This window comes from Leucoraja erinacea, chromosome 5, assembly GCF_028641065.1.
Source record: "Leucoraja erinacea ecotype New England chromosome 5, Leri_hhj_1, whole genome shotgun sequence".
Classification (NCBI taxonomy): domain Eukaryota; kingdom Metazoa; phylum Chordata; class Chondrichthyes; order Rajiformes; family Rajidae; genus Leucoraja; species Leucoraja erinaceus.
Window position 1 is genome coordinate 39,575,140 of NC_073381.1, and position 117,515 is coordinate 39,692,654.

General features: G+C 42.3%; 2 protein-coding genes across 4 annotated transcripts; both read left to right on the forward strand.

Annotated features, from left to right (window-relative positions):
* Positions 1-3,771: 3,771 nt before the first annotated feature.
* On the forward strand, positions 3,772-66,544 carry LOC129697145 (protein LYRIC-like). Of its 3 annotated transcripts, none has more exons than XM_055635398.1 (12): positions 3,772-4,553; positions 20,674-20,772; positions 22,582-22,666; positions 29,223-29,396; positions 36,180-36,425; positions 37,810-37,863; positions 43,058-43,156; positions 50,411-50,526; positions 54,451-54,567; positions 57,971-58,063; positions 61,111-61,249; positions 63,399-66,544. In XM_055635398.1, the coding sequence occupies exons 1-12, from the start codon at positions 4,263-4,265 to the stop codon at positions 63,452-63,454; spliced, it is 1,569 nt and encodes a 522-aa protein (XP_055491373.1). In that variant the 5' UTR covers positions 3,772-4,262; the 3' UTR covers positions 63,455-66,544. The 3 variants fall into 3 exon arrangements, with proteins under 3 accessions (XP_055491373.1, XP_055491372.1, XP_055491374.1); XM_055635397.1 differs by having other exon boundaries at positions 3,774-4,553; positions 37,789-37,863; XM_055635399.1 differs by lacking the exon at positions 57,971-58,063 and having other exon boundaries at positions 3,774-4,553; positions 37,789-37,863.
* A 13,424-nt stretch (positions 66,545-79,968) lies between these two features.
* Positions 79,969-109,157, forward strand: laptm4a (lysosomal protein transmembrane 4 alpha). Its single transcript, XM_055635400.1, has 7 exons — positions 79,969-80,156; positions 97,081-97,201; positions 99,666-99,742; positions 99,841-99,963; positions 103,934-104,029; positions 105,305-105,403; positions 108,125-109,157. Exons 1-7 carry the CDS (start codon positions 80,058-80,060, stop codon positions 108,197-108,199), a joined length of 690 nt encoding a protein of 229 aa, XP_055491375.1. The 5' UTR covers positions 79,969-80,057; the 3' UTR covers positions 108,200-109,157.
* Positions 109,158-117,515: the final 8,358 nt, after the last annotated feature.

Sequence of the window (117,515 nt, forward strand, 5' to 3'; positions counted from 1 at the left end):
TCAACTAGATTGGCAGGGGGTTGGGATCTCGTGCAGGAAATGCAAAGCAGGCAAACGTAAGGAAGATTGGCTGACTAGAAAAACTGAGACGTTAGTCAAAAACAAGAAGGATGCATGGAACAGGTATAGGCAGCTGGGATCAAGTGCATTCCTGGAGGAGTTTCAGGAGCTAAGAAGCAAACTAAAAAAGGAGATCACAAGGGCAAAAAGAGGCCAGGAGATAGTTCTGGCAGGTAGCATAAAAGACAATCCCAAAAGATTTTATAAATACATGAGGGGGAAAAGGGTAACTAGAAAGAGAGAGTGGGACCTCTCAGGAATAAAAGCGGTCACCTCTGTGTGGAGCCACAGGAGATGGGCAAGCTCCTCAACGAGTATTTCTCCTCTGTATTTATTCAGAACAAAGGCAGTAGGACAGAGGAAATTGGAACAGTCACTGGAAATGTCATGATAGCAGTCATGGTTACCGTCGAGGAAGTACTGAATGTACTGTCGTGTTTGAAGGTAGACAAATCTCCGGGGCCTGATCAGATATATCCAAGGAGATTGCGGGAAACTAGAGAGGAAATCGCGGGAAACTAGAGAGGAAATCGCGGGAGCCCATTTTGAAAGGGCTCCCTTTATGAGTCATCCTTAAAAGGAGAGGTGCCAGAGGATTGGACGGTGGCAAATGTTGTGTCTCTTTTCAAGAAGGGCTGCAGTGAAAATGCTGGGAACTATAGGCCGGTGAGCTTAACATCTGCAGTTGGGAAGTTACTGGAGAGTATTCTGAGGAATAGGATATACAAGCATTTGGATGGGCAAGGGCTGATTAGGGACAGTCAGCTTGGTTTTGTAAGGAACATCATGTCTCACAAATCTGATTGATTTTGTTTGAAGACGTGAGCAAAAAGGTTGATGAAGGCCGAGCTGTAGATGTTGTGTTCGTGGACTTTAGTAAGGTGTTCAACAAGGTGCCACATGGTAGGCTGCTCTGGAAGGTTATATCTCATGGCATCCAAGGAGAGATAGCTGAATGGATAGCAAATTGGCTCCATTGAAGGAAGCAGAGGGTGATGGTGGAAGGTTGCTTCTCGGACTGGAGGCCTGTGACTAGTGGTGTGCCTCAGGGTTCGGTGTTGGGCCATTACTGTTTGTCATTTACATCAATAATTTGGATGAGAACATACAGGGCAAGATTAGCAAGTTTGCCGATGATACAAAAGTTAGTGTTTTTGCAGATAGTGGAGATGGTTGTGAATGATTGCAGCAGGATTTGGATCGATTGGCCAGGTGGGCGGAGGAAGAGTTGATGTTTAATGCAGAGAAGAGTGAGTTGTTGCATTTTGGGACGTTGAACAACGGCAGGACCTACGCAGGAAATGGTAGGACTCTGGGTAGTGTTCCCAGAAACATCACAATTTGGTTTGGGAACTGCTCTGCCCAGGACATGAAGGCTCTGCAGAGAGTAGTGCGTTCGGCCAAACGCACAATGGGAACTACACTCGCCCCCCCTGCAGGAACTATACATCAGAAGGTGCAACTCCAGAGCCAACAAGATAATGGGAGTCCTCTTCCACCCCAGCAACAGACTGTTCCAGCTGCTACGGTCAAGCAAACACCTCCGTTGCCATGCTGTGAAAATGAAGAAGATGAGGAGTTTCTTCCCAGAGGCCAATAGGACTGTAAACTCCTATCTCACCAGGGACTAACTTTACTGTAACAATTTACTGTTGTGTGGTGTCTTTTTAAAATAGCTGTTTTTTTCGTTTTTTTCCTCCCGCAAATATGTGATATGTGAATATGTGATTCTGTTCCATTCTGTTTTGTAGATTTTTTGTACAATTCGCAAGCATTGCCACTTTTCATTTCACTGCACATCTCGTATGTGTATGTGACGAGTAAAATTGATTTGACTTGACTAGAGCAGAGGGATCTGGGAGTACAGGTGCATGGTTCCATGAAGGTCGAGTCGCATGTAGATAAGATGGTCAAAAAGGCTTTTGGCACTTTGGCCTTCATCAGTCAGAGTATTTAGTAGTTGTGAGGTCATGTTGCAGTTGTATAAGACGTTGGTGAGACTGCATTTAGAATATTGTGTTCAGTTCTCGGCACCATATTATAGGAAAGATATTGTCAAGCTTGAAAGGGTTCAGAAAAGATTTATGAGGATGTTGCCAGGACTAGAGGGTGTGAGCTATCGGGAGAGATTGAGTAGGTTGGGTCTCTTTTCCATGGAGCGCATGAGGGTGAGGGGAGATCTTGTAGAGGTATACAAAATCATGAGAGGAATAGATCTGGTCGATGCACAGAGTCTTTTACCCAGAGTAGGGGAATCAAGGACCAATAGACAATAGGGTTTTCGTCTCCATGTGTCTCCATGTGTCCGCTGCCCAGAATCGTGGCTCCGCACCACCCGGCCCCGTGTGTGGGTACTGCCGACCCACAGCCCATAACAGTGCGGTCCACAGGGGTAGACGGGGCGGAGGGCGGCCATGGCCGGACAGCATTGATCCCGGGGGGAGAGTGGGGGCTGTCCTGAGGGATGCGCTTCTTCGGCCACTTACACCTTGGCACATGGGTTTAGAGCAAAGATACTAGAGCATTTGGTTCTGAGCGCTCAGTCACCTTCCAGCCCCGGGCTGTCATGGGCCGGGAATTGCCCTCAATCCGCCAGCACGCTGCTCTTTCGCAAGTCAGTGAGCAGCAGTGATTTTTGCGGTTGTCGCTCATGGTTACCCCTATTTCCATAATTTTTTAGTGCAAAAATTGACCATTTTGGTTTTTAACAGGTAAGAACGTATGTGTTGCGTGTGCTACTAGTGCATGCAGGAAGCTGCCTTGTACTCCAGAAGGATTGAGCTGCTCCATGCGTCACCCCATTTGACCTGATGACCTTAGTGCAACCACCCTATACTCTTAATTGGGTGGTCCATGGGATAAAGGAACAGCACCACTGCTCTTCCAAGATTTACAATAATACACGGAGATAGACACAAAATGCTGGAGTAACTCAGCGAGTTAGGCAACATTCTGTGGAGAAAAGATAAAGGTGAAGTTTCGGTCCAAGACCCGTCTACAGACCTCTACTCACTCTGCAGCAACCCCGAAATTATAATTTTGATCCTTCCTTTACAATAATACACACTGGGTAAGAATTGCTTTTGCATTTACATTTAGGTGTTGTCATTTAAGTGTTGTTGTTTACTCTGATAAACATTCACAGTAAACAGCAAATACAAAATAATTTCCGTAGTTCATTAATAATATCAATTAGAAGGAATCTTCAAGCCCATAACATAGCAGCGATGCAATTCTTACTCGTTTGTAATGTTTGCAGGTATGGTTGGTTTGTTGTAGAGGAATTGTTCTATTAGGTATTTACGGTAGCGCACTCTTTCTTCTGCGGCTTCTTTATGGACATTTATTGTTAATACATGAAACAAAGCGTAAGGAAATTACAGCGTGTTGCTTTTGTGCTTGCAATAAATAATTTAACTTGTATATTTGTATTAAACTGTAAAATGTTCCGGGGGCTGAAATGACTTCACACGATTGCATGTCAGTCGCCGGTTTTGGTTTTATAAACGTTACCTGCCAGACAAAACTAATTCCCCGGTTAAAAAAAAACATTTTCGTCAGTGGATCTCGTTTCAGAACCACATTTTTTTCATTCTCGCATCCCACGGAAGTAATTTGCACATTGCAATTAACGCATGATTGATATGTTTTGTCCGACACTGGATAATATTCTCAAAGCTCCAACGTTCATCCTGTGTGTAACAGACGATAATCAAGTTGCACTGTATAAATTGTACTCAAGCTCGGGGGATGGGGCGCTTAAGTCGGGATGGTCGGTTGCACTCGTCCTATCGACATTGCTGATACGTAATGGAACTCAATGGAAATAATTTCCCCTCCCCTTATGAATATTATTTTTTTCACAAATTATTTAATCACTGAAATACCAACAGTCCAGTAGTCCGTTCGTGCTACTACTGTTTTGCACTCTCCAGTCTGCACACAGGCTTTAATTTGAAATGTGTTTTGAACGATTTGGTCTTCCATGGCCACCGTCACGTTTAGGCACGCCGAACTTAAAAGCATTGCAGGAAAAAAAGTTTGTGTAGACAGTGCGAAAGTGAAGCTTTGCTTTGTGTCTGATCGCAAAGGTGGCCCAGCGTTTTTGCACAGCCGTCCGCGCGCCTGGGCTCGCGTTCGGATTTGGAACACGCGTTGGCCCCCGGGCCGTTCCATTCGCTCCCCTGTCCGGGTGCCTCGCCATGCTCGAGTCGCTCGCTCGCTGGCTGCAGGTGCTGCGAGGCAGGGAGTTGCTGTTCGGAGGCGGTCTCTCTGACCCTGCGCTCGTTGCATTGCCCGCGGTCGCTCTCAGCCTGCTGGTAGGTGTGGTGCTGCTGGTTGTTGTTGTTATTGTGCAGGGTCGAGGCCATGCTGCTGTCAGCAGGGCCCTGCCGATTGACGAGCATTTGCTGCTGGAGGCATCCGCGGCTTCTTGGAAGAAACCGCGACAACACGAGGAGCCAAAGAAGAAAAGGAGGAAGGAGAAAGCGAAGGTAAAACAAATGGGTGGGATGGAGCGGGGAGGCGGGGAATGGGTGAAGATTAAAGAACAGCGTTGAAGCAGCAGCTGAGCTGCATGTGAACAATAGCGTACCGTCTGCATCGGACCGGTCACTTTAACATTTTCGGAATCACGAGTTAAAAGAACAACAAAGCAATATTGAAATTATGCGATGATAGAACTTTAAAATATTGCGTCTATGTAGGTAGAAAGGGGATTCCTAAACAATACAATATAATCAACCCTTAACCCTATGACAGGAGTAATTGAAACGCAAAAGAACAGCGGATGCGGGAAATCCTGAAGTGACAACAAAATGCGGAAATTACTCAGCAGGTCAGGTAACACATGCGGAGAGAGGCAAAGTTACCGTTTCAGGTCGATGACCTATCGTCAGGAACGTTATGGAAAGGTTAATTCTGTATCTTTACGAAGGGTCTTTGGTCTGAAACACTTGCTCTCTATTTCCATAAATGCTGCCTGACCTGCTCAGTCTATCCAGCATTTTCTGGTACTTATTTCAGATTTTCAGCATTTTTGATTTTCATGTTGTCAGAACCGTTTAGTATTTCCAACCTTTCCTGTTTTTATAACAGCAACACTTAGTCTTTTATGAGTATTTACAAAAATAAATCAAAACAGTGTGGTTGAGGGTACATGGTATAATGTTTTTCCAAATATAGGCTTTAATGTTATAATGCGTTAAGTGTACCAGTTTTTAATATTGGACTGATATTTATTATTTGGAAAAGTTGTTGAGGCAGTTAGTATAACAACATTTAAAAAACACGTGGACAGATATATAGATAGGGAAGATTTGGAGGGATATGGACTAAACACAAACAAATGGGACCAGCATGGATGGGGCATCTTGGTCAGCAATTATGAGTTGGGCATATTTCTGGATTGAAAGACTACACCTCTGACTGGTGGTGATACCACATTAAAGTTTCTCCCTCTGGGAAAACTCCATGTTCCTTTGGAATTCCACTAAAATATACCATAGATAAGGCTTCTGCACTTTAGGAGTCTTTGGCTTTGATAATATTTAGTGTACACCTGTACATGTGGGAGAAGAGATCCATCACACTCAGGATGCCATGTTCACATTTTAGGCTAACAATGTCACTACTGTAAATCACAAATTCTTCTCATTTGATAAATACATTTTCATTTGGGAACATGGCATCGAGCGTCAGCATATAGAAACATAGAAAACAGGTGCAGGAGGAGGCCATTTGGCCCTTCGAGCCAGCATCACCATTCATTGTGATCATGGCTGATCATCCACAATCAGTAACCCGTGCATGCCTTCTCCCCATATCCCTTGATTCTGCTAGCCCCTAGAGCTCTATCTAATTCTTTTAAATTCATCCAGTGAATTGGCCTCTTCTGCCTTCTGTAGCAGAGAATTCCACAAATTCACAACTCTCTGGGTGAAAAGGTTTTTTCTCATCTCAGTTTTAAATGGCCTCTCCTTTATTCTTACACTGTGGCCCCTGGTACTAGACCCTCCCAACATTGGGAATATTTTTCCTACATCTAGCTTGTCCAGTCCTTTTATAATTTTATATGTTTCTATAAGATCACCTCTCATTCTTTTAAATTCCAGTGAATACAAGCCCAGTCCACCAGGGGTACTGCACGATTGGCAGCCCTGCCAACAATCTGTCTGTTTTTTTGTCTTTTTTAAATTTTTAGTGTGTGTTAAAAGTTTGTGTAAATGTTCTCCGGTTTTGGAGGGTCGAAAAGTTGCCTATTTCCTTCGCTCCATAGATGCTGCCTCACCCGCTGAGTTTCTCCAGCATTTTTGTCTACCATGTCAGAATCGTGTTAGTTTGTTGCAAAGTAATGCCAACAGTTCCTCAGACATTGTAATAATTAATTTTGCGCAATGATTTGATAAATAACATAATGCATTTAAAGGAATGTCGAAAGTACATGAGGGGAGAAAAACAATACCAATGTTAAGGATTATTGAGCTATAGAATTAAGCAGTAGGCATTAATACAAAGCAGAACTGGCCTTTAAAAAGAGAAAACATGTTTATTTTTGCAAACAGCAATCAGTTTGAAATTGTAAAGAGAGCTTTGTAAACAAATCTTACTGTCTACAGAGCACAGGCTACTGGCATACAGGAAGATGCTAGCTGCTCAAGAAATATGGCTTGCAAACCCACTGAGGCTCCATAAGGCGCTGGTCAGGCCGCATTGGGGTACTGAGCAAATTTGGGCCCCATATCTGAGGAAGGATGTGCTGGCTCTGGAGAGGGTCCAGAGGAGGTTTCCAAGAATGAATCCAGGATTGAGTGGGTTAGCATATGATGAGCGTTTGACAGCACTGGCCCTTTGCTCGCTGGAGTATAGAAGGTTGGGGGGAGGGGGGGGGGGGGGGGACCTCATTGAAACTTACGGAATAATGAAAGGCATAGATAGAATGGATATGGAAAGGACGTTTCCATTGGTGGGAGAGTCTAGGACCAGAGATCATAGCCTCAGAATTAAAGGGCAGTCTTTTAGAAAGGTGGTGAGGAGGTACTTCTTTAGTCAGAAGGTAGTTAATCTGTGGAACTCATTGGGACAGAGGACTGTGGAGGCCGTCAGTGGACATTTTTAAGGCAGAGATAGACAAATTCTTGATTAGAACAGGTGTCAAGGGTTATGGGGGAGAAGGCAGAAAAATGGGATTAGGAGGCAGCCATGATTGAATGGCAGAGCAGACTCCATGGGCTGAATGGCCTAATTCTACTATAACTTGTGAACCTATGACCATTGGACATTCATGCATGCATCAGGCGTTTTGTGTGTATCACCTGAATGTAAGAAAAAAGGACTGCTAATCGGCCTTCATCAAACATCTTCAGACTAAGTTATTTCACATCATTGTGATATAGATCAAGGAAGAGATCAGACTTATTTTGTCATGGCACATTATTCATGGTTATAGAAATATTTGACATAATGTGCTGGAGTGCAGCATCTCTGCAGAACATGGATAGGAGATGTTTAGGGACCCTTCTTCAGACTATGTTCTCCAGAATTGTTCCTGACCCACTGAGTTACTGCAGCATTTTCTGTCTTGTTTTAGAAACCAGCATCTGCTGTTCCTAGTTTCTAAATAGACCTACTTGCTCCGTGATCGATAATTGGGATGTCTGTGCTCGGAGAGTCCTCACATCTTTAATTTTGGGTGTCTGGGTTCTCTGTCATCAAAAGCTTTTAGACCATCCAGGTTCTCAACACTATAGAAACGGTGTACTTTGAGTTTGGGGAGATTCAGCTCTCCCAGGAAAGCCAAACCAAACTGTGGGGGGAGTTCTAAGTAGGGACAGAGTGTCCAGAGAACGTTGCAAGTGTTCTTGTTGTGGTTTGTCCCAAGCAGCTGTGTAACAGATGACTCTGATTTGTGGGCTGTTCCCAGGGATAAACACAAGGTAGACACCACGTATTCTTCAAAGACCATTAATTCAGTGAAAGATGTTGTTTGGTCTGACTGACACTTGTTGGTCTTCTCACACAGCAAGATGCCCCTGCCCCTGTCCCACTTAGGAAACCTGAAAGGAAACCTCTGGAGACTTTGTGCCCCACCCAAGGTTTCCGTGCGGTTCCTGGAGGTTCCCGGAGATTTTTGTCAGTCTCCCTACCTGCTTCCACTACCTGCAACCTCCGGGAACCGCACGGAAACCTTGGGTGGGGCGCAAAGTCTCCAGAGGTTTCCGTTCAGGTTTCCTAGGTGGGACAGGGGCATTAGGGAATGTTGCTGACTGGCCCATTCCAGACTGCAGAAGTACTTGCAGAAGGATGCACTGAAGATTGGTGCAACCAATGTCAAGGCTGTGTGGGGGAGGACCACAGTCTAAAGTCCTTCCGCAGCTGAACACAGTGGGGCTGAGTCTGATGGTACACACTTCAATAAGGGAAGGGATATCACCCCAGGGACCACTTGAATGGCAATGGTGCTATATGCAAATAATGTTGAGTATAATACTAGCAATATTGAATGTATAGATCAAAGGTTCCCAACCTGCGGTAAATTTGTTGATTCTGGATTTGTACATTTTTTCTCATTGACTGACTGTCTTTGGTTCTGGTATTGGTATCTGTTCATTGTGTACCGCATGTTCATCATTAGTTGTTCATAAATAAGTGAAATAACATTGTTATGTGCTATTAAAGTTGCCTGGAGTAAACGGGACGAAAAAGGTTGGAGATGATACAATTTGGCATGTTTTTTGTTTTGTATATATTTTTAATCATAAATAAAGTTATTTTTGAAATTAAAAATACTAAAGTTCTAAGCAGGACATGAAAATGCACTTCACTAATGATGCCTTCCCAAATTACTAAGCTACTCTGCCCCTTTGTGGACGTACCTCTAAATTATCTTTCGTACACAACTGGCTATCTGCAGAATCTAGCAGTATTGGCAATATTATTTATTGTGTAGGCATCTGATCAATCCTCATCTTGGATACATATAACCACTCAATAATTTCAACCAGTGTTTAAAGATGATGGCTTTGTTGTGCATGCCACTTTGTTACCTAACCCATTGCAGTATATATTGCATCCCATTTGCCCCCCATTTGGTCTCTGTATAACTTTGAAATTATCGTACATGGCAGTCAGTAGTAGTATGTAGTATTGGCAAAGGGCAGCAGCTAGGTAATGTAACTGGTCTAGGGCTTGTGTGCAATAGTTCATGTTCTCTGCCGTGACAAGAGATTGTCTGGGTCAGAATTATCACGTCCCTCAGTAGGTCCTTTTGATCTGCCTAATTTGGGGTGGTCTATGTTAAATGGTGGTGGGAACTCTATTCCAATAACACTCTCTCCATAATGTCCTTTTGATAGCTGGCCCTACCACTGAAAGGGCCAGCTCATTTGCTGTCCCTCCCATCCAGGCTGGAGTGACTGCCTTTTGATTTAGTGCACATTTCTTCTCTCGCTCTCTTTCTCGGCTTGACATGCCTGGCTATCAAGATTGTGGAACTTAAGTGTCTTTTCCATTACTGATCTCTTCCCGTCTGTTTTCCCATTCCTTTCTATTCTGATCTGTCCTTCTAACCATTCAACTCGCAGACAGTCTTGATTATAAAACTACAATCACCTTTACACATTTCATCAAGGCTTGCTGACATGCACTCTCCATATCTTCAAAGTCTGCATTCCCTTTCACACCTAGGCCTGTTTCCATCGGGATTGATCAAATGTGAAGCAGGAGGTGGGTGTTCATTGTGGACTGACTCTCGCTTGGTCTGCCTTCTCTCCCTAGCATCCTGTGGTCAGCAATGGATCACTTCTGTTTGAGCTGGTCCCTGATCTAATCTGAATCCACATTGGTGTTTTATGAGACACATTGCACATTTGTATTCTTGGAGACTGGAATGACTTGGATCTTGGGTTACTCATTTGCCTGTTACAAGACATTTGCATTACACTAAACACAAGCTTTACAAGACATTTGCATTACACTAAACACAAGCTTTCCAAAAATACTCTAAAATTCAAAATCCGTTCATTGACAATACCCAATGTCTCAAAAACCTTTTAGAAAAAAACATTCCTGGTAAGAAAAGTGATTTTTTTTTTAACATCACTCACCAATTGTTCCAATTTATCTCCCAAAATACCAAGTTCAATTTTGAATTTGAGTATATACTAATCACCTATTTACTTCTACAAATGTTTGAGCAGATACACTCGCATGACCAGGTAGAATCTGGGTCTTTCTCCCTCTCCCCCCATCAATTTCAAAGGAAAGAATGAAAAAAAAACAGACTTTAAACACGTGAGACCGAACAAAAATACATGCTTGCACTTTTCTTCCTTCAGAGCCTCTACAAATAACTGAAAAGCTTGGAATGTGCTAATTGTTTTCCAGTGAAAACTTTAAACGCATACCAAAGAATAAAGGAAATTGAATTATTAGTGGGTGAGGCTCCCACACACTCAAATATTCACAAATTATTAAAGAGGCACTTCCTTAACCCAAGAGATCCTGCAAATTCATTTCATGTAAGTAACGGGATCTTTCAGTAGCTCACATCCTATTCCTCTGGAGGATAGGATTACTTCAAACATCCTCGCAGTATAAATTTAACAAATACTTAACAGCCTTTGCACTCACTAACTTGCACATTCCCGTACTCTCTCCTTGTGTAAATCAAAATGAAATCATGTTGCCACACTTCACACAACATCTTGAAACAGCCCTTAGGTACACCTAAAGCCATTTCAGCAAAGGATGTACTCTCAAGGGTTAAACACTTAACCTAGCATCTTAAAATACAACCATGCACAGTTTATGGAGTCTTTAAAACTTTGGGGATTAAACACAAATAGAAATCCACACATCCCCGAATCAAGAAAAATTCCAACATCTGAACTTTTTCAAATTCCAATCGTTGATCTATAATATAACCTTATAATATGACCTGTTTGTCTTGCACTACCAGGCAATGTGTTCCACTTTACAATTGCAATATCTCCTTCTAGGATAATCCTCTATTCCAGAACTTTGTTTCCACTTTTGTCTGGGATCTGTGTTTTGTTTTGAACCTTGCTATGGTTTCTATTGTGGGTACCTTGCGACTTCTCTCTCTTATGGTCTGCTCCCCAGATCAGAATATGGTCACAAAGTAAGTAAACCCCATCGCTATTCACAACTCTTTAAGACCTCCTAATGGATTGAGCTCAGCCCTTCCTGGAGCATAAATATGTAGGAAGGAATTGCAGATGCTGGTTTAAAATGAAGAAGACACAAAAAGCTGGAGTAACTCAATCGAGACCCGAAACGTCACCTATTCCTTTTTCTCCTGAGATGCTGTCTGACCCACTGAGTTACCCCAGCTTTTTGTGCATATTGAGGAAGGCTGGACTATCTTTCCTTGAACTATCTGCTCTTGAGAATACCTCGTATGGTTGATATTTTTGCACTGTGTAATCTCGGGTACTCATCAACTTTCTGAATTATGCTCATCTCCCTCTAGTGGCTATTATCTCTCCTCATTACTAGCATATTCCCACTTGTCTCTCCCGCTCTCTGTAGGTACTTAAATTGTTCTGGATGTCTATCTAGCTCCGCTTGCCCATTGATTAACCAGGGCTCTGATGCCAGCCGGGCAACCTAGGCAGCTTTTTAGGTAACCAAATGACAGTTTAGGTGGTCATTTAAGACGGCTTGCATGACACCTGCGATAATGTGCTCGGACGAAGTGCATAGTTACCAGTCAGAATTATGCTCATTGAAGCATTCACATATTAATTCTGCTTCCAATCAAGTCACAAACTAAAGATATTCACCAATCAAGACATGATATATACCACAATGACATGCAGCAAAATTATAATACAGTATATACAGCATCTCAATTCTTTTTACAAATTGCAATGAATGGGATTTATATTATTTCGTTCCACTTCCAAACAAAAATGCGGTTGGATTATTCAGCTTATGATCAACCTCGGTGAGACCAAGCACAGGCTTGGCGATCGCTTCGTACAACACCTCTACTCAGTTCGCAATAACCAACCTGATCTCCCGGTGGCTCAGCACTTCAACTCCCCCTCACAGTCTAAATCCGACATTTCTGTCCTGGGCGTCCTCCATGGCCAGAGTGAGGCCTACCTCAAATTGGAGGAACTGCAACTCATATTTCACCGAGGTAGTTTACACCCCAGAGGTATGAACATTGGCTTCTCCAATTTCAGGTGGTCCTTGCTTTCTCCCTCCTTCCCCTCCCATTCCTTGTGTAGGCTCTCCCACAGCCTAATATCTCTGCCTCTTCCTTTCATTTTCTTGCCCCCCCCCCGACATCAGTCTGAAGAAGGGTCTCGACCTGAAACGTTGCCTATTCCTGCGCTCACACGCTTGAAGGGAGAATGTGCAAATTCAACACAGACAGCGCCCGAGGACAGGATCGAACACAGATCTCTGGCATGTGAGGCAGCAAGTCTACCAGCTGTGACACTACATTTTATTTTCCAACACAAAAAAAATTATACATTGATAACTTTGTTTACTAAAAAAAATAAACTATCCATTTTCTGTCTTAAATCTCAAAGTCACGCTATGTCCCCCTTTACAGCTACTGTATGTTTAAATTCAGTTCAAGACAATGGGGCAGCACATTGGCTTAAAGCTGCTGCCTAAAAGTGCCAGAGACCCAGAAATGAAACTGAATATGGGTGCTGTCTGTATGGAGTTTGCTCCTTTTCACTTTGATTGCAAGGGTTTTCTCCGGGTGCTCTTGTTTCCTTCCACATTTCAAAGGTGTGCAGGAACCTTTTTCAAACCCAACCCAAAACATAATATTTTCCTTTTGTCCAGAGATTCTGTCTGACCTGTTGAGTTACTCCAGCTTTTTGTGTCTATCTTTGGTTTAAACCAGCATCTGCAGTTCTTTCCTACACACACGATACTATACGATATAACTTTATTAATCCCAGGAGGGAAATTGTGTGTGTGTGTGTTAACTTCTCTCTCCTGCTTTCTGCTGTGTTCTTTGATACTTCATGGTCATTGGCCTGAACAGTTCTATGGATGGGCTGCTACACTTAAAAATAGTCACTCCCTTAGACTGGCCGCATAATGGGTCACCTACATATCCTGAACGAGCCTCCAAATGCTGTAACAAGTGAAATGAATCATTGGAGACCCTGAATTTGTAAATATGAATGACTTTATTCATCATGACAAGCAGACATTCACTTGGAGACAACAATATGTTGACAAAGGAATGTATACAGCGTATTTCATTATATGGGCCACTCCAATGAAACACTTTTGTTAAACTGATTTAATACAGGAAATTTAACTGTAAACTTTGTGTAGGAATTGTCTGCAAACAGCAATATGATTCTTTACCTCCTCGGTGAGGACTATCTCACCAGGCTATCTCCCCTGCTCTTCTTCACAATCATAAATCATAAATGTTACATTCATCTGAGAAAACAGATAAGACTGCAGTCAGCAACACACATAAAGACCAGCACCCATGAATAGTGCATTCTATGAAGTTATAATCAGCCAAAGCCAAGTAACATTTGAAGGTAACTCTGGACCAGTCATCCAAATGCAGTTTTACATTTGATACTTATTAAAGAAATAATAACGGTGCATTTGGATAGCAGTAAAAGGATCGGTCCAAGTCAGCATGGATTTATGAAGGGAAATCCTGCTTGACTAATCTTCTGGAATTTTTTGAGGATGTGACAAGTAAAATAGATGAGGGAGAGCCAGTGGACGTTGTGTATCTGGATTTTCAGAAAGCCTTTGATAAGGTCCCACACAGGAGATTAGTGGTCAAAATTATAGCACATGGTATTGGGGTTAGGGTATTGACATGGATAGAGAATTGGTTGGCAGACAGGAAACAAAGAGTAGGAATAAACAACCTTATTGCTTCCTTTGTATGAAGTCCTCTGCCAGTGCTGGCAAGAAGGAGCTGTACCGCAGGTCATGAGGGATGCCACGATCATTACCTTCTACAAGAACAAGGGCGAGAGAAGCGACTGCAACAACTACAGAGGCATCTCCCTCCTCAACATCGTCGGCAAGGTCTTTGATCGGGTCATCGTGATCGCCTGCAGAAGCTGGCAGAACATGTCTGCTCAGAGTCACAGTGCAGTTTCCGAGCTGGAAGGTCAACAGTGGACATGGTCTTCTCCATTCGCCAGCTGCAGGAGAAGTGCAGAGAACAGCGGATGCCCCTGTATGTTGCTTTCATTGACCTCACCAAGGCGTTCGACCTCGTTAGTGGAGATGGCTTATTTAAGGCTCTGCCAAAGATCGGCTGCCCACCAAAACTGCAGAGCATGATAGAATCCTTCCACATCAACACGAAGGGGACAGTGCAGTTCAATGGCAGCTTCTCGTAACCCTTCGACATCTGCAGTGGCGTCAAACAAGGCTGCGTTCTCGCTCCCACACTCTTTGGGATTTTCTTCACTCTGGTCTTGAAACATGCCTTCGGCACTGCAGCAGAGGGGATCTACCTGCGTACTAGATCAGATGGCAGGCTCTTCAACCTCACCCACCTCAGAGCAAAGTCAAAAGTACGTGACGCGCTCATCAGAGTCCAACGACGCTGCAGTTGTTTGCCGACGACGCTGCAGTTGTGTCCCACACCCAGCAGGAACTACAGTCACTGATGGACCACTTCTATCGGGCATGCAAGGACTTCGGGCCGACCATCAGCCTGAAGAAGATGAACGTCTTGGGGAAGGATACAGAGGCGCTGCCTGTCATCACCATCGATGACTATGAACTTGATGCCGTCCATCAGTTCACGTACCTCGGCTCCACCATCACCGACAACTTCTCCTTGGACACAGAGTTTGATAAGAGGATCGGGATGGCAGCTACAACTCTTGCTCGCCTCACAACTCGAGTGTGGACCAACCCAAAGCCGACAGTGAAGACAAAGATAGCAGTCTACAATGCCCGTGTCAACAGCACGCTGCTGTACGGCAGTGAGACTTGGACTACATATGCCAGGCAGGAGAGAAGACAACACCTTCCACCTGAGAAGCATCCGCCGTATCCTGGGCATATCCTGGCAAGACAGAGTGTCCAACACCGAGATCCTGTCTCACACTGGCTTTCCCAGTATGTACACTCTACTCAGGCAGCACAGACTGCGGTGGCTGGGCCATGTCCACCGCATGGAGGATGGCCGTATTCCAAAATAAATCCTCTATGGAGATCTGACATCTGGGAAGAGAACCATCGTCCGCCCCAGCTACGTTACAAGGATGTCTGCAAGAGAGATATGAAGGCGCTCGACATCGATGTGGAGTCCTGGGAGAGCCTTGCAGCTGACCGCACGAGGTGGAGTGGTACCTTGAATCAACATCTCAAAACGGGGGAAGAGAAACTGTTGAACACGGCGGCAGACAAGCGAGCACGCAGAAAGGAGCGCAGCAACTTCAACAGACAACAAATAGGATGTATCACCCATGGTCAGTCATGGTCAAGGGGGGCCTACGCCCATGTACAACGGGTTCCATTTTTGAAGACATCCCGTAAGTGGGTGTTGCTTGTAACTTGAAAAATAAACAAAATCACCCGATATGGAAATCATACCTCTACAATATTGTAATGAATATTATCAAAAGCATATGTCTGATAATTAAGAACAATTACTAAAAGTGAAAAAGAGTGGAAACTAGTTCTGTCACCTGTCGGAAAGAGCGTATGTATGTATGTATGTCGGACTTTTAAATTTAATAATATGTTGGGAGCTCGCTCGTATGTACGCTGTCCATGGGTCAGGCGTTTGTAACCCGGGACAACTGCATAATTGGTGGGATTCATGCAAATATTGGTTAAGTAAGGGAGGGTCTCTAGATCCACTGATGTAGTCTGAAGAAGGGACTCGATCGGAAACATCGGCTATTTATGTTCTCCGGAGTTGCTGCCTGTCTCTCTGAGCTACGCCAGCACTTTTGTTGGTTAAGTAAGTTTGAGTCATTCATTTGAGAACCAATGAAATAATTCAAAATATATGATTATTTGAGAATCTATTTGATACAGGAAATCTCCTATACCATTGTGAGAACCGTATAGCGTTCTAATTGATCTTCATTTAGTTCTGAGAAATGTGGGGGGGGGGGGAGAAAGGAGCCGACATGCTTTGTAACTTCCTGGAAATGTATAGTCACATGCGACAATAAAGTATTCCATTCCAGATATAGCGTGGAAGCAGGCCCTTCAGCCCACCGAGTTCATGCCAACCATCGATCACCCATTCACACTAATTCTACAAAGGTCAATTAACCTTCAACCCACACACTTAACCTTCAACAGGAGGAAACTGAAGCACCCAAAGGAAACCCACGCGGTAAAGTGTAAACTCCACACAGACAACACCCGAGGTCAGGATCGAACCTGGGTCTCTGGCGCTGTGAGGCAGCAGCTCGAGCAGCAGCACCACTGCGACAGTAGAGTTGAAAGAAGAGAATAGGACAAAAAGATATGATTCAACCCCTCTTTTAAGATAGTGCATTCTGCGACTAAGAACCACTGCCTTTTAAGTGCACCCCCTCTTAATTTTAGGGTGAGTTCACTTAGGTCTGAACTAACAGTAATTCAGTATGTAAAATATATGACTTACCTTATGCTTTGTCCCCTACGTGAGATTTGTCCCGTTGTAGGCGTTGACGGCGTTAGAAGTAGCTTTTTATTTTACTCCAGGGATTAAATTGTCCCGCGATCTTTATTTATTTTGATTTTTATTTTTTTAAACTTCCGAGAAGTTTGGAGAACTTTGGAGAACTTCCAAAGTCGCGCACACGGCCAGTGGCAGAACTGCAGCGCCGCTGATGGTAGGTATTGTAACATCGCTAATAATTGTCTTAGAAATAATCACACAGTTTGTCTACTGTTCTATCTCGGTACCAACATAACATGTTTGCAACACAATCGTAAGTAAGTTATAATCTACTGGAACTGCAGCTATTGTTCCAGAGTTATGAATTCAAATCATACTTTGGCAGCTAGGGAATTTAAATTATCTAAGTACACTGGAAATAGAATACAATCTGGAAATAAACTGATCTCAGTAACCATAAATGTCCTTCTGATTCACCGTGGTCTGTGAGGGAAATAAATCTGCAATTTTGAGCTTGTCTCACTCCAGATCTACCAATGCTGTTGACTGTTGAGGTTCCCTTCAATTGAGAGGTGTTTAAGACTTAACAGGAAGGATATGGCAGCAATGGAGAGAGTGCAGCACAGATTCAGTCAGATGTTGCCTGGAATGGAGGGTTCAAAGTTTCTAAGGTTATTTTATTGGTCACATACACCTAGGTGGAGTGAAATTCTTGTTGCCAGTGCAGCACATAAAAAAAGAATACAAACATGACAATAATAAAGAACTTTAACATAAACATCCCCCACAATGGTTTCCATTATGAGGGAAGGCACTAAGTCCAGTCCCATCCCCATGTCAACCCATAGTCCGGCCTATTGAGGCCTCCTCAGTCGCTCAATCTCTATGGAGGTCCGATGTTCCAGGCCGTTCTCGCCGGGTGGAGCTCCACTACTGGCGATCTCAGCGAGAGATCCCAGGCTCCCGATGTAAAAGTTCAGCGCCGCCGGCCGCGGCTGGCCGCTCCACAGACCCGCAGCTCCGCGATGTTTTTCTCGGCAGTCTCAGCTCACCGGAGCTCCAGCGCGGCGACCCAGGATAGGCATGGCTCACTTCGCGATAGCGCTCCAGCGCTGTGCGGCCGCCGAAGCCGTGGTTCTGGGCGGTCCCCTCAGGAAACGCCGCTCCAGGCCCGCTGGTAGGCCGCGAGGACGGGTCGACGGTGCAGCCCGGAGAAAAGCTGCCTCTCCGACCAGGTAGGGACCCTGAAAGGTAGTTTCCCCCTTCACCCCCCCACCCCTCACATAAAAAAGACTAGAACTCCAGAACAAAAACACTTTAACTAACTAAAAATTAAAAAAAGAGTGAAAAACGAACAGCTGCAGGTTGGGCAGCCATACCATACAGGACGGCTGTCGTTATAAGGAGCGGTTAAATAGGCCGGGTTTATTCACACTGGAATGTATTGGCTGAGATGTGGCCTTATAGCAGTTTATGAGGCACATTAATAGAATATTTTTCCCAGGGGAGTCAAGAACTAGGGGAAACAGATTTAAGATGAGAGTCGTAAAATTTAAAGGGGATCTTAAATTCTCATGCAGAGAATGGTGAATGAAGGAGCTGCCAGAGGAGGTGGTTGAGGCAGATAAAATCACAATGTCTAAACGACATATGGACAGGTTCATGGATAGGAAAGGCAAAGTGGATATGGGTCCAAAGAAGGCAAATGGGATTAGCATAAATAGGCATCAACAGTCAGCCTGAACAAGCTGGCTGAAAGGGCTCATTTCTGTGATTCTATGATTCCTGTATATGAATAGATATGAGTTATAGGGATGCAGCATGGAAATAGGTCCTTTGGCCCACCTAGTCTGTGCTAACCATTAACCACCCATTTACACTAATTTTATTTTGTATTCTTGCCACATTTGCATCAACTCGTAAACATTTTACCACCCGCACACAAGGGGCAATTTAAAGTGGCTAATTAGCCTGCCTACCCGCCTGCATGGTTTTACGGTATGGAAGAAACTCCATGGAACCTCACGTGGTCACACAGAGAATGTGCAAACTCAGTCAGGCCCTCTGGTGCTTAAGAAATAAATTCCTAAATCAATAGCAGCATGAGTGTTGTCTAATTAAGGCCCTTCACAAACTGTTATCACATCATTTGATACCCAGCTATTGGGACACAAGGCTACAAGGTTTGCCAAATAAAGGATTTTAAAGAGTGTCCTAGAGAGGGCAGACAGTTAGAGGTTTAGGGTGCGAATTCCAGAGTCTAGAGTCTCAACAGCTGAAAGGACAGCTGCAGTGGTGGTGTAAATAAAAAAGCATGATTGTGTAAACTGGAATTAAAGAGTGATGTAAGATCCCAGAGTGTTGTGGTTGGAGCTGGTTATGGAGATGGGCAAGAATTCCCAGGGAGAAACCTCAAAATGCTATAGAGAATTCTTAAATTTTTTACTAGATTTGGGTATAAACATTTAATTGTTTTGCACCAAAAGCAGGTATCGTCAGAGATATATTTTTAGCAGATGTGTTTTGTGTGTGTCTGTGACACAGTATTTCCTGTGATACCACATTATTTTAATTGCAAAAGTGCCTGCTGTGGGCAGATAACTATTATTATCCAAGCATGTTATTAAGTGCCCTTGCAGATGTTTGATCTTACAACAGTTGGCCCAGTATGTTTGCTCCCTCATCACCATACTTACATGGTGACTTGCGCAGAAAAGATTAAAGGCTACAGCAGTGGTGGAATAATTTGACCATGAAATAATGGCTGAAGTAACACATTTCTATTTTACACAGGGCATATTTGGTATACTGTATTTTCATAATTAGAATTATCTGAATCATGGCTGGATATATTTTTCATAAAGAATATCCAGTAGATAAAGAATAGTTAAAAGTGCACATTTCAGTATTTGTCCCTTTCCCACCAATTTGTCACCTTACAGCACACTCAAACATGTTAACTCGTCATTAAAATTTAATTCCACTCATTGTTTTTTGGTGCATTCTCCATATAATACTTCATATATAAGCTTGGATAGTGTTTGCCTGCAGACTATTTTGGCCATTAAAGTTTCACAGATAAAGCTGATTCTGTTTTCACTTCGTGTGCCAGACTGGGTTTATGTCAGATGTCGACAGAGCAATGCAAATTAAAAACATTCTGGGCATAATCTGCATCACTCTGTTTGTTGGAAATGAATTTGTCAAGAATATTTGATCAAAACAATCACTGAACATTTCTTTTAAGGATGTGCACCATTGTTGCCTGGCTTTTGTACCATTCAAGATGGGATAGAAATCATTGGGCAAAATGGATTCATTCTGCTCCTATGTATTATGGCCTTATAGAACATCTGCACCCTTTAGTCTCCTCTTCACTTTTCGCCTTGGTTGCTATCTCCAGCTATCTGCCAATCATCCCTCCTCACTTAAATCCATCTATTGCTTGCCTGTTCTTGCCCCACCCCTGCCCCTAATCTCTCTCTGGAGAACTTCTCCCCTCTACATTCAGTCTTTCATCACTGGAAAAACTGTCCCGATTTTAAATGCCACTTGTCTATTTGCTTCACAGATGCTGCCTGACCCGCTGAGTTTCTCTAGCAAGTTGTTTTTTTTCAAAATTCCAGCATCTGCAGACGTTTGTGTCTCCAGTCTGCAGATGTGGAATCTGATAATGAAGAATGATGAGGAATGAAATATAGAACTAGAGGGAGGGATAGTGATTAGAAGAAAACAGGTGGAGGGGAGGGGAGGGGAGGAAAATGAAAATGGGAGACACAGTCTGGAGGGATGGGAGATCAATGGATGTGGAGGGGAAAGGAACTGTGACCGTGCCGTGCTGACCATCAAATTCCCATTTTTCCCTAATTCTGCCTTAATTCTGCCTTTTCAATAATTATTTGGAATCTCCAACTTAAGTCACAAACAAATACAATTAATTTGTGTCGTACTTCAGTTTCAATTGGACAATTAACATTTGCTTATGCTTTTCTTTGAAGGAACCAGTGAATGGACACCCTCTTTTTTCAAATGGCATACAGCTGCTTGCCATGGTGGAAACTAAAGGCTCACAAGCTCCTGAGAAGAAAGCTTTTAAGGTACATTGAATATAGCCGTTTTCAAATTGTTTGAGATTTCTCAACAGCACATTCAGTAAAATACTCTGAGGGACTCCAAGTTGTTTTCAAAGATTCACAGCACCCACAGCATTTTTATACTCTCACAACACAATGGTTACATGTGGATTCTACATATTTGAAATAATTGATCAGTGTGTTGTAGCGTTTTTATTATTTTCTGTCTGTGTTTTAATGTAGTTTTTGTTATTTTTTTGTTGGGGTGTGTTTGTGGGGGGGGGGGGGGGGGGGGGGGGGGGGGGGGGGGAAACTTTTTTAAAATCTCTCCCTGCACTGGAGACCCGACCTTTTTCTCGTCGGGTTCCGTTGTCGTTGAGGCCGTAACGAGGAGCGGCCTCCAACAGGAGGAGGAAGCCGGGGACTCAGGTGCTACTCACCGTCGCCGTCGCGGGGCTGGCCGAGTCCGGAGCGGTTGCTGCTGCTGCTGCTGCTGCTGCTGAGTCGGAGGCTGCTGCTGAGTCGGAGGCTGCTGCTGCGGGTCTGCGGACAGCGGCACCAGGAGCCCACGGCTCCCTGGAGAGAGACCGCTTTTCGGGGCTCCTGCAACGGCGAATTCTCCCGCCCGTGTTGCGGGGTCGAAGAGCTCCTGGAGCGGGGCCTAACATCATTGCCCCGCGTGGCTGGAACGGCTGCGGGACTTTACGAGCGCACACCGGGGGGCTCCAACACCAAGACCCGGTGTGCGACCTCGCACCACCCGGCGTGGCTTTAATGGCCGCGGGACAATCGCCATCGCCAGCCGGGGGCTTTGACTTTGACTCTGACATCGGGGGGGGGGGGAGAGTGCAGGGGAGAGATAAGTTTTTTTTTTGGCCTTCCATCACAGCTATGTGATGGATGTTTATGTAAAATTGTAATTATGTTTGTGTCTGGGTCTATTTGTCTGTAATGTATGGCTGCAGAAACGGCATTTCGTTTGGACCTCTAGGGGTCCAAATGACAATTAAATTGACTCTTGACTCTCTTGACTCTTCATCTTTGCCTTTTACCAGTTATCTTTAACCTTATGTTCCTTGTTATTTAGAAAATCACTCTCCCGTTTGTTTAACAAATGGGTGCAATAAAATCCACTACTCCCTGATCAGTTTTATTGTCCACAGCCCCCCCAATGTATATTTTAACTAAACTAACTATGCTGTGAAACTTAAATACCAGGATAAATCTATTTATTGCCTCGCTAACATCTTTAAGATCTCTGTTGGCCATTTTTCCCATCGTGCTTCCCCAGTATGTATGGTCTTGGGTGAAAACCTGCTTAACCTGATTGGCTGCCTCACTTATTTACAAACCTACTTGTTGGCATGTTTATCTTCTGTGTATTATTTCAAGTTTGTATCATTGGACATGCAGCAGAGTTAAATGTGGGTGTAAATTGATGTGTATAAATGGCATAGTTTTGAGCATTTTATTGTAAAACCTCACACAGCATTTCCAGAAAGAGAGCCCTGATAATTTGAATCATCTGCTTTTTGATGGCTTGATAATGATAAATTAGCATTAAGCTACTGTATACCTTGTTATTTGAGTTCGTACTTCATCCACATCCAGATTAGAAAATGGCTCAGAGCCAAGCTATTTGGAACATCATGGTAATTTGGAGCCATTCCACCCTCATCAGTATCTGATCTTGATATGAAAATAACAGCCAGCCGTAAGCAGGAAGTTTAATCAAACAGTTTATTTCCACGTATACTTGTATGTGGTCTCCACATCCTGTGGTTATTCTGCACATCATAGACCTCTGATGCCATTGTTACTTTACTTTCGTAGGCCAAAAAGAAAAAACAACGATTAGATGAGAAAACTAACGATCAGAATGTTACAGGAAGGAGAGAAAAAAATGAGGAAGAAGCTGGTGAGTTTGAAAACCATAATTAAATTGAATTTTGAAAAGTTAGAATGCATAGTTAAGAGAAGGACCATTTCCTATGGCATGAACTAACTTCTGGTCCCGCAACTTTACCAGGACCGAGATGGAATATTTTTTTCTAATATGAATAACAGGCAAATTTGGAGAAGAGAACTAGTGAACACTTTGGCATGAAGGGAGAGGGGAGAGTTGCACATTTTATTGAGAGATTCATTGGAATTGGGTACTAAGAAATTAACAAAAAGGGGTCTGAAGAAGGTTCTCAAACCGAAATGCTACGTTCCTTTTCTCCAGACCCACTGAATTACTCCAGCATTTTGTATCTAACTTCAACAAAAAGATCAAAGCAGGTCCTTGCGTATTAAGGGATTACTATAGTTATTAAAGATCTGGTGATAATCATGGAATTTATAGAATTTGCAGCTTTTTGTTGGAAATGTTATTTGATATGCTTTAGGAAAATGCTCTTTCTCCAAAATATTCCCCTATCTTTTGAACTAATGCAATAGCCAAGGAAAATATTCATTGGTATTTTTAAAAAAAGTGTCACTTTTTTTCCTTTATGAAGACTATGATGAGTGCCTGGTTCAAACTGGCAAAGACATGCTTATGAATTAGAAAATTTAGGAAATCTGCGCTTCAAGCTCTTGTTGATTAGCTGTTGTCTCTAATAGGTGAAAATTTTAATGATATCTATAACTGAGCTTTTATATCAATCAAACAATCACTTTCCCATCTGACTCGCCTTTTAATCAACCTCTTCAGACCTGGATTCACCTATCACTTTCTAGCTTCAACTCTTCCCCTCACCTCTTTCTACCAACTATCTCCCCTCTATTCCATCAGTCTGAAGAAGTGACCCAACTTGAATTGTCTTCTGTCCTCCCCTCAATAGATGCTACCTGACCTGCTAAGTGTTTTTTTACTTAAGGTTCTAGCCTCAGAAGTCTCTTAAGTCTCTATGAAATCAGTTTGACTTTCTCAAGATAATCAGTCACTGAGGATTTCAGTGTTGAAATAAGTAGTTTAACCCAACAGACAGTGGTGGCACAGAAAACCAAGTGCATTTTCTTTAATATTCATATTGATTAATTTCTCTGCATTTTGAGGATGATGCCTTAGTATTATGGATTGACTCCTATAAATGCTGCTGTGAAAGTTGTCTGAACTGCAGGGTAGGTTAGTCACAGCTATCCATGTAATTTCCCCCACAATATTAAGAAAAATGGCATGAATATTAAAATAAAAGTGATGAGGTTCGATCAAGAAGGAAGTCTGTAAGCTTAACGAAACATTCCAGCTGACTTTCTCCCTGGGCTCCAGCATTTCTGTTGGATCTATCTGCATTTTTTATGGTGGTCCTAAAATCCAGTATTGGCATTATTTTAAGCCGATGGCAGCAGCGACTTCTGCTGTGCTGCCTATACTGTCAGCTACCACTGTGATGCCCTGATGGCATCCAAGGGGGCAGTGCAGACAAGTGATCTCTTATGTCGATAAATCTGCCTGTTGATCCTGGCACAAGTGCAGCAGCCCCATTGAAATCAATAGGATCAAATGGCTGCCAGAGAATCGGTAAGTCAACCTTTTTATTTGTTATAATTCAGTTTAATTAAACCTATTTAATCATTTTTTTAAAGTGTCCGCTGTCATTGAAAAATGTTAAATTCTGTTATTCTATTAAAATATTACTTTTATGATTTTGAATGTAAATTCAATGTCAATGGCAGCTTTAATAATAATAAATTTTATTTGCGGGCACCTTTCAAAGTCTCATGGACACCTTACAGAAATTAACAAGAGAGAAAAAACATATAGTCGGAGTAAAATAAATAATAAGGACATCACCAATACACAAATTAAAGACAGAATTCGCTCCAAAGACAAAAAATCAAAAACACAATGTGAAGAGAGAGCAGCGGCAGCTAAACCGCGCCAGCGTCCACTCTCCCTTCCGACAGCCATCTTGGACACAAACTAACATATTCACATTACAAACAAAAAAAAATCATCCCCACAATGTCCAGTCCCCATCCCCAGTTCTCCAAAGTCAGGCCTATTGAGGCCTCCGCTGTTGCCTCTCCGGAGGCCCGATGTTCCTGACCGTTCTGGCCGGGTGGTGTTGCTCCGGCGTCGGGAGAGTCCTTTCAGCGACTGGGCCACCTGGAACGGCCGCTTCCTAACTGGGGACCGCGGCTTCCAAAGCCGACTAGGCCGCGCCGGTTTGGAGCTCCCAGGCTCCTGGTGTTAAAGTCGGCGCGCTCCGCAGACCTGCAGCCCGGAGGTGTTGATCTCGGCGGTCACAGCTCACCGGAGCTCCAGCGCGTCGATCCAGCGCGGCAACCCAGGCAAGGCATCGCCCGCTCCGCTCCACGATAGCGCTCCAGCGCTGTGCCGCCACTGAAGCCGAGGTGCTGGGCGGTCCCCGCCAGGAAACGGCGTTCCACGCCCGCTGGTAGGCCACGAGGACGGGTCGACGGGGCAGCCCGGAAAAAAAACTGCCTCACCAACCAGGTAGGGACCTAGAAATATTGTTACCCCCTTCCCCCCACATTTAAAAAGTCTATCTCTCCCACAGACAAAGCACAGGACTCACTAAAACTGCAAAAAAAAAGTGAATTAAACGGACGGCTGCTGGTTAGCAGCCGTTCCCCAAGATGGCATTGAAACCTGTTGGTTTAATAGCAGGTGAGAGAGCAGTGGGGCATCGGCAGTTGTTATAGCTAGTTGTTTGGGTTCAGTTGAACTTTTATAAATGCTAATACATTGCCCAGAGCTTTGCTGATGAGCTGAGGCCCGCCTCCAAGTAGACCGTTGTGCTTGGGTTCACATTGGAAGAGGGTGAATGGCACCAGGGGAAGCACCAGGATGGGTGAGCAGAACATCTGCCACACTATTTTGCTTTTATGGCTGACGTACAACTATTAGTTTTTTGGCATTCTCACAAACCTTTTGATGGAATAATGCCAGTTCCCATCCTAATTCTTTGTGTCAAATTTGAACCTAGTCACTCTTCCATTAAATCCACTCTATAAAAGTCTAATTCTATTTTTTCTAACAAGTCTAAATCAATACATCTCATGTAAAACAAAATGATGCGGTTGACAATCACAGACTACATAAACAATGCTGGATGAGTGTTTCATTAGTTAAATCCATGGAGTCTCAAGAACTATTTTAAGAGCATTCAGTTTGAAGTGAAGTAATAGTGATTCCATCTGGAGTCTTCAAATGCCAGGGTCAGATCATGTAACTTTTTTCAGTGGGGAGAAATTTAGGGAAAGCATTGCACATTAACTCTAACCAGGAATAATTAGCACAGGAGTTTCCGAAGATATACCATATTTCCCGGCAATGAAGACGCACCCCCATGTTGAGTTGCTAAATTTTGAAAACAGGCTGGCGAGACATAGAATTTCTCCCGCTCAAAAAAATAAAAAATAAAAAATAAAAATATAGAAAGGAACAATTCAATTTGCCCAAGGCTTCCAGATCTCCTCCATTCTAAATGACTGAATGGGTGGGGGGGTGGAGGGTGACAGCAGGTGGAGAGATGGTGGGAAAAACGGGAGCTCACCGGGACAAGTTGAATTAGTTGTGATCTTATTGAATGACAATACTAGTTCAAGGGACCAATTGAGGTTACTCGCGCTATCCACCGCCCGCTATCCTGTTATCCATCGCTGACCAGCTCCGCTGTATGAGATTATGTGTGGAGGATTGCATCCCACCAAAAACCTTCCGAGTGTTTCCTAACCAGAAGCCTTGGATGAACCATGAGATCCGCATTCTTCTGAAGTCCAGATCCCAGGCATTCAGGTCTGGAGATACAAAGGTATACAAGAAGTCCAGATATGACCTTGGTAAGGCCATCAAAAAGGCCAAAAGGGACTTCTGCTCCAAGCTGCAGGTTGAGACGGATGTTCGGCAACTGTGGCAGGACTTGAATGCCATCACCTTCTACAAGGCGAAATCGGGAGGCAGCTCAAATGTCAGCGAAGCATCACTCCCTGATGAGCTCAATGCGTTCTACGCACGGTTCGATAGGGAGAACACTGATGTGCCTTCCCGAGCCCCTATTCGCCCTGATGGTGTCACAGTCACAGAGGTCGACGTCAGAATATCCTTCAGGGGGGTGAACGCTCGGAAAGCGCCTGGACCCGATGGTATATCTGGTTGTATTCTAAAAACCTGTGCGGACCAACTGGAGTTTTTACGTACATTTTCAACCTCTCACTTCTGAGGTCTGAGATTCCCACCTGCTTTAAAAGGGCATCAATAACGGTGCCCAAGAAGAGCAAGGTGACATGTTGACTATCGACCAGTGACACTAACGTCTGTGGTGATGAAGTGCTTTGAGAGGCTGATTATGGCGCATATCAACTCCTACCTTGACAAGAACCTCGACCCACTGCAGTTCGCTTGCCGCCATAACAGATCAACGTAGATGCGATCTCACTGGTTCTCCACTCCGCTCTGGACCACTTGAACAACAAATACTCATATGTCAGGCTGTTATTCATTGACTACAGCTTGGCGTTTAATACGATCATCCCCTCCAAGCTGGTTACCAATACCCGGGCCAGCTGCCTGCCCCTTTTCCGGGGTTACGTCCGTGCCCGGGTGGGATTAGAAAGTGTCTGTGGGCACCCTGAGGGAGTTTCGGGACCACTGGGCTCCGCAGGGTGGTGAATGTATCCTCAATAAGGATTGTATCATAATTGTATAATAGTTTATTATGGATATATGTTTGTATTGTATTTATGGTGGTGGGTTCTGGCTTGTTTTATTGTAGTGTAAATATTATTTTTTAATAATTGAATAAATTTTTTGGAAAAAAAAAAAAAAAGCTGGTTACCAAGGTCTCAGATCTGGGTCTCTGTGCATCCCTCTGCAAATGGATCCTCAACTTCCTCACCACAGTCTGTCCGTATTGGTGGAAATGTGTAATCGTCGATAACAATCAGCACGGGAGCACCTCAAGGCTGCGTGCTCAGCCCCTTGCTTTACTCATGACTGCGTAGCCGGTCATAGTGCGAACTCCATCATCAAGTTCGCCGATGACACCAGTCTTGTGAGACGAATCACTGATGGAGACGAGTCAGAGTATAGAAGTGAGATCGACCGACTGACCAAATGGTGCCAGCACAATAACCTGGCTCTCAACACCAGCAAAACCAAGGAACTGATTGTGGACTTTGGAAGGGGTAGGATAGAATAGAATAGAATAGAATAGAATAGAATAGAATCTTTATTTGCCAAGAACCTCGTCCCTAAAATAGGGACCCACAATCCCGTTTATATCAACGGGACAATGGTGGGAAGGGTTAAGAACTTCAAATTCCTGGGCGTGCATATTTCCAAAGATCTTTCCTGATCCCATTGATGCAATTATAAAGAAATCACATCAGCGCCTCTACTTCCTGAGAAGATTAATGAGAGTCGGTATGTCAAAGAGGACTCTCTCGAACTTCTACAGGTGCATAGTAGAGAGCATGCTGACTGGGTGCATCGTGGGATTGTGACCACTGCCCAGTCCATAATTGGCTCTGACCTCCCCACCATCGAAGGGATCTATCACAGTCACTGCCTCAAAAGGGCTGCCAGCATCATCAAGGATCCACACCATCCTGGCCACTCACTCATCTCTCTGCTGCCATCAGGTAGAAGGTACAGGAGTCTGAAATCCGGTATATCCAGGTTCAGGAACAGCTTCTTCCCACAGCCATCATGCTGTTAAACTCGCCATCAAATAAACTCTGAACTATAACAACCTATTGCACTTTGCACTATTGCACTGTTTATTTATTTGTGTATATATACAGTATATGGTCTATGCTATATAGACACACTGAACTGTTCTGTATTTATGCTTACAATATTCTGTTGTGCTGCAGCAAGCAAGAATTTAATTGTCCTATCTGGGACACTTGACAATGAACTCTCTTGACTTGACTTGACTTGACTTGACTCTTGAGCTGGTCCCCTCACTGTCCGGTCTCCGAGCCAGATCAAAACGAGAACTTCCAGGGATAACGCAAACTTCAAAACCAATACCAACAGCTTTTGTGCGCGTCTGATTGGCAAGACAGCAGCATTATTATTCTCTCTGTTATTCTCACTTGACCGACAACACCTCCAAAGCATGTCCCCATGCAAATTTACATTGACACGGGCAGTGAATGTCATGTGTAAAAATGGCCTTTATTAAAATCTGACAATGTTCACTTTAACCATTTTTTTTTCTATTACAAATCTCAAATTGTGGAGTACAGAGGCACATAAAGAAATGATGGGTCTTGTCCCAAACATTATGGAGGGCACTGTATTACATAGAACTTCTCTTGTTTTTAGAATTTTGTTTGTAAATTAATCCATCATGTCGGTATATTTTGTTTGAAATGCAGTTTCTTTGAATCATCCTTCCCCCTCCACTACAGTAATAACTCCTCATGAATAATGATTCAGTGTAAGAAATACTGAGATTTTTCAACGTGATAACATGAAAAATGAATGCAAGTTTTGTTTTATAATTTTTTAGGAGACTGGGTCACAAAAATTAGTAATCGAGAGAAACGTCAGCAGAGAAAGGAGCGGCAGAAGAAGAAATGTGATGTGAATGATTTTGTTGATGCAAATATTTCTCTTTATTCTGGTGGCAGCAGGGCTGCATCAAGAACAGTGAAGGATCACAGGGGATCAGATGATCAAGGAGGTATTTCGGAAATGCCACAAGTGTGATTTTGTTAAATGTGTAGGTTGAAGCATTAAAAATACAAAAGGCCGTGGGGCATATTTTCAGAGAAAATACATTTGTTTTCCAGCTTCCTAATTGTTACTAATTTTTTTCCAACTTTGGCATAAAGTTTTAATTTAAATATTTTACATTATTGTCACCAGTAAAACTCATGCAGATACTGAACATCCAAAGCAAATTCTATTAGCAAAATGTTTCCGTGGTTATTTCAGTGTAGATAGAATCACTATGACTCTATTTACATTGAAGTAACCACAGAAGCATTTTGCTAATAGAACTTGTGAGCAGTGCATAACGAACCGAGAAAATTCTCCTGAATTCTCTTTAAATCAATTCAATCTTATTTTTAAATCGAGAGGAATGGCTAATGTAGGATCTTTTCAAATATATTGCACAAGTAGCTGTTAAGAGATTATTTACTGAATGCTTATTTTAAGGCACCTGATTATTTGGCCGGTTATAGAATACAGGGGATTGAATTTCTACAGGGTTCTCTAGATCTTACACTGAAACATCTGTGGAAACCCTGCAGTTGCAACATAAGTACTGGGTATGCTCTATCACGTGGCTTCCATGCATTCTGTGCTACTAAAGTTACAATGGACCCTTACAACAACAACTCAACTCATTGAGTAATATTTAAGTTTTCAGACTGCACCTGTAACTTTTTTAATAAATGTTTTCTCTTTTTGTATTTCTCCAATTTCCTATCAAGGAATTCAACCTAATAATGGATCTCCGTCAATTTTGCAACACACTCTATTAACTTTACTATATGGTTGTGTCTCCAGCTACTCCTGACACGTGCCTAGAACTCGTTCTCTAAACTCTGCTACCTTTTCCACCTCCCTCTACACTCTTGAATTTTCTTAAAACTCACTCCGTTTACCCTTTTCCATATCCTTATTTGGCTCAGCGTCTATCTGTGAAACATTTGTCCTTCTACATTAAATTCATGAAATAAATACAAGATTGGTCAATAGGTGATGCTAAAGCTACAGTAAGATGTGCTTCTCATTAGGACATTCCAGATTTCAGCCCTCTAGCCATGTAAACATCTGTTCATCTAAAATAAACATGTAAGACACGGATACTCTAATTACCACAACACCAATGCAAAGCTAGATGGTACATAGATTTCACATAACCTAAATATAATTTTGCATAACTGAAATATAACCGCAGCAAACAAGTGAATGGGCTTTGACCGTTTTTTCCCTTCTTTGTGAGAGTACGTTGTTAAAATGTAACGTGTGAATTCTAAGGGTAGGCATCAATTCAATATGAAATTCAAATACATTACAAAATAATTCAAAATACTAAAATGTTCTATTTAGTTAAAAAATAAATTCATGAAATAAAATGGTATGGACCCCTTTCGGAATTAATTGGATATTTCAGAGACTGTTGTGTTTGATTAAACTCGGATGAATCCTATTATTGAGGATTGAGCTGGCTGGTGGTATTGTAATTAATACCCAAGGCTGTTATGTCCTGTATTCTGATCTGGGTTGTGACTGGCTGAAATAGAAATTTAATACATGCAGTATTTGCATTGTTCTATGAAGAGTCACATCTAGAGGTCATCAGTTCAATGTAAACTATACCAAAGGAAAGCCCCAGGGAACACATTTCCTTTGAGAACCAGATTAGTGCAAACTACTCAAAGTTATTAATGCACAATAATAAATGAAGCACTGGTATCAGGTTAATTATTTTTTTTACCCTATAAATCGGGGATCTGAAATAATGGGCTGGGTTGTGCTGGCCAGCAAGCCTGTGAAATTAATGATAGGAATCAAGTGGTTGGCAGATATTTAGTCACATATTTTACATCAGTCTTCACTAAAGAGGATTGAAGTAACATCCAACGTAAAGCAATAAATTGCTATTGGGTGGAAGGAGAAACTCAAGATAATTACAACCATCAGGATAGCAGTGTGGTTCAAACTTTTGGAGCTACATGGTGACAAACCTCTGGATTCCGATAGATTTCTTCCTAGACTTATAAAATAAATAGCTAGAACATAGCACAGCACAGGAATAGGTCCCCACAATGTGCTAAACATGATGGCTAGCTGAGCAGATCTCATCTGCCTGTAGAGGATCCATATCCCTCTGTGCCCTGCACTTCCATGTAACAGTCTCTTGAATGCCACTATTATATCTATCTCCACCACCACCCCTGACAATGTGTTCCAGGCCCCGACCATCCTCTGCATAATAAAACTTGCCCCGCACTCCTCAATTAAACTTCTCCCCTCTAGCCATATAGCGTGTCTTCTAGTATTGGACATTTCCACCTTGGGGAAAAAGGTTCTGATTATCTACACTATCTATGCTGCATATAATTTTATATACTTTTATCGTCTCCCCTTCACCTCCAATGTTCCAGATAAAACAATCCAAATCTCTCCAACCTCTCCCTGTTGCTGAAACCCTCTAATCTAGGCAGAATTCTGGTAAACCTTCCCTGCACCCTTTGCAAAGCTTCCACATCTTTCCTGTAATAGGGCAACCAGAACTGCACGCAATACTCCAAATGCGGCCAAACCAATGTCCTACAGAGCTGCATTATGGGCTAATGAGATTTCATTTCTGATGAAAGCTCTTTGACATGAGACGTAAACTTTTTTTTAATCTAGCCTGATCTTGTTAGTTTTTCTCACATTTTCTACTTTTATTATGGAAACATAGAAAATAGGTGCAGGAGTAGGCCATTCGGCCCTTCGAGCCTGCACCACCATTCAATATGATCATGGCTGATCATCCAACTCAGTATCCCGTACCTGCCTATAAAAAAGATGGTTGATGCATTGGTTTTAATTATCCAAAATTCCCTTGATTTGGGGAAGATTCCATTACATTAGAAAATAGCAAATTAATCTCTAAATAAAAAGGAAGGGAGATAAAAAGCAGAAAACCACTGCCTTAACTTCACCAGTGGGAAAATGTTCAAAAGTATTATTATGCCAGGCATTTTGATAAATTCAAGGTAATTGGGTTTTGTGAAAAGGAAATAATTTTTGTCTAATTATTGGATACTTTGAAGTAACATGTTCTATAGCTAAAGTGAATAAATTGATATATTAACTCCTGCATTAAATGATAACCAGGAACAAAGCAACAATAAATGCAATGGCAGATATACTGTACTGTACTGTACTGACAATGACAATTAAATTGAATCTGAATCTGATCTGAGATGCATGGCAGTTAACATACATGTCGAAAGATGCAGGTCTAAATGACATCTAGACATTGCCACTATTCCAAAGTGAATGCTTAGACAGATTGAGTTATGAATTTTGAGGTCTTTTTCCCAAGACCTACAGTTCTCCTGGGATGTATGGTTGGCCAACCACCATTATTTCATGAAATGTTAAAAGAGCACGTTTCCTTGATGTTGTGCATCAATTTTGTAACTCGTGGAAAGGGAAATGAGCTTTTGCTTAACTGCCCTTCTGGGAATTGTTATTAATTTGAAGAGTCAGCAGTGAAAAGAATATCTGCAGGGAAATATTATGGATACTCGGATGGTAAAATTGATAACCACAATCACAGGCACTGCAGTTTTGTTTTGGATCTAACTATAGCATTGTTTCACTGAATGTTTTCACATTTCTTCTTCTATTTTTAATACGCAGAATTGAGGTTAAGCCTGGCCTGGAAGTCGGCTTCCTCCAAGGCAATTAATATTAATGCTAAACTATGGCCAATCACCGCTGATTTCTCAGACTAGGGAGGAATCAAGTAAATTCTCAAGTGAGGTATTCTACTTACTTCCCTAGTCACTGTTGCTGGGCATCAACCAAACAAATATAGTTATAGGAAACGAGTCAGAAAAAGTAACTCAGACACATCTATTGCAGAAAATTGTGGTTGGATACAGCAATAAAAAAAAAGCTTAAGCATAAATTATACAAAGCTTAAAACCAATTACATTTTGTTGAACTCTAAATTCTAGTGTTGGTGGTGTACGAACAGGATGAGAATGATCAGCCTTTTGTGTCTGTTCATGGTTGATCTATATCTCGGCGTATTTATCTGCCTATCCTCTAGATCTTATAAAAATCAGAAACTCAGGCGCCCCTTTTAAAAGTCCTGAACTTTCCAATTAATCCAGTATTTCTGCAGATTTTGCATTTAAAGTCATGTGTGAACATGCATTTCTCAATTGGCCTTTCCAATCTTAAATTTGAATACTTTTTTCTGGAGTGTTTTATAATACTCATTTTTCCCACCAAATTAACTATATACTCCACTTCCACTTAATTGATGACATCATTTTAAACCGATCTCTCTTCAATGTTCTAACCTCAAAGCAAAGCTTTTAAGACCTGGTGTGCTAATTAACCCTTTACACCCTGATTTCTTTCTGCTAAATGATCTGCACCTCCCAGTAAAGCTACTGGATCTTTCTTGAGGTGCATTGATCAGAACTGAACACGTTAAGCCAGATGGAGCCTGATTGAGGATGCTCTATTACCAAATAATTTATTGGGGAACCTTCCCTCTCGACATCAGCTCCATTGCAATAAAGATCAACATGGAGATAAACTTTCTTTTAGCACGCGCACACTTTTTGATTAACTTTTAGGTATGAACACAATTATCTATCTATTGTCCTTAGTCTTCCACCATTTGTCTGACTCCACATTATCTGTGCATTGAACCATCTACCAATGGTAAGCTCTGCAGATATCTCCTTATGATGATCTGTAAATTTCTTATTTTCCTATAAAACTTTCTCTGCCTGTTAATTTAATGCAACCTGGAAGCTTGGGTATCGAACCACCGGTCACCTAATGATGATAAAAAAGCTGACCTTGTTACATTTCCCTACAGATCACCTCAAATCAAAATACATTCCCAATATCTCCTTTCACCGAGTCAATAGATAATAGGAGTAGGCCATTTGGCCCTTCGAGCCAGCACCGCCATTCAATGTGATCATGGCTGATCATCCACAATCAGTACCCAGTTCCTGCTCTCTCTCCATAAACCCTAACTCCGCTATCCCTAAGAGCTCTATCTAACTCTCTCTTGAAAGCATCCAGAGAACCAGCCTCCACCGCCCTCTGAGGCAGAGAATTCCACACACTCACAACTCTGTGTGAAAAAGTTTTTCCTCATCTCCATTCTAAATGGCTTACCACTTATTCTTAAACTATGGCCCCTGATTCTGGACTCCTTACCCCTCCCAACAGTTACATGTTTCAGTATTATTTCTGATATTGTATGTAAAAGGATATTGATATCCCACTTTGAAACATCAAATGATTCTTGGACATATAAATAAGCATCATCCACTGATGTGTCTCTGTTGTGTGTTAATGACATCCTCAACAATTGCTTAGACTTGATGAACCATTTACTAATCCATGCTGACTCGGATTCATTCAAAGTTGGCCAAATGTTCTTTGTCATGGTCCTGATGATATATTCCAATGACTTCCCCACAGCTAATTTTAAATTGATAAGTCTGGGGCTGGTCAAAAGTGTCCACTTTATTTCCAAAGCAGAAGGATACACAGCTTTTAAAAATTGGCAAGGGAAATAAAGGAACTTAAGAGCTTTTTGCTCTAAATATTCAGCGTTGGTTGTTTGATTTCAAAAGATAAAAAACGTTTGTACATGTCCTCCCACACAACTCAGAAAAAGTCATTTAATAGCCAAGAAGAAGAAAATGAGTACTTTTTCCAAACTTCCTTAGAAGACGAAGGAATTTCAGCAAGTCTGTGGCGCCTTCACGCCCACGTTGGTTTTGCATACAGCCTATCACCATTGGCGACTCGCCAACAGCCTCACGGGTAGGTCCAGCTACAAGAGCTCAATAACAACTCCAAGGTCAAACGCACTAATTGGCCTTATCTGCACACAGGTTAAGATTGGTGAGAATGTAAGTAAAAAGGCCGGCTGGAATAAACGTGACTCGGGTGTTTGGCTCAGCTAAGTGACGTTTGTTCTTTGCTTTCTGTTGTGGGATTCAGTAGATCTTACAAGTCCACAACAACCCTCACTAATTTCTGCAGATGCACATTGGAAAACATCTGATCAGAACGCATCACAACCTGGTTTGGGAACTGCTCCATCCAAAACCGAAAAAAAATTGCAGAGATTTGTGGACGTAGCCCAGACCATCACACAAACCAGCCTCCCTTCCATTGAGACCATCTCCACTTCACACTGCTTCGGCATGGCCACCAGCCTCAAGGACCGGTCTCATGCCGCTTCTCCCCTCTCCCATCAGGCAAGAGGTACAGAAGTTTGAAAAGGTATACCTCCAGATTAAAGTGAAGTTTCTTCCCAGTACACAAACAATAGATTTTCACTGTACCTTTGTACACACGACAATAATAAAATAAACTGAACTTTGTCCACCCTGAACAAATCTGAGGATTTTCAGACTGGAATTAAGTCAGCATGTTTCTGTCCTTCAAAGCAGCATAAAAATATTGTTCTGAATAAGTTAACTCTTCCTTTCCTGCAGTAGGATCTGGTCAATACTAACATGTATTTGTAATATCTCAGATTTACCTGAGGTATTTACATGCTGGCATTGAGTTGAATTGTTTATGCTTTGATATACACCATGAAAACTGGATACCTTTTGAAATAAAAGACATGAAATGAATTATGAAACTTAGGATTTCTATTTAACTATAAAGTAGACAGAAATACCACAGGTGTTGCAGCAATTGGCATTTAACCTGTCATTGCCTTTTCACTTTTTTCCAGAGACCATTGCATGGAGTGCCCCACCTGATTCTCCAGGTGATACAGCAGACAGCTGGAATGAAGCAACAGAAAAGGCCATTGTTTGGCACTGTGCAGGGGGTGGGGATGTGGGCACTGTAGGCTGGGGATCCTCAGACACACCAGTGAGCACCTCAGGCTGGGGAGCACCGCCGAAGGATTTGAGCAACAGTGGAGCTGACTGGGAAATTGCAGATTCTGTTGAGAAGGACATTTTTTCCAATATAGGTGAGTATCCTTCAGGTTAATTGGATATGCAGGGATTTGATGATGTGAAGGAAGGGGAAATATTTCCCTAATGATGGTGTCTTTATGGCGAAGGTGATATTGCCGGAGCAAGACCTATTGAATGTCGAGGTTCGTGATATGCAAGGCAAGGACAAAGGGAGCTCAGTTGTGGTTCCGAGTAAAGGCAGCAGAAGTAAGAGGAGAATTGCAAGGACAAACGGAGTCAAAGGCCCTGCTCAGTAGGGTGGCAGTGGCGGGATGGAGGGGAGTGGTTCACGTTATTGGAGTAGAATTAGGCCTTTCGGCCCATCAAGTCTACTCCGCCATTCAATCATGGCTCATCTCTGCCGCATAATCCCATTGTCCTGCCTTCTCCCCACAACCCTTGACACCCATTCTAATCAAGAATTTGTCTATCTCTGCCTTAAAAAATCCACTGACTTGTCCTCCACAGCCCTCTGTGGCAATGAGTTCCACGGATTAACTACCCTCTGACTAAAGAAGTTCCTCCTCACCACCTTTCTGAAAGAGTGCCCTATAGTTCTGAGGCTATGACCTCTGGTCCTAGACTCTTCCCCGAGTGGAAACATCCTTTCCACATCCACTCTATATTTGCCTTTCATTATTCTGTAAGTTTCAATGAGGTCCCCCCTCAACCTAAACTCCAGCGAGTAGAGGCTCAGTCCTGTCATGGGGTTTGTGGAAATACGCAAAAAGAAAGGAAACACTGCCTAATTTTACCCCAATTATTTATTTCCACCAGCACATACCAGCCTCTGTCTCAACAATTTATTTTCCCACCCCGGCTCTATCTGCCCACCAGATATCTAACAGTGGCAGGCCAGCACCATCAAAGTCCCACACAAACTGGATTATTTAACTCTTAACTTGACCGTAGGTGGGTTGGATTGGAGATTGAGTGGTAACTAACATTTCTGTGGCTGGGGTTGTTCAAACACAGGGGGAGGATACAAACCAGATATAATCAGAGTTTCTAATTCACAATATCACAGCAATGTTCAGAAAGGAACTGCAGATGCTGGTTTAAACCGAAGATACACACAAAAAGCTGAAGTAACTCAGCAGGACAGGCAGCATCTCAGGAGAGAAAGAATGGCTAACATTTCAGCCCGAAACCCAAAACGTCACCCATTCCTTCTCTCCAGCGATGCTGCCTGTCCCGCTGAGTTGCGCCAGCTTTTTGTGTCTATCACAGTAATGTAGTTTGCTAGAAATGCCAAAATGGAGAATCAGTTTAGTTGCAAATTCAAAATGTTATGTAATGAAGCAACTCAAACTCTGTGGCTTAAAAGTTAACTCTTGTTTATTTTGCCATGAATTGATCTTGCTGATCTGTGTTTAGGAACATGGGATAATACGGCAGGTGTAAAAAGTCCTCCTGTGATCTTTGGAGCCTTTCCTGATCCTCCTGAAACTAGTAAGTGCCAGAGAATTTTCAACGCTATATTATTTCACTTCAAATAACAAGTTGCCCTGCTTCTTAAATAGAGGGGTCTGAATGGCAGCCAAGAAGCCACAGAACAATGGAGTAGAAACAAAGATTAATTGTAGTGGGGGGAGAAGAAAGCTGGAAAAGCAGATGCTGGTAAATGCACAAGAGTGTACTGAAGTAACTCAGTGGGCCAGGCAGCATCCCTGGGTAACATGGATCGGTGATGTTTTGGGTTGAGACCCTTCTTCAGATTTGATTGTAGTGGGGGGAGAATAGGTACAGCAGGAAGTGGAAAAGCTAAGAGGCATGTTGGACTAGGTGTGGCAGGTAAAGTCAACATAAGCGAGGGGGGGAGTTGATTGGCAGGTGGTTAGAACAAAGGCCAGAGAGATAAGAAAGGAAGGAAGATGTTCAGAATTTAACCTGTGACTATTGGGGTGCCGCAGGGCCCAGTGCTGGAACCACAGTTATTTACAATATATATTAACAATTTGGACAAGGGAATTAAATGTAACATCTCCAAGTTTGCGGACAACACAAAACTGGGTGCCAGTGTGAGCTGCGATGAGGATGCTATGAGGCTGCAGGGTGACTTGGATAGGTTGAATTTTATTGCAGATGCATGGCAGATGCAGTATAATGTGGATAACTGTGAGGTTATCCACTTTGATGGCAAGAACATGAAGGCAGATTATTATCTGAATGGTGTCAGATTAGAAAAAGGGGGAGGTGCCATGAGACCTGGGTGTCCTTGTACATCAGCCACTGAAAGTAAGCATGCAGGTACAGCAGGAAGTGAAAAAAGCTAATGGCATGTTGGCTTTCATTGACTTGAGAGGATATGAGTTTCGGAGCAAGGAGGTCCTACTGTAATTGTATAGGACCCTGGTGAGACCGCACCTGGAGTCATGTGTGCAGTTTTGGACCCCAGATTTGAGCAATTGCTATTTAGACAATAGATGCAGGAGCAGGCCATTTGGCCCTTTGAGCCAGCACCACCATTCAATGTGATCATGGCTGATTATCCCCAATCAGTACCCCGTTCCTGCCTTCTCCCCATATCCCCTGACTCCGCTATCTTTAAGTGCCCTATCCCTTCATCTAAATCTTGAATGTATCCAGAGAACCGGCCTCCACTGCCCTCTGAAGCAGAGAATTCCACAGACACAACTCTCTGTGTGAAAAAATGTTTCCTCATCTCCGTTCTAAATGGCTTACTCCTTATTTTTAAATTGTGGCCCCTGGTTCTGGACTCCCCCAACATCGGGAACATGTTTCCTGTTTCTTACGTGTCCAAACCCATAATAATCTTATATGTTTCAATAAGATCCCCTCTCACCCTTCTAAATTCCAGAGTATACAAGCCCAGCCGTTCCATTCTCTCAGCATATGGCAGTCCCGCCATCCCGGGAATTAACCTTGTAAACCTACGCTGCACTTCCCTCAATAGCAAGAATGTCCTTCCTCAAATTAGGGGACCAAAACTGCACACAATACTCCAGGTGTGGTCTCACTAGGGCCCTGTACAACTGTGGAAGGACCTCTTTGCTCCTATACTCCTCCTCTTGTTTTGAAGGCCAAAATGCCATTCGCTTTCTTCACTGCCTGCTGTACCTGCATGCTTATTTTCATTGACTGATGAACAAGGACCCCCAGATGCCATTGTACTTCCTCTTTTCCCAATTTGACACTATTTAAATAATAATCTGCCTTCTTGTTTTTGCTACCAATAGATAATCTCATATTTATCCACATTAAACTGCATCAGCCATGCATCTGCCCACTCACCCAACCTGTCCAAGTCACCCTGCATTCACATAGCATCCTCCTCACAGTTCACACTGCCATCCAGCTTTGCATCATCTGCAAATTTGCTAATGTTACTTTGAATCCCTTCATCTGAATCATTGATGTATATTGTAAATAGCTGCGGTCCCAGCACCGAGCCTTGCGGTACCCCACTAGTCACAGCCTGACATTCTGAAAGGGACCCGTTAATCCCTACTCTTTGTTTCCTGTCTGCCAACCAATTTTCTATCCATGTCAGCACTCTACCCCCAATGCCATGGGCCCTAATTTTGCCCACTAATATCCTATGTGGGACCTTATCAAATGCTTTCTGAAAGTCCAGGTACACTACATCCACTGGCTCTCCCTTTGTCCATTTTCCTAGTTACAGTAGATTAGTCAAGCATGATTTCCCCTTCGTAAATCCATGCTGACTCAGACCAATTGTGTTACTGCTATCTAAATGTGCACCATTTCATATTTTATGATTGACTCCAGCGTCTTCCCCACCACTGATGTCAGGCTAACTGATCTATAATTCCCTGTTTTCTCTCTCCCCCCTTTCTTAAAAAGTGGGATAACATTAGCTACCCTCCAATCCACAGGAACTGATCCTGAATCTATAGAACATTGGAAAATGATCACCAATGCGTACAAGATTTCTAGAGCCACTTCCTTAAGTATACTGGGCTGCGGACCATCAGGCCCTGGGGATTTATCAGCCTTCAATCCCATCAGTTTACCCAACACCTGCCTAATGTGGATTTCCTTCAGTTCCTCTATCACCCCAGATCCTCGGGCCACTAGTACATCAGGAAGATTGTTTGTGTCCTCCTTAGTGAAGACGGATCCAAAGTACCTGAACAAGGACCTGCCATGTCCTTGTTCCCTATAATAAATTCACCTTTTTCAGTCTTCAAGGGTCCAACTTTGGTCTTAACTATTTTTTTTCTCTTCACAAACCTAAAGAAGCTTTTACTATCCTCCTTTATATTCTTGGCTAGCTTCCCTTTGTACTTCATCTTTTCTCCCCCTATTGCCTTTTCAGTTACCTTCTGTTGCTCTTTAAACATTACCCAATCCTCTTGTTTCCCGCTCATCTTTGCTACGTTGTACTTTTCTTTTATTTTTATACTGTCGCTGACTTCCCTTGTCAGCCATAGTCGTCTCTTACTCCCCTTGGAATCATTCATCCTCTTTGGAATGAATTGATCCTGCACCTTCCGTATTATCGAAGATAGTTCAAGTGAGTTTATTATCATGTGTCCCTGATAGGACAATGAAATTCTTGCTTTGCTTCAGCACAACAGAACATAGTAGGTATTTACTACAAAACAGATCAGTGTGTCCATATACTGTAATATAAATATATACACACATGAATAAATAAAATGATGAAGTGCAAATAACAGATAATAGGTTATTAATAATCAAAGTTTTGTCCGAGCCAGGTTTAATAGCCTGATGGCTGTGGGGAAGTAGTTATTCCTGAACCTGGTTGTTGCAGTCTTCAGGCTCCTGTACCTTCTACCTGAAGGTAGCAGGGAGATGAGTGTGTGGCCAGGATGGTGTGGGTCTTTGATGATACTGCCAGCCTTTTTGAGACAGCGACTGCAATAAATCCCCTCGATGGAAGGAAGGTCAGAGCCGATGATGGACTGGGCAGTGTTTACTACTTTTTGTAGTCTTTTCCTTTCCAGGGCGCTCAAGTTGCCGAACCAAGCCATGATGCAACCGGTCAGCATGCTCTCTACTGTGCACCTGTACAATGGATTGAAGATTGGCAGAAGGCAAAGCCTTGGGAATAAGGGGAGAGGGTTCTGGTTTGTTGCAAGAGACTAGCTGCTGTGTTCTGCAGGGGTTGGTGTTGGGTTTGCTACTTTTTCTCATTGTATATCAATGATCTGGATGATGGAAATTATTGCTTTGTGGCCAAGTTTGTCAATGGTATAAATATGGTGGAGGGGCAGGCATGTAGAGGAGGCAGGGGGTCTCCAGAATGACTTGGACAGGTTGGGAAAGTGGACAAAGAAGTGGCAAATGGAATACTGCATAGCAAAGTGTGCGGTCATGAAGGAATATGGGCCTAGGCTATTTTCTAAATGGGGAGTGGATTCAGAAATCAGAGATGCAAAGGGACTTCGGATTGCTGGTGCAGGATTCCCAAAAAGTTAATTTGCAGGTTGGATTGGCAGTAAGGAAGGCAAATGCAATGTTAGCAATCATTTTGAGAGGACCAGAATATAAAAACAGGGATGTAATGTTGAGGCTTTATAAGGCACGGATCAGACCGCAATTGGAATATTATAAGCAGTTTTGGACCCATATCTGTGGAGAGATATGCTGGTGTTGGAGAGAGGAGATTTACCGTATGAGAATGATTCTAGGAATGAGTGGATCCATATATGATGAGTGTTTAACGGCTCTGGGCTTGTACTCACAGGACACCCCAGTTTTCATTGGCAGATTGGCGGTAGAGAGAGTTAGTAGCTTCAAATTCCAGGGCTTTATCATCGCGGATGACAATCCTGGGCCCAGCATGTAGATGTAATCATGAAAAAAGCATGCTAGTCTTCTACTTTCTTAAACTTTAAAGAGATTCAGCATTTTACCAAATACTCTATCAGGAGAAAATATCCTGGCATTTTGCATCTTGGCCCAGCATCACAGGCATGGCCTGCCCGCCATCAAAAGCATCTATATGACTCAAACGAGGCAGCATCTATCATCAAAGATCTTCACTATTTGTGCTGTGCCCTCTTCTTGCGGGCGGCCACCATTGGGCAGGAGATACAGAAGTCACACGCCATCAGGGAGAAACACGCATGGTCACAGTGAGAATGGGCAAACTCCACACGCCATACATTACCAGATTATACTATCATCTTGGAGTGCAGAAGGTGATCTTATAGAGGTATACAAAATCTTGAGATTAATAGATCGGGTAAAAGCTGAGAGCCTCTTGTCCAGAGTCGTACAATCAAGAACCAGAGGACAAAGGTTTAAGGGGAGGGGGGGAAAGATTTAATAGGAACCTGAGGGATAACTTTTTTACACAAAGGGTGGTGGGTGTGTAGAATGAGTTGCCGGAAGAGGAAGTTGAGTCAGTTAAAATCGCTATGTTTAAGAAACATTTACACAGGTACATGGATAGGATAGGGTTAAAGGGATTTGGGCCAAATGCAGGCAGGTAGGACTGGTGTAGATGGGACATGTTGGTTGGTGTGGGCAAGTTGGGCCGAAGGGCCTATTTTTCCAAGCTGTATGACTCTGACTCGTAAGTCTGGTTATGTAGAAAATATCATTTTTTGTTTTTGAGTAATGTTACAAACTTATCACTTTTTAAGGGCATCATGAATTGTTTTGACAAAATTGTTTTTTATATCTTCAGTTACCCACGACAATATATCATCTCAAGATAGTCCAGCCAGATGTCACTTGAGTACCTCACTTTCATCTCCTGTAATTGATGAAGCTTGGCTCGGACTAGGTAAGGTTGTCTCATTATTTAAACCCTTCCTTTCTGTATATTTTTTAATGTTTATTTTTGACATCTGGACAAATTACCCTTGAGAAGTTGGTTATGAGCTGCCTTTTTTTGAGCTGCCACAATCTTCTTGATAAAGGGCCCTCACACATTGCGGTTGGGCTCAACAACATTGAATGACAATGCCAATTACAGAGTCAGTGAAAAAGTTAACACCTTTCATATTTAAGAGTCAAGAGTGTATAAATGTCTTATGTACTGGCAACGGAACAAAGACATTCATACTTGCTGCAGCTTTATAGGCCTATTAACCGAATGACACACAAATAAATTACAATAATCAAAAGTAAATTAACAATCTATAATACTAGGTAACCAGACCATTTTAGTGCAAACACGAAGTGCAACCAAGTCCACATTAGATGATAGTTACTAAGTTTGGGTTGTGATCAGTTTTCTAAAGCCTGATGGTCGCTGGGAAGAAGCTGTACATGAACCTCAAGGTCATTGTTTTCAGGCTTTATATATTTTCTTCCCTATGGTAGTAGCGCGTTGAGAGCTTGGCCAGGGTAATGTGGGTCTTTGATGATATTCCCAGTCTTTTTGACGTAGCACCTCCTTTGGATGGTATGGAGATCAGCACCTGCAATGAACCAGGAAAGGTCTACCATTTCCTGCAGCCTCCTTTGTTCTCTGGCATTGATCCAACCAGTCAGTATGCTCTCTACCATACATCTGTAGAAGTTGTGTGCCATTCATGTCCCTAACACATTGGAGCAGAATTAGGCCATTCAGCCCATTGAGCCTGCTCCGCCATTCAATCATGCCTGATCTATTTTCTCTCTCAACCCTATTCTCCTGCCTTTTCCCCGTAACCTTTCACATCATTACTAATCAAGAACCTATTAATCTCCACCATGAGATTTAGCCTCTATAGCCACCTGTGGCAACAAATTCTACAGATTCATCACCTAAAGACATTTCTCCTCCATTCTTTTACTCTAAGATTAAACATAGAAACGTAGAAAATAGGTGCAGGAGTAGGCCATTCAGTCCTTTGCACCGCCATTCAATATGATCATGGCTGATCATCCAACTCAGTATCCTGTACCTGCCTTCTCTTTATACCCCCTGATCCCTTTAGCCACAAAGGCCACATCTAACTCCCTCTTAAATATAGCCAATGAAATGGCGTCAACTACCTTCTGTGGCAGAGAATTCCAGAGATTCACCACTCTCTGTGTGAAAAATGTTTTTCTCAACTCGGTCCTAAAAGATTTCCCCCTTATCCTCAAACTGTGACCCCTAGTTCTGGACTTCCCCACAATCGGGAACAATCGTCCTGCGTCTAGCCTGTCCAACCCCATTAAGAATTTTGTAAGTGTCTATAAGATCCTCCCTCAATCTTCTAAATTCTATCGAGTACAAGCCGAGTCTATCCAGTCTTTCTTCATATGAAAGTCCTGACATCCCAAGAATCAGTCTGGTGAACCTTCTCTGTACTCCCTCTACGGCAAGAATGTCTTTCCTCAGATTAGGAGACCAAAATTGTACGCAATACTCCAGGTGTGGTCTCACCAAGACCCTGTACAACTGCAGTAGAACCTCCCTGCTCCTATACTCAAATCCTTTTGCTATGAATGCTAACATACCATTGGCTTTCTTCACTGCCTGCTGCACCTGCATGCCTACTTTCAATGACTGGTGTACCATGACACCCAGGTCTTGTTGCATCTCCCCTTTTCCTAATCAGCCACCATTCAGATAATAGTCTATTTTCCTGTTTTTGCCTCCAAAGTGGATAACCTCCCATTTATCCACATTATACTGCATCTGCCATGCATTTGCCCACTCACCCAACCTATCCAAGTCACCTTGCAGTCTCCTAGCATCCTCCTCACAGTTAACACTGCCCCCCAGCTTAGTGTCATCCGCAAACTTGGAGATATTGCCTTCAATTCCCTCATCCAGATCATTAATATATATTGTAAATAGCTGGGGTCCCAGCACCGAGCCTTACGGTACCCCACTAGTCACTGCCCACCATTGTGAAAAGGACCCGTTTACTCCTACTCTTTGCTTCCTGTTTGCCAGCCAGTTCTCTATCCACATCAATACTGAACCCCCAATGCCATGTGCTTTAAGTTTGTACACTAATCTCTTATGTGGGACCTTGTTGAAAGCCTTCTGGAAGTCCAGATACACCACATCCACTGGTTCTCCCCTATCCACGCTACTAGTTACATCCTCGAAAAATTCTGTAAGTTTCGTCAGACATGATTTACCTTTCGTAAATCCATGCTGACTTTGTCCAATGATTTCACCACTTTCCAAATGTGCTGCTAACCCATCTTTAATAACTGACTCTAGCAGTTTCCCCACTACCGATGTTAGACTAACTGGTCTGTAATTCCCTGTTTTCTCTCTCCCTCCCTTCATAAAAAGTGGGGTTACGTTTGCTACCCGCCAATCCTCAGGAACTACTCCAGAATCTAAAGAGTTTTGAAAGATTATTACTAATGCATCCACTCTTTCTGGAGCTACTTCCTTAAGTACTCTGGGATGCAGCCTATCTGGCCCTGGGGTTTTATCGGCCTTTAATCCATTCAATTTACCCAACACCACTTCCCGACTAACCTGGATTTCACTCAATTCCTCCAACTCCTTTGACCCTGCTATTTCCGGCAGATTATTTATGTCTTCCTTAGTGAAGACAGAACCAAAGTAGTTATTCAATTGGTCCGCCATATCCTTGTTTCCCATGATCAACTCACCTGTTTCTGACTGCAAGGGACCTACATTTGTTTTAACTAATCTCTTTCTTTTCACACATCTATAAAACCTTTTGCAGTCAGTTTTTATGTTCCCTGCCAGTTTTCTTTCATAATCTATTTTTCCTTTCCTAATTAAGCCCTTTATCCTCCTCTGCTGGTCTCTGAATTTCTCCCAGTCCTCTGGTATGCTGCTTTTTCTGGCTAATTTTTACGCATCATCCTTCGCTTTGATACTATCCCTGATTTCCCTTGTTATCCACGGATGCACTACCTTCCCTGATTTATTCTTTTGCCAAACTGGGATGAACAATTTTTGGAGTTCATCCATGCTGTCTTTAAATGGCTTCCATTGCATATCCACCGTCAACCCTTTTAGAATTAATTGCCAGTCAATCTTGGCCAATTCACGTCTCATACCCTCAAAGTTACCTTTCTTTAAGTTCAGAACCATTGTTTCTGAATTAACAATGTCACTTTCCATCCTAATGAAGAACTCAACCATATTATGGTCACTCTTGCCCAAGGGGGCACGTACAACAAGACTGCTAAATAACCCTTCCTCATTACTCAATACCCAGTCTGAAATAGCCTGCTCTCTCGTTGGTTCCTCTACACGTTGATTTAGATAACTATCTCGCATACATTGCAAGAAATCCTCTTCCTCAGCACCCCTGCCAATTTGATTCACCCAATCTATATGTAGATTGAAGTCACCCATTATAACTGTTTTGCCTTTGTCGCACGCATTTCTAATTTCCTGTTTGATACCATCTCCAACTACTACTGTTAGGTGGCCTGTACACAACACCCACCAGCGTTTTCTGCCCCTTAATGTGTCGCAGCTCTACCCATACCCATTCCACATCCTCCAAACTAATGTCCTTCCTTTCCATTGCATTAATCTCCTCTCTAACCAGCAACGCTACCCCACCTCCTTTTCCTTTCTCTCTATCCCTCTTGAATATTGAATATCCCTGGATGTTCAGCTCCCAGCCTTGGTCACCTTGGAGCCATGTCTCTGTGATCCCAACTATATCATAATCATTAATGGCTATCTGCATGTTCAACTCATCCACCTTATTACGAATACTCCTTGCATTGAGACACAAAGCCTTCAGGCTTGTTTTTACAACACTCTTACCCCTTATACAATTATGTTGAAATGTGGCCCTTTTTGATTTTTGCCCTGGTTTTGTCTGCCTGCCACTTTTACTTTTCACCTTGCTACCTATTGCTTCTACCCTCATTTTACAACCCCCTGCCTCTCTGCTCTTGTACCCATCCCCCTGCCACATTAGTTTAAATCCTCCCCGACAGCACTAGCAAACACTCCCCCAAGGACATTGATTCCATTCCAGCCCATGTGCAGACCATCCTGTTTGTACTGGTCCCACCTCCCCCAGAACTGGTTCCAATGCCCTAAAAATTTGAATTCTTCCCCCCTTGCACCATTTTTCAAGCCACGTATTCATCTGTAATATCCGCCTATTTCTACTCTGACTGGCCCGTGGTACTGGTAGTAATCCAGAGATTATTACCTTTGAGGTCCTACTTTTAAGTTTATCTCCTAGCTCCCTAAATTCATCTTGTAGGACCTCATCCCTTTTTTTTACCTATATCATTGGTGCCAATATGCACCACGACAACTGGCTGTTCACCCTCCCCCTCCAGAATGTTCTGCAGCCGTTCAGTGACATCCCTGACCCTTGCACCAGGGAGGCAACATACCATCCTGGAGTCTCGTTTGCGGCCGCAGAAACGCCTATCTATTCCCCTGACAATTGAATCCCCTATTACTATTGCCCTTCCACTCTTCCCCCCGCCCCCCCCCTCATGTGCCGCAGAGCCATCCATGGTGCTATGAACTTGGCTGCTGCTGTATTCCCCTGATGAGCCATCTCCCTCAACAGCATCCAAAATGGTATACCTGTTTAGGAGGGAGATGACCGCAGGGGACTCCTGCACTACCTGCCTACTGCTTTGCTGGCTATTGGCCACCCGTTCCCTTTCTGTCCTCTTACCTTTTACCTGCGGTGTGACCAACTTGCTGTACGTGCTATCCACGACTTTCTCAGCATCGTGGATGCTCCAGTATGAATCCAGCCACAGTTCCAATCGTTCAATGCGGTCTGCCAAGAGCTGCAGCTGTACACACTTCCTGCAAACGTAGTCACCAGGGACACCAACCATATCCCTGATCTCCCACATGTTGCAGGCTGAGCAAACCACGGGGCCAATCTCCACTGACATATCTTACTCCCAAATTAACTCTATATTAAATATTAAAAAACACAAAACTTTATCCTTTAAACTTTACTAATAAATACTATTAAATACTGTACAATCAACTCCCAGAATCCTTAACCTGAAGGCAGAAATGTAAAAATGTAAACCTGGGGTTGCACCCAACCAGCTGCTTCCTCTGGTCCTCTTCCACCAATCATGGGCTTCCACCAGACTCCTTCTCTGGTAATTGTAATTGTTTAATGTAATTGTTTACTTAGCTCACAATTCCACTTGGATAAACTTGAATTGCAACAGTAAGCTCTACATCACAACCGGCGTGAAATAGGCTCTGTTCTCAAGAAGAACATTGTTGATTTTTTTTTTTTACTGTTTAAATTAAATCTGGTGGAATAATAGAAATCATCTCTGTTGCATCTGGAATCTGGGGTTCACAATCTTAAAATAAGTAATCAAATGGTCAGTTAGCATATCTTGAAAGGTTAACCTGCATTAAATTCCTTCTTCAGGTGAACGATTTTGTCAAATTAATACCAGAGAACACCATGTGATTTTATTTTGCTCCACAACAGAGTCAGCCATTCAAGCCTGTAACGACTCAAAATGTGTGCGTCCTCTTATTAATAATAAATCATTAGAAGGAAAATTCTGTCAAGTAGTTTTCTGCGCTAATTCTAGTGATCTTGACACTAAAATATTGAAAGATCTTTGGAAGAAAACCATTTATAGTTATTTGTTCAAATGCAGTTGAAATCAACACCACCAAAACAATCTCTTGTAAGAGTTTATTCAGTCTACAGCTACTGTATGGTACATGTCTGCACCATCTGATTAACCCTCCGTTTGCACTCGTTAATTCTTCACTCTCATTTTACTTGGTAAACCAGTCAAATTGCATCAAATATTTAATAGACATTGATGGAAAATCAGACGGAGTTTAATCCATCACCTTCAGTTTTCCAACTACACAAAATTAAAATGATGTCCATATTAACCGTCCATATGTCCATATTCTTTCTACATAACCCCCTTTGTTAAGGTTAAATTTATTTTTTATTTCAAGGTAAAGGTTATAGACAAATTGAATTGGGCTATAATGTGCTCTTGGTTTAAAGTAGAGAAATGCACAGCAAAAGGTAGCTCCCAATTTGGAGAGAAAGCAACTGGTATCTGAGAACTGCAGTTAAGGGCTATCCTGCAGCAGCGATACATCTTTCATTTTTCCTCAAAAGTCAACCCAATGAAACTTCTCTGAGCTCCTTCTAATGAAAGTATATCTTGCTAAATTGGGAGATCAAAACTGTACTCAGTACTTCAGATATGATCTCTGCATCCTGGTCGGATGTAGTAAGACTTCCTATTTTTATAGTCCATCTCTTTTCGACACACGCAAAGGAAATCACAAAGGAAAGTAAATTGCAGAAGTTCCAAATCTTTAGACACAAAGATAGGAAATTATTGTTTGCCACAGAAAATAGATTAACACTAGCAGAGAGCTGTCCAAACAAACAAAAGATGAGGAAACCCTGTTTATTGGTTTTTATTATGCAGTGGACTATCACCATTTCCCATGTTAGATTTGCAAGAAACCAAAGCTTTGAATAGGGCAATTAAATTTAGTCGTCAAATCTTGAAAAATTACAATTAATTAAAAGTTTCTTCACAAAATGAAACAGGGGGTTGGCCATTGGGTCCCATTCTAATCTTTCCTTAAATGACCAAACCAGGCAGGCATTGGGTGACAATATGTTGCCTGCTCTACCAAGACAAAACAAAGGCTTCCAGAAGTAAATTTTCTAAAGTTGAGGGTACTGAAATTTAAAAAATTGATAGGAAGTTTCTTCCTGAACTGGACACCTTTACTAGTACTCTAATATTTTCAGATCTGCCTTTAGCACAGCAATAGAATTACTGCCTCATAGTGCCAGAGACACTGTTCAATCCTGACTACAGGTGATGTCTGCACGGAATTTGTGCGTTCTTTCTGTGACCGCATGCGTTTGCTCCGGGTACTCCGGTTTCCTCCCATATTCCAAAGACATGCATGTCTGTAGGTTTAATTGGCTTCTATAAATTGTCTCTGGTGTGTCGGATGGAACTAGTGTACGGGTGATTGTTGGTTGGCGTTGACTCAGTGGGCCGAAGTGCGTGTTTCCAAGCTGTATCTGTAAACTAAACCGATCCATTATATAGTATCCATGAATGTTTAAAATAATAATCTGAATATCATTGTTTATAGACGACCCCTTTGCAGTTGACCTTAACTCAGATTGGAGTCCACCAACAGAGGAATGGGGCAACTGGACTGGAGACAAAATCTTAATAGCTCAAGAAGCTGAGAAAGAGAAACTGAAGGTAATGATGAAAAGATAGCACCTATACAGAAATACCAATAAAAAGACTTTAGGAATTTTCATTTTTCGTGGTTGTCCAGAAGTCTGTCCTGATTCAAAAATCTAGGCAATTTCATGAACAATACAAACAAAATTGATTGGTTTTGATTGGGGATGTGGACTACTTCATCAGTGACAAGGACACAAGGGATATGCAAAGGAATAGAGGGCACAGAATTCTTAAAATACATTGAATTTAGTTTTCATGTTGCAAGCCCAACAAAAGATGGGTAACAACAAATTTACTTTAGGTGAATGAAACTGGTGGAGAAAACAGTTGCAGTGGGGGATGTAATAAAAAGGCACTGCAGATGCTGGTTTATACCAAAGATAGACACAAAATGCTGGGGTAACTCAGCGGGTCAGGCAGCACCACTTGAGAAAATGGATGGGTGACATTTCGGAATGGGACCCTTCATCAGACAGTAGTAGACAAAGCCACCCAGCCTTAACATTAGTTGTAGATTAATTATTGGAAAGAAAATATTAATGGTCAAAAGAGTCATATTTGAACGGAAAGTGGATAAGATGTGGAATTGCATAATAAATAGTATTATACGGATGCATACAGAGGAAAGAAGCTCATAAGATCCCTGTGGACAAAGTGTGTTATTAATATGTAGAAGATGAAGCCATTTAGTGGCTGAGGCACAGACCATAAGAGCAGAGTATTAAGCACTTGTGAACATACAAATAGTGTATTGAATACCTACAGGTCAGGTCACCACATTACTGAAAGGGCATACCAATATCTGACAACATGCAGAGCAGATATACAGTGCTTTTGCAGGTGCTGGAGAATATTATTTTTGAGAAGAGGTTGGCTAGGCTGGGGTTAGTTTTTTGGAGGAATAGCTAAGTCAGGACTTGACCAAAGTATATCAAATTACGAGAGACTTAGCATAAACAGGAAGGACTCTGTTCCCTCAGTAGAGAATCAAATGGTTGGTGTGGGCGCAGAGGGTGAGGGGATCTATTAAAATTAAGCTAAGTAGAAAGATTGGAGGGGAATTTGAGAAAACAAAATGATCCAATGTGTAATGAGGGTCTGGCACTCATTGCGTGAAAGATTGGTGGAAGCACCAACATTCATTACATTTAAAAAGCCTCGAACTGAGGATTTGAAGTAAGTACAGGGCTATTGTCCAAGATCTGACTAGTAGGAATGGCTGAGGAAGGAACTGGAGATGCTGGTTTACACTAAAGATAGGCACAAAATGCTGGAGCAACTCAGCGGAACAGGCAGCATCTCTGGATAGAAGGAATGGGTGACGTTTCAGGTAATGACCCTTCTTCAGACGGGTCACTACTACTATTTTAAAGAAGACACATCAATACTCTTTTAAAGATGTTTTTGTTTGTTTTATAATGTACCTTTCCCAATAGCTATTTGTATTCATGTTGTGCCCATAAACAAGCCTGAAATGGCATGTGAGACACCATCCTTGTTCTGCTTTGAAAGCTCCTACAATATCTTCATTACATTCCTCTAAAAGAGCATTTGGGCACTGATTTAATGTTTAATGTCTCAGCCAAATGATAACACAGTTGATAGTGCGTCATAGCTCAATAGTGCACTGAAGTGCCAGCCAAATATCTTTTGGATTTAGGACGTCAAACATGGAACAATATCCCCAATGCAGTGAACTCGGGGTCAGTGATTAAAAATTAAATCCCATGCCTTCCATTTATTACCTTTGCTCAGTCATTACCTTGCTCAGTTTATTACCTTGTTGCTCAGAGCAAACAGATAAACAACTTCTTGCTCAGAGCAAACAGATCAACAGATAATGTCATTGCCACTGCCCTCTAGGAGGGGCGTCCAGTTGGATATGGCTGCCCTGCTGTGCGTCTTTTCGCTTCTTTTTAAATTTTTAGTATGTTAAATAGTGTTTTGTTTTTGGAGGACTAGTCTTTTTATGTGAGGGGTGGGGGGGGAGGGGGAGGGCAGGGCAGCGTCTTCGACCCGTCCTTGCGGCCTACCATTGAGTCTGGAGCGGCATTTCCTGAGGGGACCGGCCAGAATCACGGCTTCGGCGGCAGCACAGCGCTGGAGCGCTATCGCGGAACGGAGCGGGCGATGCCTTGACCGGGTCGCCGCGCTGGAGCTCCAGAACGCTGAGACCGCTGATGATAACATGATGATGCTGCGGGTCTGTGGAGCGGCCAGCCGCGGGCGGCGGCGCTGACTTTAACATCGGGAGCCTAGGATCTCTCACCGAGATCATCAGAGGTGGAGTTCTGTCCAGCGCGGCCTGTCGGCTTCGGAAGCCGCGGTCTCCAGTAAGGAAGTGGCCGTTCCAGGCATCCCAAGCCGCTGAGAGGGTTCTCCTGATGCCGGAGCACCATCACCCAGCGAGAAGGGCCTGAAACATCGGGCCGCGTAGCAGCGACTGCGGAGGCCTCAATAGGCCCGACTATGGGTGGACAAGGGGATGGGGACTGGGCTTTGTGCCTTCCCTCACAGTGGGAACCATTGTGGGGGGATGTTTTTATGTTTTATGTTAAATTTCTTTTCAATGTTATGTTGTATTCTTAATAATGTGCTGCAATGGCAACTCGAATTTCACTACACCAGTTGGTGTATGTGACAATAAATGAACCTTTGAACCTCCATACTGTACTGCTCCACCTAGAACAACGGGGAGCATACGCGCAACTGCTATTTGTGGATTACAGCTCTGCATTCAACACAATCCTACCCAGTAGACTGGTCTCCAAGCTGTCCGACCTAGACTTCGAACACAACATCTGCCTATGGATTAAGGACTTCCTTACGGACCGGCCGCAGTCAGTCACGATGGGACCCCATCGCTCCCCCACTCTGACACTCAGCACAGGAGCTCCATACGGCTGAGCGCTGAGCCCCCTCCTCTACTCCCTCTATACCTATGACTGCATACCGACCCACAGCATGAACACCATCATAACATTTGCAGACGACATGACAGTGGCGGGGCTGATCACTGAGGGCGATGAGTCAGCTTACAGGGAGGAGGTACAGAGATTAATAGGCTGGTGCTCAGAGAAGAATTTAGCACTCAATTTTAAAAAAAGAACTCGTCATTGAATTCAGGAAGAAGCAGGGATCGACAACACACACCTGCCTGCCCTGGAAGAGATCTATAGTTCTCGTTGCCTGTGGAAGACATCACACATACCAAAGGATCTCATCCCCCACTGCACATAAACTGAGAAAGAGTGGACAGAGTCTCCAGTTTCAGGTTCCTGGGCACCCACTCAGCTGATCTCAGGTGGTCAACTAACACGCACTCCCTGGTAAAGAAGGCACAACAATGGCTTTACTTCCTAAGATCACTCAGGAAAGTCAACTTGCCACAACAGCTGCTAGTGTCATTCTACCGTTGCTCCATAGAGAATGTCCCGACACATGGCATCCTGGTATGGTATGGCAACAGTTCTGCGGCTGACAAGAAGCCTCTGCAGAGAGTCATCTATACACCCCAGGAGATCGCCAACACACACCTGCCTGCCCTGGAAGAGATCTATAGTTCTCGTTGCCTGCGGAAGACATCACACATACCAAAGGACTCATCTCATCCCGCACATCACTTGTTTGCCCTTCTGCCCCCAGGAAGGCGTTACAGATCCATCAAATCACACACCACAAAATTAACAAACAGTTTCTACCCCAAGGCCATCACCACTCTGAACTCTGCACTGAACACACAGCCCCCATAGCCAATATTTTGTACTGCCACAACACTATACTTGCACATTATGACGTTTTCTTGCGTTTTGTTGTTTCCATTGTCGTTAATATTTATCTGATACGTTGGAGCTCTGCTCGGGCAATGCGCCTGAAATTTTGTTGTATGTATTTACAATAACAATAAAGTATTATTATTATTATTATTATTATTAGGTGTCCGAAGAGGAAGAAGAAAAATCTCAGGTGAACCCTGCTGGCAGTGGGAGGTCAAAACGAAAGAAGAGAAAAGAGAAAGGAAAACATGTAGAAGATTCGGTTGAAAGTGAAGTGGTACGTGGTTTGAAATAAATAAACAATGAAAATTCTACGTTAACATGGATAGACATAGAAAATAGATGCGGGAGGAGGCCATTTGGCCCTTCGAGCCAGCACCGCCATCCATTGTGATCATGGCCGATCATCCCCAATCAGTAACACGTGCCTGCCTTCTCCCCATATCCCTTGATTTCACTAGCCCCTAGAGCTCTATCTAACTCTCTTTTAAATTCATCCAGTGAATTGGCCTCCACTGCCCTCTGTGGCAGAGAATTCCATAAAATCACAACTCTCTGGGTGAAAAAGTTTTTTCACATCTGTTTTAAATGGCCTCCACTTTATTCTTAGATAAATCATTAATCACGTTAACCATATAACCATATAACAATTACAGCACGGAAACAGGCCATCTCGGCCCTACAAGTCCGTGCCCAACAACTTTTTTTCCCCTTAGTCCCACCTGCCTGCACTCATACCATAACCCTCCATTCCCTTCTCATCCATATGCCTATCCAATTTATTTTTAAATGATACCAATGAACCTGCCTCCACCACTTCCACTGGAAGCTCATTCCACACCGCTACCACTCTCTGAGTAAAGAAGTTCCCCCTCATATTACCCCTAAACATCTGTCCCTTAATTCTGAAGTCATGTCCTCTTGTTTGAATCTTCCCTATTCTCAAAGGGAAAAGCTTGTCCACATCAACTCTGTCTATCCCTCTCATCATTTTAAAGACCTCTATCAAGTCCCCCCTTAACCTTCTGCGCTCCAGAGAATAAAGACCTAACGTTGATTAATCATTAAATGGGAATTAACTTTTTTAGAGAATTTGAAAGCATCTTGATGATTATTTAATGGATCAGACCAAATAGTACTAACTGAACATCTTCAACAAAGCAGAGTGCTTCAAGGTACCACACTTGCAGATGCTTAGCTGAATTTGTATCCTTTGAAAATTTTTGGATAACATTTCTACATGTTCCGATAAGGATAAAAGTGCCCAACAATATATTGCTTCCATTTTTTTTTGTTAATGTACCTGTACTGTGATTTGGAAACAGCAGGAAACAGTAACATTAATTGTTTATAAAATTACTAATTCAATTCGTCAAGGAGCTTTCAACAAGATTGGTGTTCTGTTCATTTTGTTAAATTATGTAAAAAGCGTATACATACCCATCAGTTTTCAAATAGTTTCAAAGTTGTTATAACTTGCAACGTAATAATTATTGAACACAAGCGATAGATTCACTTTGTAAAATTATTGAATGTTTTAAGTTTACCTCAGAAAGCAAAGCATCAAAGATTAGATACCAATCAGAGAATAAAAGCTGTTCCGGTCCAAGGTGGTACTTAGTCTTTAGTAACATAGAATGCATAACTTCATCCCATATTTATAGTTTTCACCACCACACGCACCTATTTTGGTCAAAGAACTGGACCATCAGCCCCTTGTCTGCATCCAACAAACCAATTTTTGGCAGCAATTATCACATAACCTGTTGTTACAAAGATTTACGTTTTGTTTAAATGCTCGAGATTTTGCAACGAGATCTGGTCTCAGTGTTTTTCATCCTGTCCAAGAAGTGAATAGTCCTTGTACTTGATATATCAAGTAATGATCGATTTTAAGTAGCAGATATAAGTAGCTAACAGATATAATAAAACAGTTAAGAGGAACTTCTTCACAGAAAGCTGCAAAAATTCTTTGACGCAGGATTCTTTTTCACATTCTTCTTAATTGCCATGAAAATATTTAAATGAACTTGCCTCAAATTCAGCTCGGTTTCCCAGAAATGTTCAGAGCCGGCAATTGGAGTCAATGGTAGACTTCATTGTGCCCTAATACATAGTCTTCCTCTTACATCCCCAGCAACACCTGAAATCTAATTTCCTCCCAGCCTCAGCAGATTTCCTGTAACCCTAAATGGAATCATAGAGGGAAGGACATCATTCAGCTCATCATGCTGATGCTGGATCTTTGAAAAACCAACACCACTGTTTCATTCCCCCACGCTTTTCCCAAATCCTGTATTTTGTGTTCCCCCCCCCCCCCCCCCTTTATATCCTAACATTATTGGAAAGTGAATGTTTAAGGTTAGATCCATGAGATCTACGGAGAGCTAACTAACTGGAATTGGCTACATGAAAAGAAGCAGAATGGTGGTGGAAAGTTGTTTTTCGGACTAGTGGCATGTGACTAGTGGTGCGTCTCAGGGAACGGTGCTGTTTGTGGTTTCTATGAACAATTTGGATGTGAATGTGGAAGGCATGACTATTAAGTTTGCAATTGACGCTGATATAGGTGGTATTGTACACGGAAAAGATAGTTATCAAAAATTACAGCAGAATCTTGATCAGTTGGACAAGTGGGCTGAGGAATGACTAATGGAGTTTAATGCAGATAAGTGCAAGGTGTTGCAATCAAACCAGAATAGGACATTTAAAATGAATGGTTGGGCCCTTTGGAGTGTTATAGAGCAGAGGAATCTATAAGTACAAGCACATTGTTCTCTGAAAGTAGTGTCACAGATAGATAGGATGGTACCTATATTTTTGGTGCATTGGCCTTCACCAGACAGTGTTTTGATTGTAGAAGATAGACACAAATAGCTGGAGTAAGTTAGCGGGAAAGGCAGCCTTTCTGGAGAGGAGGAATGGGTGACGTTTCGGGTTGTGACCTTTGTAGAAGTTGGGATGTTATGTTACATTTGTACAAGACATTGGTGAGACACATTTGGAGTTTTACATGGAAAATAGGTGCAGGAGTAGGCCATTCGGCACTTCGAGCCAGCACCGCCATTCAATATGATCATGGCTGATTTTATGTTGTTTTGATCACCCTGCCATGGGAAGGATGTCACTGAGTTGGAAAAATGTGCAGAGGAGATTTATGAAGATGTTGCCAGGACTCAAGTGCCAGAGCTATAGGAAAAGGTTGAGCAGGCGAGGACTTTACTCCTCTGAACGCAGGAGGCTAAGAGGTGATCTTATAGAGGTGTATACATTCATAAAGGGTATAGATAGAGTGAATGCACAGTCTTTTACCCAGGGTAGCGGAATCAAGAACCAGAGGACATAGGTTTAGGATGAGAGAGGCAAGATAAGAACCTGAGAAGCAACTTTTTTCTCTCGGTGAGTATACGGAACAAGCTGCCAGAGGAGGTAGTTGAAGCAGATAGTACATAAGCATTTAAAAGAGACTTGGACACTTACATGTATTGAAAAGGTTTAGAGGGACATGGACATGCGCAAGATGCCCCATCTAAACTAGTTCCACTTGCGCATGTTTGGCCCAAGAATATAATTATTTTAAAATAAGAAAGTTGCCCTTAGTTTTGACATAACTCAATTTTTAAGAAATTAAGATTAAGAAAAATAAAATAAAAAGTTACAATTAATTTCCTCAATTCTAGGTGACACTGGAGAAACCCAGTTCTAAATCACATAAAGAACCGAAAAAAACTCTTCCAGTAACTGCTGATTCTTCGGAGGCAGAAACAAATAAGGTTGGTTGCCTCTTGCAAGGATGAATCACTTACTCCCAATTTTTCTATCTCCACCACTGTTCCCAAGATGAGGCCTTTCACTCTTGGACATCCGAGATGTCCTCTTTCTTCATTAAATGGGGTTCCCCACCTGTTTTTCTGAACCCTCAATTGTCTCTCCTCTGTTTACCATATTTGTGCTCTTGCTTTCTCTCTCCTCGCTTTCTGTAAAGATCACTCTTTCCGCTACTTTTTCCCCTTTCAACATAACCCGCCCACCTCCCAGGCACTTTCCTCTACAACTGCAGGAGATGCAACAGTTGTCCCTGCACCTGCTCTCGGACATCCAACCAGGGACCACAGTAGCCTTTCCAGGTGAGACAGAGATTCATTTGCACCTCTTCCAACCTTATCTGTTGCATTTGGTGTCCCTGATGTCCCTCCACTACATCAGTGAGACTAGGTGACTGTTTCACCGAACAATTGCCCTCTGTCCATCAACGCCTGCTGCAAGGAGATCCTGGTTGCTAATCAGTTTAACTCTTCTTCCCCCTCCCATCCCGACCTTTTCGTCCTTTGCATCCTCCATTGTCCGTGATGCCACACACAAAATGGAAGAACAGTACCTTATATTCTACTTGAGTCGCTTACAACTAATTCTACTGGTTCTAATTAATTCCCCTCCTGGAATAAATAAAAGTTCTATCGTATGTACATTGAATTATCCAATTTCAAGCAATGCCCAACTACTGCTGCACACACATTTCTCCCACCACCAGGTCACCTTTCTCCATTCCCCTCCGAGTACACTTATTTCCTACCCCTCCCATTCTGGATCTTCCACTTCCCTTTTACCACTCCCTCTTTTTCCAGCTTCTCCACCCCCCCACCCCCCCACTCCAACAGTCTGGAAAAGGATCCTGATCTGAAATGTCCATGTACTCCACAGATGATACCTAACCATTGAGTTGCTCCAGCACTTTCTTTTTTGATAAAGATCTGTTTTGCGTAGAATGACAAAACTGGGACTGATGTGAAGTTGAATTTCTGAATTCTGCCCTGTTTATAAGGTGCCCACTTCTCATGCTCTTAAATGATAAACCGTATTAAAATTAAATTAAATTAAAACATTTTTTTTTGTCCTACCCCCTCCCCTGACATCAGTCTGGAGAAGGGTCTCAACCCGAAACATCGCCAATTCCTTCTCTCCGTAGATGCTGCCTCACCCGCTGAGTTTCTCCAGCATTTTGTGTCTACCTAAAATAATGAGATATGCCATAGATATACAATGGCAATCCCTGCATAATGTTTTTCTCAGTACCAATTCTGGGGTCAATATAAAACATTTCATGAAACCACTTTGAAGAGTATCTGGGCTTTAATTCTATTCTAGTGTCTCACACCAAGTACCGTGGACCTTAAATCCTCTGCTAAAGTTACTGTACTCTACCAGCATCCCAAAGGACAAAGATAACGCCTGGCTAATTTCAAATCCTGCCCCTTTGCTCTACAGGTTTGTTACTCATCTCTGATTCCTTTGCACAATTGATTCTATTGACTCCATTTATACCTCACACAGCCTCGGCAAGGCAAACAGCTTAATCAAGGACAAGTCCCTGGCCACTCACTCTTCACCGCTCTCCCATCAGGCAAAAGGTATAGAAGTGTGAAAACGCAAACTGCCAGATTCGGGGACAGTTCCTTCCCAGCTGTTATCAGGCAACTGTATCATCCTAACACAACCAGAGAGCACCTGAACTACTGTCTACTTCTTTGATAACCCCCTGGACTATCCTTGGTCGGACTTGCTGATTTTACCTTGCAGTAAACGCTATTCTATAGGGTGATTTCACCAAATGTCAAATGAGCGTAGATCCCCCCTCACATGATCGAAAATTTTAACTGGAGGACATATGTCAGTTCGGTACATGTTAGTGAATGGGGAAACACGCACTTTCCCACCCGTTAAAAACATGGAAAACGGCCGATTTTTGAGCTGAAATTTTCTGTGCTAGTCGGGGTGACCGTGAAGCACAGCGACCTAAATTTTCAGGCAAAAAAAAGATAGAAAGTAAGGTAATTACAAGAGGGAACTGAAGGTAGAAAACAGCGGAAGTGAACAGCCGACATTTGCCGTGGAGATTTAAAGATCCAAAATATCGGGAATTATCGCGTTTGCTCGCTGAATTTCATCAAAAGTAAGTTAATAATGCCTTACTTTTGATGAAATTCAGCGAGCAAACGCGATAATTCCCGATATTTTGGATCTTTAAATCTCCACGGCAAATGTCGGCTGTTCACTTCCGCTGTTTTCTACCTTCAGTTCCCTCTTGTAATTACCTTACTTTCTATCTTTTTTTTTGCCTGAAAATTTAGGTCGCTGTGCTTCACGGTCACCCCGACTAGCACAGAAATTTTCAGCTCAAAAATCGGCCGTTTTCCATGTTTTTAACGGGTGGGAAAGTGCGTGTTTCCCCATTCACTAACATGTACCGAACTGACATATGTCCTCCAGTTAAAATTTTCGGTCACGTGAGGGGGGATCTACGCTCATTTGACATTTGGTGAAATCACCCTATTATCATGTATCTATACCCTGTAAATGGATCGATTGTAATCATGTATTGTCTTGCTGCTGACTGGTTAGCACTCAACAAAAAAGCTTTTCACTGTACCTCTGTACACGTGACAATAAACTAAACCGAACTTTTGCATGATAACTATGGTTACTGTGCACTAACGAGCCACTGGCTTTCTTGCATATAACTGGCAGCATTTAAATGAGGTGAAGCCATGTAATGGAACACAAGTTGTCTGGAGTGAGTAAACAATCCGTCCAATTAGTGAACATAGTGGCTAGACTACGAACCTTGGCTGGGCACAGAAATGATTCGAATGAGCAGACAATACAAAACAATTTTCTTATCTGACTTGTATGGCAATATTTTTATTAGATAATGTAGCTGTGAAAACCATTGTAATATCTCAGCACATTAATAGAGAAGTTATCATTGTTACTGTTGTATTGTTCCTGTAGTAGAGCTAATCATGCTGTTTTTGTGTGATAGCTCTTAGATGGTTCACAAAATAAATTTCTGGCAGATGTGGATCCGAAGGAAATGTCGCAAAGATCAGGAATTGAAATGCAACAGTGCTTGACAGAGATTGCTCCTTCCAATCGTGGAGCCAGCACATCATCCAATAAAAGTAAGCAAAGTGATTTAAAGTAGGAACAAACTACTTGAGGGTTAAATATCTTATTTTTCTAGTGTTCATAAAACAAAGCATTGATAATACCAATGAGTCAGATTTTTTAAATATCCACAGGAATGTGAGTCACTCGTGCTAGAAACAAAACCGCTCAATGTTTGTGTGAGACAGCGGTTCCATTTAAATGTGCTTGGTTGACATTTCCTGTTTTTCATGATTCCTCATTTTGATGGAATTTGTTAACCATTTTCATTTGAAAAAAAAATGTTGTATCAGCGCTTTCGTTTTGAATTGTTTACTGAAGCAAAAGCCATCATTCTATTCTGGACTAAGTGGGACCTGTTGGGTCCCAGTCACACGGGAGGCCTGGTCCCCCCCAACGCAACCCATTCCCCAAAGCAATATTTCACCACTCAGGGAAGGGGGTGTGAGGGAGGGGGATGTAGGGGAGGGGGGGGGGGGGGGGGGGGTGGGGGGTGTGTGGGGGAGGGAGGAGGTGTGTGTGGGGGGGGGGTGTGTGGGGAAAGGAGGAGCGTGGGGAAAGGGCTGTGGTGAAAGGGGGGGTGTGGTGAAAGGAGGGTTGGGGAAAGGAGGGTTGGGGAAGGGTGGAGGGGGAAGGGGGTGTGGGAGAGGGGTGGTGTGGGGAGGGGTGGTGTGGGGAAAGGGTGGGTGTTGGTAAAAGGCTGTGGTGAAAGGGGGTGTGGGGAAAGGAGGGTTGGGGAAGGGTGGAGGGAAAGGGGGGGGTGTGGGGAAAGGGTGGGTGTGGGGAAAGGAGGGTTGGGGAAGGATGGAGGGGGAAGGGGGGGTGTGGGGGAAAGGGTGGGTGTGGGGAAGGGGGTTGGGGAAGGGGGGGGTGGGGGGGGGGGGAGGTGCTCGCACTATGCTCACCCCGCACCTTCAGCTTTTGGCCTCACGCAGATCCGGTCCCACTCTGGCTTCACTCAGAGGCGTTCGGTTCAAATCAGCAGCTTCCGGCTGGTCGTGCTGGTCGCCACAGAAGCAGCCCGCGAGCCACTGACTCTCCGCAAGCTGCTCAACACACTGCGCCCCTTCAGTTTTTTATTCTCCTCGCCGCGTTATTGACAGCGGGTTCTGGAAGGGGCAGGTTTTAAGATTTTTTTAAACCTTCATAACTTTTGTACTATTTCACCGATCAGAACAAAACTTATTTGACTTGCAGCAGGGGAGAATGGTGAGTAAGGTGGCGAAAAATCGTAGCACAATGGGTGATCGTTTTTGCGTAAATTTAATTACAACGCAGACCAGACGGAAGTGGTCAAGATGAGAGTTTTAGTAATAGTTTAGTATAGATAGATAGATAACAGCCAACAAATTTAAAAATCTTCCTTTCTTTTGAAAATGCAAGCATTATGTAATTTGCCATGCAGTCCAATTGTAATTTTGTTTTTACATAGAGTGATTCCCCCAGTCTCAATGTTTTTTGGTTAAATTGTGCGATGTCGTTATACCAGGCAGGGCCTTTATGCCACTAGCCTCCCCTTCACCTTTTCATCTTGTAGTTGCCTTCAGCCAATGTAATCTGAGAGAGCCATTGTACACATTAGATCAGAGACCTGGAATTGCTTGTACATCCTTGCTGGATCAGTTTGTTTAAAAACGCTGTTTCTTCTTTATAATTGCAATTTCAATTTTATGTGAAGCAAACATGAGTAATATAAGCATTTTACTTGGTTCATTTGGAGAAATACAATGGAAACAAGCCCTTTAGCCCATCTAGTCCACACCCATTCCCACTGATCTTATATTATCCCACTTTCTCATATACTGCTTAAACATTAGTGGTAGTGGATAGGCGGCAATTAACTTACAAACCCGCACATCTTTGGGATTTGGGAGGAAACTGAAGCACCTAGAGGAAACTCACTCACACGATCACAGGGAGAACATGCAAAATCTGCGTAGATAGTGCCCAAGATCAGGATCGAACCCTGATTTCTGGCACTGTGAGGCAGCAACTCTTAAATTACTGGACAAATAACAATTGCTGAAACTTAACAGGAGAGGGGATAATTTTATTAAAATGTCCTCCAATGGAAGAGTTGAAACTTGCAGTTGGCAAATTATTCTGAAAAAAGTCTAAAAAACATTAATCATTCTCAAGTGCTTTTTTAAAAATTTATCACAGAAAATGACTGTGCCAAAACAGAGAAGAGGAAAATGAAAGCCAGAAGAGAAACCTGATGCAGCCTTTTTTTATTCATGCAACGGTTCAGATTTTAATACTGAAATTGTCATCTGTTACTGCTAAGTACAGGCATTCTGCTGCAGGAAGCAATGCACTAAGTCCATAAAATGAAAAAGGGACTAATAAGTAAGAAACTCTGATGTAGTTATGGAAGCCACAAAAGATGTTGGTAAATGCAAGTGCTCATTGTTACCGACTGGTAACAGTCAGCCACAAAAGGGATGCATTGCCTCTGTACTCTGTCAAGTTTTCTATTCTAACGCAACATAGAATGCAAAGTAGCTTTTCCACTTCCAAGCAACTGTGATTTATGGCAGTGTAAAATGTTATTTTTTTTAAATTTTGCATATTTAATTAAATTCCATTATAAACTGCTCTTGATATATTCAAGAACAGATGTTTTGTGTCCTATTGTGAAATTGTACTTTTGAAATAACTGTGTCTTAAATCATAATACTGGTTTCTTATAGACAAGATGGAACTAAAATGTGATCTCTCATCACTGCATTGAGCTGGACATATGGATTTGCTTCCATACCAAAAACAAAGCCTGCCATTTGTCCATTGTCAGTTCAGAGCAATATAGCACTTCAGTAATCTTGCTTGACCAGATTTAAGATTTAGTAATATAATTTTGCATCTTTTGGGATAAAAATGCACTAAATCCTTTTTGCAAAACGTGCAGGGGGAACATGCCGTAGAACACGCCCCTACCTACCATAAATCTGTAGTGCCATTTTGGCCATGCTGTTGATCATTTTTAATTTGTTTCTTTGTCTTTAAAAGTGCTCTATATCAGACTGTTTAGCTGTAAAGCTTATGTAAAACAAAGAGAGAAATAATCTGAGACAACAGAATAGTAAAAACAGCAGAATAGATCATAAAGACTGATCATCTGATTAAGTGATTTGACACCGGACACCACTCATGTAAGTGCTTTTTATACTAATCAAAAGTGAATTTTAAGTTGGTATTATTTATTGACTGTAGTGGTATGGTGGCTTTAATACCACCATTTCTAGGGATTTAAAGCACTGAGTTTTAAAGTGAGCATGAAAATGTGATCTTTTAATACACTTTGCTAGAAATCTACCATGTTCCTGAATAAAGGTAGCAGTTGTAAGAATCAATCAGGTTGGTCATTGGAAACTTTTAAAATAATACACTTTTTCACAGCTTTGTTGTTCTGACGTCACTATTTCAAAATTTAACACGGTCACTTTCATAAATTATAAGCTCAAGTTGTAGGCACTAAGCCTGACAATGTGTATAATGGCCTACATTTTGACAATTGATGTTCAGCCAGTTTGTGTGAAATTTCAACAATTTGACACGTGCTATTTTCCAATACCATCCAGTGTGTTTACTTAATAGCTGTCAATCACTTCTGTGACAAAACTGCAATCTCCTGAGACATGTGACCTTAGCAAAAAGAATGATAATTATTTAAACAAGTGGGATTTACATTTTAGTTGCTGTGACTGAATCTATGTCAATGGTGTGAGAATTTAATAAAATAAAAAGGCAATCCAGCATAATAGACCATATACGAGGCAAAGGCACACAGAGCAATTTACCTTACAGTAATTAAATCAGCACTATTAAATCAGCACTTGTAACTTTCCTATGGGTTCATAGTTTGTATTATTTGTGAATGTATTTAATATTAGGCATAAACCTATGTAAGATATTGGTAGAATTTCCAGTTTTATTTGAAATAAAAATGAATTAAAGGGCAATATGAAGTCAAGCCAACCTATTGTTTATTGTAAGTGGCCTGCTAGTTTTATACAACCAATACCTCCAAAGCCAGTTTTCTTAAATATAATATTTACTCTTTGCAAACAGTGAAACTATCCATATTTATTGAGGTGTTTGCTACAGTTGCTCTCCCATTACATGTTTTTAATCTATCAGTGATTAACAATAGCAAGGCCCTCCAGCTCTGACTTTTTGCCAGGTCATGAAGTGTCCATATTAGCCTTAATGTTGACTTAACAATTTTATAGAAGGTTTAAAAACATTCACTATTTTGTTTAAAGCAGTATTTGCTTCCCTTTTATAACTCAGTGTTTTACTTTTTGCCCTCCTGCAACAGCAACATAGGATTAATATGATGTTGCATCTACATTTTTATTTTTCATGAAGACCACATTTCTTTCAAAATATCTGACTTCAATCTGTTATGGAGATCAAATTTATGGATTTTGTGCTTAGTTCAGCTCCTGGCTTTAAAAAAAAGTAAAAATCTTGAGCTGCAATTATGTTATATCAAATATTGAACATGAAATGTTATTGTACCTAATGATGTTAACAGTGTAGCTAGTGTTATAAAGTGATGTTTGATTCAAATGTTTATATAATCATAATATCCAGTGTAAGGATTGTTTCTCCATTTTTATTACTGGTTTAAGAAGGTTGCATGAAAAATTTGTATGTATTTCTTTATAGTTTTGGGAAACTTTAAAATCTGAAGGAAGTATCTGTTTACCAGATTTTCTGTTAAGTATGTGGCAAAACAAAATAGTTTGACAAGGAATTATATGTTTTCTCTAACAAAATTACTTGTGATTTTCATATTTGAATTACGGTTTTTTGAATCTTATGGATTCCCTACTCAATATGCAGAGTGGTTCTTTATTTAAAACTGGTCTAAAAATAAGTTGCTCATCTTTTATAACCAGACTTTTTTTTCCCGGAATATCTGTATTACTGTTTAATAAGTTTGCACTTTTTCCAGAATTTCTGAGTGATTTGGGTGTTAGGTTTGTAATTCAGGGTTGTTGCTGAAAAATTCTAAAACATTGAAAAAAATCTTTCTTTCTTTTAAAATCTTTTTATTAGTTTTTTTTCCAAAAAACAAAAACAAAACAAACAAACAAAAACAAAACAAAATGATATTGTTATAGTGGCAGATTTTCATATCTTTCAGGTAATTAGCATCCTAGCTGCTATTTGGATGAGAATGGTTGAAACGCATGCAAGCTCACTCACAGAGACCTTCAGAGCTTCTTCTCAGATATGACTTAAAACACAGTCTTTTGATGAATAAATGCTTTATTGTTGATAGAAAACAGTAAGATACATCCAAGTTTCTTCCAACTCGTTACTACAATCTTCTTCGAACTCCAGCTTATTACTTTAGACATTAGAAAACTCCTCGTGTCTCCGTAACACTGACCCGGTCGAAGGATTGACCTTCTCCATCATCTCTCCAAACTAATCTAAAAACTAAACTTCTGCGCAAGCATCTAAGCTCCAAACATGCCCAAAAACACGTCATAAATCCCACCCAAAATATAACGGGCAGTCTAAAATTTAAAGGCACATGCCATCCTCAATGACATGCAAAACAGGCCAAATGACCACTACATACCGGCCCCTAATTGTTCCGAGTATGTTATGAGGCAATTACTAATAAACATCAAAAAAGTGGCCATAAAGTCTTAACATGTATCAAAAGCAAAAGGTCAGGGAATAAAACCCTGTGGCTCCTCGTCGGGAAATTAAACCCCTGTCTACCCGTGACAAGCGGGGATACTAATCACTATACTAATGAAGAAAATATAGCATGCACTATATATCCGCAATCATGGCTCTTCATCGATTCTTCCATCTTCACTTTCGCCTTCTAGAAGCAAGCACAACTTAGTTATTAATCTTATTACAACAGTGGTTTAATTCAAAGTCGTATCGTGCATACCAATCCCTTAAAATCAGGCATGATACCCAGTATATAGTCCAAAGCTTTGATAGCATGAAACGTCTTCCTCCATGTCCGATCAACTCATTGATGTGTTGTAACAGCAATGTTGAAGTATGAAAATCTTTCAAAAGTTCACCGTTCAGTTTGATTTAATGTCTGAATCTTCAGCAGAGATTTCAAATCCCAACTCAAGCTTTCAAATCCCAACTCAAGCTCTGTCTGGCTTGCAGAGAGATTTTAGTTAATTGATCCATTTCTTCTCGCTTAAGAAACAATTCACTGTCAGTTCTCTGGAAACTTCATTTGCAGAATTTTCTGATGTGTCAACATATTTCAGTTGTACCACATTCCTATGGCAGATCGTCTTTGTCCAAATCCAACTCTCTGGTTTCTTTAGCTCTGTCATCTAGTGGAATGCTTTCACAATTGTCGCTGTTCCACTTCGAAAGTATAAATCCTCCCTTATTGCAAAGAGAAGTCAGATGTTCTACTGGTAGAATTGCTTCCTGCTCAGTGGACATAGATTTTAAGCAATCATCCTTGTAGAAGTTATTCTTCAAAGAGATTCTTACTTCATGAAATTTACTCTTCTCGCCAAATTCTGGGACTTTCAAATTCAAAATATTTGGCAGATGAACACTTTCTTGTTTGAACGGTAAGTCTCCGCAACAGAGTCAGTCAGTTTTCACAGAGTAGTTCATAACATCCATGAACTTCAATTCTCCATTCGACATTTCTTCAGATTCCTTGCTAGTATTTTCATTAGAGTCATGATTGTATGGCATCATCACCGGCTTTTCTAATTTATCAGTAGACATTTGATTAACAGCAATGGCAGGACAGTTCTTCTGATTTCCGATTTTGTGGTTCCTTTTCAAGTAGCTATAGATAACCCATCCAATTCAGGTTTTCATAGCATACGGTCCTTCACCTTGGCTCCTAACAATCTGTATAGGTTCCAAAGCTTTCAAAACATTCATTCCGATAAGTAGATCAACACTAGAATCTATTTCAGATATCTTGACATCCTTCAGGTAAGACCATTGCTTTAAGTCTTCATGTCTTGGTATATTTTGATGACCAACAGGCATAATTCCACGCGTAAACACTTCAGATATCGATATGAAATAATCTCCATCCAAACTGGATATCTCCATACTCGTAATGCAATGACTCATGCTCTCTTTATCTTTAGTCATGGTACGTAATCGTCTCTTCTCCTGTGATATTCAGCCTTCTCGTCAGGCTTTCTGTGCAAAAGGTAGTCGAACTTCCATGATCCAGAAAAGCATATGTTTGCAACACTGCATTCGTCTTGCTGTTCCTTACTTGCACTGGTAAGATAGAAAAATTACGAGCTTCTACTCCGGCCCTAATATGAGCAGTTACTTGAGGCGAGGTGATAGCATTTCTAGTAGTTGGCTTCTTGCCCTGTTCTGTTCCGGTTCTTCTTCTATTTGGTCTGGTATTTCATCATTCATTTGTTCCAGTACTTCTTCTTCCCGGTGCTCTGGCAGCTCTTCTTCAATGTGAAGTGCTTCAGGATGATATTGTTTGCACTCATAACAAATTATAGGACTCTTACAGTCTCTTACCATATATGTCCATTTTTCAAACATCCAAAACAGATTCCCTTGGCTTTCAAGAAATCCATCGTCTTCATAATTCGTCTTGAATCTATGACACCATCTTATGGTGTAACCAACTTCATCACATAACAAACAAAATACTATTTGCTTGCTAGTAGACACCTTTGTTTTTCTTTTATCTGTCTTTTCCACAGATACGGTCGTGATAGCAAAACTACTTCTCTTAGATTCAGATCTTTCTTCGGTTTTGGAAAAGGTAGAACCTTTATAAGTTGCAAGTGGTCTGCGATCTTCAATAGTTCCATTGTATGAGTCTGACATGTACCGTACTTCTTTGTCCAAGAATTCCACCAGGTCTGGTAGCCTGGCTACTTGGTTCCTTTTATCTTGTATTTCGCCTGCCCTATCTCTCCACTTTTCTCTCATTCTTCTGGGCAACTTGTTAGTGATGATTCTCATATTACTTGCATGATTCATTTCCTCCATGTAGCCGAGTTTTCTCATCGAGTTGCAACATTTTCTCAGAAATATTGCATAATCACTCAATTTTTCCACATCTTCTGGCTTGATTTCTTTCCAAGCATGGGCGTTCTCAATGTATGCGTTCGCAATCATCTGTTCATCACCAAAAGGTTCTTCAAGTAATCTTCTCGCCTTTCTATAGCCCTGGTTGCCTGGCTCCATCTGACAACTTTCTACAAGTACCTCCACACTTCCACTTGTGTACTTCACCAGAAATCGTAAGCGCTCTTTTTCATCCTTAACTTTCGTCTCTAATACCTCCTCTAGTGCCCTTACAAAAGTTTCATACTCCAAAGGATCTCCACCATACGTAGGAATTTCTACTGGTGGTAGAATGAGAGAGGTATTTTGTCGAGCTATAATCTTCTTGAATTCAGATTGCCAATTCAACAGTGCCAATAATCCATCCTCATAACTCTGTCTTGGTTCCACCTGTTCATAAACAGGCCTTTGTGATTCAAACTGGCTTGCTCGAGCCTGTGCACCAGGCCTCGAAAAAGCATGGTCCGCTATTGGTTTGTCTCGAGCATCCACAGACGCTCCAATAGTAATTGGTTTCGATCTAGCACTCATTTGCTGAGATGAAGTTTTACCCATCTTCATCTGTTCCAATGGGTTTTCAAAGCCTAGGTATCCAATGGACCTCGATTGTGGAATTGATCCAACTACCAATTCACTCTGAGCAGTTTTCTCTCTCGGTATAGAGCTCATCGTCTTCGATGATCTAGAGCTGCATCTTGACCCCTCACTTTCCGGTATGTCCTTCCTGGCTTTGGGCACCGCCATCTTTGTATCTAATTCCAGTTGTTCCCTACATCGCATCATCTGTTCCTCTTGTTGCGTTATCTCTCGCTTATCTCTCGCTTCATCTCTTCTTGCTGTCGCGTCATCTCATGCACCATCTCTTCTTGACGTCGCGTCATCTCTTCTTGACGTCGCGTCATCTCTCGCATCCTCTCTTCTTGCTGTCGCGCCATTTCATGTTTTTTCTTCATGGCATCCGCTTCTATTGAGAGCGCTGCTAACTCGGCTTTTGCTCCCAATTGAGCAGAAGCCCTCAAAACCGAACTGGCTCAGCAACCAGATCTACGGCCTGATCCTCGTGAAGGTATATTGGAGATATTATCTCGTCGTCTAAATTCATCTTCCATTCTGGCACCTTGTTGCTTCGCACTTCCAGCTACTAAGCTCGTAACTTGTGACATAATTTCAGATAACCACTTCTCTGCCTTTTTCATGAAACCATTGAATATCTTCTTCGTGTCTTCATTCTACTGGGTATGTTTTCTGCGTACTTCCCCAGACAGCACTGAACACAGTACATTCTGTTTCTTGCCAACCTCCTGGTAGAGGTTCCATAGTTGGCTCATATTAGATTTCACCTTGATCACGTTCTGTTCTGATTCCATTAGTTTCTTCTGTGTATCAATTAATCTGGTAACCTGCAACCATAATTAATTTCTCTCTTTCTTGGTTTCCCTCAAATAGGCAGCTAGTATATTATCTGTTTCTTCCTGATACACAAGTTCTCTGTAGCTACCAATGGATTTGTTAACTTCTTCCCATATCGAGTTCTCCCTTTGGGTTTCATTAAGTTGGCTGGGTCCTTCTTCACCACCACGTGGTTCATCTGGCATAGCTCCTTCTTCCTCTTCTAAATTCATGATTTTAAAGAGGTCTTGGCCGATTGCCAAGTCTTTAAATTAATCAAATTTCTCTGCTAGTCTCTGCTAGTAGCTGTGGCTCTATTTTGTCAAAATTTCTTTCAAAATCAAAACATACTGATAATGTAGAGAACATCTCTCTAACTCCAGGTGCAAAATGATGATCCTATTCAAATGGAATGCGCTTATCACAAACGATTCAAAACAATCCAAGGTCGGTCCAGACAAGTTGGAGAAAACACCTTCTGAGTTCTGTTACCGAAGTATTTTAATAAAGCTGTGATTTTAATTCCAAGAGTAATAATCGATTTGTACTCACAAATCCAGTGATACGTCTTCAGCTATCATCTGAAATAAATACAAAAAAATTTAGGTAAAATGAACATGTTAATAGCATAGATTCGGCCGGTTAAAGATAAGGACATTGGTGACCATTTAGTAAACTGTTGTTTGATATGGTCAATTAAAGGCATAAAATTAGCTTTAAATAAATCCTTGTGTTTCTTGGTAATCTTAATACCTAAATAAGTAAAACTTTCGGTAGTCAATCTAAGTGGAAACTGTCCATAATTCGAAACTAAATTATTTAATGGAAAAAGCTCACTCTTACTAAGATTTATTTTATGCCCAGAGAAACTACAAAATTGATTAAATAATGCTACTATTGCTGGAATAGATTTCTAAGGGTTAGAAATGAATAATAACAGATCATCTGCATAAAGAGATATCTTATGTGTCTTATTCCCGCGGACAATACCAAAAATATTAGGGGATTCCCTAATAGCAGTGGCCAAAGGTTCCAAAGCAATATCAAACAGAAAAGGACTTAAAGGATAGCCCTGTCTAGTACCTCGAAAGAGCCTGAAAAAAGGGGATCTCTGATTATTAGTAAGTACAGAAGCCTGAGATGTATGGTATATCAGCTTGATCCAAGAAATAAATTTTGGACCAATCTTAAATTTTACACGTGTATTGAATAAGTATTCCCATGCTACTCTATCAAACGCCTTCTCGGCATGAAGTGAAATGACACATTCTGGGGGTTTATTTGATGCTGTATATACAATATTCATTAATCTCCTAACGTTAAAGTATGAATAGTGATTTTTAATAAAATCTGTCTGATCTTCAGAGATAATTTGTGGTAAAATATTTTCCAATCTCATAGCTAATATTTTGGAAAGAATTTTGGAATCTACATTTAACAGTGATATAGGTCTATATGATGTCACTTCAGTAGGGTCTTTATCTTTTTTAAGAATTAAAGAAATAGATGCTTCATAAAAAGATTGTGGTAATCTATTCCATAAAAAGGCTTCTTTAAAAACCTTGCATAGCCAGGGAGACAATAAGCTTGAAAAATACTTTAAAAATTCTACTGTAAACCCATCTGTAAAGGGACTTAGTCTGACACACTGTAACCTTTACTAGAGTCTTTATTATAGCACATGGCACACACGTCCTAGCACTGGCTGCACCCAGCCTTCAGGCGTACCAGGACAAAATGGGAGGAGGAGAGGGGAGGAGATCATAGTTATACTGATATGAGAGGGCGTGTTAATGGTGATGAGGTAGCTACATTATAGGTTGCATGCATAAACCATCTACATCCTTTCCCATACAATTTAAACAAAGTTGCAAGAACAGCAGGTTAGTTATACAGGACCTGCAAAACTAAGCAAAGTCTCCGTAGCAATCCGGAGCTTGCTGATGACTATCTCCGAGGTGATGGCAGGGAGAAGGTCCACCTCGAACCAATTTGAGTAAGAATCCACCAAAACGAGGTATTGCTTTCCACGCCATTCAAAAATGTCGGCAGCCAGCGAGGACCATGGCATGTCAGGGGCAGGCTGTTGTAGCAGCGGCTGACGCTGCTGATGCGGGGCAAGAGAGTTGCAGTCCGGGCAGGAGGCCACTCTGGCCTTGATGTACTTCGCCATGCCAGGCCAATAGTACTGTTCCTGGGCATGCGAGACGGTGGCGTCAGCCCCAGGATGCCCCATGTGGGCAGCATTGAAGTACAGGTCGTATAGTGAGGCAGGGACGACTACTTTGTGGCCCTTGATGATAATGCCATCGATGAGCACCAGCTCATCACGAACCAGGAAGAAGGGGTGAACGCCAGCAGGTAAAGAGGTGCGTTTGACAGGCCATCCACGCCTGATGACAGCGGCAAGCTGTTGGAGATCGGGGTCGTCGGCGGTGTGTGCAGCCAGGCATTGGAGCTGCTTGGAAGGGACGAAATTCACGTTCAGCACCTGTAGGTCATCCTGTTCGAAGGGGTGCTGGACACGTGAGGTCCGGGGGGCCCGGGACAGCGCGTCAGCCACATGCATCTCGGTGCCCCTTTTGTAGACGATTTTAAAGTCAAAGCGCTGCAGCTGCAGCATCATCCGCTGCAGCCTGGCGGGAGCAACGTGGATAGGGGTGCACTCAGCTCGCTCAGGAATGAACTTTCCCAGGTAGTTGAGCATGCCCAGGAAGTGCTGTAGACCGGCAATATCCGTGGGGGCAGGCAGTTCAGAGATTGCGTTCGTCTTTTGGGGGTCGGGCTTCAACCCTTTTGTCGTGAAAATGTGGCCAACGTATGGGACCTCAGGTACACGGAAACGGCATTTTGACGGGTTCAACTTGAGATTTACCTGCCTGGCGCGGTCCAGGATTCTGCGGAGGTTGCGGTCATGCTCAGCCACATCTCTGCCTTAGACCAGAATGTCGTCCACAATAATCGCACAGGGCAGACCTGCAAACAGTTGCTCCATGGAGCGCTGAAATACCTCGCTAGCGGAGTTGATGCCGAACGGCATCCGCAAGAATTTAAACCTGCCGAAGGGTGTACCGAAGGTTGTTAAAAAGGCGTCGAGGATGGAAAACACCGTTGCTTGTCCGACTTGGGCGGCGACGTCTTTAACGGTCCGCATTGGGTAGCGGGGCCGCTTAATTGCCAAGTTCAAGTCCTTGGGGTTGATGCACACCCGTATCTCATCCTTTCCTTTCTTCATCGTGGCGACCATGGTGGAGACCCACTCGGTGGGCTCACTGACTGACGCCAGAACTCCCATATCGACCATGTCCTTTAGCATAGCCTCCACCTTGCCCTTCATGGCGAATGACACTCTGTGCGGCGGGCGAATTACAGGCACCACGGAGGGGTCAGTTGCAATCTTGTACACTAGCGGCAGCTTCCCCAGCTTACCGTCAAAAAGGTCTGGATACTCGGATAGCGGATCCATCACAGCTTGAACCTCGTGAACTGTCCAGTCGAAAGACACCAGACCGAGATCCTGGCAGGTCTGGTTGCTCAGCAGGGTGACACAGTCGCAATCCAGAATAAAAGCGAATAACAGAACGACAGGTCACAGGATGATTTCTGCAGCACACAGTAGAAAGAGACCCTCCCCACAGGTGTTAGTTCCTCTCCCCCATAGGCACGCAAAACAGAGCGATCGGCAGTCAACAGCTCATTATTTCTTATCTTGTTGAACAGTGATGTTGACATAACATTCACTTTTGCACCAGTATCGAGCTTAGCAGAGAATGACTTGTTATTCACCGTAATGAGCACAGAAGGATCGGGGAGGCTAGAGTGGCTGTGAAGGAGAGTGTAAACACTTGACTCTCCCATGGAATATTCGATCACAGAGTCGTGGGCAGTGTCGGCAGTAGACTGAGAGTCCATCTCACTATCAAGTTGCTGAAGGTTGTTTAGGATTTGCCTAGTAGCTGGTGGAACTTTCCCACGGGAACGGCATGCGGCAGCAAAATGATTCATTTTCTTACAGAAATTGCAGGATTTTCCGAAAGCCGGGCACGGAGACTGCACAGGGTGGGCATAGTTACAATTAGGACACTTAGGTGCCCGCGGGTCCCGAGACGTACGGGCGGGCCGCGGTGGAGGGCGGGAGCTGTCCTGCAAACGTCGTGGCCCTGTAACACCAGTTACACCAGTCAGATTGACAGCGCGGCTGTCAGATCCCCTCACTCCATGCGTAGGGGCTACCACCTCGGCGATGCGACACGCATGCATTGCCTGAGTCAGGGTCAGGTCAGGTCGTTGCAGCAAATCAGCACGTAACTTCTGGTCTAACATGCCAGTAACTAGAATGTCCCTGGTGAGCTGATCACACATATTTTCGAAACGGTACCGCTGAGCAAGATAGCGCAGGTCAGCGATGAAACACTCGACAGGTTCTTCTGGCTGTTACTTCCGCGAGAAAAATCTAGCCCGCTCCAATATGCGGTTGGAGGGCAGGTCGCAAATCTCGGCAAATTTACGTAAAAGACATACCGGGTCGGCGGCAGATTCAGCTGGCACGACGATCTGGCCGTTGACATCCAGGACCTGGATCATAGACGAAAGCCCGAGCTCTCTTCATGGCATCGGGACCTGCTAGATTAAGCAGGAGGGAGGCACGGACCGCAGCAGGGTCATTTCTGTGCGCAATATTGACGAAGTGAGTGTAGTCCATTACAAAAGTAGCCCATCGCTCCGCAATGTCCGCATCAAAGACAAGGGGAGAAGGTTTCCTGCACGAGGAGGCCATCAAAACTGATAGGGAATACCGGGCAAAATATAAAAGAAAACCGGTAAACGGGAGGCGCGAGTCTAACTAACTATCTGACACCATGTAAAGGGACTTAGTCTGACACACTGTAACCTTTACTAGAGTCTTTATTATAGCACATGGCACACACGTCCTAGCACTGGCTGCACCCAGCCTTCAGGCGTACCAGGACAAAATGGGAGGAGGAGAGGGGAGGAGATCATAGTTATACTGATATGAGAGGGCGTGTTAATGGTGATGAGGTAGCTACATTATAGGTTGCATGCATAAACCATCTACACCATCTAAACCGGGAGCTTTACCAGAATTCATTGAAAGGATTGCTTTCTGTATTTCTTCTTCCGTGATGGGTTCATCTAACAACAGAGACTCATTATGTGGTAAATTTGGCAAGTTCAGTTTCTTTAAAAACTCATGCATTATATTGGAATCAGTAGGAAATTCTGATTGGTATAGATTGAAAATTCCTGAAAGGATTTATTAATTTCATCATGGTCTACAGTTAGTGTACCATCCTGTTTACTCACTTTAGTAATCTAATGTTTGGCCGACACCGCTTTCAACTGATTAGCGAGTAATTTACCAGATTTTTCGCCATGTATATAAAATTGACTTTTGGTTTTAAGTAGCTGGTTCTCACTCGGTGATACTAATAACAAATCATATCTCAATTGAAGTTCAACTCTATTCTTATAGAGCTCTAAACTATGAGTTTTTGAATATTCTTTAATCTAGTCAGCCAATATACGTATTTCTTTTTGAGTTTACTTTTTTAATCCCGCGGAGTATGAAATAATTTGTCCACAAATATATGCCTTAAAAGTATCCCAGACTACACCATTGGATATTTCTTCAGTGGAGTTTGTCAAGAAGAAAAAAGCAATCTGATCTTTAATAAAATTAACAAAATTTAAGTCTTGAAGCAAAGTAGCATTAAATTGCCATTGCTTAGCACTAAACTTGGAATCAGGTAGTTTGATTGATGGTTTCAATGGTGCCTGATCAGAAATAGCAATTGCATCATACTGACATGCAGTGACCGATGAAGCTAGCCGAGAATCTATTATAAAGTAGTCAATCCTAGAATAACTATGATATACATGAGAAAAAAAAGAAAATTATTTGTCATTTGGGTGTAAGAATCTCCAAACTTCTAATATTCCAGAGTCAAGTAAAAAATAATTGATAAAACTAGCTGATTTATTTGGAAGCACATGATCAGATGTAGATCTGTCAATCAAGGGGTTCAGACAACAGTTGAAATCTCCACCCATTATAAAAAAGTGTTCATTTAAATTAGGAAAGGATGCAATTAACTGTTTAAAAAACTCAGGGTGATCAATATTTGGTGCATAAACATTCACCATAGCAACGTTTTGGTTATAAAGAACACCAGTAATCACCAAAATTCTACGATATGGATCAGAAATTGTTTCATAATGAACAAACGGAATTGAGGAGTCAATAAAAATAGAGACTCCTTTCACCTTCGCCTGTGAATTTGAATGAAACTGCTGTCCTCTCCAAAACTTGAAAAATCGTTGATTGTCATCTTGCCTTACATGAGTTTCCTGAATATAAATAATCTGAGCATTTAGTCTGCGAAGAACTTTAAACATTTTTTTTCTCTTAATGAGATGGTTCAATCCATTCACATTCCATGAAGGGAAGTTAATAACTTTATCCATATTGCTTATAAAAATCATGTGGGATGTAAAGGGTTAATTTCTTAAAGCCTATATTTTACATATTTTTAATCTTATATTGCTGGAGTGCTCGAGTATTTTCATTCATTCTCCGTTCCAGTTTTTCAATCTTCAAATGTCTCTCCTGGCCCAGGGTTCGCAAGTTAACAATTTGTTCCTTTTGTTCACGAAATTCATCTTGTAAGACAATCAGCTTTTCTTGAACTTCCGTCAATTTGCTTCTTATTCAGGTGCCTGGTTACCATGGCAACAACCTCAGGGGCTACTTGTCGCTCTCCCCACTATCTCCCTATATGTTACCTGGATACTGTAGTCTCCTGAAGAAAAGTGAAGATAAATGTAGTGAAAAGTGTAATGAAGCAAAGCGATCTCTAAGTGAATGACTGATTTCTGTGCATTTTATTTTACACAAACTAGGTTTGAATTATTTGAAGGGGCAGGAATCATCCTTGACCCATAACGATTGATAATATATGCAAATTTACAGACTAAATCATATTAGTTTATACACCTAGTCTTTCACACTGAAGGATTCATTAAAAGATTTATGAATACTGTAGTCCTCCTAAATAGAGCCGCGATGAAATGTCCCAATTTTTCAAAGACTGCCTGATGCAACCTAAATAAAGAAATGTGTCCAGAAAAAATAATGACTTGGTTGAAGAGCACTTTTTATTTCACTCAGTGTAACATGCATTATGAAATCAATAAGCAGATAATTTTGAATAACATTCAAAATGGTAATTCCAATAAATGGTAACTCCAATATTATGCCTCAGCAATGTATGGTAGAAAGGAAATACTGTACAAGGAATAATGTGAACTTTTAAGAGAATTCATTGAAACCTACAGGATAATGAAGGGAATGGAGGGTTATGGTATGAGTGCAGGCAGGTGGGACTAAGGGAAAAAAAGTTGTTCGGCAGGGACTTGTAGGGCCGAGATGGCCTGTTTCCGTGCTGTAATTGTTATATGGTGTTATATGGTTATAATGAAAGGCCTGGATAGGATGGACGTGAAGAGGATGTTTCCATTAGTGAGAGTTTAGGACCAGAGGCAATAACCTCAGAATAAAAGTAGGTATGTTTAGAAAGGAGATGAGGAGGAAGTCCCTTAGTGAGAGGGTGGTGAATCTGTGGAATTCATTGCGCGGACACCTGTGGAGGCCAAGTCAATGGATGCTTTTAAGGTGTAGATTGACAGATTCTTGATTAGCAAAGGTGTCAGGGGTTATGGTTAGAAGGCAGGAGAGTGGGGTTGAGAGAGAAAGATAGATCAGCCATGATTGAATGGCAGAGTAATTGGCCATATGGCCTAATTCTGCTCCCCTAACATGAACCCTTGGGTTTGTAATTATCTAATGGAAAGTTTTATTGCTGTCAATCTCAAATCAGCTAGACACCTAATAATCCAACCTCTGAACAGAATTATAGTATTGTTTGAGGATTTTTCCAGCCACACACCTTGCTAAATTTATTGATTACATTTAATTGCACATCACTGTAGAACATGAACATATGAATTTCATTAAGTTCTTAAGACAGGAGCAGAATTAGGCCTATCGCACCTACTCACCAATCCAATGATGACTGATCTAGCTTTGCCTCTCAGTCCCATTCTCCTGCCTTATCCCAGTAACCTTTGACACCCTTAAAATCCACACAAGGGGTAGTAATATCATGAGTAATTACATTTTTTTAATGAGTATTGTTTTCATAACATAAAACAAAATGCTGGAAACACTCAGCAGGTCAGGTGGTATCTGGGGAAAGAGAAACAGGTGAATGTCTCAGGAAAGGGACCCTATCTCAGTAATAGTGAGAACACAAAAGACACAAAATGTTGGAGTAACTTTGTGGGTCAGGCAGCATCTTTGGAGAAAAGGAATGGGTGAAGTTTCCGGTAGAGACCATAGCAGACTTTCACCAGACTGAGAGTCAGGGAGGGGGACACTAGAGGTATGTGAAGGTGCAGAACGATGACTCAGGAAAGGTGGAGTCCACAATGGGCCATTGTTGGTTGGGGACGTGGTGATAATGAGGGAATACAAATGGTGAAATTAGCAAGATGACTGGGGACGGTGAGAGACAGAAAGCAAGGGTTACTTGAAGTTAGAGAAATCAATAATCCTGCCGCTGGTTTATGAAATATGAGGAGCTGTTCCTTCAATTTATGTATGGTCTTACTCTGACAGTGGAAAACACGTTAGTTTTAAATTGCCGAGAAGGGTGGAGGAGAAAGGGTAGAAGGAATCTGTGTAGGAAAGAACTGCAGATGCTGGTTTAAATCGAAGGTAGACATAAAATGCTGGAGTAACTCAGCGGGACAGGCAGCATCTCTGGAGCGAAGGAAAGGGTGGCATTTCGGGTGGAGACCCTTCTTCAGTTACTCCAGCATTTAGTGGGAATCTCTGATGGGCACAGTCACTTTTACTAAACGACTGTAGACAAAAGTGCTGGAGAAACTCAGCGGTTGCGGCAGCATCTATGGAGCGAAGGAAATAGGCAACGTTTCGGGCCGAAACCCTTCTTCAGACTAAATGACTTCCGCGCCACACCCAAACCCCTCGGCCCGTCCGCCCACTGCTAGCCCATGACGTGCAGTGACGAAGGGAAAATGAATGTGTGTTGCGTCACCGGACGGGTCCCGCCCCCGCTGTCACGTCATCGGGAAGGTCCCGCCCCTGCCGTCACGCCATTGGTCGGCTGGCGCGGGTGCCCTTGGCCGCGCCTGGATTGGAGGAGCGGGCTGTCAGTCGGGTGACGTGTACGTGACCCCGGGGGTCAGGCGGCAGAGACTGTCGGTCGGTCGGTCGGTGGAGGAGCGAGCGAGTGAACGAGCGCGGAGATGTCTCTGAAAACGACCGGAGGTCGATTCTACAGCACCCGATGCTGCGTCTTCTGCCATGTCCGCACCGGCACCATCGTCCTCGGAGCCTGGTACATGGTGAGTGCACGGCGGCGGCGACGGCGGCGACGGTGGCGGGCGGGCGGATGAACGGCCGCCTGGGCTCGGGTGGAGCCGCGGGCCGCGGATCCGGGCTGGGGAGGCGGACCGGTTCCGGGTGCTTAGACTCGGGGGGTGATGTATCGGTTGTGTCTGCTTGCACTATTATTGTTTGTTTTATGTGAATCTGTGTGTACATACACACACACTGAACTTATTTTTCTCGTTTATTATAATGTTTACAGTTTACAATGTTTACATATTGTGTTGTGCTGCTCCAAGTAGGAATTTAATTGTTCTATCTGGAACATATGACTCTTGGTGCTTCCTCCGTGGAACGGTCCAATACTGTCGCTTCCGCTCCTCCTTCGCCTCACTCCATCCTTTCTCCGCGGATTTGGGAACGGATCAAACCTTCGTTTCTACCCTATCGCCCATCCCCTTTACGTGAGAGATGGCTTAATGAGTCTGTCGTTTTAATGGAATGTTCCTTATCTGGGGGAATAAATTCATATGGTCATAGGAGCAGAAGTAGGCCATTTGGCCCATCGAGTCAACTGCGCCATTCAATCATAGCTGATCTATCTTTCCACCCCGACAACATTCTCCTGCCTTCTCCCCATAACCCTTGATGACCAAAATTGTTTGAGTATGTCTACGTTTTTTGGATAAATGGAAATCTGACACTCGTAATGATCTGAGAATCAGTTCTCAGATTACGCCAGAGACCTTTCCTATATTCCCCAAGAGTTGAACGCTTCCCTTGTTTTGAGACAAAGCCTCTGACGCTGCTCCTATTTACGATTGTTCTAATTGTGAATTTTGGCAGTTGTACTTGAACTAACTAGCATTTGGGTTCTCTACTACTGTATCTGCTGCAGTAAATTAAAGTTGTCGAATTCATTTTTAAACCTAAGTAAACGTTCTAGTTTAATCAAAGAAACCCCCCTGATAAAGTTCCCTATTTACAATGGGTTGGTAACAACACACAATGGGTTAGGTAAACCAACTCAAACTTTACTGAATCATCAGTTGGCGGAAGTGTCGGGGATACCCCAGTCAAGTAAGGAACAGGCATTTGATTTCCCCGCGCCACCAGTTCTCTGAACAAAAACTCACAGGCTGTTTTTATACTGTACATGCCATGTGGACACATTCCAAAGCCTGTCAGGGTCACAAGATGCAGCCAATATGTGCGTTTTTACAATACTGGGTACAATAAGTGTGACATCATACATAAAACTGAAGTTCACAACTAAATTATTTCAACATGATTCAGATTAATCAAAAACCCTTACGGCAGCAGTACACGACAGGGAGAGGAAATTCATGAAGTTTAAGAAAATTTGATTAATGAACAAAATTCCTTGTACCTATGCGTTTTTTTACACTTTATGTTTGGTGTCCACCATAACAACCGTTACATGAAATTTAGAAGGTCTTCTTAAGCATGACAGCTGATTTCTTCACTTTTGCTGTTTTTCAACATACAAATGTACTTTCTTGCTATAAACATGGAGTATGTGAGCAAATGAGCAATATTCGTGTTATCTACTGAAACGTGCATTATGCGCGTTACACAGTGTCCAAGGGTGGGCACCAAAATGAAAATGTCTCCTGTTTCTTCCAGTATTTCTTTTTTTCTAATTTTTCTCATGTTTTAAATAAACTTTATGGAAGTATTGTCCATAAATAATAAGAGACTGCAGGTACATAATTTGATGGAAATACAGCTACTATCGGGTTGCGCCATCAAGTGTGGCAGCCTCGCCAGCCGTTGTATTTCCTTTCACCCTTTTTTGTTATTTTTAGGATGTCATAGTTTGTTTTAAAGGTTTCTTAGCCTTTTTTATGTGGAGGGGGGAATAGGGGAAAACCGTTTCCAGTCACTGACCTGGACGGAGATGCGTCTTTTCTCCGAGTCACATCTTCGCCACCCCCTCATGGCCTACGAACTAGATTGGCAAGGCCTTTCCCGCCGGAGACCGGCCAGAGCTTCAGCAGAGGCCCAGCACTGAATTCCATCGCGGAGCGGGACGATCGCCTGTGTTGGGAGTGTTGGGCCTGCTGATTAAGACCGTGGAGCTGCGGTTGTGGAGCTGCTAGCCGTGGGCAACGTGACTTTAACATTGCGGAGTCCTGGGATCTTTTGCCGAGGGTCGCCAGTGTTGACTCTCCGTCTAGCTCGGTCTGTGGACTACAGGAGCCGCAGTCTACGGTTGGAAGTGGCCGATTCGGAAACTCCAAGCCGCTGGGTGTGTTCTTCCGTTCCGACGCTGGAACTCCGATGATCCCAGCGAGAGGGCCTGAACATCGGGCCGTCCTTAGCGGCAACTGCAGAGGGCTCAAAGGCCCCGACCATGGGTGAACAAAGAGGAAGATGACTGAACTTTATTGTCTTCCCTCACAGTGGGAAACGTTGATTCCGCTGTGTAGGGATGTTCATGTTAAATTCTATTGAATATTGTGTTTTTATTCGTATGGCTGTATGGTAACACAAATCTCACTGTACCAATTGGTGAGAGAGGGAGAGGGAAGTGCAGGGGAGAGATAAGTCTTTTTGCCTTCCATCACAGCGAGGAGGAGATGCGCTGTGATGGATGTCTGTGTAAATTGTGTTGTCTTGGGTCTTTTTTTTCTTGTATGTATGACTGCAGAAACAACATTTCACTTGAGCCTCTATGAGGTTCAAGTGACAAATAAATTGTATTGTATTATTGTATTGTATGTGACAATAAATGTAACTTGAACTACTGCAAAATGGTGGTGTTACTCGTGCGATGATGGACACTAAAAATATTCACTAATTTTGGCATGCAGCAGCTTTTGCAGAATTGTGATATTAATGTTACTTCTCATAATTTCATTACCTATTGAGTTCTTCAAACTAGAAAATGTTTAATCTCCTTGGGAAGTTCTTTGGTCTTAATTTACCATTGTGGTGTAGCGATGGTTACTCTAAAACAGGGTGGACACCGAGTAACCACTGTTACACTCTGAAATATGGCCATTCAGAGCACAGCCAAATTCATCAAAAGTTTTGCTTATTACTGTGAAACATGCATCTCTGCAAAGCAACAAACTTGAAAATGATTTGAATTATAATGAAATTAATGCAGAAGTTGCCTCTTTATTTCATTGTGCCAAAGCATGTCACATTTTTGTAGTCCAAAAAATTGATATTTTTGAGATATAAACTGGTTGCATCAGGGAATTAATTTATTTCCTAACTTGATTTTATCTCTACTATCTCTTGCATACTTGAGTAACAATCGCTGGAAAAAAATTACACCATACTACTTGAAACAGTGGAGATATGACATTTTTAATGTTCCGTGCTAAAATCTCTCCAGTATTGTAAAAATACACGTATACATCACTCCAGGACAAGTCTGAGCTTGTCTCTTATCAGTTGGCACCTTCAGGACAAGACCGTTCAAAGGCATCTAAAGGGCCTATCTCACTTGGTAATTTTTTCGGCGACAGCGGCATCATTGACTGACGTATCAAAAAATACGACGTGATGACGTGTGCCGGTTTTTCAAATGTCGCAACCACTTTTTTGGTGTCACTGGATATTGAAATAATCAAAATCTTTTGGCGACACTGATATGACGCCGGCAAAATCGCCAAGTGTGACAGGCCCTTTCTATCAATTGGTACTTCCAGGACAAGACATTTCTAAGGCATTAGTCATTGTCTCAATACACATCAGTGTTTGGAGTACCTTCAGGACAAGACATTCCAAATGCATTAGTCATGGTGCCAATATACAGGAGTCCAGGGCAAAAGTTTGTGTTTTTCTGTCTATAGTGTCACATTTCCACTTCACCCCTATTGACATGTTTTTTCAAACTTTTTCTTGTGTTTGATTTTTTTAATCCTGATTTGGAAAGTGCATTCTGTACAGATCATGTGCATGAAAGAAACAAGGCCAGATGTAGGTAATTTGGTCCATTGTTCTTACTGCTTCATTTGGTAAAATTATGGATGATGTTTTTTGTCTGCCCTTTTCCTGTACTAAACTGGGAATGTTGCAGTTCCTTCTTGAACATACTTAGCAACTAAGTGACCACAACCCCCTGTTGGGAAGAGAATTTAAATGATTAGCTCCCTTGTGATTGAAGATTTATTCTTGTCTGTTTTGAGACTAACCCCTGATTAAGGATTATCCTTCCGGGAGAAATGTACAGTATATGTAAGAAGGAACTGCAGATGCTGGTTTATACTAAAGAAAGCCATAAAATAGTGGAGTAACTCAGTGGGGCAGGCAACATCTCTAGAGAAGGAATGGGTGACATTTTGGGTCTGAAGAGGGGTCACTACCTGAAACGTCACTATTCCTTTCCAGAGATGCTCTTGTCCCGCTGAGTTGCTTTAAAATTTTGTGTCTAACCTCAGGAGAAATAACCATTTTGGATACTTTTCAACCTGATTACTACTATCTTCTAACCCAAGAGAATTATAGGGCCCAGTCTGCTTAAACTCTTTTATATAACAAATTTGCTGTCCCACTAACCAAGTTGAACCTTGCATGAACTCTGAATTGTGAGTACCTCCATCCTGTCTTTCGCTCTAGTCCTCTACACTGTATTTCAGAATTAGTCTTGCAGAATTTCAGAATTATAGTTCACTATAATTTAAGCAATACATCACTATTTATGTTCAAAAATCCTCTTGCAATGAAGTCCAATATATTGTTACTTGTTTTAAACAGTAATCAGTTACTGATTAATGTGCTGGGTTTTTGAATACTTTCATTTTGTTGCGTTCCTTGTTGATAATTTGCAAAAAAGTTGCCTGAAAAGATCTATCATTTGATTATTGAAGGTGCATCTGGATGACTTTGTAAACTTCTATTGATTAACCATCAAATCACCTATTCTCATTCTGGCAACAACACTTGGTTGTCATAAAGTAATTTCATCTTGGCTGGCTGGCAGCAAATTGTTTTGCTCTGTCATGCAATGCATAATTGGGCAACAGCTAATTGTGACTGTTGTGTAGGTGGAAATATACTTGTAACTGAAACGTCATACAACTTGGTGTTCTTGAAGGAATCCATGCGAAGAGCTTTTGAAATATAAGCAATGAGCGGAATAAGCATAGTGCCCTCAAATGACATTAAATGAACTAGAAACTGTGGGTATCCAATAAGTGTGGGTTTATAAGCTGTATATAATTTATTTCATGTGTTTTTAAGCATCAGCAATATCTCTGATAATGCTCTTGCGACATAATACACGTATTCTCTTCCATGTCAACATCTGTGTATGTTTTTTAGAGTCTTGCTTCTTGTAATACGACTCAAGTGTTTTATTGTCTTATGTCCCGAAACAGGACAATGAAATTCTTACTTGCAACAGCTCAAAAGGTACGTAAACATAGTACCCAGTAGGTACCATAACAAACAATAACAAGTTCAATAAATTTTAAAGTGTGGTGCAAATCAAAAACAATGCCCAAAGTCCCTAGTGCAATCAAGGTAGTTTGGAGTTTTGGTTGGAGTTCATTGTGTTCAATAGCTGATGGTTAGACAGACTGGATGCAGGAAGATTGTTCCCGATGTTGGGGAAGTCCAGAACAAGAGGTCACAGTTTAAGGATAAAGGGGAAATCTTTTAGGAATGAAATGAGAAAAATATTTTTTACACAGAGAGTGGTGAATCTCTGGAATTCTCTGCCACATAATGTAGTTGAGGCCAGTTCATTGGCTATATTTAAGAGGGAGTTAGATGTGGCCCTTGTGGCTAAAGGGATCAGGGGGTATAGAGAGAAGGCAGGGATGGGATACGGAGTTGAATGATCAGCCATGATCATATTGAATGGCGGTGCAGGCTCGAAGGGCCGAATGGCCTACTCCTGCACCTATTTTCTATGTCTATGTTTCTATGATTGTCAGGAAGAAGCTGTCCGCAATGAACTTGAACCTGGATGTTAGTTTTCAGGCTCTTGTTACTTTCCTGATGGCAGGAGTGAAATGTGAGAGTGGGGCCTGGATGATGCTGGTCACCTTTTTGAGGCAGTGCCCTCTATTGATCCCTTCGATGGTGGGGAGGTCATCCACCACATTTTGTAATCACCTTTGTTTCTGGGCGTTCAAGTTGGTGAACCAGGCCGTGATGCAACCAGTCAACATACACTCCACAGTATGCTTGTCAGGGCTCTCCTTAAATTTTTTTCTCTGTTTACAGCTGGGCAACCTAGCTGTTTTTAGGTTGCCTAATGACAGTTTACGTGGTCATTTAAGACGGCTTGCATGACGCGTGGGATAATGTGCTCGGACGAAGTGTGTAGTTACCAGTCAGAATTATGCTCAATGAAGCATTCACATATTATTTCTGCTTCAAATAAAGTCACAAACTAAACATATTCACCAATCAAGACATGATATATACCACAATGACATGCAGCAAAATTATAATAGTATCTCAAACTATTTTTACATGTTGCAATGAATACAATTTCTATTATTTCTTTCCATTTCCAAACAAAAATGTGGTTGGATTATTCAGCGTATGATTAAACTCGGTGAGACCAAGCACAGGCTTAGCGATCGCTTCGTACAACACCACTCAGTTCGCAAAAAACAACCTGATCTCCCGGTGGCTCAGCACTTCAACTCGGTCCCATTCCGAATCCGACCTTTCTGTCCTGTTTCCTCCACGGCCAGAGTGAGGCCCACCATAAATTGGAGGAGCAGTGCCTCATATTTCACTTGGGCAGTTTACACCCCAGCGGTATGAAAATTGACTTCTCCAATTTCAAGTAGTCCCTACTTTCACCTCCCCTTCACAGCTCTCCCTCAGCCCATTGCCTGCGCCTCTTCCTGTCTTCTTCCCACCCCTCCCACCCTTGCATCAGTCTGAAGAAGGGTCTCAACCCAAAACGTCGCCCATTTCCTTCGCTCTATAGATGCTGCCTCACCAGCTGAGTTTCTCCAGCTTTTTTGTTTACCCATTCACTCATGTTCTGTTATCTCACTTTCCTCATCCACTCCCTACACATTAGGGGCTATTTTATAGAGACGAGTTAAGGGCAGATGGCGCGCAAAGTTTTTGTACATCCCAAAATCCTGGGGCACCGCACGTCACTGCCTACGTCACCATGCACGCGTAATGCGTGCGTCGTGATGCGCAAATTATATCGCGTAAATGACGTGCAAATGACTGCACAACTGGGACAGACCCGTTAACCTACAAAGCCAATGCATCTTGGGATGTGGGAGGAAACCCACACGCTTGCAGGGAGAATGTGCAAATTCAACACAGACAGCGCCCGAGGACAGGATCGAACACAGATCTATGCCGTGTGAGGCAGCAAGTCGACCAGCTGTGCCACATTATTTTGTTTTCCCACACACAAAAAAAATTATACGCTGATAACTTTGGTTACTAAAAAAAATAAACTATCTATTTTCAGTCTTAAATCTCTAAATCACGCTATGTCCCCCTTTACAGCTACTGTATGTTTTAATTCCGTTCAAGACTATGGGGCAGTACATTGACAATAGATAATAGGTGCTGGAGTAGGCCATTCAGCCCTTCGAGCCAGCACCGCCTTTCAATGTGATCATAGCTGATCATTCCCAATCAGTACCCCTTTCCTTCCTTCTCCCCATATCCCCTAACTCCGCTATTTTTAAAAGCCCTATCTAGCTCTCTCTTGAAAGCATCCAGAGGACCTGCCTCCAACGCCCTCTGAGTCAGAGAATTCCACAGACTCACCAATCTTTGTGAGAAAAAGTGTTTCCTCGTCTCAGTTATAAATGGCTTACTCCTTATTCTTAAACTGTGGTCCCTGGTTCTGGGCTCCCCCAACATCGGGAACAAGTTTCCTGCCTCTAGCGTGTCCAAACCCTTAACAATCTTATATGTTTCAATGAGATATCCTCTCATCCTTCTAAACTCCAGAGTGTACAAGTCCAGCTGCTCCATTCTCTCAGCATATGACAGTCCCGCCATCCCGGGAATTAACCTTGTAAACCTACGCTGCACTCCCTCAATAGCAAGACACCATAAAGTTGCTGCTTAAAAGTGCCAGAGACCCAGAATTGATTCTGAATATGGATGCTGTCTGTATGGAGTTTACTCCTTTTCCCTTTGATCGCATTGGTTTTCTCTGGGTGATCTTGTTTCCTTCCATATTCCAAAGGTGTGCAGGAACCGTTATCAGACCCAACCCAAAACGTAATATTTTCCTTTTGTCCAGAGATTCTGTCTGACCTGTTGAGTTACTCCAGCTTTTTGTGTTTATCTGCAGTTCCTTCCTACACACACGATACTATACGATAGAACTTTATTAATCCCAGGAGGGAAATTGTGTGTGGGTATCACACACACACACAAACAATATATACTTATATGTTCATATGTAAATACACACTGTTTTGTTTTCTCGTTTATTACATTGTTTACAGATTACTATGTTTACATATTCTGTTGTGCTGCTGCAAGTAAGGATTTCATTGTTCTAACTGGGACGTGAGAGAATAAAACACTCTTGACTTGCGTCGCTAATGTGTGGGATAGAACTAGTGTACGGCGTGGACTCTGGGCCGAAGGAAGGGCCTGTTTCCACGCTGTATCTTTAAATTAAACTAAAAACACTAAAACCGGAGGGAGTCTAAAGTAGGGTCTCTACCCGAAACATCACCCAATTTCTTCTATCCAGAGACGCTGGCTGCTCCATGGAGTTCTCCCGCACAATTAAAGCATGGAATATGCTTGCAAATTTGAGTGTTAGTTTTTTTGCCATTATTAGGCCGTAATTGACGAAACGTCTTTGAAATATCGTTAGCTTAGAACAGGCCTCTGACATACCTAATGTGATCAGTTTTATGTCTGGTTCCAATTTAATTTTAAGTATTTTAGAGAAGATATCAAATATTCCCCTCCAGAAGTTTTGTAACTTTATACAGGAAGCAAAAGAATGGGTTATAGTTGGTGGTTACACAAAAAAGCTGGAGAAACTCAGCGGGTGCAGCAGCATCTATGGAGCGAAGGAAATAGGCAACGTTTCGGGCCGAAACCCTTCTTCAGACTGGAGTCCAGTCTGAAGAAGGGTTTCGGCCCGAAACGTTGCCTATTTCCTTCGCTGGAGTCCAGTCTGAAGAAGGGTTTCAGCCAGAAACGTTGCCTATTTCCTTCGCTCCATAGATGCTGCTGCACCCGCTGAGCTTCTCCAGCTTTTTTGTGTAACCTTCGATTCTCCAGCATCTGCAGTTCCCTCTTAAACAATGGGTTATAGTCGCTTCTTGGAGGTGGCATTCATCACAAATTGGAGAGACGTTTGGGAAGATCTTGTTCAATTTGGTCTTTGAATAGTAGTCTATGCAGTATTTTAAATTGTATCAGGGAGTGTCTGACATTGAGAGAGCAGTAGTGTATGTATAGTAGGTTTTCCTCCCTGATATCCTTTGAAATTAATGAGCCCAATTCGTCTTCCCATGCTTACCGTTGCATCTCAGAAGATGGGGTATGTGCAATTAAAAGAGTTGTAAATGTAGGATATTAACTTACTTGTATCAACATGTCTATTCATGCATTTGTCTAGCATATCTGGACCCATAAAATTACAGTCTTGTGTATATGTTTTCACATAGTCTCGGATTTGAAGATATCTAAAAAGATTGCTTGCTTTCAAATTATATTTCTCCTGTAGTTCTTGAAACGAGAGGAAAATCCCCTTCTCGTAAATATCTCCCACCGTTTTAATTCCTGAGTTTTTCAATTGTGCAAACACCTTATCTAAAGTAGACGGTTTAAACGAGGGATTGTTAGCGATTGGTAAAAGGAGAGAGAAATTTCTCAGATTGAGACTTAATTTCAACTGTTTCAAAATGCATAGGGTACTGTGTATTATTGGATTTTGCTCATACTTTGACATTCAGATGTGTTGGAGAAAGAAGAATTGCGCCTATATTAAAAGGCAAACAATCTTCCCTCTCCATTTTTAACCAATTTACCTGTTGACATGTATCATCCGTCTATGTAGATTAAGTTTTAATATTAGTCGCCCAGTAGTAGAAAAGGAAATTAGAGAGTGCTGATCCTCCATTTTCTTTAGATTTACACAAATGTCTTTTATGTATTCTATGGGTTTTATAGTTCCAAATGAAATTTCTTTTTCTGCATCTAAAGAAATAATTTAAAAAAAAAACAACTTTTGGGGAGATATATCGGTATTGATTGAAATAGGTATAGGAGTTGTGGAAGTGAAACCATCTTTATGGCATTTACTCTACCTATAAGGGAAATAGGGAGTGTTTTCCAGAATTGAATGAGGGCATTTAATTTAGTAATTAATGGTGGGAAATTTGTTTGAAATAGAGAGATGTATTTTCTAGTCACGTAGACTCCAAGGTATCTAAATTTTTCAGTAACAATTCTAAGAGGAATTTTTTGGAGTTATGAAGGGTCTTGAGCTTTTTTGGCATAATTTCACTTTTATTCCAGTTTATTCTATACCCTGAAAAGGAATCAAATTGTTCTATAAGGTTTAATACATTTGGGATACTAACTTGGGAATTGGTGATGTATAAGAGTACATCGTCTGCATATAACGATATCTTGTTATTGGTATGTTTGGTATTGTATCCATGAATACCCGAATGTACTCTGATGCTTTCTGCTAAGAGTTCTATGGCTAAGGCAAATAACATTGGTGAAAGGGCACATCCTCGTCTATTACCCCTGGATAATTGAAATTTAGGTGACAGCATTTGATTAGTCAATATTCTGGCTGTCGGGTTGTTATATAACAGCTTTGAACAGCCATGAAATTAAATTTTATCCTAGTTGGAATTTTTCCAACACTGTAAAGAGATAGGCCTATTCTACTTGGTCAAAAGCTTTTTCTGCATCTAAAGAAATAATTGTTAAATCTTCATTTATCGTTCTGTGTGAATAAATTATATTAAATGGGCATCTCAAATTATGAAATGAATGTCGCTTAGGTATAAACCCAGTTTGGTCTGGGTGTATTAATTTACTAATGTACAGACTTAGTCTTCTTGCCAAAGTCTTGGCTAATATTTTCTGATCTGTATTTAGATAAGCTATTGCTCTATATGATCCAGGCTCTTCAAGATTTTTATCTTTTTTAGGTATCAGTGTAATGGTTGATTCAGCAAGGGTTTGTGGTAAGGTCTGTTCTTTAAAAGCATGTATATAAAGGGCTTGTAAACATGGGGAAATTAAATCATTGCATTTTTGTAGAATTCATTACTGATCCCATCTGGACCTTGCGTTTTCCCACTTTTCAGTGATTTGATAGTCTCTTCAATATACTTTATTGTAATCTCAGCACCTAATTCTTCTCGTTCCTCATTAAGTGATGGGAGGTTGCAATTGTCAAGAAAGATTTTGATCTTTGAAGAGTCGGCTGATGATTTTGATCAGGGCTCTCGCTTAACTTTTTTCCCCTGTTGCCAGCCGGGCAACCATGGCAACTTTTTCGGTTGCCAAAATACAGTTTAGGTGGTCATTTAAGATGGCTTGCATGACGCGCGTGATAATGTGCTCGGATAAAGTGCGTAGTTACCAGTCGGAATTATACTCAATGAAGCATTCGCATATTATTTCTGCTTCAAATAAAGTCACAAACTAAACATTCACCAATCAAGACATGATATATCCCACAATGACATGCAGCAAAAATTATAAGACAGTATCTCAACTCTTTTTACACATTGCAGTTAATGCAATTTCTATTAGTTCTTTCCACTTCCAAACAAAAATATGTTTGGATTATTCAGCGTATGATCAACCTGTGTCAATAAATCCTGGACCATGGTAACATATATGCGTACGTATAGTTGTGAATGTTGCTCATTAAATAACTACAGTACTGATACTCCATAGTAAGAGCATTGATTTGCCGTTAAAATGAATTCTGTAATAACGTGTCAACGTTAGCAGTGACAATCGAACACTGCGGTTTTAATGTTTCGCGTGTTCACAATTTAATTAATCCATCTTTATGGATTAAAACAAATAATAACATTGGGAATTAAAACACATTTGATTGCATTCCGTTATCAAACATAGTCAACATTCACTCTGAAGACATTTCCAGGACAATTGGGTCAGGGAAGGGGGTGTGTGTGAATCAGTGCGGGGTGAATAGAGGGCCGGGTGGGGGGGGGGTCATAAGGCAGTCGGTGCAGAATGGATATTGAGGCAGGTGAATTAGTACGTGTTGGTTGGGGTAGGTAAAATTGTGAGGGGAGAGCACGGGGGATGTCAGTGATGTTGAATGGGGAGGTTCAGTACGGGATGGATGGGGGTAGACAAAAGTGCTGGAGAAACTCAGCGGGTGAGGCAGCATCTATGGAGCGAAGGAAATAGGCGTTTCGGGTCGAGACCCTTCTTCAGACTGTTCCCCCCATTCTTCTTGATTGGGAGGATCAGTACGGGATGGATGGGTGGGGTGGTAGATCAGCGCAGGATGAATTGGGGGGTGGTGTCAGTACAGGGTGGATCGGAGGGTCTGTGCAGGATGAATGGGAACTCACTACAGGATGAATGGGGGAAGGTGCAGGGTAAATGGAGGGTGGGTCAGTATGGGATGAATGCGTGGATTAGTACAGGATGGATGGAGGAAAAGTGCAGGATGGCTGGGAAAGGGGTAAGTACAGGGTGAATTGGGGAACCAGTGTGGGGATGGATGGGGGGGGGGGGGGTGGCAGGAGAATTAATGCGAGGTGGATAGGGTGATCAGCGCAGGATGAATAGATTGGAAGGGGGAGGGGCAGATGGGAAGGGGAGCACAGGGGATGTCAGTGAGGACTGAATAGAGGCGGGAATGGGGATCAGTGCCGACGTAGAGGAGGGGTCCCAGGATAAAGTGGGGGTGGAGGGGGCATACGAGAGGGAGAGAGAGAAGAGGGGCGAAGTGGGGAGGAAGGAAGGTCAGCGCTCCTCGGACAACATAGCCCCACTGCCTTGGCCGTTGGGGATTTCTTCGCCACCACCTCCCTCCTCCGCCAGCCAACAGCAAGTTGCGGGGCCGAGCGGTGCAGCTCAAAGATCTTATAGCTATAGGATCTATGGTGCAGCTGCTTCAGAAGTGTCGGAGCGAATATCGGTTCCGCACAGCAGCGGCCGCGACAGCAATCCCGCTAACGGCGAAAACGGCTTTAAAAAACAAAGCCTCCCGCACGCCGAGGCCTCCCCCTCCCTCCCTCCTCCCGGCCTTGGCGTGCGGGAGGGTTTTTTTTAAAAAGCGCATTAGCGGCAAAGATCCTATAGCGGAGCTCTGCTATAAGATCTTTGGTTAGCAGGTTTGCAAGCAGTGGCCCTTATCAAGGCGGGCGGGGGGCGGGAGGAGGAGGAGATGGAGCCGCTGTTCGGGGCCGTCATTCGCTGGGACCCTTCCTCACCACGCACCTAGTATCTTGCCCACGCAATACAGCCGTCACCGCCGACACAAAACTTTGCGTTCCTTTTCTCCAGAGATGCTGCCTGACCCGCGGAGTTACTACAGTTTTTTGTGTCTATCTTCGGTACAAACCAGTATCTGGTTGCCAAGCCGGGCAAAATGACTCGGTGTTTAGGTTGCCCGGTAGCGCTTTGAGTGGTCAATGGCACCCGGGCAACCGTTAATTTCGAGCCCTGTTGATGCACTCTGTACTCACAGTTACTTGATTCTGCGGCTGGCACGGGCTGGCACGGACACTTTAATAACTGGCACTGGCCACTCAAATCAGCTGCCCCGGACATTTTTATGATTGGTTTATTGTATTTTAACGTTGTGTTTTACCTGCTTTTAACTATTTATACTGTTCCATCAGGGACTGGATTGTTTTTAGTGTTATTACGTGTGAAATGTTTTAAATTTCATGTGCGATGCTCCGCTATTCCCTGGGAAACGTCTTTTCATTTTGCACTGTACAACTGTTGCTTGCAAGATGACAATAAAGGTTGATTGATTGCATATAGATTTTGATAGAACTTTAGGAATCTTTCATTAATGTCTTTGGGAAGTGTGAGCACCTTTTCCTGATCAAATTTTTTGAATAGTATGATCTTTTTCCATTTTTCTCAGTTGGTGTGCCAGAAGCTTGCGGTTTATCACCAAATTCAAAATTTTTGTGCTTAGTGTATTGAAATATCTTAATAACTTTTGCGAGAGGATCTGATTTAATTTAAATTTTAATGCTGCTATCTTATTATGCTTAATAGTAGATGGATCAATCACATTTTCTCAGTCAAGCTGTTTAATCTGTGTTTCTAATTCCAATTGTTCCAACCTGTTTTTTTAATTTTGAAAAGCTCGGTACGTGATAATGCAGCCTCTGATAAAGGCCTTGAAAGATTCCCACAATAATATAGCCGAAATACCGGATGTGTCGTTTGTCTCATAGAATAATTCCATCTGTTGCTTCAAGTAGTCACAACAACTTGGCTCAGTTAGTATTTGTGGATTAAATCTCCAGAACTTTTTTTAATTATGCATTCCTTCTAGTTTTAAGGAGAAGGTAATGGACAATGGTCAGAAATGATGTTATTGTGGTATTTGGGATTAAGTGTAAAAGGGATAAGTTTTGAATCCACCAGAAAATATTCAATTATTGTATACTTTTTGTGAACACCTGAATAAAAAGAGTATTCTCTTCCGGATGGTTTGGCAATCCTGAGTTGAACGAACGGGCAAAATGACACCGCTTTTTGGTTACCTGGCGGGACTTTAGGTGGCCATTGGCACGCAGGCAACCGTTAATTTCGAGCCCTGCTTGTAGAAGTTTAAGAGAGTACTCATCGACATACCAAATCTCCTATATCTTCTGAGGAAGTAGAGGTGTTTATGGGATTTCTTTATGATTTAATCAATGTGCTGGGTCCCGACAGATCTTCTGAGATATGCACGTCCGGGAACTCGAAGTTATTAACACTTTCCACCAGCACCACTGTTGGTGAAGACAAGTTTGTTGATCCTTGGCCTTCCTAATTGTATTCCAAATTCCAAGTGAATAACTTTGATTGTAACATTGCTGCTTTGCAGAATTATTGAAGGATGAAATTGAATGCTCTTTGCCTGAGCATTCAATCATTACATTACAGGTGCACAACCTTTTATCCGAAGATCCAAATAACGAAAACCTCCGAATAGCGACATTTTTTCAGTCCTTGAAAAAAGGTCCTTGAAAACGTTCACGGAGGGCGGCCCGCAGAGGTGACAGAGGAACCTCCGGTCGGTCCTCGAAGAAAGGGGAACTAAATCCCCATCCATAAAAGAGAAGGTGAGGGTATATTGCGCGGGAGGGTTAATAATTGACAATATGCTGCTGTCTGCCCGCTGAGTTAAAAAAGTTCCCACGGTAGACTCACGATACACAGTGTATCGTGAGTCTTGCTTGGGAACTTTTTTATCTCAGCGGGCAGGGAGCTGCAGATTGTCGCTCCCTTCAGTTTCACCCCACCTACACCCCTCTGCTTCCCGGCCATGTGTGTGACCCCTTCCCTCCCCTCTCCAGCTCCCCGCCCATTGCACCGGCGTGGGGGCTTTGCACTGTCTTCACGTCGGCAATGCCAGTCACCGGAGATGTCAGGACCAACGGGACACCGACCCCCAGGCCCACTGCAAGCACGGAGATCCCAGAGACCCGCAGCCAGCAGCAGCCCAGCCCCGTTCCAACTCCAGAGGAAAACTGCGAACTAGCGGGAGACATCGAGACCACCAGGAGCCGCTCCCCAATGGGCCGCTACGTCGACAAGTGGCAGTTCGCCCACAGCCCGAGCTGTGCCCCCTCATCGGGACACCGACCTCCAGGCCCACTGCAAGCACGGAGATCCCAGATCAGCAACTCCAGCCCAGCCCCGCTCCAACTCCAGAGGGGCAGCTGCTGCTGGTGCGCAAGGTGCGTCTTGTTCTCGGGCTGTGGGCGAACTGCCACTTGTCGCCGTAGCGGCCCATCGGGGAGCGGATTCCTCTGGAGTTGGGGGAGGGGGGTATTGTGCTGTTTGATCACCCCCTGCTATCCCAGGGACAGGGAGACAGGACGTTCACCGAGGGCGGCCCGCAGAGGTGACAGCGGAACCTCCGGTCGGTCCTCGACGAAAGGGGAACTAAATCCCCATTCATAAAAGAGAAGGTGAGGGTACATTGACCGGGAGAGTAGGAATCCCAAGACAAAGTTGAGTGAGCGTTCACCGAGGGTGGCCCGCAGAGGTGACAGCGGAACCTCGGATCGGTCCTGGAAGAAAGGGGAACTAAAAAGAGAAGTGGAGGGTATATTGCACGGGAGGGTATATCGCCTACCTGGAAGAAACCAGACATTTTTTCCAGGATGTCGTCTGCACACCAAAGCTCACGTTTGGCGTCTCTGCTGCACACGGATATAAGAGTGTGAAAATGCCGCCTTAGGCCGCCTTAGGGCATGAAGCCCCGCTAGGGTGACATGAGTGCGGGAGGTGATTCAATGCTGCGGTCACATTTACAAATTCAGGAATTCATTCAACACACTGCATTTCATACAGACATTTATTCTGCAAGAAAAAAACTACACTGAAGACTCAAACTCGCGACCGAGGAACTGCCGGGATCAAGGCGCAAACTCGCGACCTTGCGGATATGAGCCGAGCACTCTACCACTGAGCCAGCCATTAAAATCTACGCTAAAAAATTTCCATTCCGAAGACCGACAAATTCCAAATTACGAAAAGTGTCTGGTCCCAAGGCTGTCGGATAAAAGGTTGTGCACCTGTAATACTTTCCATCTCTTTATGCAAAGCTTTCAGATGACTTTCATCTTGTTGAAATTGACACTTCTGTGCTTAAACAGTTGCTCTATATATTACATCAGATGCTACTGTCTAATGTAAATATTGCACAAATTAGATTTATTGGTAACTTTTTGCTTGGTAATGGATGTTGGTAAATATTTGAAACTTTTTTAACATTGTGTTTACATTTTTGAATAGGTGGTGAATTTGCTGATGGGCATTTTGTTGACTGTGGCGGTAACTCACCCTGAAACTGTGCCCCCACTGGATATACAGTATGAAGTTATTGGAAACTATTATTCCTCAGACAGAGTAACAGGTATGAGAAATAACTGATATTTCTTTTATTCCTTAGAAGATGATTAGATTACTTAAATGCAATGATTTTCCTCCTTTTGACAAACATATTGGTTTGTCCACCTATGAAACACTTGATCCAGAAACTTATTCTTATAGTGGCAGACACAGCTTTGAGAGAGATGAAACTCAATGTTCATTAACTTTTGCAGAAGAATTTCTATCTTTTGCTACATTTGGTGGGGGTCGGAGAGAGAAGATGATGACTAAATTCCTCGGCATGGGCTGACTTAAAGGACATGTACTTTGATCAAATTTTCACAAGAAGGAACATTACTTTAGATATTTTAAATACCAACTAAGTTGCCCCAAAATGTCCTTAACTCTATAGATAATGCAATCCATTGGCAGAATATAATTCTAATATAATTCTTGTTATACATGTTCAGTGTGTAGTGGTCTGAACTGAACCCAGTAGTCCAGATCAAATTTGATGAAACATCTAAACAAGTGATGTTTAACTTTTTTTTTAAACTTGAGATACACTGTTTTGAACTACAAGCATTATTGCAATTTATGCACAGCAAGGTTCTGTAAACAGTATAATACTGAGGCATTTATATTGTGATTGTTTACTAGCCTACTTGGCAAGGGAGAAGCCCAAATCTCAGTTTAGCATTTCATTTGAAGGATGGAATTTACAACCTCCGATGGTTATGCTCTGGTACATTTTAATGACATGCCATCCTATACCTTGCGTGCTCATCCCTGAACTAAAATTTAACTTCTCAACTACAAGTTACAAAGCAGCATCAGTAATAGTGTTCCTAAACTTCAACTGTTCGAACCAGGTTTTTATTTTTCCTGTTTGCCAGACATCAGGATGAAATAAATAGTTGTCGATTTGTTTTTTTACTATTTTAAAAACACTGCCTATTCTAGACAAAGGACTGTACAGTTCTTGTGTAAAATAAACAAAGGGAGATTTGTGGTGTGGGGGTAGTGAAAGCACTGTGACCAAGTATGTCAAAGCCACTATATTAAAAAATGAGGATGAGGCAAATGCAAACAAAATGTTTTTTTCAGGTATGTATGTAACCTACCTAGTAATCGTCATAGAGCTGTGACTATTAGATAGGTGACTTACAGGCCCTTCAGCCCACCCTGTCCATGCCGACCAAGTTGACATACTGGGTTAGTACCATTTACCTACATTTGGTCCATAACCCTCCAAACATTTCCCATCTATATTTCTGCAAATGTTTTTTTTTTTAAACAATAATTGTTTCTGCTTCTATAGTTTTCTCTGGCAGCTCATTCCTGGTGTGGATCACCTTCTCGATGCAAAAGTCTCTGAGGTTGCTCTTAAAACTCTCGCCTTGCTCCTTTGCCCTCTATTTTTAGAATCCGCCCTGCAGGAAAAAAACTGTTCACATGCCCCTCATAATCTAGTAAACCTCTACAGTTGCCCCCTCACCCCCCTGCACTCGTTAAGTTTTAAAAAAAAAAACAGTTTCTGCTGATCCAATTTCTTCCTATTCATTTCCAGGTGACTCTTCCACCCTTTCCAACTTAATGACATCCTTCCTATAGCTGCACACAGTGCTCCATGTGGTCTCACCATTGACAATACACAATATAATTTGTGTGCCATTGATTTTCATCTGCAATTTGTGTATTTCCATTTAAATATGAATCCCTGGGAAAATCCTCCGTCAGTCCCTAGATGCCAGAGAAACATTTTTGCATGTACTATAGCTGTGCTGAAATTGATCCATCATTAATGCATACTTTGAACGTAAAATCAAAACATAAATAGCGGTTGAATTGGACTAAAGCTAGTATTAATATTGATTCCTGAAATCCATTATTGATAATAGTACAATTGTTGCAGGGTAAACAATTTGGACCAACTACTTTTATCATTGGAAACTGTTTATTTATATTGTCTGAACAAGACAATAGGATTGATGTTAAGACAAAAAACGATATTAACACTTGGGATTATTCTCCATTTTCATTTCAAATTACTAGCTTGTTTGAAATGCAGAATGATATCAATCTTTACCATAGCCGGTTCTTAAAGAACTGATTCCCAAATGTAGAAAATCAATTTCCAGCACATGTGAACTTGGTGAATTTGCAATCAGAGCTAAAGAGAATTATTAATTGAAGGTGTCTTTTTATTGAGAAATACTCAGTTATTTAAGCCAGCTAGATGGTTTTTTTTGATTGTCCAAGACTAGCAGTCTAGTTTGAATTTGCTTTGTTGTTGAAGCCATCTGACAGCCCTGTTTATGATATTGGAGTTCCCTTCTCTTGGAAATAGTATAGCAATTGAATGATGCCTCCATGGCTTGCGTATAAAGTTTAAATTACAAACCTGGCAGTTTTTCCAAATATTCCAATAGACCTGATGAATTTTTTAAAATTAAATTCTGTTTTCATGAATTTGTTTCATTATTTTCTATTTTCTTTTTGTTTAGAAAATGCTTGTGTTGGGTTTACCATCTCTCTTTTGATGTTTACTATCAGTGCCATGTTGGTGTATGGTGCTGTCACTGTAAGTATTTTCATGCTAAGAATTTTGTCCACTAAAATTGTAATCTTTGTAATTGCAAATTCACCTGACTTTCTCTTTACTATTTCCTCTTCATCCAGCATCGTGGAGGATGGCTGATTCCTTTCTTCTGCTACTTGTTGTTCAATTTTGCCCTTTCTTGCCTTGTTGCCATCAGCTCTCTCACCTATGTTCCCAGGATCAAGGACTATCTTAGCCAATTGGTAAGCTTGTTGATCTGTGAAATGTGCATTTTCTTTTTTTACAATTAGCAGATATTAACTTTGCATACACCAATACTAGTATTTCAAAACACATCCTTGATTTCAGTATTTCTGTATGTGTTTTAAATGTTCATTTTGATTAAATGTAGCCTGGCTTTGTAAAGTACAAAATTCATTCCCAAATCATTAATGTTGCTTTGGGAAAATAACATAAGCTTGCTTTATTTAAAATGGTAGATCATTTTTGATTTGTTGATTGCATACCCAGAGCAGCCAAGTAGTACGGATTTTCCGTATTTTGTACGGAAACGCGATAAGAATACTGATGTACGATTTTGTGTTGTTAAATACGGATTTTAAATACGGAGTTCAGTTCAGTCCAAAGAAGGGGTCTCGACCAGAAACGTCACCTATTCCTTCTCTCCAGAGTCACTGCCTGTCCCACTCCAGGTTTAAACAGAGCGCTGTCAGTTTAATGCGTGGGAATTTAAACGAAGAGCTGTCGGCTATAGCGCTGTGGGTTCTAAATATAGCGCTACTGGCTGGAGCGCTATGGGCTTTACACATAGCGCTATAGCCACAGTGCTATGGGTCACAGACTGTTCAGGAAAATTCTCGTATAACAATGAGTCTTTGAAATTCTCTTTGAGCCTTTGATTATTTTTCAGGCAGTGGTAGAATTCGGGATAAGCCTAGTGGTGAAAGGTTACCAGTGGGATTGCAGTTACATTGGGATTGGCCTTGATTTTACAGAACGGTGGGTGGGCACAAGGGGGAGAGAGGGAGGGTGGAGAGAGGGAGAAGAAGGAGAAGGAGGGAGGAAGGGAATGGGAGGGAGGATAAAAAGGGAGGAGAGATGGAGGGTGGGAGGGAGAGAAGAGGGAGGGGGGAGAGTGCGCGGGAGGGATGGAGAGAAGGGGAGGGATGGAGATAAGGGGAGAGGGAGCGAGAGGGGGGGGAGTGGAAGGCTTCCAAAATGGCTTTTACATCATCATCCGGTGCTAAAAGCAGGAAGCAGCCATTCAAACTGCAGTATACAAAGAGATGGCAATGGATGGACCGTCAAGTAAGGTGCGTAGAAGACATGTCAATTGGTAGCAAAGTTATGCATCCTTGTACTCTTACATGGGTATGAGCGCACATTAAAAAAACTGGCACCGCGTAAAAATACTGATTTCCTCAACAAAATACTGATTTTCAGGTACTAGAATAATGAAATGCTCTGACAAAACTTGGCAGCTCTGCATAACCAAGTTACCCAAAAGTCTCCTTCCATTGAATAACATTGTTCCATACCATTGGCTTCTAAAGCTCTTATATGGCATGATAATTGGCAGACTGGAATCTAGATGTGGACATAGCACTCTTTATTTTTAGTATTGTGTAATTATCATCTCATTTATGCCCAGACCTTTCAAAATGTGATTGTTCTTTAGATATGCTTGTGGTTAAATATTTTAATGCCAGTGAAGTACTTGTAAAATGTTGATGTTGGTGTTGGAGTATGTTTAACTTGAACTACCAGAATATTGTATACAGGTCCTCCCCAGGTTTTGAAAGCTTGACTTGTTTGAACTTGTACATATAAACAGTTGGGAGACCGGCGACATGGATTTGCTGGCTGCTGTAGGGCTATAGGCATCCTTTATCATGTGGGAATGCGGTTGAAGGCTGCATTTCTGACTTTTTTGTGATCTGGGAGCAACTTGTAAATATATGATTTCCGTAATAAGATAAAATTATTCATATTGCTAATTAATAATGCAGCTATGGCGTCAGCCTAAACAGGGCCACTCATGCTCGAACCCTCGTCAGGAGATACGAGGGCGGGCACGTGACGTCATGGGCTAGAGGGAGTGTCCTGATACAAAAGCTCTCTCATCGCGAGACCTTCAGAGTCAACTGGCAGCTGAGCAGGGAACAACCTCGCTCAGCTGCAACAACGTTGTATTATAGTTAGCGCTCCAACTACCACCGAATAAATGATTCTTTAAACCGGCCTGACGACTCATCTTTATTCATCACGTATGGAGACGTGATGTCTGCAGCTGGCTGCCCAGCCCTGCAGAACGATGCTGCAGCCAACTCGGCCCTGCAGTGAGGTATGCCGCCTCTTCCCCACAAGCTGCCGCTCTCCCGCTCCCGGCAACTACGCGAGCCGCCTTGTGCGACGGCCGCCGAACTCCCCAGCATGACCTGCCCGGAGCCGACCACTGGAGCAGAGAGGCTTTATCAGCCGCCGCTGCTCCACCAGCTGCTGCAGGAGCTGCGAGTTTAGCAGCCTCCTGCCCCACAGCAACGCTAACACGCCCGACGGCCCCGGGAGCAGAGAGAGAGAGAGAGTACCTGCCGCTCTCCCGCTCCCGACAACAGGCTAGGCCCATACCCTGCACCGCACCGGGCCTCACCGCGGACACGGCAGCAGACCCGGCCCAGCAAAAGGACTCGGCGCGGCCACGGCTCCGCGCCTTGCACCTCACCGGCAGACCCGGCACTGCAACAGGCCGGCCGCTGCCCAGGGCCTAGCCACCCGATAGCTCGGGCTTACCTGGGGCGCCTGCCGAAGAAGCCCTTTCTTCACCTCACCGGCATGGACACTGAAGATCCCTGGGCGCTGTCTGCCTGTCCGGCCCAGGGATTCAATCGCTGGCGAAGTCCGCTTCAGCCGTTAGGCAAAATGGCCACCGCGGCTGCCTGAAACACGCGGCCGAACAACTACAAACATGGCCGCCGCGGCCGGCCGGAAGAGAAACACAAACTCACCGTCCACAGCACCACCTTCCGGCCGGATGCCGTCACTGCAGCACGACCACCGGCAACTGCGCCACCGACAGGTCAGCCTCCGTCGCTGCAGCCTCACCACCGTCACCGCGCCACCTTCCAGCCGGATGCCGTCACTGCAGCCTGACTACCGGCAACAGCGCCACCGTCAAGACGACTGCCGTCACTGCAGCCTGACTACCGGCCACAGCGCCATCTTCCGGGTTGGATGCCATCACTGCAACACTATTCTGCACTATGGACAATTTGAACTTTGGACGCTGATGGCACTGTAATTTTTCTTGTTGCTGTTCATTTTGTGTTAACTGTTTTTCCACGCCTGGTTCAGGAATTGTTTTGTTTATTTTATCTCCGGCGGCTTCTGCATCGGTCCCCTCGCACCCCTCGGTACCTCGTGATCGCCCACGCAGAGCGTCACTGCGCCCGTGGAGCCTCCTTCCCGACTCTCGCCCGGGGTGTTCCCAGCCCACGTGTAGGAGCTGCCCTCGGCCGTTATTTTCCTTCCTTGTTGCCGACGTCTCCCAGCCGTTGTTGGGGGACGTATTTCTCAGGACACTCCCTTCGCTGGTCGAGGAGATACGGCTGTGTCTCTTCCGACCAGCGGCTTCTGCATCGGTCCTCTCGCACCCCTCGGTACCTCGGGATCGCCCACGCAGAGCGTCACTGCGCCCGTGGAGCCTCCGTCCCGACACTCGCCCGAGGTGTCCCCGACACACATGCAGGAGCCGCCTTCGACCATTCTATTCCTTCCTCTGGTTCTGGGGGGGGGTCCTGCGGCGTCAGCCTAAACAGGGCCACTCGTGCTCGAACCCTCGTCAGGAGATACGAGGGCGGGCACGTGACGTCATGGGCTAGAGGGAGTGTCCTGATACAAAAGCTCTCTCATCGCGAGACCTACAGAGTCAACTGGCAGCTGAGCACGAGGGAACAACCTCGCTCAGCTGCAACAACGTTGTATTATAGTTAGCACACCAACTACCACCGAATAAATGATTCTTTAAACCGGCCTGACGACTCATCTTTATTCATCACGTATGGTGCCGCTACACAGCTGCATTTTTTTTTTGCTCTGACTGATGTGCTATGACTTTTTAAATCCACAATAGTGGTTACAGTATTAAATAGAAGTGTTATAATTGTAAGTTAACATTTAATATGTACAGCACCTAATTTCTTTACCTTTTTACAGCCTGATTTTCCTTACAAGGATGACCTACTTGCTTTGGACTCCAGTTGCCTTCTGCTGATGGTTCTGCTTTCTTTTACCATTATTATAACTATTAAGGTAAGGTGGGAGAAGCAGTGTCAAAGTAATGTTTTGTATGCCATGTTTCTTCTAAGGTAAAAAACAATGTATTTAATTAATCAGAACAGATCAAGCTTTGATCAAAGGCATTAAATTCCCACCCCACCCCATCCAATTTTCTGCATTATATACGATTTCCAATTAATCTACTAACTAAAACATCCCTCAGTTGTGAGTAGATCGGGACACAGGAAAAGCTCCCTCAGACATAGTGTGAACATAGAAACACTACATTACTGATTGCTGTGAGATTAGTTTTGCTCTGATTGATATGCTATGCTATGAAAATTTATTTTGAATCCAGAATAGTGGTTACAGTGCTAAATATTAGTAATGAAAATGTAAATTAGTGTTTAATATGAAATGGAATGAACCCAGATGACGGGAGCTGTGCAGCAACGTTGTTAAAACTGCTGTGCCACTATGGCCATGGGAACCTGATTTTGATGCACTTCGTCAATTCTTATTTGTCTACCCACTGGCCGTCTTCAGTTTTCTTCCTCATTAACGGAAAAATAAAATGAATGCCAAGGCTAGAAACCTGGAAATAAAAAAGCCAAATGTTGGAAGTATACTGATTAAAGATTATTGATTGAAACATTAGTTCTGTTTATCTCTGCAGAAGATATCTGACGTTGAGTATTTCCAATGAGTTCTATTTTTACTGTAATTCATTAATTGTTCTTTCACTATTTCTTTGGTCTGTTAGAAATGTGGTCTACGATACATTCTCTGATAATGAGCCATTCTTGCATCATGTAGTATCTGTTTTTTTTTAATAAAACACGTCCAGTTTATCATTGACATTTATCCTCTCCACCTGCTCTAATACATGAAAGCAGTCTTTTTTATTCAAACATCTTATGTGTTTAAAATTCTATTAACAAATCCCTGTCTATCTGGTTCCTGGCATTAAGAACAATTTACTTGACCACATATACTTATTGGGGGTGGGGTGTGGGGGAGCACCCACAAACTCAGCAAGTCAAGCAGCATCTCTGGAAAACATAAATAGGTGTTGTTTTGGGGTTAGGCCCCCTCTTCAGGCCTTATCCATGTTCTCCAGAGATGCTCCCTGACCTACTGAGTTACTGCAGTACTTTGTCTTTTTTATTGTGAACTGGCACCTGCGTTTCCTTATTTCTACTCTTATTTGGAATTGTTTCATTTTGAACTAGAAATCTACCAATGTTTTGCTACATCAAACAGAACCAATTATGGGTAAATGCATTAATTTTCTCTCATGTCTTGCAGGCTTACTTCATTAACTGTGTTTGGAACTGCTACAAGTACATCAACAACAGAAACACACCTGAGATAGCTGTATATCCAGCTTTTGAAACACCAATACAGGTATGCAAAAAAAGGATCGAATTGAAGGGTTGTATCTGCTTTTTTCTCTTTTTACATCTTAAATGGTGTAAATTTCGAACTGTCCTGTCTTCATCTCTACAGAACTCTTTTTATTGGGTACATTTCATCTCCGTGACATAACCTTTGAAGCACTGGTTTTAATTTTTTAAATGTCCAAATTCTTATTATAACTAATCATGTAATCTCAATCATGAAATTGCATCAATTGTACGAAAGCTATACATAATTGTCAAGTGGTATTATGACTTGGTCATGGAGTTTGTCAATGTATTCTCATTCAAGCAAATTATTTGGGCCATGAATTTGTTTTTGGCTTCGGTATTGAAAATGTAACAAAACAATAATGAGACTAAGTAGATGCAACATTTTTTAACAACTTTTTGTAATTTCTTATTTATTGGGCACTTTTTAAAAGTAATCACGTTGTCTTTCTGAATACTTTATTTGCCTATTATGGGAATATCAGATTACGTTCAATCCCATAGCACAATTTAACACGTGAGTATGTTGTAGGATTGAAATATTCCTGTGTTTTCAAATTGTAGCATGTACAGAAATAAAAAATAATGTTGCTCAAATAATTACTACACCAAATGTTTAGAAAGGAACCAGTTTCAGTATTCTATGTTAGCATATTTTGGTGCATGTTCTAGAATTGATTTGTAGTATTAGAAGGTTGGGTCCATTCTTAACTTCCCCATCAGTGTTCAGCTCAACAAGTGCATTCATCCATCCACCTATCTCATTCCTATCAATAGCTTACCCCTGGTTGCCCGGAGTCAGATCATTGTTACTGCAATGTCTTGAGAAACAATCCTATCAAATATTACCTTTTGCAATGCTGAATAATGTTCACCACAGCTGTTTGTTTAGAAAGCTCTGCAGTTCCTTCAATAACCTAATTTGCTTTGGAGAAAACCATGCCTAGCCTATGCAATCTCTCTCCATGATTAGCATCCTCCAATACAGGAAACGTTGCAGTGCTTACTCCAGGGCGGCCACCACCTTCCTGTGGCGAGGCATCCAAAACTGCACACTATACTCCCACGTGTGGTCTAACTAGTGTTGTGCAAAGTTGTAATTTCATAACCTAACTTTTATATTTTATAGGCTGATCTATAAAGACAAGCATGCTTCATTCTGCCTTCTCATCTGTGTGTTATTTTCAAAAAAACGATAGACAAAACACAATATCTTTGTTCATCAACATTCCTTAATGTCCCACCATTTGCTGTTTGTGTTCAATCCCTATTTGACTTTGCTAAATGCAGCAAGTTACTCTTGGCCTTAAATTCCATCTGCCAATCAGTTTTCCATCTGATCTATACCCTGTTGCAGGCTTGGAACCTTCAACACCATCAATTTTCATTCATTCCACAAACATACCAATCACATCACCTTGATTTACATCTAAAATGATAATATATATCGTGAATAACAAGGGTGGTGGCAGATACAATGCTAGTCACAGACTTCCAAATAGAAAGATTATCTTCTACAGCTATTTTCTTTATCCATCACTAAGCCAATTTTTGACTGAAATGCATCAACTTACCTTGGATCCCATGTGTCTGTTTAAGCTCTGGGCCAGCTGACTGTCTAGAAACTCATCACATCTGTTAAAGTCCTGTCTTCATCAATCTTGGTTACTTCCTCAAAAAGAAACTTGGTTAGATTAGTAGTACAGGGTTTCCTCACGCAATGCCATGCAGGGTATCTCTGATCAGTTCCAATCTTCTTAAATGTACATATCCCTTGGGATTTTCACCAGGAATTCCTTTCCACTGATGTAATGCCCATTAGCCTGTTACTTGGCGTACCCCTGTTGCACTTAAATACTAGAATAGCAGTAGCGAAGCCCCCCCTCCCCACCCATACATAGATCATTTTTAGCTAGGAGAAAGAGTGGAGTCATGGGCCTCCTCCATTGTCTGAATGAGGCCCAGTGCAAATTGGAGGAACAGCATTTAGCATGGGCAGCTTACACCCCAGTGGTATGAATATTGACTTCTCTAACTTCAAGTAGCCCTTGCTTTCCACTCTCTCCATCCCTTACTCTTCCTAGTTCTCTAACCAGTCTGACTGTCCAGTCAGTTTGACCCTTGTTTAAATTTTATCTATCACCTTGTCCTATCTAAAAATTGTCTATTCGACATTTTCCTTGATCACCATCCCCTTTGATGTCACGTTTTCACACCTATCACTTCTTTATTTCTTTATCTCCCCTGACTCAGCCGGAAGAAAGCTCTCGACCCAAAACGTCACCCATTCCTTCTATTCAGAGATGCTGCCTGTGTTGCTGAGTTACTCCAGCATTTTGTCTATCTTTGTTCAATTTTCCCTGTATACTTCAGCTTACCTTTATCCCTTGTTTGCAACCTGCCCCAAGCCCAAATGTACATACTTAACTTTATTTATTAGGCATCTTTGTCTTGGATTCTGTACCATACATTGTTTTCTTGGGCAGGGACATGACACTGGCAAGATTATTTCATATACAGATTTTGGATGCTTGGTGTAGTCAATGATGCCCAAGTATGTAGAGTGTTTTCTTCTATTTGGTACATCATAGCTTGATCTCTTTCAAATGTCATATTAACTAAAATCCTACATAGTTCTTAATTCAATTACTAACTTAAATGCACTTTAAGATATTTTTGTTGAAATGGTACAGCTGACTTTCACAATTATTTGTTTTAGTATGTGCTCCCAACCTACGAAATGGCTGTGAAGATGCCGGAGAAGGAACCTCCGCCTCCATACATGCCTGCTTGAACACAATGTAAATCAAAAGCAAAATGAGTGATTTCTCTTAAATTTGAATCTGTTTATCTTGCATTTAAGCTTTGAAACTTTATAAGAGCAATACTGTGTTTGAGTAAATCCTCGTGTCTAGGAGATTTATATTTTGTATGCAACAGTGATTAAAACTAAACCTTGAATATTGAAACTATTTTTAAACTATCTCTTGTTATTAGCTGGGTGATCGTTTTTGATCCATCTACTTCAGTCCAAGATTTTCATCTGAATTATCCTTCATTCAAAATTACATGAGAACCATTTAAAATTTATCTGTATGACATTGAGTGTCAAGTTGATTGTTTTAAGTCAAGAGGACCAAGCTAGTCATTAATTTGAAAGTTGACCATTTGAATAGATGAGCAATGAAAGTTTTGCTGGAAGGCTGTGCAGTTTGACATTGCAATACTTGGTTTCTACCACTAGAGGTTCTTAGTGATTCATTATTAAACGCTAATGCAACCTCTTGAGGCAGAAATCATGTGTTCTACACAGAATATTTCCACTGATCCTTCCATCTTTCTGCTTATAGACTTCAATGCTTGGCACTGTAAATTCAGAATAGTGAATTGTCCATTTGCAGTAAGGAAGTGTACTGTTGAATGTATGGGTCAAATATATTTGCACTTGTTGACTTTTTTTCCTATTTGTTTTAAGATACTTTTCAGTTTAATTTGAATCCTTTAAGTGTGAAATAATAATAAAGACATTGTTGCTGTTTTCTGCATTGTATAGCTGATAAAGTTTAAACAGTTTCATTTTAATGGTCACATGGCTTTGTTGTTTTGATTAACAATAATACTTCAATTTATGTTGCAACTAAGTTTCACTTTCAGCTGACTAGTTGAATTAAATAACTGATGTATCTCCATGTACCTAATGAATAGGTTGATTCTGGAATAAAACATAATTTGTTATATTAAACTAATGAAAATGCATGAATTATTTCTTGACCCAACCTGATAGAAAGCATTTGAGTCTGGAATATGGTACTCCCAAGCAGTTTATGAAGGTGATAAATCATACTGATTTATTCATTTCATTTTGGTTTTTGAAACTCCATGCTCATGTACATGAAATCTATCCTCTTGTGTGTTCTAGTTGAGCTTCCCCTTTTGCTCTACTAGAACTTTTTATTGTCTTGTCCTTTCAACCTAGTACAAATCTGAGCTAGTGTGTTCTGATTAAAGCGAAATGGTGCTCAAGGACAGCATGGTAACATTTTAATCAGAGGTGTACAAGGAGAATGATGGGACACAAAGAAGTTCCAGAGTTCATGCCTTAGACATAGGTTAATGATGAAACAAAGGAATTGAATAAGAGGAAAGCTTATTTAGAAGTAAATATTTCCCAGGAACTCGAAATGAGGTGGAGGAAGCCCATGGAGGGTTTGAGTAACAAAGATGTTTTAAGTGTAGAGCCATCATAGGTCATTAAAGAAAAGTGATAGATGAACAAGGTTTGGATAGTATATTATGGTAACGGGTATGGAAGTTGGGGGAGGGTTTATATCTGATCTCATCTTTTGTTCATTCTCTTGACTTCTGAAAAAAATCAGAACTAGTCAGAAAAGTACACAGTACTAAAAGCTGTTTCTTTGCATCTATTGATATATCTTGTAACCATTCAAATTCAGATTAAAGTTAGGTGTACAGCAAATTCAGATTAAAGACCTTTTTGGTGTACAGCATTTAGTGTCTATCAAGCTCCAATTTATACTCACATATAACTTTTTATTCTAACTGCATTCCCTTCTATCATTTACTACACTATTATGCCCCTATCCCACTTAGGAAACCTGAACGGAAACCTCTGGAGACTTTGCGCCCCACCCAATGTTTCCGTGCGGTTCCCGGAGGTTTTTGTCAGTCTCCCTACCTGCCACCATTCTGAAGTCATGTCCTCTTGTTTGAATCTTCCCTATTCTCAAAGGGAAAAGCTTGTCCACATCAACTCTGTCTATCCCTCTCATCATTTTAAAGACCTCTATCAGGTCCCCCCTTAACCTTCTGCACTCCAGAGAATAAAGACCTAACTTATTCAACCTATCTCTGTAATTTAGTTGTTGAAACCCAGGCAACATTCTAGTAAATCTCCTCTGTACTCTCTCTATTTTGTTGACATCCTTGCCCGCCATCTGCCTATCAATCCCATCCCCTCCCCTGTATCAGCCTATTACCAATTGGACTTTATCTGTCCCTCCTCTAATCCAGATTTTACACTTATCACACCCATCCCCCACCCCCTCAATCAGGCTGAAAGGTATCAACCAGAAACATCTACCCATATTCTCCAGAGATGCTGCCTGACCCACTGCATTACTGTACCATAGTGGGTTTTGTCTTATAAGCCAGCATCTGCTGTCCCTTGTATACACCTTTACCAATCAGTTTGCTTTCTACTATCCACAGTATTCGTTCTTGTCACCTTGATACAAGATTATCTCCAAAGTTGCACCAAGTATGGGGAAGGAATTTTTCAGCACAGGCATAGCTGTTCCCTCATAGCCCCAACAATCCTGTGCTGAAAAATTCCTTCCCCATACTTGGTGCAACTTTGGAGATAATCTTGTATCAAGGTGACAAGAACGAATACTGTGGATAGTAGAAAGCAAACTGATTGGTAAAGGTGTATACAAGGGACAGCAGATGCTGGCTTATAAGACAAAACCCACTATGGTACAGTAACGCAATGGGTCAGGCAGCATCTCTGGAGAATATGGGTAGATGTTTCTGGTTGATACCTTTCAGCCTGATTGAGGGGGTGGGGGATGGGTGTGATAAGTGTAAAATCTGGATGAGAGGAGGGACAGATAAAGTCCAATTGGTAATAGGCTGATACAGGGGAGGGGATGGGATTGATAGGCAGATGGCGGGCAAGGATGTCAACAAAATAGAGAGAGTACAGAGGAGATTTACTAGAATGTTGCCTGGGTTTCAACAACTAAATTACAGAGATAGGTTGAATAAGTTAGGTCTTTATTCTCTGGAGTGCAGAAGGTTAAGGGGGGACCTGATAGAGGTCTTTAAAATGATGAGAGGGATAGACAGAGTTGATGTGGACAAGCTTTTCCCTTTGAGAATAGGGAAGATTCAAACAAGAGGACATGACTTCAGAATTAAGGGACAGAAGTTTAGGGGTAACATAAGGGGGAACTTCTTTACTCGGGAGAGTGGTAGCGGTGTGGAATGAGCTTCCAGTGGAAGTGGTGGAGGCAGGTTCATTGGTATCATTTAAAAATAAATTGGATAGGCATATGGATGAGAACGGAATGGAGGGTTATGGTATGAGTGCAGGCAGGTGGGACTAAGGGGAAAAAAAGTTGTTCGGCACGGACTTGTAGGGCCGAGACGGCCTGTTTCCGTGCTGTAATTGTTATATGGTTATAAAGGCCAGAAATGAAAATGCAGGCTGTGTGAAACAAAGGGATTGATGTGGTGGTTGGAGTGAAAGGAAACGACCAAGGGATCTCTATCCTAGTTTTGTCTTGAAGGAGGAGGAGCAAGAGCAGAACTAAGGAACACTGAGGAGACACGAACGAGGGGTTCATCTATGACCGTAGGGGGGGAAATCACATTTACAATAGACCAAGGACATCTAAAAGTTCAATAGGGTCTTTGCTAGAGGCAGGCTGGGAGGACATGTGGTCCAGATAACTGAAACTTGTAGCTTGAACAGAAACCCAGTCAATTTCCTTGTACTAACACTCATCCACCTGGCGGAATATGCCCTCGCTCTCAATAACTTCTTTGGCTCCTCTCGCTTTCTCCAAAGAAGGCTATGCTTGCCTTCTTGTTGGTTGTGTTGAACAGTCCTTATTCTAAATGTACACTGGCACCATGCCCTATGTTTCTCTGCTACATCGACGTTTGCATTGGGGACTCCCTCTTACACTTGTGCAGAGCAAATTAATTTCATTAACTTTACCACTAACTTTCACCCTGCGCTCACTTAGCCTGGACTATCTCTGACACCTCGCTCCCTGTTTTTTATCTCTTTTTCCATCACCGGGTACAGACTATTAATTAATGTCTACTGCAGACCTACCAACTCCCACAGTTATGTGGACTACATATCTTCCCACACTGTCTCTTGCATAGACATACTCCCCTACTCTCAATTTCTCTGTTTCTGCCACATCTGCTCCAAAGATGAAGCCTTCCATTCTGGGACCACCAAGATGTTCTTTAGTAAATGTGATTTATTTTTTTTCCCCCTGCTGTCATGGATGGATCCCTCACCCGCATCTCCTGTGTGTCCCATATTTCTGCTCTCATTCCCCTGGACGGAACGAGGATAGACTTCTCTTTCATCACACCAGCTTTTATCCTACGCCATTTCCGTCACTTCCAACGTGATCCCACCACCACCACTCAAATCTTCCAGTCCTCACCCCTTTCTGCCTTCCACAGAAACAGTTCACTCATCCCTTCCATCCAAACTACCCCTTCCCCCAGGTACTTTCCCCTGCAAACACAGGAGATGTAACACCTGTCCCTCTGCCTCCTTCACCTCCTTCCAGGGACCCCAAACAACTTTCCAGGTGAAACGGAGGTTCACATATACCTCCTCTAGTATCCATTGTTCCCGATATGGCCTGTACTTCGGCAAGACAGAGTGTAGACTTGGCAACTGTTTTGTTCCTCCAGATCTCTCGGTTGCTAACTATTTTAACACCTCTTTCCCATATTGACCTTTCTGTGCTGGTCCTCCTTCATTGCCTGAGTGAGGCCACATGCAAGCTGGAAGAGCAACACCTCGTATTCTGCTTGGGTAGCTTAGAAGCCAGCGGTGTGAACTTTGAATTCTCCAATTTTAGATAACTACGAAATCCTCCACCTCTTAAGTTTCCATGGTATTTTAAACTTATTAATGATCAGTATAAAAAAATCAGTTTTACATGGATGGGGTTGAATGAAAATCTAAAATTGTGAGACTCGCTGGTTTTTGAGTTGATTGGAGCATGCTAGGCTATCGGATGACTTGACGAATTTCATATTAGATTCTGCAGCTTTAATGAACCCATGGAAGCCTAACCCCCAGTTGACTCAGCTATGATGCCTGTCAATCTCTACAGATTCCAGAAGGCTTCTCTGATTTATGGTCAGTTATGAACAGGAACTCTGAGCTAATTTTTACTCACCAGCTCAAGTGCATCAAATACATTATTAGTAGTATTCAAAGTAGTTTTGGAGAGAACAACCTTGTGGACCATGGATAACCTTGGTGTTCTGTATTAAGTTTTTGGAAGTTATGGAGAAATGCTATGTACATTTGCTGTCATTTGTTAGTTTAGATATTTTTTTTGTTCCCTGTTGAAACCCATTGTTGCTTTTTATTACAACTCAGCAATGTTTTAATAATTCTTTTCATTTCACAGGAAGACAAAGCCTAGTCATCTTCCCAGAGTGCCAATATGCGGTGGAACCGCCTGAGCAGTTTGTATACTTTCGCTGGACATTGAATTGGTCATGGATTTAGATCTTCAGTTTTGATGAAATATTTGTTTCAGGCAAATGAAGAGGAAGAATACATTAAAAGCTGATAGAATTGCTCACTTGATTTGCAGTTCAAATCTCTGAAATCATTTCACTCCACATATATTTTATTTTAAGAGGCGCCAACAGAGGTAATTTATTCCTGATGTAGTTATCTGAAGCGTTTATTTGTTGCTATGATGAAAAGAATACGGTTTAGTTTATTGTCACATGTACCAGGGTAGAATGAAAAGCTTTTGTTGCATGCTAACCAGTCAGCGGAAAGACAATAGGTAATTACAATCGAGGCATTCACAGTGTACAGATACATGATAAGGGAATAACGTTTAGTGCAAGATAAAGCCAAAAATTGTCCGAGAGTCTCCAATGAGGTAAATAGTAGTTCAGGACTGCTCTCTAGTTGTGGTCGGATGGTTTGGTTGCCTGATAACAGCATACAAAACAGTACAGTATCTACAATACAGGATACAAATACTGTTTATGTGTATGCATTGGTGCTACAGCTTATGTGTGAGATTTATTTGGTGTGACCTGATTTTTTTTCCTCCTTGTCTTCTGATGAAGGAATAGCTGAACTGAGCTGACTCATGATCTAGGCTAAAAAACAGCTTGTTTATGTTCAAATATATAATAGTCCTTTATTTCCACTTTAAAGGATAAAGATGTACAATGCATCTATGCTTTCAGCAATAGTTTAGAGATCAACGCCATTGCATTACAGTGCTCTTTATAAAAATAGCTAATATTGACATGACAGGAGCGATAGGTGTAGAAATGGTTTGGGAGAGACCAAGAATGTTAATAAATGCAGTTCTTAATTATTCAGTAAGGAGTTCAGCAGAAATTGCCTTACCCAGAGAGCATTTAGAAATGATACTGTTACCATTATTTGTTGAGATGGTTTGGGCACTTCGAAGGAAGCTAAGCAGATAATGAGTGAGAAAAGAACGATCTACAGAAGGAATGATGTGAGTGCAGGGTATTAAGTAATAGGGCCAAATGGACTGTCTCGATGTGACATAATGTATGAATCTGTTTGTGTCACTATCATACCTGTGGCTTTGCAACTGCAATGTAAAACCACATTCAAAGATGAAGTTCATCGATCTATGCAAAATCCTGGGGAGCAGATTTCTGTAACATGCAGCTTTGGAGGAACAGGGCCATTTTGTAAATTCACAAATCACAGCGCCAAATGTTCACATGAATTCGTGCAGACGAATTTTAGATTAATTTCCCAAACCAGAGGCTTAATTTATATATTCAGGTGATCCTGCTCAGATATGGGTGTAAAATATCAATCTTTTTTTTAAATGTGCTTATTCATATTGATTGTGAATCACTGTCTCACGAGGCATAATTTGTTTCAAAGATAGGATTGTTCGTTTAAGCATGGATACAAGGAACTGCAGATACTGGTTTACAAAAACTGACATAACTCAGCAGGTCAGTCCGAAGATGGGTACCGACCCAAAACTTCACTGGTCGGTTGGGGGTGCTGCAAGTCGGTTGCCCTGCCAGCAGCGTGTTCGTTATTTCGACTATTTTTGTTTTTTTTAGTATGTCCAAATGTTTGTTTTAATGTCTCTCGGTATGTCTTATGTGGGGGGTGGTGGGGGAGAAAAGGGGGAAACAGTTTTTCAGTCACTTCCACGACGGAGAGGCGACTTTATCCATGGCGCTGCCCCACCTCCCTCGCGGCCCAACATCTTGGATTGGAGCGGCCTTTCCCGGAGTCGGGCCCGGAGTTTCAACAGCGGGCGCAGCGTGGACTTTTCTATCGCAGAATGGGGCGAACCTTTGCCAGAGGTCGCCAGAAAGAAGTGCTCCGATTGCTGGCCTGGTCACTTTGGCATCATGGGGCTGTGGTCTGCGAAGCTTCTAGCCGCGGCTGTGGCGTGGACTTACCATTGGAGTCTGGGATCCCTTGCCGGGGATCGCCGGGGAAGAGCTCCGACCGCCGGCCTGCAGCCTATACCATCCTGAAGCCGCAGTCTCTGGTAAGAAAGTGGCCGCCTCAGGCACTCCAAGCTGTGGAATGTGTTCGACCGTCCTGATGCCGGAGTTGCCATCATTCCGACGAGAGGGCCTGTACATCCGTCTGTCCATAGCGGCGACTACGGAGGGTTTATGGCCCCGACCATGGATGAACAAAGGAGGAGGACTGAATGAACTGTGTTGCCTTCCACCGCAGTGAAGATTGCTGTGGTGGATGTTTATGTTAAATTCTATTGTGTATTGTGTGTTCTTTTTTCAACTGTATCGCTGCATGGCAAATTCTTTTCACTGTGCCTTAGTTGGTGCATGTGATGAATAAATGTGACTTTAACATTACCCATGGTCTCTAGAGATGCTGCCTGACCTGCTGAGTTCTTCCAGCAGTTTGTCTTTTTGTTTTTTTAAGTGATCTATTCGGACAGGAAGTGAATCACTTACTCCTTCTGTTCATTGAGCCTTGGAGTACTGCATATTTTACTTCAGTCCTCTCTGTCAGAGGAGGAGGGCAGGCTGGATACAACATACTAAATAAGAATATGGAGTAAGCCATTTAGAATGGAGACAAGGAAACACTTTTTCTCACAGAGAGTGGTGAGTGTGGAATTCTCTGCCTCAGGTGGAGGCAGGTTCTCTGGATGCTTTCAAGAGAGAGCTAGATAGGGCTCTTAAAAATAGCGGAGTCAGGGGATATGGGGAGAAGGCAGGAATGGGGTACTGATTGGGGATGATCAGCCATGATCACATTGCATGGCGGTGCTGGCTCGAATGGCCAAATGGCCTACTCCTGCATCTATTGTCTATAAACCAATTTAACAGTTAGAATGCTCTAAATCGCATGATAATTTATAAGGAAGGTAAATGCTGGTAATAGTGAAAATACTGCATGAACTGAAATGATCGTGAAGTGGTCTACCGGCTATGATATCTGAATTAATCAGGAATAATATTTTTTTTAAATATGCTGTGTTCTCTATTGTCGGATGCATGTTACACTAACTGTGGGTGCGTGATTGTGAATGAGCTATGGGGAAAACAGTCTGACATCAAAGTTAAAATTGTAGTTTCAGTAATGGTTGTCCAATCTGCCCCAGAATTTACAACCAGCTCCATGTCAGTCAGAAGTATTTAAGTTAAAGTCATGAGCTCACAACGAGTAAATTAAAATGGGAAGAATCATATCTAATGTACACACATCATATAAGGTACAGGTGAGTTTCTTTATGTTGATATTTTGCACAAGATATTGAGACTTTGAAACAATTGTTTTGGAGGTGGTACAGACTAAACTGAGGAGTGTCTGCTATTACCTGCCAATGACAGTTGATCTCTTTCTGTATTATTGATGGATGGAATCATTTCTCACCTCAACTTACAAATACTGCATGCAAAATTCTGTGGGCTTAGGCTGTCAAGGGCACAACTATCAGTTTGAATCCATTCTGCCAATAACATGCTAGAAGAGCTAAAATCTGCCTTTTAAAAATATATAGAAGCCGTTTTTGATTAATATTTTGCTCACCCTGTTGAAGAATGAACAAAATATAACGGTTCCACACAGAGATTATGGTGGAAAATTGTTCACCCATATCTTTGCATTTCCCAAGAACTTTGTGTCTCTGATGTTGCATTCCCTCTAAGATGAAGGTGGAACCTCATGTAGATAGGGTGGTAAAGAAAGCTTTTGGTGTGCTGGCCTTTATAAATCAGAGCATTGAGTATAGAAGTTGGGATGTAATGTTAAAATTGTACAAGGCATTGGTGAGGCCAATTCTGGAGTATGGTGTACAATTTTGGTC

Bases quoted from the DNA above. Each gene is read 5' to 3' on its own strand.
- laptm4a (XM_055635400.1), top strand. From the start codon at position 80,058: ATGTCTCTGAAAACGACCGGAGGTCGATTCTACAGCACCCGATGCTGC. The intron at 104,030-105,304 runs GTAAGGTGGGAG...CATGTCTTGCAG, and splicing joins CCATTATTATAACTATTAAG to GCTTACTTCATTAACTGTGT. The intron at 105,404-108,124 runs GTATGCAAAAAA...TATTTGTTTTAG, and splicing joins CTTTTGAAACACCAATACAG to TATGTGCTCCCAACCTACGA.
- LOC129697145 (XM_055635397.1), top strand. From the start codon at position 4,263: ATGCTCGAGTCGCTCGCTCGCTGGCTGCAGGTGCTGCGAGGCAGGGAG. The intron at 36,426-37,788 runs GTGAGTATCCTT...ATCTGTGTTTAG, and splicing joins GGACATTTTTTCCAATATAG to GAACATGGGATAATACGGCA. The intron at 61,250-63,398 runs GTAAGCAAAGTG...AATTTATCACAG, and splicing joins CAGCACATCATCCAATAAAA to AAAATGACTGTGCCAAAACA.